The 142,694-nt window shown below is 37.6% G+C and overlaps 11 protein-coding genes across 12 annotated transcripts in view; 5 read left to right on the forward strand and 6 right to left on the reverse strand.

Moving 5' to 3' along the window:
- Positions 1-2,584, reverse strand: part of LOC114467825 (amine sulfotransferase-like) — an 8,752-nt gene extending 6,168 nt beyond the window's left edge. Inside the window, exons 1-2 of the mRNA XM_028454283.1 lie at positions 2,344-2,584; positions 605-807 (exon numbers count right to left, since the gene is read on the reverse strand). Of these exons, the coding sequence (XP_028310084.1) occupies positions 605-807; positions 2,344-2,485 (345 nt within the window). The 5' untranslated portion in view covers positions 2,486-2,584. The remainder of the gene's footprint in view (positions 1-604; positions 808-2,343) is intronic.
- Positions 2,585-5,342: 2,758 nt separating this feature from the next.
- Positions 5,343-12,855, forward strand: LOC114468968 (eukaryotic translation initiation factor 3 subunit D-like). The gene is made up of 8 exons (XM_028456155.1): positions 5,343-5,346; positions 7,778-7,856; positions 8,636-8,688; positions 10,278-10,354; positions 11,222-11,364; positions 11,450-11,642; positions 12,365-12,458; positions 12,756-12,855. The coding sequence occupies exons 1-8, from the start codon at positions 5,343-5,345 to the stop codon at positions 12,767-12,769; spliced, it is 657 nt and encodes a 218-aa protein (XP_028311956.1). The 3' UTR covers positions 12,770-12,855.
- A 272-nt stretch (positions 12,856-13,127) lies between these two features.
- Positions 13,128-21,624, reverse strand: LOC114467824 (amine sulfotransferase-like). The gene is made up of 6 exons (XM_028454282.1): positions 21,396-21,624; positions 19,662-19,864; positions 16,926-17,052; positions 15,055-15,149; positions 14,819-14,984; positions 13,128-13,455 (listed from the first exon to the last, which is right to left on the reverse strand). The coding sequence occupies exons 1-6, from the start codon at positions 21,535-21,537 to the stop codon at positions 13,346-13,348; spliced, it is 843 nt and encodes a 280-aa protein (XP_028310083.1). The 5' UTR covers positions 21,538-21,624; the 3' UTR covers positions 13,128-13,345.
- Positions 21,625-22,052: 428 nt separating this feature from the next.
- Positions 22,053-42,921, forward strand: LOC114468969 (eukaryotic translation initiation factor 3 subunit D-like). Its single transcript, XM_028456156.1, has 8 exons — positions 22,053-22,056; positions 24,477-24,555; positions 25,335-25,387; positions 26,985-27,061; positions 27,929-28,071; positions 28,157-28,349; positions 29,079-29,172; positions 42,839-42,921. The coding sequence occupies exons 1-8, from the start codon at positions 22,053-22,055 to the stop codon at positions 42,850-42,852; spliced, it is 657 nt and encodes a 218-aa protein (XP_028311957.1). The 3' UTR covers positions 42,853-42,921.
- On the reverse strand, positions 30,564-41,045 carry LOC114467823 (amine sulfotransferase-like). The gene is made up of 6 exons (XM_028454281.1): positions 40,828-41,045; positions 39,644-39,846; positions 36,306-36,432; positions 32,841-32,935; positions 32,605-32,770; positions 30,564-31,405 (listed from the first exon to the last, which is right to left on the reverse strand). Exons 1-6 carry the CDS (start codon positions 40,967-40,969, stop codon positions 31,296-31,298), a joined length of 843 nt encoding a protein of 280 aa, XP_028310082.1. The 5' UTR covers positions 40,970-41,045; the 3' UTR covers positions 30,564-31,295.
- A 17-nt stretch (positions 42,922-42,938) lies between the features above and the next one.
- Positions 42,939-51,368, reverse strand: LOC114467822 (amine sulfotransferase-like). The gene is made up of 6 exons (XM_028454280.1): positions 51,174-51,368; positions 49,568-49,770; positions 46,996-47,122; positions 45,151-45,245; positions 44,915-45,080; positions 42,939-43,539 (listed from the first exon to the last, which is right to left on the reverse strand). The coding sequence occupies exons 1-6, from the start codon at positions 51,313-51,315 to the stop codon at positions 43,430-43,432; spliced, it is 843 nt and encodes a 280-aa protein (XP_028310081.1). The 5' UTR covers positions 51,316-51,368; the 3' UTR covers positions 42,939-43,429.
- Positions 51,369-55,754: 4,386 nt separating this feature from the next.
- Positions 55,755-66,547, reverse strand: LOC114467821 (amine sulfotransferase-like). Its single transcript, XM_028454279.1, has 6 exons — positions 66,352-66,547; positions 64,092-64,294; positions 61,073-61,199; positions 59,580-59,674; positions 59,338-59,509; positions 55,755-56,108 (listed from the first exon to the last, which is right to left on the reverse strand). The coding sequence occupies exons 1-6, from the start codon at positions 66,491-66,493 to the stop codon at positions 55,999-56,001; spliced, it is 849 nt and encodes a 282-aa protein (XP_028310080.1). The 5' UTR covers positions 66,494-66,547; the 3' UTR covers positions 55,755-55,998.
- A 2,865-nt stretch (positions 66,548-69,412) lies between these two features.
- LOC114467815 (amine sulfotransferase-like) lies at positions 69,413-106,636 on the reverse strand. Its single transcript, XM_028454267.1, has 8 exons — positions 106,421-106,636; positions 104,009-104,257; positions 76,248-76,493; positions 74,685-74,890; positions 74,499-74,625; positions 72,140-72,234; positions 71,898-72,069; positions 69,413-69,855 (listed from the first exon to the last, which is right to left on the reverse strand). The coding sequence occupies exons 2-8, from the start codon at positions 104,148-104,150 to the stop codon at positions 69,746-69,748; spliced, it is 1,098 nt and encodes a 365-aa protein (XP_028310068.1). The 5' UTR covers positions 104,151-104,257; positions 106,421-106,636; the 3' UTR covers positions 69,413-69,745.
- LOC114467808 (uncharacterized) lies at positions 78,199-83,900 on the forward strand. The gene is made up of 4 exons (XM_028454256.1): positions 78,199-78,298; positions 80,039-80,596; positions 80,678-80,797; positions 82,646-83,900. The coding sequence occupies exons 1-4, from the start codon at positions 78,285-78,287 to the stop codon at positions 83,499-83,501; spliced, it is 1,548 nt and encodes a 515-aa protein (XP_028310057.1). The 5' UTR covers positions 78,199-78,284; the 3' UTR covers positions 83,502-83,900.
- LOC114467805 (apolipoprotein L2-like) lies at positions 87,834-116,925 on the forward strand. Of its 2 annotated transcripts, XM_028454251.1 has the most exons (5): positions 87,834-87,881; positions 91,086-91,670; positions 91,752-91,871; positions 92,959-93,529; positions 115,768-116,925. In XM_028454251.1, exons 1-5 carry the CDS (start codon positions 87,868-87,870, stop codon positions 116,209-116,211), a joined length of 1,734 nt encoding a protein of 577 aa, XP_028310052.1. In that variant the 5' UTR covers positions 87,834-87,867; the 3' UTR covers positions 116,212-116,925. The 2 variants fall into 2 exon arrangements, with proteins under 2 accessions (XP_028310052.1, XP_028310053.1); XM_028454252.1 differs by lacking the exons at positions 87,834-87,881; positions 91,086-91,670; positions 91,752-91,871; positions 92,959-93,529 and adding exons at positions 107,988-108,063; positions 113,214-113,717; positions 113,803-113,922 and having other exon boundaries at positions 115,230-116,925.
- Positions 116,926-121,769: 4,844 nt separating this feature from the next.
- LOC114468970 (uncharacterized) lies at positions 121,770-136,837 on the forward strand. The gene is made up of 5 exons (XM_028456157.1): positions 121,770-121,817; positions 125,015-125,599; positions 125,681-125,800; positions 126,888-127,458; positions 136,373-136,837. The coding sequence occupies exons 1-5, from the start codon at positions 121,804-121,806 to the stop codon at positions 136,835-136,837; spliced, it is 1,755 nt and encodes a 584-aa protein (XP_028311958.1). The 5' UTR covers positions 121,770-121,803.
- The last annotated feature ends 5,857 nt before the right edge of the window (positions 136,838-142,694 follow it).

Raw genomic sequence — 142,694 nt, forward strand, 5'->3', positions numbered from 1 at the left:
TTCTTAGGCTTAACTCCCAGGGTCGTATCATTATCATAGCCACAGTGTCCATTAACCTCAATGTTTACTTGTATTGCTCACACTGTAGTCCCAAGTTAAGTAATCTTTAGGAGAAAACTGCTGTATTCTGTTGTGGAAGTTGTGCTAGATCGCTTGCTACTTGTAGCTAGCTAGATTGCTACTTAGCTTTCCAGTTGAGCCAACAAATAAAAAAGCAGTAGATGATTACCTCAGAGCCAGAGTCAGATGATAAGAGTTTGTTGTTGAAGCATCGTGTTCTTTCTCAGAAGAAAAAGTTCATGTTATTTAAATAATTTCCTCTGTGAGATCAGCTCAGCTGGAGATTTTGTAGATGTAAACAGGAGTTCCATGAATCAGTGATTGATTGCTCAACCTCACAGACTGAAAGTGTGTCTCTGTGTAGTGAAATTGAATTTCTGCAGTGAATCTAATTTTGAGAAGCAGAAATACATAGAATTTTTGGAATGTACTAAGAAAAAAAAATTACAATTTCAGTAAATTCAATTTCAAGTTGTGACTTTCAAATTCAGTACCAACTATTCAAATTGATGGATGTGTTGAACCCAACGTAAAGATTCTTTACCTTGGCCTTTTTGTCCTTCAGCGCTAGAGGCATTAGGTTTGGAGGGAGATGTGAGCACAGGAGTCGTGGAGAAGGTCGTAGGGCGTAGTCTTGGCCATTGTTGTACTCCAACCACGGCATCTGCTCGAAGTTGTTGGAGTATTCTGGTAAACCTCCGCTCAGCTCACAGATAGAAATAATGATCTCTTGAGTCCAAATGGTTCCTGTGGAGGAGGAGGGTTGGGCTCAATTACATTCATGTCTTCAATTATTTATGTTCAATTACAATTATGGTGACCGACAATTTTTTCAATTACAAATAACATTACAATTATAATTTCCCCCTGGAAATCAATTACAATTACTCAAAATCACAGAGCCTTTAATAAATAACCCCATAAATTATATATTTTGTTGTGTTAGCTTTCTGTTAGCATCTCTAATGATAACTAGTCAGTTTGATCCATGTCTTAAATCAGCAATAAAATACACTAAAAGAGTCATTTTATTATTTTATTTTTATCTCGTTTGCTAGCATTTTGAATGTTTTTGGGTGTCATTTTGTGTTTTTGAAGTCATTTTTTCTACTTGTCCTTTTGTGTATTTTGGTTATCTTTTCGTGAAAGTTTTTTTCTCATTTTATGTATTTTAAAAGTCATGCTTTTTTTCTCTTGTTTGCTTTAGTTTAGTGTATTTTATGTTTCTTTTGTGTGTGTTTTTAGTCATTTTGTCTGTTTTTGGAGTGATTTCTGGTGATATTCTAATGTCGTTTTGTATTTTGTGCCAATAATAATCATAGCCATCATATCATTTTAAAATGAAGAAAAACACAAAAATGTTTTAGTTTCAATAGGAAGAAAACAATGAAAGCTCACATGAATGATTTTTCAACAAATCTATAACATTTAGAATATATAAAACTTTTCACAAGTAGTTACATAGTTTTCTAAGCAAAATGTTGTCGTCGGACAAAAGGGTTGGAGTACTTGAGCCTAAAAAGATTGAGAACCATTGCCTTAAATCTTAGGAAATAAAAGTATTCTTCATGTTTGATTGTATAAAGGATGAAGAATGGGATTTTTAACAATGATGAAAATACAGATTTGATCAGTTTAATGGGAGTTGAATCAGCATCTGTACTGTGTTACAGCAAAATTTGCGGTTGACCTCATTTGGAGACATGATTTATTGCTCTGGTTGAGTGATGGAGTCCAGGCGAAGCATTGATGATTTTATAAAAAAAGGTTTATTATAAAACTAAGTAAAAAAAAAAGTACAAAGATGGAACAAAGTGGAACAAAAATTAGTGACCGTCCGGCCGGACGTTCGAAGGCAGAGAGCCGCTCTGTCTAACAGTTTCACTTTTATACAGATAACATAAGAAGTTCCACCCTGAGGTAAGGAGAAGGGGGGAGTCAGATGCCCAACAGTGGAAACATTTGAGGATGATGAAGACGTGTATATTATGAGGAAGATTGGGCGCCACTCTTATCTATCCTTGATAGTGTGTGTGTTCATGTATATCTGCATGTGAGCTTGAGTTTTGGCCTTCAGCAGAAACTCTGTGCTGCACTGAGTACAATACGATCTGTACTGTTTAATCTAACATGATTCAGCTGTTCAAAAGTGCAAAGAGTAATGGAGTCATCATGTATTAAAACATGACAAATTGTACACATGAACATACATTTGACGATATGATGATGAATATAAAAATCTGCCATAACAACTGTCAGTCCAGAGCAAAAAGACCCACTGACCTGACTTCAGATAAGTGACCAGGAACACGTCACTGTCTCGGATCTCAAAGCTCTGCAGGGAGTCGATGTACTCGGCCGTCGTCATATCAACGAAAAAGTTGTAGTTTTTGTACCTGCAGATGTGTTCAGTGATCTGCTCCATGTTTGCTGAGAGTGAAAGTGTCTCACCTGGACTACTGTGAACTTTGAGCCTGAATCAGGTTTAAAACCAGTGCTGGCCATTCATTCTTCATATTCAATTCATTGTGGGGCGTGTCACTGATAGCACAAGTCATTTTAAAGGTGAATTGGTCCTTCAAAGTTGAAATTTTACATTTAAAAACAAAAACATTACATATCAGTTATTTTTAGGGCAATCTTGTATAAATAAGTCCAAAGACTGTTATTGGCAACAGAGAAAGTTGTTTGTTGGGTTTATTTTTGTTAAAATTCAGTGGCACTTTTTAGGGGAAAAACACATTGAAAGAAATAAAGGTTTTGGAACATTGTATATCGTTTTTTAATTTTGTATTCAAGCTGAAGTTAATATACTTCTATTATTTTTTGCACAAAATGACAGCAGCAGAGTTTTTCTGGATCAATCCATCCATCAATCCTTTTTCTCCACCTCTTATCCTTTTCAGGGTCGTGGGGTGCTGGAGCCAATCCTAGCGTACTATGGGTGAGGGCAGGATACACCCTGGATAGATCGCCAGTCTACCGCAGGGTTTCTTGATTCTGAATGTATAAATTCTTCATTTTATTTATTTTGTTTTATCAATTCAAGGTGTGAAAGTGTCATCAAATTCTGGGATTGTAGGAGTGGGGCATTACCCCCAGTTTCCCCTGGATGCGGCTCCACTGCGTTACGTCACCGCCGCGTCACCGGAGCTGATAGGTTTCCACTTCACCGGACTACCGCATCTGGGAAGGAGCTGACACGCACCGCAGCGGACCTGGTGGAAATTAGCACATAGACTAACCCCCAATTTCCACTGGATGCGGCTCCGCTGCGGAACATCACCGCCTCGTCACCGGAGCTGATAGGTTTCCATTTTAGTCTATGTGTTAATTTCCACCAGGTCCGCTGCAGTGCGTGTCAGCTCCTTCCCAGATGCGGTAGTGCGGTGCCCTCCGCCAGATATACGCAGGGCTTCTATTTCTGGCGGACACCGGAGCACGACGCATCAATTAGCACAGAGCAAATGAAGCTAAACAGGAAATTAAGCACGTACTCCGCAATAAAATATTGAGTTACTTTTCAAAATAAAACACTTCAGATTATATTACAAGTAAATACATAACCAAAACGTCATAATGTGTAAAAACAAATTCACATCCACTATATTGATTCCTCTCATACTGTAACTACACTGTAAACGGCAGCAACTTTGATTTAGTTTCACTGGTGCAGTTTTATCTCTTCTCTGTTGGCTGTTGCTAAAAAATGTGGCTATGACAAATCCAGAGTCCAACCTTCTTGTTCTCCTTTGTTAGGAACATTGACCTGTTTATTGTTGTGTTTATAACACATACATTTAACCGCGTTCTCGCGCGATTATATAAATATCGTGAGAACTGCTCTGTCTCGTGACGTCACAGTCGTTCAACCGGAGCGCACCGTGGCGCACTCAAAACGCAACCAGTGTGAATTACCGGACGACGGACAGCGGTGAAATACCGGATCGGTGCCGTGGCGCAGCGGAGACGTATCCAGTGGAAACCCCGGGTTACATCTACAAGCTTACGTCTCACAACAAGTGTATGAATATCTCATCCAAAAATGCCCTTATCGTTGTCTAAGCGGTTAACTTTTTTCAAGACTTGTTTAGGACTTGGACTCGACTTGGGACTTGACTGTATAGACTTTATTTTCTATCTATAGACCCTTTGATTGTTTGTAAACATTGTGATGTATTTTGTTGGGCGGGGCTTAGCCTGTAGGCAAAGCCACAATTGTCTTCATTTTTTTCTCAGCACAAGTGTCCGCTGGAATCCTATAAAACTTTAATTTATGTCCACTAACGTTATTCCTCCTATTCTGGCAGCCAAACACACAACAAGACAACATTCTAAAGCTGTAACATTATCTGTGTGGTGGGTTAACATTTTATTAATACAAAATGAAGATGAGTGTCCGAGTTAGGCCCTCCGTGGATAAGCCTGAGTGCAGCAGAGCCAAACGCTACACTGAGGAACAAACAGCCAAACAAACATATCTATAAACTGATGAAACCCAACAGGTGGAGTTTAAAGCTTTAGCTTTAAACAAAGAAGGGAAGCAACAAATGTTTATTACGGTGGTAAAACCCCCATGCAACAACAGAGAAGCACGAGAACAGGCAACTTCAATGATTCACAGGCAATAAACATTCAAAGAGCAGTGCTTGCTGGGTTTGATTGTGAAAATATTTGTTCAGGCAGCCTGATGAAGGCAATACTCAACTTTAAGTGAAAAAGTTGTAGTTTTTGTACCTGCAGATGTGTTCAGTGATCTGCTCCATGTTTGCTGAGAGTGAAAGTGTCTCACCTGGACTACTGTGAACTTTGAGCCTGAATCAGGTTTAAAACCAGTGCTGGCCATTCATTCTTCATATTCAATTCATTGTGGGGCGTGTCACTGATAGCACAAGTCATTTTAAAGGTGAATTGGTCCTTCAAAGTTGAAATTTTACATTTAAAAACAAAAACATTACATATCAGTTATTTTTAGGGCAATCTTGTATAAATAAGTCCAAAGACTGTGATTGGCAACAGAGAAAGTTGTGTGTTGGGTTTATTTTTGTTAAAATTCAGTGGCACTTTTTAGGGGAAAAACACATTGAAAGAAATAAAGGTTTTGGAACATTGTATATCGTTTTTTAATTTTTTTATTCAAGCTGAAGTTAATATACTTCTATTATTTTTTGCACAAAATGACAGCAGCAGAGTTTTTCTGGATCAATCCATCCATCAATCCTTTTTCTCCACCTCTTATCCTTTTCAGGGTTGTGGGGTGCTGGAGCCAATCCTAGCGTACTATGGGTGAGGGCAGGATACACCCTGGATAGATCGCCAGTCTACCGCAGGGTTTCTTGATTCTGAATGTATAAATTCTTCATTTTATTTATTTTGTTTTATCAATTCAAGGTGTGAAAGTGTCATCAAATTCTGGGATTGTAGGAGTGGGGCAATACCCCCAGTTTCCCCTGGATGCGGCTCCACTGCGTTACGTCACCGCCGCGTCACCGGAGCTGATAGGTTTCCACTTCACCGGACTACCGCATCTGGGAAGGAGCTGACACGCACCGCAGCGGACCTGGTGGAAATTAGCACATAGACTAACCCCCAATTTCCACTGGATGCGGCTCCGCTGCGGAACATCACCGCCGCGTCACCGGAGCTGATAGGTTTCCATTTTAGTCTATGTGTTAATTTCCACCAGGTCCGCTGCGGTGCGTGTCAGCTCCTTCCCAGATGCGGTAGTGCGGTGCCCTCCGCCAGATATACGCAGGGCTTCTATTTCTGGCGGACACCGGAGCACGACGCATCAATTAGCACAGAGCAAATGAAGCTAAACAGGAAATTAAGCACGTACTCCGCAATAAAATATTGAGTTACTTTTCAAAATAAAACACTTCAGATTATATTACAAGTAAATACATAACCAAAACGTCATAATGTGTAAAAACAAATTCACATCCACTATACTGATTCCTCTCATACTGTAACTACACTGTAAACGGCAGCAACTTTGATTTAGTTTCACTGGTGCAGTTTTATCTCTTCTCTGTTGGCTGTTGCTAAAAAATGTGGCTATGACAAATCCAGTGTCCAACCTTCTTGTTCTCCTTTGTTAGGAACATTGACCTGTTTATTGTTGTGTTTATAACACATACATTTAACCGCGTTCTCGCGCGATTATATAAATATCGTGAGAACTGCTCTGTCTCGTGACGTCACAGTCGTTCAACCGGAGCGCACCGTGGCGCACTCAAAACGCAACCAGTGTGAATTACCGGACGACGGACAGCGGTGAAATACCGGATCGGTGCCGTGGCGCAGCGGAGACGTATCCAGTGGAAACCCCGGGTTACATCTACAAGCTTACGTCTCACAACAAGTGTATGAATATCTCATCCAAAAATGCCCTTATCGTTGTCTAAGCGGTTAACTTTTTTCAAGACTTGTTTAGGACTTGGACTCGACTTGGGACTTGACTGTATAGACTTTATTTTCTATCTATAGACCCTTTGATTGTTTGTAAACATTGTGATGTATTTTGTTGGGCGGGGCTTAGCCTGTAGGCAAAGCCACAATTGTCTTCATTTTTTTCTCAGCACAAGTGTCCGCTGGAATCCTATAAAACTTTAATTTATGTCCACTAACGTTATTCCTCCTATTCTGGCAGCCAAACACACAACAAGACAACATTCTAAAGCTGTAACATTATCTGTGTGGTGGGTTAACATTTTATTAATACAAAATGAAGATGAGTGTCCGAGTTAGGCCCTCCGTGGATAAGCCTGAGTGCAGCAGAGCCAAACGCTACACTGAGGAACAAACAGCCAAACAAACATATCTATAAACTGATGAAACCCAACAGGTGGAGTTTAAAGCTTTAGCTTTAAACAAAGAAGGGAAGCAACAAATGTTTATTACGGTGGTAAAACCCCCATGCAACAACAGAGAAGCACGAGAACAGGCAACTTCAATGATTCACAGGCAATAAACATTCAAAGAGCAGTGCTTGCTGGGTTTGATTGTGAAAATATTTGTTCAGGCAGCCTGATGAAGGCAATACTCAACTTTAAGTGAAAATGTAGATTGTATGAAATGAATATGATATGGTGCAATTCCAATTACAAAGTCATTTTTCTGAACTGAATTACAATTGAATTACGACAGCAACTGATTTTTAGAATCACACTAATAACTATAATTACGCCATAATTGTAAACAATAATCAACTACGCAAATACAATTATAATTGATCCCAACTCTGGTTTGTTTTGTAACTTTAATGAAATTGAGATGAGATTCTTTTATTGTTTTACTTTCCAATTTGTGACGATTTAAGAGATTTGGTTTTTAGGAAAATGTCCCTGATTAATGTTGACTTTTTATGATTTGATGATTAAAAAAAACTTGAGTTGTTGTAGAAAAGAGATTTAATCTGCAAAGCCTGGGAGGTGTGGCAGAGTGAACTGTTAACTATTGAGCTGTGAATACGTCATGCAACTTTGTTTCTGTTATGATTTAGATTTTTCTTTGTTTTTTCTGTTATCTGACAATCATTGCATTTGTATTTCTTGTATTTCTGAGGGTTAGGCACTTTTTGTGCATGTAAAGAAAAAAAATCTCTAAAAAAAAAATCTGTTATGAAAATACAGGTTAAGCTTACTTTTAATGTGATGTGCTACTAGATGTATTCCACAAATAAACATAATCTATGCAAAATAAGAATTTTGCACAGATCGCTACAAGTTCCCAAACCCCAACCCGTTCGTAGAGGAGGACATGGACAAGAGCGAGGTGGCGTCTGTGGCCTACAGGTGGGGCTGCTGAGCTGAGTGTTTAACCCAGTGGGTGACCAACCTTTATTGGTTCATGGCCCCATTTTTACATCACAAAATTCTGGTGACCCAGAAAAAAAAATAAGATAACCTTAAAGTTTCAGCAGCATATATAGATAAGTAGGAAGATATATATACATGGGCCTGTACACAGTACAGAGAGAAAGAGGGAAGACATGTTGCAAGAAAAGAAAATTGCTCAATAAAAACAATAAAACAGAATATATACATGTACAAATATACAAAAAAAAGAAAAAACAGAATAAATACATATACAGTACACACTAGAGTTTCTGACTTTTGTCTGTAGATTGGCTAAAAAAATGTTTTGATTATAGACTGACATACTGAAAGATAAATCTACCAAAACTGTTTGAACATATAGCAGTAATACAACATATTCATCAGCCTCAAACTGCAGAAAGTTTTAGCGAGTCATATTTCACAATTTTTTGCTGAAATCGAGTCTGAGTCTGAAGTCGTTTTCCATGCAGTCTTGTTCTGTATTTTGTTTTTGTTTGTCAAAGCTGAAAAGTATGTAGTGGCAGAAAGCATCAAGCACATATTTGTGCATTTTAATGAGATTTCAATGTTTCCCTGTCACCACTAGAGGGTAGTCAAGGCTCTAAATGAATCAGTTGGAGCCAATACTTGGCAGGGTGCAGTCGGCCCACCAGCCGTAGATTGGACACCTCTGTTGTTGACATTGAATAGTTAATAGAATGTGAAATGTAGTTAATTGAAGGTTTGTGTCTCAGGTATCGTCACTGGAAGCTCGGGGAAGACATCGACCTGATCGTTCGCTGTGAACATTTATTTATTTATTTTTATTTATTCACTTTATTTCCGACATGGTTGCATTCACTTTTTTTTTTTTTCACATTTTTTTTTTCTTTTTGTACATGCCGAAAAAGGAGACGAGAGAAGCAGTTTGCTTATCCGGGTCCCGTCCCCTGTTTTACCATCGCAAATTTACATAGGTTTACATGTCTCTCTGGTCAAACATTCTTGAGTTGTTCTGAACAGTCCTTTTTTGTGTATTCTCATCTGTAGTCAGTGTTGTCCTCCTCCTCTCTATCGTTGTTCGTGTTGGCCTTGTTCCCTGCCAGACGTTGTTAGCATTCCTCCAGTTCAAGAACAGTTCCTCTTTCGAAGGTGTTTGGAAGGTTTTTCCCTTTTCATCCATAATGTCACCACTCGGGAATGTCTCTTTTGGACACACAAGTTTGCAGCTTGTTTTGTCTCTACATAAAGGCTAATCCAGCTGTTGTTAGTTCTATTGGCAGTGTTGTATTTTCCACTGTTAGATTTAACTTGTATAAACACATTATTATATCTTAGTTCATAAGCAAGGTAGTAATTTCATTGTACAAGAAAACGTGTTTCTAACTGCACATATGACAATAAACACTTTGAATTTAAATTTAATGTAATCCTTAATCACCCCACCACCTAGTAATTGAAATGAATAAATGACAGACCTTTTTTACTCTTGGTTTCCACATTTAATTCAGTCTCCGTAAAATAATCACAGTCTGAGTTTTGTTTCCAGTGTTTATATAGATCTGGGTCCATATCCATGATTACCATCAGTAGTGTTGTTGTTTAGGTGGATCCTTCGTATTTTCGCAAGTCTTCCATTGTTTTGATGAGGATTGGTTTTCCGTCCTCTTCTTCCAGGATATAAATCCTGCAGTTTTTTGACCACCATTTTTCCTCCTTTTTTTATTTGGCGTGCCTTCCATGCAATGCTTGCATTTTGTTTCGTCAGGTTTTCATTGATGTACACCTTCGTTCCCTTGAGTTTATTTCCTTGCTTCAGTAGTTGTCCTTTGAATTTCATATTTGTGAAGGTTATTTTTACAGCTCTGTTATCATTTTTCTTTGGCAGGAGATGGCAGGAGTTGATGTTGTCAGGGTTCAGGACAATGTCCTTCGACTCCAGGTAGTCAATGACCTGTTGTTCAATCGATTTTGTTTCTTCGTCACTCGCGTAACTCCTGGGTTTTATCTTTAGGCCTGTGATGATGACATCTTTCTCTCTTTCCTTTTGTTCCAGCTGTTCAATCCTGGCGTTCAACAATTTTATCTCTTCAGCATTTCTTTCATTCTTTTCTTTCAGTACCTTTGCTTCGCTTTGTAGGTTTTCCAGTGAGTTTTCCAGCGTCTTTTCCAACGACTTTATCTCGGCAGATAGGTTTCGTAGACCCTCGCATATCATCTCCTTGACCTCTTCCAAACCCGAATTGGGTTCTGAAGGGCCTCCCTGCGGTTTTTTCACCATTTTCCTTCAGTCTTGGGCCCAATTTTTCAAGCTGTTAAGCTGTAGCCAGCTGTAGCCAAGGTCGTGTTATCGGAGTGAATGAAAAACACGTCTGCTCTCTCCAAAGACCAGAGAACATGACGGAGTGATGACCGGCGCTAACGGAGAGGTTTCCTTCATCAATGTGAAAACTCTGAATGAGTGGGACTCCAGGGTGAGAGAAGCAGTGCAGAGAAGAGTTTAAAGACTTGACCTCACCACAGCACAGGCTGCAGGGCGGAGTCATTGGGAATCGGTCGTGTATCGTGTTGACACGTCTCGTTGCTGCAGAGTGTTTAAAAATCAAATCCAGCATTTTCTCTCTGAAAAATGTCATTTTGAATAATGACTGCGGTAAAACTGTAAAAGCTAAAAGAGTATTTTATTTAAAAACTACAGGATCTGTTTAGTAGCTCTTGGTCAGTAATTCCCAAACTTTTCTCAGTCCCGTTCAGACATTTAACCTAAAGTCACCTAAAAAACATAATAATGGAATGCCATACACAATGTAGCCCTACAGTGAAATTTGTCTCTGAATTTTACCTATCCTGTTAAGAAAGAATATATAATTTAAAAAAATTAGAAATCTGTTAAGACACAAGACCAATTATAAATCAGAATTATTACTCAATATATAAAATAATTAGTCTACTGGCATTTTCTTTTTTTTTTTTGGAAAAATAAATCTACCAAACATTTGTTGATTGAGCATATAGCATTAATATAACATAATAATCACCCTGAAACTGTGAAATACAACTTTAATGAGAAGGGTGAGGTTGATAGAATGAACAGAACTCTTTGAGTTTAGTCTGAGTCTAACATTGTTCTCCACGCAAAGTGTTCTATATTTTCTTTTAATGTGTATCAAAGCTGAAAATCCCTTCTGTACTTTGGCTAGCACAAAGCAATGTAGCTCTCAACATATTTATTTTTTCATGTACCCCCCCTTGACAATTTGCGTACCCCACTTTGTGAACCTAGGCTTTTTGTTGATGTGTACGTGAGGCTTAAACTCATGCGTGTGTGTGTTTGTTACCAGTATTGTAACGGCGTGGACTGGCGTCAGAAGCTGGACTCTCAGCGAGGAGCCGTTATGGCCACTGAGCTGAAGAACAACAGCTACAAACTGGCTCGTTGGACCTGCTGCGCCATGTTGGCTGGATCTGAGTACCTGAAGCTGGGGTGAGGAGTCGGACCCACATCTGAACCATGATGTTCTGCTGCTGCTGCTGTTATTAATCAGGCTCTTTTGTCCTTCGTCTTTCAGTTACGTGTCCCGTTACCACGTGAAGGACTCGGCTCGCCACGTCATCCTGGGAACGCAGCAGTTCAAGCCCAACGAGTTCGCCAGCCAGATCAACCTGAGCATGGAGAACGCCTGGGGAATCCTGCGCTGCGTCATCGACATCTGCAGGAAGCTGGACGAGGGCAAATACCTGATCCTGAAGGACCCCAATAAGGTGAGGGAAGAATGCCTGTAGTACGGTGTACATTTAGGACCTCCTCAGGAAAACATGTCATTTATCAGACCAAACTCATGACTCAGCAAAACCTCAGTTAGATGAAAAGGTCTCAGGCTTCAAAATAAAAGTTCGCGTGTTGAAGTCAATTGAAAAGCCGTTCTTTCCTTTTATTTTTTAAAAGTTAAGCTATATCATCGTATTGTTTGATTAATAGATCGTTAAATGAAACATTGATGTTTCTTAACTTTTAAAAATAAATAGAAAATTACTGCGTTCGACTTTGTCATGTGTATTTTCAATTACTTCAAAGTAAAACGCCATGTCGTGTTTTAAGGCCTGAGGTCATTGAGTCTGCGGACAAAATAACTGCACGTCTCACAAATCAAACATCCTAATTATCAGGGGAAACCTGACTGGCACCCAAATAAATTATAATAAATCAAAACTTTTAGATAAATCATCACAATGTATTCCATAAAGAAAATTAAAAACACTTGTTATGAGGGTGATGAAATGAAGCAATAATGTTTAAAAAAAAAAAAAAAAAAAGAAATCAATATCATATATCAGAGGATAGTAAAAAGTAACTCATTACTGCTCACTAGTGTTAAAAGTTTGATAAAACAACTGGAACTTTTAACTGAATATGAACTATTTTTACATGAGCAGCATGTGTTTGTTTCCTGCTAAAGTTCTGTGTGTGTGTTTGTCGTCGACAGCAAGTGATCCGTGTGTACAGCCTCCCTGACGGCACCTTCAGCTCTGACGAAGAGGAGGAGGAAGAGGAGGATGAAGAGGACGAGGAGGAGGAAGGTGTGACATTTAGTGTTTTTCACAGAAAAACTCCACTGCCCTTTTTAAAGCAGTGGTCCCCAACCACCGGGCTGTGGACCCATACTGGGCCTCGAAAAAAAGAATCAAGTTTTAAAAATTCTGTTTTTATGTTTACAAAGTTTTCCACTTGTTTTAATGTTTTGTATAAAAGTAGTTTAAGTTTTTTGTGATGGTCTGAAGAAGTGTGTGTGTGTGTGTGTGTGTGTGTGTTTTACGTATGTTACATAAAAACAACAACCTTCTTATTTAATTCCCTATTCGTCTCTTTTCTTTCAGATGAAGAGAATTAAAGTTTGGGTTCGACTCCAGTGACAAATCAACCTCCGTCATCGTCACAAATGACCTTCTTTAAATAAAGACAAAGAGTTTTAAAGCATTTTGTGTTGTTCTGATTGATGTAATTTTATTAATCTGTTATTCATTCAATCTTTTCATTAAAACACATTCTTTCTCAGTTTATGGTGATAAAAGTCCAACTTCGTTTTCTTTTTAAATTTATTATTATTATTATTTTTAAAGGTTAAGATATATCAATGTTTCATTTAACTAAGTATTTATTAATCAAACAATAATTTTATGTAAATTTTAAAAAATTAAAAAAAAAAAAAGGAAAGTATGAAAGCATATAACATTCACAAACAAAATCAATTTTTCCTCTGAATAAAATATGGATTTAGGATTTCTTTCTAATCTTAAAAAATCATTAAATTGACCTTCCTCTGAAGAACAATGACCACAGACGGTTGAAGATCAAATCTTCAAAACACATTTTTTTCATTAAAAACCCATTTTCAGGAACTTTCAGTTAAAATTCTTGGTGGCTGATTTTCTATGTGAGGCGACATTAATTTTTTTCTGATCGTGAATCATTCCCAGATGAAGTTTAAAGACCGATCTCCAAGTTTCTCCTGCAGGAGTCGGTCGACTCTCTCGCTCTGCTCAGCGGTGAGGAAATTCTTCCAGTCTCCGATCTGACCTGAAATACAGAGGTTAAAGTAATTAATTACAAGTACTCACCTTACTGTAATTGATTTGTTTTTTTAACGGTACTTGTATATTTCTAAATCAGTAGTTTTACTTGTACTTAAGTACGTTTTAAAACAGGTAAAGTAATTTGTTACATCTCTACACCCACCTTTTGTTTTAAAATGATCAAAGGACATTGTGACTAAGTATAAGTCATTTATTTATAAAGCGCTTTTTATAGATAAAATCACAAAGTGCTGTACAGAGCTGTGGTGAAAATACAAGTGTAACATCATAATAGAATAATAAAACATGGGTACATTTCATATACAGTAAATCATAACAGCAGCATCATAAAAAGATTAAAAAAAAACAAAACATTTAAAATCCACAAAAACTAAAAGCTTGTTTGAAAAGCAAAGTATTCAACAGTTTTTTTTTTAAAGTGTCCACACAGTTGAGCCCACTGAGAGACTGGTGCAGGTTATTCCAGAATCTGGGGGCCACAACCTGGAAATGCCAGGTGTCATTGTAATGACTAATCGATAATCATTAGTTGCAGCCCTAGTCGGCCAATCAATTAATCGGTGAATCAGATTTTTTTTTTTTAAACAGTTTATCTGTAAAGCACAAAAGATGATTAGACTAAAGTAAAAGTGTCTCGCGCACACAAACACTATGGTATGCACATACAAAAACTGCGCACACAGAGACTCGTGGGGCACATGAACTCATCGTGAGCGCACAAACACTGGGCGTGCACACAAACACTCGTGCGCGCACACGCAAAACACTCATTGTGTGCACGCACAGACACTGGGCATACACACACAAACACTCTGCAGACACACATACACACTCTGCATACACACACAAGCACTCGTGGTGCGTGCACAAAAACACTGCAGACACACACAAATACTCGTGCGCGCGCACACAAAGCTCTGCAGGTGAAACAAACAGCTCTGCCTCACGGTCAGCAACTTAAATGCACAACGCAACCAATTGATAATGATCATTACCAACGCTTTTAAGAGTTGATATTTATTGATTCTTTGTTGCAGCCTTAATGACCAGACAACAATCAAATGTATCACATAATTAATTGTACATTTTGACAAACATTTTATTTTATATAAATGCTTTCGTGGAAAATAAATTAAGTTCCAATTGCACAAGATTTAGTCTTTTCCTTTTTAAGTTTAAACCTGAGATGTTCACTGTATGCAAGGGAACTGTAGCAAGATTTATTACCAAAAACAAAAACAAAGTCACTAGTAACTTTTACTTTAAGTACTATTTATTTAAGCTGCTTTTTACTTGTACGTGACTATTTTATGTATGACTTGTACTTTTAAAAAAACCTTTTATACCTTTACGCATGAAGTTTCCCCGAATCTCTGGTATGAACTCATAGTTGGCTTTTGGGTCTTTCTTCATGTTCTTAAACGTGGCTTTTTCCACCACTTTCTGAATATCGGCTTCACTCAGATTCTTTCCTAAGAAGCTGCAGATCTTCCTCACCGCTCCCGTTAAATCCTGAAACCAAAGAGATAAAAACTAACTCAGAGAAGCTCAAAGTGACAGAAACCAGAGCCGAGACTCTTACCAAGATCATGTCCTCGTAGGTGAGATAGAGGATGTTGTACTGGTCCTTCACAGAGAGCCAAGCCCTGATGTGGTCAAACCAGGACGAGCCCCCGACTGGAAGATTAATCATTTCACATCAAATTAAGAGTTTTCTTTAGTAAGAGACGTCTGATAGATCATCTTTGATACTATTTGATATAACATATATCACACAGTAGGTCCAAATGTATAGACACACATTTTTTAGGGGCTACCGGACTCAAAACGCCACTCACTTTGTTCTTCTTGTTGTTGATGTGTACACTAGTTAGTCGCTACTCCTCTGTTATTCATGAACTGATCAGGCTGAAATTTGGAAGGTGTCTCGGAGCCCGATTTTTAGATTTGGGGCCCCAAAAGAAAAGAAAAAACCTGAATGTTGATTTCTCATTTATTTGCAAGTCAAATATTAAAACGGTTAGTGGTACTGAATCATTGGCACATACTAATATATAAATAGAGCCCATTACCTCGTACAGGGCACTACAACTCCGTTAGTTCTCGTCAGATCAGAAATCAGTTTGGTATGAATACTTTATGAATGTATATGATGAGACGCTCAGAGCCCTTTTTTTTTACATGGGGTAGGAGGCCTGGGGGCCCACCCCCCTTTTTAGGATATTTCAATAAATTAAAGTCGTTTACTCTTTTTTTGTGAGTCAAATATTGCGACAGTTGGTGGTACCAAATCATTGACACATGCCAACATATGAATGGGGCCTAATACTTTGTATGTGCCACAGGGGTGCCAGGGGCCCCCCGAGGCCCCCATTTTTCAATTGACTACTTATCCATTAATGCTCTTTGAATCGGGCTGTAATTTGACCTGGATATTCTTTGAGTCGATCTGAAAAGCCTCTCTGAGACCTTTTTGAAAGGGGGGGCGACGGAACATAGTCATGTGACATATCGTTTCAAAGGCAATTCAAAGTAGTTTACGATTATATGTCGCACAATTTCATTTGTTTTACTCAATGGAACCAAGTCATTTCACTGAATTCTCTGGAACGTGGTAGTTGCTATTTGGCGCGGAGACATTCCACAGGCCAGGTTGTAGTTCATCAGAACTTGTTTTTAACAAAATCTTGATTACATTTGCAATTGTAATCCGATCCGATGAAATTCAGTGTGGAAATTGAAGAATTAACCCGATATGACTGTCTCATTTAATAAAGATTGGGCAATTCCAAAACCGAGATATGATATATATATATATATGTGTATAAATGACCCACAAAAATACACAAATGAGAACAAATATACGAACTCAAAAGATTTCAAAAACTGATAATGCAGATTTTTCAGAAAACAGTAAAAATTTATGAATTCTATAAAATCTACAGGAAAATACAACATAATGACTCCAATAACTCCAAAATACAACAAAAATTCTCCAAAACCAACAAAGGGACAACAAAACCAACAAAGGGACAACAGAAACACAAAAAAAACATCATAAATACAGAAAGTGACTCAAAAAAACACACAAAACAACAAAAGACTAATTAAGAAGCAAAAAAAATACAAAATGATGACAAAAACATGGAAAACAACACAAATATACTAATGATAGAAAATATAATAAATATATAAAAAAACATACAAGCTCTCTGTTGTTTCCTGTGTTAATGCTCTGATTCATCATTATTCAAAATGCTGACATGAATAATGATCATGTGACCCTCAGATCAGATACAATAACATGTTTGTGGCCCTGCTGTGATAAAAGTTGCTCCTCTCTAAGAACACTAAACTAAACTAACACGTCAATCTTAAAGGACTCAGATGAAGTCATAGGGCGTGAGTCAGATGAACCTCTCAATGTGTTGGGGTCAAAGTGGATCATCTCACCGTTTCCAGAGAGATATTGTTCAAAGAAGAGGTCGAAGCTTTCTGGAGTATCGAATCTGTTGTATTCTCTGCTGAAGTGGAAGTAGGACACCATGTTGTCCTTTGGATTCCTCATCACGTAGATGATCTGTGGAGGAGGAAACATGTGAGAATCCATTTTTTTTTATTCTAAACAATTTATTTTTTTTTGCCACTTTTCATCCAAATAAGCTTCCTTTTGCCCAATAAACAACACTTGTTTCCTTTTTCCTCTACATTTTGTTTCTTTTTGTTCCACATTTTTCCCTTTTTCACTATTATTTGCCACATTTTGTTCATTTAAACTACCTTTAGCCATTACATACCAGGCGTCACATCCCCCACTGGTGAGATGCGCATCTACGCAGTGTCACAAGCATGTCATTGTATCTGATGTGAGGGTCACATGATCAACATTCATGTCAGCATTTGGAATAATGACCAATCTGAGCATTAACACAGGCACATTGACCCAGCGCCATCTTAGAAGATGACGGCCCTATACGGATGTATCTGCGTGGGTGTGTTTACTTGAATAATAGTGTTATTTTTTGACTTATTGAAAGCAGCCCATGTGCTAAACGATTGTTGAAGGTCGTTTCTGTTTTGCCTGAATATGTCGGAGGCCACGGATAATGTTTACACTACCAGAAGCTGAGAGAAGTCGGTAGAAGGAGAAACTGGGTCTGATCGGTGGGAATGACTCCGAAAACGTTCCTGTTGACAAATGGAATGAAGATGTCTCTTATTTCCCAGGAGTGACTTATCCTGACATTGTGAACTTCCTCGTCTTTACATCTCGCTCATACACAATGGACCACATGAAAAGTTTCAAGGGACTGGAAGTTTACAACCAGTTTGTTTGTGGCTGGATTTGTGAAGTAGCTTCTTTTATTCATAATGGACTCCACTATACAGAGCGCTCAGGCTAGTAAAAATGACATATATTCAAAGGAGACAAAATCACCAAATGTTTTTTCTTTGCACTAAAATATTGATTTAAAAATGGCAGCAACTCCACCACCTTTCCTGCAAGTACGACACATATTGAAATAAAGTCTTGTATTGCACTTACATTGAGAATAGTATTACTGATACCATCATTCAACCACGTTTCATTAAGAAATAAAAAGTCCAAGTGATGTGTCAAAATAATTTCATTAATTAGCAGTGATTTGTTAACAAGAGATCTAACATTAAGAAGAGATAATTTTAAAGACTTTACTGGAGACGCTGGTGGACTCTTTGGATGACATGTTATAGTAGTCACATTTTTATCTCTATTAAGATTTTTATTTTTCTATGTTCATTGACTCCATGTTCTTTCCTTGTTATTTTGTTCTCCGATGGTACATGTTGTTCTTTGTTTTTATTGTCTTTTATCAGGACTGATAGCAGTGTGACTGGTGCAGTAAAATAAGTTGGATGTTAAAAGTTTTACTCCAGCCTTGTTTAGACACATTCCATCTGCTCTATAAAGATGACGACGTTCCCAAAAAATCTGAAAGTTTTCTATGAAATTTAGTGAAAGGGCAGCACAAGCTGAAGACAAAAATGTATTCAGAGAGTAAATCCTTGAGAATTCCAGATCTCCTTTGTGGACTGGAGGTATCAGGCCACAAATGAACCGTTTTTAGCAGATGGGTGAAATCCTGTTTAACACCTCAGACTCCTCCTTGGATAAATCATTTAATCAAAAAAAAATAATTCTTCAAATGACTTTAACGATAACTTTGACATTGTTGCTAAACATCTTTAACAGAAACGTCTCCCACTATCAGTGTGTGAGGTCATTACTTCGGCCGACCAAGCCGCTTCTGTTTTCCTGAAGAACTTTCAATTTTTGCATTTCCAGAAGGTTGTATGTTAACCTCATTAGAGGAAGATCCTAGGTTATTCAGCAGTAGGGGGAATCTATAATCCAGTTCTACATGAAACTGGATTTGTGACTTGGTGATACTCCTGCCTTTAACAGATTTCCACTTTTGTGCCTGGGCAGACAAGGGAGTTGATGTTGAGGCTGCAGTCTGAGAAGGGAGTGCAGGCCAGTCCGTCTCATTACTGAATCAGGGCGATTTGCTTGGCCCGTTAGACTTTGAAGTGTATATGACTTTTTCTTAGGCTTAGCTCCCAGGGTCGTATCATTATCATAGCCACAGTGTCCATTAACCTCAATGTTTACTTGTATTGCTCACACTGTAGTCCCAAGTTAAGTAATCTTTAGGAGAAAACTGCTGTATTCTGTTGTGGAAGTTGTGCTAGTTCGCTTGCTACTTGTAGCTAGCTAGATTGCTACTTAGCTTTCCAGTTGAGCCAACAAATAAAAAAGCAGTAGATGATTACCTCAGAGCCAGAGTCAGATGATAAGAGTTTGTTGTTGAAGCATCGTGTTCTTTCTCAGAAGAAAAAGTTCATGTTATTTAAATAATTTCCTCTGTGAGATCAGCTCAGCTGGAGATTTTGTAGATGTAAACAGAAGTTCCATGAATCAGTGATTGATTGCTCAACCTCACAGACTGAAAGTGTGTCTCTGTGTAGTGAAATTGAATTTCTGCAGTGAATCTAATTTTGAGAAGCAGAAATACATAGAATTTTTGGAATGTACTAAGAAAAAAAAATTACAATTTCAGTAAATTCAATTTCAAGTTGTGACTTTCAAATTCAGTACCAACTATTCAAATTGATGGATGTGTTGAACCCAACGTAAAGATTCTTTACCTTGGCCTTTTTGTCCTTCAGCGCTAGAGGCATTAGGTTTGGAGGGAGATGTGAGCACAGGAGTCGTGGAGAAGGTCGTAGGGCGTAGTCTTGGCCATTGTTGTACTCCAACCACGGCATCTGCTCGGAGTTGTTGGAGTATTCTGGTAAACCTCCGCTCAGCTCACAGATAGAAATAATGATCTCTTGAGTCCAAATGGTTCCTGTGGAGGAGGAGGGTTGGGCTCAATTACATTCATGTCTTCAATTATTTATGTTCAATTACAATTATGGTGACCGACAATTTTTTCAATTACAAATAACATTACAATTATAATTTCCCCCTGGAAATCAATTACAATTACTCAAAATCACAGAGCCTTTAATAAATAACCCCATAAATGATATCTTTTCTTGTGTTAGCTTTCTGTTAGCATCTCTAATGATAACGAGTCAGTTTGATCCATGTCTTAAATCAGCAATAAAATACACAGTCATTTTATTATTTTATTTTTATCTCGTTTGCTAGCATTTTGAATGTTTTTGGGTGTCATTTTGTGTTTTTGAAGTCATTTTTTCTACTTGTCCTTTTGTGTATTTTGGTTATCTTTTTGTGAAAGTTTTTTTCTCATTTTATGTATTTTAAAAGTCATGCTTTTTTTTCTCTTGTTTGCTTTAGTTTAGTGTATTTTATGTTTCTTTTGTGTGTGTTTTTAGTCATTTTGTCTGTTTTTGGAGTGATTTCTGGTGATATTCTAATGTCGTTTTGTATTTTGTGCCAATAATAATCATAGCCATCATATCATTTTAAAATGAAGAAAAACACAAAAACGTTTTAGTTTCAATAGGAAGAAAACAATGAAAGCTCACATGAATGATTTTTCAACAAATCTATAACATTTAGAATATATAAAACTTTTCACAAGTAGTTACATAGTTTTCTAAGCAAAATGTTGTCGTCGGACAAAAGGGTTGGAGTACTTGAGCCTAAAAAGATTGAGAACCATTGCCTTAAATCTTAGGAAATAAAAGTATTCTTCATGTTTGATTGTATAAAGGATGAAGAATGGGATTTTTAACAATGATGAAAATACAGATTTGATCAGTTTAATGGGAGTTGAATCAGCATCTGTACTGTGTTACGGCAAAATTTGCGGTTGACCTCATTTGGAGACATGATTTATTGCTCTGGTTGAGTGATGGAGTCCAGGCGAAGCATTGATGATTTTATAAAAAAAGGTTTATTATAAAACTAAGTAAAAAAAAAAGTACAAAGATGGAACAAAGTGGAACAAAAATTAGTGACCGTCCGGCCGGACGTTCGAAGGCAGAGAGCCGCTCTGTCTAACAGTTTCACTTTTATACAGATAACATAAGAAGTTCCACCCTGAGGTAAGGAGAAGGGGGGAGTCAGATGCCCAACAGTGGAAACATTTGAGGATGATGAAGACGTGTATATTATGAGGAAGATTGGGCGCCACTCTTATCTATCCTTGATAGTGTGTGTGTTCATGTATATCTGCATGTGAGCTTGAGTTTTGGCCTTCAGCAGAAACTCTGTGCTGCACTGAGTACAATACGATCTGTACTGTTTAATCTAACATGATTCAGCTGTTCAAAAGTGCAAAGAGTAATGGAGTCATCATGTATTAAAACATGACAAATTGTACACATGAACATACATTTGACGATATGATGATGAATATAAAAATCTGCCATAACAACTGTCAGTCCAGAGCAAAAAGACCCACTGACCTGACTTCAGATAAGTGACCAGGAACACGTCACTGTCTCGGATCTCAAAGCTCTGCAGGGAGTCGATGTACTCGGCCGTCGTCATATCAACGAAAAAGTTGTAGTTTTTGTACCTGCAGATGTGTTCAGTGATCTGCTCCATGTTTGCTGAGAGTGAAAGTGTCTCACCTGGACTACTGTGAACTTTGAGCCTGAATCAGGTTTAAAACCAGTGCTGGCCATTCATTCTTCATATTCAATTCATTGTGGGGCGTGTCACTGATAGCACAAGTCATTTTAAAGGTGAATTGGTCCTTCAAAGTTGAAATTTTACATTTAAAAACAAAAACATTACATATCAGTTATTTTTAGGGCAATCTTGTATAAATAAGTCCAAAGACTGTGATTGGCAACAGAGAAAGTTGTTTGTTGGGTTTATTTTTGTTAAAATTCAGTGGCACTTTTTAGGGGAAAAACACATTGAAAGAAATAAAGGTTTTGGAACATTGTATATCGTTTTTTAATTTTGTATTCAAGCTGAAGTTAATATACTTCTATTATTTTTTGCACAAAATGACAGCAGCAGAGTTTTTCTGGATCAATCCATCCATCAATCCTTTTTCTCCACCTCTTATCCTTTTCAGGGTCGTGGGGTGCTGGAGCCAATCCTAGCGTACTATGGGTGAGGGCAGGATACACCCTGGATAGATCGCCAGTCTACCGCAGGGTTTCTTGATTCTGAATGTATAAATTCTTCATTTTATTTATTTTGTTTTATCATTTCAAGGTGTGAAAGTGTCATCAAATTCTGGGATTGTAGGAGTGGGGCAATACCCCCAGTTTCCCCTGGATGCGGCTCCACTGCGTTACGTCACCGCCGCTGATAGGTTTCCACTTCACCGGACTACCGCATCTGGGAAGGAGCTGACACGCACCGCAGCGGACCTGGTGGAAATTAGCACATAGACTAACCCCCAATTTCCACTAGATGCGGCTCCGCTGCGGAACATCACCGCCGCGTCACCGGAGCTGATAGGTTTCCATTTTAGTCTATGTGTTAATTTCCACCAGGTCCGCTGCGGTGCGTGTCAGCTCCTTCCCAGATGCGGTAGTGCGGTGCCCTCCGCCAGATATACGCAGGGCTTCTATTTCTGGCGGACACCGGAGCACGACGCATCAATTAGCACAGAGCAAATGAAGCTAAACAGGAAATTAAGCACGTACTCCGCAATAAAATATTGAGTTACTTTTCAAAATAAAACACTTCAGATTATATTACAAGTAAATACATAACCAAAACGTCATAATGTGTAAAAACAAATTCACATCCACTATATTGATTCCTCTCATACTGTAACTACACTGTAAACGGCAGCAACTTTGATTTAGTTTCACTGGTGCAGTTTTATCTCTTCTCTGTTGGCTGTTGCTAAAAAATGTGGCTATGACAAATCCAGAGTCCAACCTTCTTGTTCTCCTTTGTTAGGAACATTGACCTGTTTATTGTTGTGTTTATAACACATACATTTAACCGCGTTCTCGCGCGATTATATAAATATCGTGAGAACTGCTCTGTCTCGTGACGTCACAGTCGTTCAACCGGAGCGCACCGTGGCGCACTCAAAACGCAACCAGTGTGAATTACCGGACGACGGACAGCGGTGAAATACCGGATCGGTGCCGTGGCGCAGCGGAGACGTATCCAGTGGAAACCCCGGGTTACATCTACAAGCTTACGTCTCACAACAAGTGTATGAATATCTCATCCAAAAATGCCCTTATCGTTGTCTAAGCGGTTAACTTTTTTCAAGACTTGTTTAGGACTTGGACTCGACTTGGGACTTGACTGTATAGACTTTATTTTCTATCTATAGACCCTTTGATTGTTTGTAAACATTGTGATGTATTTTGTTGGGCGGGGCTTAGCCTGTAGGCAAAGCCACAATTGTCTTCATTTTTTTCTCAGCACAAGTGTCCGCTGGAATCCTATAAAACTTTAATTTATGTCCACTAACGTTATTCCTCCTATTCTGGCAGCCAAACACACAACAAGACAACATTCTAAAGCTGTAACATTATCTGTGTGGTGGGTTAACATTTTATTAATACAAAATGAAGATGAGTGTCCGAGTTCGACCCTCCGTGGATAAGCCTGAGTGCAGCAGAGCCAAACGCTACACTGAGGAACAAACAGCCAAACAAACATATCTATAAACTGATGAAACCCAACAGGTGGAGTTTAAAGCTTTAGCTTTAAACAAAGAAGGGAAGCAACAAATGTTTATTACGGTGGTAAAACCCCCATGCAACAACAGAGAAGCACGAGAACAGGCAACTTCAATGATTCACAGGCAATAAACATTCAAAGAGCAGTGCTTGCTGGGTTTGATTGTGAAAATATTTGTTCAGGCAGCCTGATGAAGGCAATACTCAACTTTAAGTGAAAATGTAGATTGTATGAAATGAATATGATATGGTGCAATTCCAATTACAAAGTCATTTTTCTGAAATGAATTACAATTGAATTACGACAGCAACTGATTTTTAGAATCACACTAATAACTATAATTACGCCATAATTGTAAACAATAATCAACTACGCAAATACAATTATAATTGATCCCAACTCTGGTTTGTTTTGTAACTTTAATGAAATTGAGATGAGATTCTTTTATTGTTTTACTTTCCAATTTGTGACGATTTAAGAGATTTGGTTTTTAGGAAAATGTCCCTGATTAATGTTGACTTTTTATGATTTGATGATTACAAAAAACTTGAGTTGTTGTAGAAAAGAGATTTAATCTGCAAAGCCTGGGAGGTGTGGCAGAGTGAACTGTTAACTATTGAGCTGTGAATACGTCATGCAACTTTGTTTCTGTTATGATTTAGATTTTTCTTTGTTTTTTCTGTTATCTGACAATCATTGCATTTGTATTTCTTGTATTTCTGAGGGTTAGGCACTTTTTGTGCATGTAAAGAAAAAAAATCTCTAAAAAAAAAATCTGTTATGAAAATACAGGTTAAGCTTACTTTTAATGTGATGTGCTACTAGATGTATTCCACAAATAAACATAATCTATGCAAAATAAGAATTTTGCACAGATCGCTACAAGTTCCCAAACCCCAACCCGTTCGTAGAGGAGGACATGGACAAGAGCGAGGTGGCGTCTGTGGCCTACAGGTGGGGCTGCTGAGCTGAGTGTTTAACCCAGTTGGTTACCAACCTTTATTGGTTCATGGCCCCATTTTTACATCACAAAATTCTGGTGACCCAGAAAAAAAAATAAGATAACCTTAAAGTTTCAGCAGCATATATAGATAAGTAGGAAGATATATATACATGGGCCTGTACACAGTACAGAGAGAAAGAGGGAAGACATGTTGCAAGAAAAGAAAATTGCTCAATAAAAACAATAAAACAGAATATATACATGTACAAATATACAAAAAAAAGAAAAAACAGAATAAATACATATACAGTACACACTAGAGTTTCTGACTTTTGTCTGTAGATTGGCTAAAAAAATGTTTTGATTATAGACTGACATACTGAAAGATAAATCTACCAAAACTGTTTGAACATATAGCAGTAATACAACATATTCATCAGCCTCAAACTGCAGAAAGTTTTAGCGAGTCATATTTCACAATTTTTTGCTGAAATCGAGTCTGAGTCTGAAGTCGTTTTCCATGCAGTCTTGTTCTGTATTTTGTTTTTGTTTGTCAAAGCTGAAAAGTATGTAGTGGCAGAAAGCATCAAGCACATATTTGTGCATTTTAATGAGATTTCAATGTTTCCCTGTCACCACTAGAGGGTAGTCAAGGCTCTAAATGAATCAGTTGGAGCCAATACTTGGCAGGGTGCAGTCGGCCCACCAGCCGTAGATTGGACACCTCTGTTGTTGACATTGAATAGTTAATAGAATGTGAAATGTAGTTAATTGAAGGTTTGTGTCTCAGGTATCGTCACTGGAAGCTCGGGGAAGACATCGACCTGATCGTTCGCTGTGAACATTTATTTATTTATTTTTATTTATTCAGTTTATTTCCGACATGGTTGCATTCACTTTTTTTTTTTTTCACATTTTTTTTTTCTTTTTGTACATGCCGAAAAAGGAGACGAGAGAAGCAGTTTGCTTATCCGGGTCCCGTCCCCTGTTTTACCATCGCAAATTTACATGGGTTTACATGTCTCTCTGGTCAAACATTCTTGAGTTGTTCTGAACAGTCCTTTTTTGTGTATTCTCATCTGTAGTCAGTGTTGTCCTCCTCCTCTCTATCGTTGTTCGTGTTGGCCTTGTTCCCTGCCAGACGTTGTTAGCATTCCTCCAGTTCAAGAACAGTTCCTCTTTCGAAGGTGTTTGGAAGGTTTTTCCCTTTTCATCCATAATGTCACCACTCGGGAATGTCTCTTTTGGACACACAAGTTTGCAGCTTGTTTTGTCTCTACATAAAGGCTAATCCAGCTGTTGTTAGTTATATTGGCAGTGTTGTATTTTCCACTGTTAGATTTAACTTGTATAAACACATTATTATATCTTAGTTCATAAGCAAGGTAGTAATTTCATTGTACAAGAAAACGTGTTTCTAACTGCACATATGACAATAAACACTTTGAATTTAAATTTAATGTAATCCTTAATCACCCCACCACCTAGTAATTGAAATGAATAAATGACAGACCTTTTTTACTCTTGGTTTCCACATTTAATTCAGTCTCCGTAAAATAATCACAGTCTGAGTTTTGTTTCCAGTGTTTATATAGATCTGGGTCCATATCCATGATTACCATCAGTAGTGTTGTTGTTTAGGTGGATCCTTCGTATTTTCGCAAGTCTTCCATTGTTTTGATGAGGATTGGTTTTCCGTCCTCTTCTTCCAGGATATAAATCCTGCAGTTTTTTGACCACGTCTTCACAATTTTTCCTCCTTTTTTTATTTGGCGTGCCTTCCATGCAATGCTTGCATTTTGTTTCGTCAGGTTTTCATTGATGTACACCTTCGTTCCCTTGAGTTTATTTCCTTGCTTCAGTAGTTGTCCTTTGAATTTCATATTTGTGAAGGTTATTTTTACAGCTCTGTTATCATTTTTCTTTGGCAGGAGATGGCAGGAGTTGATGTTGTCAGGGTTCAGGACAATGTCCTTCGACTCCAGGTAGTCAATGACCTGTTGTTCAATCGATTTTGTTTCTTCGTCACTCGCGTAACTCCTGGGTTTTATCTTTAGGCCTGTGATGATGACATCTTTCTCTCTTTCCTTTTGTTCCAGCTGTTCAATCCTGGCGTTCAACAATTTTATCTCTTCAGCATTTCTTTCATTCTTTTCTTTCAGTACCTTTGCTTCGCTTTGTAGGTTTTCCAGTGAGTTTTCCAGCGTCTTTTCCAATGACTTTATCTCGGCAGATAGGTTTCGTAGACCCTCGCATATCATCTCCTTGACCTCTTCCAAACCCGAATTGGGTTCTGAAGGGCCTCCCTGCGGTTTTTTCACCATTTTCCTTCAGTCTTGGGCCCAATTTTTCAAGCTGTTAAGCTGTAGCCAGCTGTAGCCAAGGTCGTGTTATCGGAGTGAATGAAAAACACGTCTGCTCTCTCCAAAGACCAGAGAACATGACGGAGTGATGACCGGCGCTAACGGAGAGGTTTCCTTCATCAATGTGAAAACTCTGAATGAGTGGGACTCCAGGGTGAGAGAAGCAGTGCAGAGAAGAGTTTAAAGACTTGACCTCACCACAGCACAGGCTGCAGGGCGGAGTCATTGGGAATCGGTCGTGTATCGTGTTGACACGTCTCGTTGCTGCAGAGTGTTTAAAAATCAAATCCAGCATTTTCTCTCTGAAAAATGTCATTTTGAATAATGACTGCGGTAAAACTGTAAAAGCTAAAAGAGTATTTTATTTAAAAACTACAGGATCTGTTTAGTAGCTCTTGGTCAGTAATTCCCAAACTTTTCTCAGTCCCGTTCAGACATTTAACCTAAAGTCACCTAAAAAACATAATAATGGAATGCCATACACAATGTAGCCCTACAGTGAAATTTGTCTCTGAATTTTACCTATCCTGTTAAGAAAGAATATATAATTTAAAAAAATTAGAAATCTGTTAAGACACAAGACCAATTATAAATCAGAATTATTACTCAATATATAAAATAATTAGTCTACTGGCATTTTCTTTTTTTTTTTTGGAAAAATAAATCTACCAAACATTTGTTGATTGAGCATATAGCATTAATATAACATAATAATCACCCTGAAACTGTGAAATACAACTTTAATGAGAAGGGTGAAATTGATAGAATGAACAGAACTCTTTGAGTTTAGTCTGAGTCTAACATTGTTCTCCACGCAAAGTGTTCTATATTTTCTTTTAATGTGTATCAAAGCTGAAAATCCCTTCTGTACTTTGGCTAGCACAAAGCAATGTAGCTCTCGTCATATTTATTTTTTCATGTACCCCCCCTTGACAATTTGCGTACCCCACTTTGTGAACCTAGGCTCTTTGTTGATGTGTACGTGAGGCTTAAACTCATGCGTGTGTGTGTTTGTTACCAGTATTGTAACGGCGTGGACTGGCGTCAGAAGCTGGACTCTCAGCGAGGAGCCGTTCTGGCCACTGAGCTGAAGAACAACAGCTACAAACTGGCTCGTTGGACCTGCTGCGCCATGTTGGCTGGATCTGAGTACCTGAAGCTGGGGTGAGGAGTCGGACCCACGTCTGAACCATGATGTTCTGCTGCTGCTGCTGTTATTAATCAGGCTCTTTTGTCCTTCGTCTTTCAGTTACGTGTCCCGTTACCATGTGAAGGACTCGGCTCGCCACGTCATCCTGGGAACGCAGCAGTTCAAGCCCAACGAGTTCGCCAGCCAGATCAACCTGAGCATGGAGAACGCCTGGGGAATCCTGCGCTGCGTCATCGACATCTGCAGGAAGCTGGACGAGGGCAAATACCTGATCCTGAAGGACCCCAATAAGGTGAGGGAAGAATGCCTGTAGTACGGTGTACATTTAGGACATCCTCAGAAAAACATGTCATTTATCAGACCAAACTCATGACTCAGCAAAACCTCAGTTAGATGAAAAGGTCTCAGGCTTCAAAATAAAAGTTCTCAGACTCAACGGAGGAACTGTGAGTACGCGTGTTGAAGTCAATTTTATTTTTTAAAAGTTAAGCTATATCATCGTATTGTTTGATTAATAGATCGTTAAATGAAACATTGATGTTTCTTAACTTTTAAAAATAAATAGAAAATTACTGCGTTCGACTTTGTCATGTGTATTTTCAATTACTTCAAAGTAAAACGCCATGTCGTGTTTTAAGGCCTGAGGTCATTGAGTCTGCGGACAAAATAACTGCACGTCTCACAAATCAAACATCCTAATTATCAGGGGAAACCTGACTGGCACCCAAATAAATTATAATAACTCAAAACTTTTAGATAAATCATCACAATGCATTCCATAAAGAAAATTAAAAACACTTGTTATGAGGGTGATGAAATGAAGCAATAATGTTTTTTTTAAAAAAAGAAAAGAAATCAATATCATATATCAGAGGATAGTAAAAAGTAACTCATTACTGCTCACTAGTGTTAAAAGTTTGATAAAACAACTGGAACTTTTAACTGAATATGAACTATTTTTACATGAGCAACATGTGTTTGTTTCCTGCTAAAGTTCTGTGTGTGTGTTTGTCGTCGACAGCAAGTGATCCGTGTGTACAGCCTCCCTGACGGCACCTTCAGCTCTGACGAAGAGGAGGAGGAAGAGGAGGATGAAGAGGACGAGGAGGAGGAAGGTGCGACATTTAGTGTTTTTCACAGAAAAACTCCACTGCCCTTTTTAAAGCAGTGGACCCCAACCACCGGGCTGTGGACCCATACTGGGCCTCGAAAAAAAGAATCAAGTTTTAAAAATTCTGTTTTTATGTTTACAAAGTTTTCCACTTGTATTAATGTTTTGTATAAAAGTAGTTTAAGTTTTTTGTGATGGTGTGTGCGTGCATGTGCATGTGTGTGTGTTTGATTTACGTATGTTACATAAAAACAACAACCTTCTTATTTAATTCCCTATTCGTCTCTTTTCTTTCAGATCAGAATCAGAATCAGAATCAGAATCAGAAATGTTTTATTTGCCATGTACAGTTTTGAGGACAGTACAAGGGATTTGACTTGGTGGTTGGTGCACAAAACAAGCAACAAAAAGAAATAAAAGAAATAAAAACAACACAACAAAGAACAACCCAGCAACAATAATAATAATAATAATGATAAATATAAAGGATGAGGGATAAATAAAGGATAGATAGAGAATAAAGGATAAATAGGATAAATATAAATATATATATACAGTGCAGCAGGTATCAAGCTGGTGGAGGTGGTGATCGGGTGGGGGTGGGGGGGTTCAGTGGGTGACTTGGGGTGTGTTCATGTGGATGGTGGCAGAGGGAAAGAAGCTGTTTTTGTGTCTGGAGGTTCTGGTCCTGATGGACCGAAACCTCCTACCAGAAGGGAGAGATTGAAACAGTTTATGACCGGGGTGGGAGGGGTCGGCCACAATCTTTCCTGCACGCCTCAAAATCCTGGAGGCGTACAGGTCCTGGAGGGAGGGCAGATTGCAGCCGATGACCTTCTCTGCAGAGTGGATGATACGCTGCAGTCTGGCCTTGTCCTTGGCCGTAGCTGCAGCGTACCAGATGGTGATGGAGGAGCAGAGGATGGACTGGATGATGGAGCTGTAGAAGTTCACCATCATCTTTGTTGGCAGACTGAACTTCTTCAGCTGCCGCAGAAAGTACATCCTCTGCTGAGCTTTTTTGATAAGGGAGCTGATGTTCAGCTCCCACTTGAGGTCCTGAGTGATGATGGTCCCCAGGAAGCAGAAGTACTCTACAGAGCTCACTGTAGAGTCTCCCAGGGTGAGGGGGGCTGGGTTCTTCCTGAAGTCTGCTATCATCTCCACTGTCTTTAAAGCATTGAGCTCCAGGTTGTTCTGGCTGCACCAGGACACCAGCCGGTCTGTCTCCCACCTGTAGTCGGACTCGTCTCCATCAGCGATGAGACCGATGATGGTCGTGTCGTCTGCAAACTTCAGGAGTTTGACCGACTGGTGAGAGGAGGTGCAGCTGTTGGTGTACAGGGAGAAGAGCAGAGGAGAAAGAACACAGCCCTGAGGAGATCCAGTGCTGATGGTCCGGGGAGCAGAGATGGTTTTTCCCAGCTTCACGTGCTGCTTCCTGTCAGACAGGAAGTCTGTGATCCACCTGCAGGTGGAGTCTGGCACGTTCAGCTGGGAAAGCTTGTCCTGAAGGAGAGCGAGAGATGAAGAGAATTAAAGTTTGGGTTCGACTCCAGTGACAAATCAACCTCCGTCATCGTCACAAATGACCTTCTTTAAATAAAGACAAAGAGTTTTAAAGCATTTTGTGTTGTTCTGATTGATGTAATTTTATTAATCTGTTATTCATTCAATCTTTTCATTAAAACACACATTCTTTCTCAGTTTATGGTGATAAAAGTCCAACTTCCTTTTCTTTTTAAATTCATCATTATTATTATTTTTAAAGGTTAAGATATATCAATGTTTCATTTAACTAAGTATTTATTAATCAAACAATAATTTTATGTAAATTTTAAAAAATTTAACAAAAAAAAGGAAAGTATGAAAGCATATAACATTCACAAACAAAATCATTTTTTCTTTTTTTTCCCTCCGAATAAAATATGGATTTAGGATTTCTTTCTAATCTTAAAAAATCATTAAACTGACCTTCCTCTGAAGAACAATGACCACAGACGGTTGAAGATCAAATCTTCAAAACACATTTTTTTCATTAAAAACCCATTTTCAGGAACTTTCAGTTAAAATTCTTGGTGGCTGATTTTCTATGTGAGGCGACATTAATTTTTTTCTGATCCTGAATCATTCCCAGATGAAGTTTAAAGACAGATCTCCAAGTTTCTCCTGCAGGAGTCGGTCGACTCTCTCGCTCTGCTCAGCGGTGAGGAAATTCTTCCAGTCTCCGATCTGACCTGAAATACAGAGGTTAAAGTAATTAATTACAAGTACTCACCTTACTGTAATTGATTTGTTTTTTTAACGGTACTTGTATATTTCTAAATCAGTAGTTTTACTTGTACTTAAGTACGTTTTAAAACAGGTAAAGTAATTTGTTACATCTCTACACCCACCTTTTGTTTTAAAATGATCAAAGGACATTGTGACTAAGTATTAGTCATTTATTTATAAAGTGCTTTTTATAGATAAAATCACAAAGTGCTGTACAGAGCTGTGGTGAAAATACAAGTGCAACATCATAATAGAATAATAAAACATGGGTACATTTCATATACAGTAAATCATAACAGCAGCATCATAAAAAGATTAAAAAAAAACAAAACATTTAAAATCCACAAAAACTAAAAGCTTGTTTGAAAAGCAAAGTATTCAACAGTTTTTTTTTTAAAGTGTCCACACAGTTGAGCCCACTGAGAGACTGGTGCAGGTTATTCCAGAGTCTGGGGGCCACAACCTGGAAATGCCAGGTGTCGATATCATTAGTTGCAGCCCTAGTCGGTCAATCAATTAATCGGTGAATCAGATTTTTTTTTTAAACAGTTTATCTGTAAAGCACAAAAGATGATTAGACTAAAGTAAAAGTGTCTCGCGCGCACAAACACTATGGTATGCACATACAAAAACTGCGCACACAGAGACTCGTGCGCGCGCGCAAAACACTCATTGTGTACACGCACAAACACTCATGGTGTGCACGCACAGACACTGGGCATACACACACAAACACTCTGCAGACACACATACACACTGCATACACACACAAGCACTCGTGGTGCGTGCACAAAAACACACTGCAGACACACACAAATACTCGTGCGCGCACACACAAAGCTCTGCAGGTGAAACAAACAGCTCTGCCTCACGGTCAGCAACTTAAATGCTCAACGCAACCAATTGACAAACATTTTATTTTATATAAATGCTTTCGTGGAAAATAAATTAAGTTCCAACTGCACAAGATTTAGTCTTTTCCTTTTTAAGTTTATACCTGAGATGTTCACTGTATGCAAGGGAACTGTAGCAAAATTTATTACCAAAAACAAAAACAAAGTCACTAGTAACTTTTACTTTAAGTACTATTTAATTAAGCTGCTTTTTACTTGTACATGACTATTTTATGTATGACTTGTACTTTTAAAAAAACCTTTTATACCTTTACGCATGAAGTTTCCCCGAACATCTGGTCTGAACTCATAGTTGGCTTTTGGGTCTTTCTTCATGTTCTTAAACGTGGCTTTTTCCACCACTTTCTGAATATCGGCTTCACTCAGATTCTTTCCTAAGAAGCTGCAGATCTTCCTCACCGCTCCCGTTAAATCCTGAAACCAAAGAGATAAAAACTAACTCAGAGAAGCTCAAAGTGACAGAAACCAGAGCCGAGACTCTTACCAAGATCATGTCCTCGTAGGTGAGATAGAGGATGTTGTACTGGTCCTTCACAGAGAGCCAAGCCCTGATGTGGTCAAACCAGGACGAGCCCCCGACTGGAAGATTAATCATTTCACATCAAATTAAGAGTTTTCTTTAGTAAGAGACGTCTGATAGATCATCTTTGATACTATTTGATATAACATATATCACACAGTAGGTCCAAATGTATAGACACACATTTTTTAGGGGCTACCGGACTCAAAACGCCACTCACTTTGTTCTTCTTGTTGTTGATGTGTACACTAGTTAAAGTCGCTACTCCTCTGTTATTCATGAACTGATCAGGCTGAAATTTGGAAGGTGTCTCGGAGCCCGATTTTTAGATTTGGGGCCCCAAAAGAAAAGAAAAAACCTGAATGTTGATTTCTCATTTATTTGCAAGTCAAATATTAAAACGGTTAGTGGTACTGAATCATTGGCACATACTAATATATAAATAGAGCCCATTACCTCGTACAGGGCACTACAACTCCGTTAGTTCTCGTCAGATCAGAAATCAGTTTGGTATGAATACTTTATGAATGAATATGATGAGACGCTCAGAGCCCTTTTTTTTTTTACATGGGGTAGGGGGCCCGGGGGCCCACCCCCCTTTTTAGGATATTTCAATAAATTAAAGTCGTTTACTCTTTTTTTTGTGAGTCAAATATTGCGACAGTTGGTGGTACCAAATCATTGACACATGCCAACATATGAATGGGGCCTAATACTTCGTATGTGCCACAGGGGTGCCAGGGGCCCCCCGAGGCCCCCATTTTTCAATTGACTACTTATCCATTAACGCTCTTTGAATCGGGCTGTAATTTGACCTGGATATTCTTTGAGCCGATCTGAAAAGCCTCTCTGAGACCTTTTTGAAAGGGGGGGCTCGGAACGTAGTCGTGTGACATATCGTTTCAAAGTAGTTTACGATTATGTCGCACAATTTCATTTGTTTTACTCATTGGAACCAAGTCATTTCACTGAATTCTCTTGAACGTGGTAGTTGCTATTTGGCGCGGAGACATTCCACAGGCCAGGTTGTAGTTCATCAGAACTTGTTTTTAACAAAATCTTGATTACATTTGCAATTGTAATCCGATCCGATGAAATTCAGTGTGGAAATTGAAGAATTAACCCGATATAACTGTCTCATTTAATAAAGATTGGGCAATTCCAAAACCGAGATATGATATATATATATACAGTGAAGAAAATAAGTATTTGAACACCCTGCTATTTTGCAAGTTCTCCCACTTAGAAATCATGGAGGGGTCTGGAATTTTCATGGAAGGTGCATGTCCACTGTATGAGAGATAACCTAAAAAGAAAAATCCAGAAATCACAATCTATGATTTTTTAACAATGTATTCGTGTGATACAGCTGAAAATAAGTATTTGAACACCTGTCTATCAGCTAGAATTCTGACCCTCAAAGACCTGTTAGTCCGCCTTTAAAAGTCCTCCTCCACTCCACTGTATTATCCTGAATCAGATGCACCTGTGTGAGGTCGTTAGCTGCATAAAGACACCTGTCCACCCCATACAATCAGTAAGACCCAAACAGTCAGCATGGCTAAGAGCAAAGAGCTGTCCAAAGACACCAGAGACAAAAATGTACAATTCCACAAGGCTGGAAAGGGCTACGGAGAAATTGCAAAGCAGCTTGGTGAAAAAAGGTCCACTGTTGGAGCAATCATTAGAAAATGGAAAAAGCTAAACATGACGGACAATCTCAATCGGAGTGGAGCCCCATGCAAGATATCACCTCGTGGGGTCTCAATGATGCTAAGAAAGGTGAGGAATCAGCCCAGGACTACACGGCAGGACATGGTCAATGACCTGAAAAGAGCTGGGACCACTGTTTCCATGGTCACTGTTGGTAATAAACTAAGACGTCATGGTTTGAAATCATGCATGGCACGGAAGGTTCCCTTGCTTAAACCAGCACATGTTAAGGCCCGTCTTAAGTTTGCTAATGACCATTTGGATGATCCAGAGGAGTCATGGGAGAAAGTTTTGTGGTCAGATGAGACCAAGATTGACCTTTTTGGTCATAATTCCACTATGCGTGTTTGGAGGAAGAAGAATGATGTGTACCATCCCAAGAACACCATCCCTACTGTGAAGCATGGGGGTGGTAGCATCATGCTTTGGGGGTGTTTTTCTGCTCATGGGACAGGACGACTGTACTGTATTAAGGAGAGGATGACTGCAGCCATGTATTGTGAGATATTGGCCAAAAACCTCCTTCCCTCAGTCAGATCATTGAAGATGAGTCATGGCTGGATCTTCCAACATGACAATGACCCAAAGCACACAGTCAGGAAAACCAAGGAGTGGCTTTGTAAGAAGGATATCAAGGTTCTGGAGTGGCCTAGCCAGTCTCCAGACCTAAATCCAATTGAAAATCTTTGGAGGGAGCTGAAAGTCCGTGTTAGTCAGCGACAGCCCAGAAAGCTGACTGATCTAGAGAAGATCTGTGTGGAGGAGTGGGCCAAAATCCCTCCTGCAGTCTGTGCAAACCTGGTGAAGAACTACAGGAAACGTTTGACCTCTGTAATTGTAAACAAAGGCTACTCTACCAAATATTAACGTTGGTGTTCAAATACTTATTTTCAGCTGTATCACACGGATAAATTGTTAAAATATCATAGATTGTGATTTCTGGATTTTTCTTTTTAGGTTATCTCTCATACAGTGGACATGCACCTTCCATGAAAATTCCAGACCCCTCCATGATTTCTAAGTGGGAGAACTTGCAAAATAGCAGGGTGTTCAAATACTTATTTTCTTCACTGTATATATGTGTATAAATGACCCACAAAAATACACAAATGAGAACAAATATACGAACTCAAAAGATTTCAAAAACCGATAATGCAGATTTTTCAGAAAACAGTAAAAATTTATGAATTCTATAAAATCTACAGGAAAATACAACATAATGACTCCAATAACTCAAAAATACAATAAAAATTCTCCAAAATCATACACAAAAGGACAACAAAACCAACAAAGGGACAACAGAAACACAAAAAACATCATAAATACAGAAAGTGACTCAAAAAAACACACAAAACAACAAAAGACTAATTAAGAAGCAAAAAAAATTCAAAATGATGACAAAAACATGGAAAACAACACAAATATACTAATGATAGAAAATATAATAAATATATTAAAAAAAACATACAAGCTCTCTGTTGTTTCCTGTGTTAATGCTCTGATTCATCATTATTCAAAATGCTGACATGAATAATGATCATGTGACCCTCAGATCAGATACAATAACATGTTTGTGGCCCTGCTGTGATAAAAGTTGCTCCTCTCTAAGAACACTAAACTAAACTAACACGTCAATCTTAAAGGACTCAGATGAAGTCATAGGGCGTGAGTCAGATGAACCTCTCAATGTGTTGGGGTCAAAGTGGATCATCTCACCGTTTCCAGAGAGATATTGTTCAAAGAAGTGGTCGAAGCTTTCTGGAGTATCGAATCTTCTGCATTCTCTGCTGAAGTGGAAGTAGGACACCATGTTGTCCTTTGGATTCCTCATCACGTAGATGATCTGTGGAGGAGGAAACATGTGAGAATCCATTTTTTTTATTCTTAACAATTTATTTTTTTTGCCACTTTTCATCCAAATAAGCTTCCTTTTGCCCAATAAACAACACTTGTTTCCTTTTTCCTCTACATTTTGTTTCTTTTTGTTCCACATTTTTCCCTTTTTCACTATTATTTGACACATTTTGTTCATTTAAACTACCTTTAGCCATTACATACCAGGTGTCACATCCCCCACTGGTGAGATGCGCATCTACGCAGTGTCACAAGCATGTGATTGTATCTGATGTGAGGGTCACATGATCAACATTCATGTCAGCATTTGGAATAATGACCAATCTGAGCATTAACACAGGCACATTGACCCAGCGCCATCTTAGAAGATGACGGCCCTATACGGATGTATCTGCGTGGGTGTGTTTACTTGAATAATAGTGTTATTTTTTGACTTATTGAAAGCAGCCCATGTGCTAAACGATTGTTGAAGGTCGTTTCTGTTTTGCCTGAATATGTCGGAGGCCACGGATTATGTTGTGTTATGACACTACCAGAAGCTGAGAGAAGTCGGTAGAAGGAGAAACTGGGTCTGATCGGTGGGAATGACCCCTACAACATTCCTGTTGACAAATGGAATGAAGATGTCTCTTATTTCCCAGGAGTGACTTATCCTGACATTGTGAACTACCTCGTCTTTACATCTCGCTCATACACAATGGACCACATGAAAAGTTTCAAGGGACTGGAAGTTTACAACCAGTTTGTTTGTGGCTGGATTTGTGAAGGAGCTGCTTTTATTCATAATGGACTCCATGTGGTTAAATCCAGGGTAAGAAGGCTGTAATATGACTATACAGAGCGCTCAGGCTTGTAAAAATGACATATATTCAAAGGAGACAAAATCACCAAATATTATTTCTTTGCACTAAAATATTGATTTAAAAATGGCAGCAACTCCACCACCTTTCCTGCAAGTACGACACATATTGAAATAAAGTCTTGTATTGCACTTACATTGAGAATAGTATTACTGATACCATCATTCAACCACGTTTCATTAAGAAATAAAAAGTCCAAGTGATGTGTCAAAATAATTTCATTAATTAGCAGTGATTTGTTAACAAGAGATCTAACATTAAGAAGAGATAATTTTAAAGACTTTACTGGAGATGCTGGTGGACTCTTTGGATGACATGTTATAGTAGTCACATTTTTATCTCTATTAAGATTTTTATTTTTCTATGTTCATTGACTCCATGTTCTTTCCTTGTTGTTTTGTTCTCCGATGGTACATGTTGTTCTTTGTTTTTATTGTCTTCATCAGGACTGATAGCAGTGTGACTGGTGCAGTAAAATAAGTTGGATGTTAAAAGTTTTACTCCAGCCTTGTTTAGACACATTCCATCTGCTCTATAAAGATGACGACGTTCCCAAAAAATCTGAAAGTTTTCTATGAAATTTAGTGAAAGGGCAGCACAAGCTGAAGACAAAAATGTATTCAGAGAGTAAATCCTTGAGAATTCCAGATCTCCTTTGTGGACTGGAGGTATCAGGCCACAAATGAACCGTTTTTAGCAGATGGGTGAAATCCTGTTTAACACCTCAGACTCCTCCTTGGATAAATCATTTAATCACAATATTCTTCAAATGACTTTAACGATAACTTTGACATTGTTGCTAAACATCTTCTGAGCATCTTTAACAGAAACGTCTCCCACTATCAGTGTGTGAGGTCATTGCTTAGGCCGACCAAGCCGCTTCTGTTTTCCTGAAGAACTTTCAATTTTCTCCGGGTTGGAGATGAGGTTCTGCCCCAGGTGGAGGAGTTCAAGTACCTCGAGGTCTTGTTCACGAGTGAGGGAAGGATGGAGCGAGAGATCGACAGGCGGATTGGTGCGGCGTCTGCAGTGATGCGGAGTCTGCACCAGTCCGTCATTGTAAAAAGGGAGCTGAGCCAAAAAGCGAAGCTCTCGATTTACAGGTCGGTCTACGTTCCAACCCTCACCTATGGTCATGAACTTTGGGTCATGACCGAAAGAACAAGATCACGGGTACAAGCAGCCGAAATGAGTTTCCTCCGTAGGGTGGCTGGGCTCTCCCTTAGAGATAGGGTGAGAAGCTCAGTCATTCGGGAGGGGCTCAAAGTAGAGTCGCTGCTCCTCCGCATCGAGAAGAGCCAGATGAGGTGGCTCGGGCACCTAATTAGGATGCCCCCTGAACGCCTCCCTAGTGAGGCGTTCAGGGCACGTCCCTCCGGAAGGAGGCCCCGGGGAAGACCCAGGACACGCTGGAGAGACTATGTCTCTCGGCTGGAAGATGGATGGATGGATGGACTTTCAATTTTTGCATTTCCAGAAGGTTGTATGTTAACCTCATTAGAGGAAGATCCTAGGTTATTCAGCAGTAGGGCGAATCTATAATCCAGTTCTACATGAAACTGGATTTGTGACTTGGTGATACTCCTGCCTTTAACAGATTTCCACTTTTGTGCCTGGGCAGACAAGGGAGTTGATGTTGAGGCTGCAGTCTGAGAAGGGAGTGCAGGCCAGTCCGTCTCATTACTGAATCAGGGCGATTTGCTTGGCCCGTTAGACTTTGAAGTGTATATGACTTTTTCTTAGGCTTAACTCCCAGGGTCGTATCATTATCATAGCCACAGTGTCCATTAACCTCAATGTTTACTTGTATTGCTCACACTGTAGTCCCAAGTAAAGTAATCTTTAGGAGAAAACTGCTGTATTCTGTTGTGGAAGTTGTGCTAGTTTGCTTGCTACTTGTAGCTAGCTAGATTGCTACTTAGCTTTCCAGTTGAGCCAACAAATAAAAAAGCAGTAGATGATTACCTCAGAGCCAGAGTCAGATGATAAGAGTTTGTTGTTGAAGCATCGTGTTCTTTCTCAGAAGAAAAAGTTCATGTTAGGTAAATAATTTCCTCTGTGAGATCAGCTCAGCTGGAGATTTTGTAGATGTAAACAGGAGTTCCATGAATCAGTGATTGATTGCTCAATCTCCCAGACTGAAAGTGTGTCTCTGTGTAGTGAAATTGAATTTCTGCAGTGAATCTAATTTTGAGAAGCAGAAATACATAGAATTTTTGGAATGTACTAAGAAAAAAAAATTACAATTTCAGGAAATTCAATTTCAAGTTGTGACTTTCAAATTCAGTACCAACTATTCAAATTGATGGATGTGTTGAACCCAACGTAAAGATTCTTTACCTTGGCCTTTTTGTCCTTCAGCGCTAGAGGCATTAGGTTTGGAGGGAGATGTGAGCACAGGAGTCGTGGAGAAGGTCGTAGGGCGGAGTCTCGACTTTTGATGTACTCCAACCACGGCATCTGCTCGGAGTTGTTGGAGTATTCTGGTAAACCTCCGCTCAGCTCACAGATAGAAATAATGATCTGTTGAGTCCAAATGGTTCCTGTGGAGGAGGAGGGTTGGGCTCAATTACATTCATGTCTTCAATTATTTATGTTCAATTACAACTCAATTACAATTATGGTGACCGACAATTTTTTCAATTACAAATAACATTACAATTATAATTTCCCCCTGGAAATCAATTACAATTACTCAAAATCACAGAGCCTTTAATAAATAACCCCATAAATGATATCTTTTCTTGTGTTAGCTTTCTGTTAGCATCTCTAATGATAACGAGTCAGTTTGATCCATGTCTTAAATCAGCAATAAAATACACTAAAAGAGTCATTTTATTATTTTATTTTTTATCTCGTTTGCTAGCATTTTGAATGTTTTTGGGTGTCATTTTGTGTTTTTCTATTGTCATTTTGTGCTTTTGAAGTCATTATTTTGGTTATCTTTTTGTGAAAGTTTTTTTCTCATTTTAAGTATTTTTAAAGTCATGCTTTTTTTTCTCTTGTTTGCTTTACTTCAGTGTATTTTATGTTTCTTTTGTGTGTGTTTTTAGTCATTTTGTCTGTTTTTGGAGTGATTTCTGGTGATATTCTAATGTCGTTTTGTATTTTGTGCCAATAATAATCATAGCCATCATATCATTTTAAAATGAAGAAAAACACAAAAACGTTTTAGTTTCAATAGGAAGAAAACAATGAAAGCTCACATGAATGATTTTTCAACAAATATATAACATTTAGAATGTATAAAACTTAGTTACATAGTTTTCTAAGCAAAATGTTGTCGTCGGACAAAAGGGTTGGAGTACTTGAGCCTAAAAAGATTGAGAACCATTGCCTTAAATCTTAGGAAATAAAAGTAATATTCATTAAATCATGATTTTGTGCTGTTTGTTTGATTGTATAAAGGATGAAGAATAAGGTTTTTAACATGTTTAACGATGATGAAAATACAGATTTCATCAGTTTAATGGGAGTTGAATCAGCATCTGTAATGTCAGTCCAGAGCAAAAAGACCCACTGACCTGACTTCAGATAAGTGACCAGGAACACGTCACTGTCTCGGATCTCAAAGCTCTGCAGGGAGTCGATGTACTCGGCCGTCGTCATATCAATGGGAAAGTTGTAGTTTTTGTACCTGCAGATGTGTTCAGTGATCTGCTCCATGTTTGCTGAGAGTGAAAGTGTGTCAGCTGGACTACTGTGAACTTTGAGCCTGAATCAGGTTTAAAACCAGTGCTGGCTATTCATTCTTCATATTCAAATCATTATGGGGCGTGTCACTGATAGAACACGTCATTTTAAAGGTGAATTGGTCCTTCAAAGTTGAAATTTTACATTTAAAAACAAAAACATTACATATCAGTTATTTTTAGGGCAATCTTGTATAAATAAGTCCAAAGACTGTTATTGGCAACAGAGAAAGTTGTGTGTTGGGTTTATTTTTGTTAAAATTCAGTGGCACTTTTTAGGGGAAAAACACATTGAAAGATATAAAGATTTTGAAACATTGTCTGTATATTGTTTTTTTAATTTTTTTATTCAAGCTGAAGTTAAGATATTTCTATTATTATTATTTTTTGCACAAAATGACAGCAGCAGAGTTTTTCTGGATCAATCCATCCATCAATCCTTTTTCTCCACCTCTTATCCTTTTCAGGGTCGTGGGGTGCTGGAGCCAATCCTAGCGTACTATGGGTGAGGGCAGGATACACCCTGATTAGATCGCCAGTCTACCGCAGGGTTTCTTGATTCTGAATGTATAAATTCTTCATTTTATTTATTTTATTTTATCAATTCAAGGTGTGAAAGTGTCATCAAATGTCTGCCTTAGCACAGTAATGTAAAGTAAGCTGTGCATATTCCAGGTGCACATTCTGCTGTTGAAAATGCATTTGTGGAAAAACTAATTCACAGCATTTTTCTCAGCTACACAATGCTAAACATATCCGGCTAATGAGCTGCTGTTAGCAGTGACTCAGCAGCAGCGACAGGCTGCATATTTACAACAACATACCGTGCAATAGTTTGGCTGATCTGTCCCTGGATAACAGTCACAGTCTGTTAAAATCCAGCCTTAGCTTAGCTTCACTGATGCATCTTTTGGAGACAAAAATAATGCGAGTATTTCCACTCTGAGAAGCACGTCTTGTTCTCGCATTGACTTGCCATGATTTGCGCACATGATGTAAACAGAAACACGCTGACAATGTTTCTCCTTCTACTGTTTTACCATGTTTGGCACGGCATCCCGCAAAAATATGTAGCGCCACTGTAAACAGGAAGTACACTGCAGCAAGCAAAGTAACGGACAAACGCACCATATTGTAACGGTAACAGCGTTATTTATTTAGAAAAATATTGTGTTACAGTACTAGTTACAAGTAACGCGTTACCGCCCAACACTGCTTACGTCTCACAACAAGTGTATATATAACACAGCCAAAAATCTCCTTACCGTTGCCTAAGCAGTTAATTTTTTTTCAAAACTTTTTTTAGGACTTGAGGAAAAAAGTTTAAGACTTGGACTTGACTTGGACCTTGACTGTATAGACTTGGTACTCGAGCACAAAGACTTGGGACTTGACTTTAACTTGCAAAACAAGGACTTGTTCTCACCTCTGATATCTATATTTTATATATGGTGTAAACCAAAAGTAAGAATGTATTGTCTCTTAAAAAATAGTAATGAGGCAGAGTCTTATGGGGTCAATTATATTTTTCAGTTGCAATTATGTTTTCAACTACCTATGTCGAATTACAATTCAATTACGATTACAGTGACCAGCATTTTTTTTTCTAATTACAAATAAATTACAATTTTTTTTATCCTAATCCTAGTTTAAGTTTTTTTTGTGTGTGTGTGTGTGTGTGTGTGTGTGTGTGTGTGTGTGTGTGTGTGTGTGTGTGTGTGTGTGTGTGTGTGTGTGTGTGTGTGTGTGTGTGTGTGTGTGTGTGTGTGTGTGTGTGTGTGTGTGTGTTACATAAAAACAACAACCTTCTTATTTAATTCCCTATTCGTCTCTTTTCTTTCAGATGAAGAGAATTAAAGTTTGGGTTCGACTCCAGTGACAAATCAACCTCCGTCATCGTCACAAATGACCTTCTTTAAATAAAGACAAAGAGTTTTAAAGCATTTTGTGTTGTTCTGATTGATGTAATTTTATTAATCTGTTATTCATTCAATCTTTTCATTAAAACACACATTCTTTCTCAGTTTATGGTGATAAAAGTCCAACTTCCTTTTCTTTTTAAATTCATTATTATTATTATTTTTAAAGGTTAAGATATATCAATGTTTCATTTAACTAAATATTTATTAATCAAACAATAATTTTATGTAAATTTTAAAAATAAAAGGAAAGTATGAAAGCATATAACATTCACAAACAAAATCATTTTTTCTTTTTTTTCCCTCTGAATAAAATATGGATTTAGGATTTCTTTCTAATCTTAAAAAATCATTAAACTGACCTTCCTCTGAAGAACAATGACCACAGACGGTTGAAGATCAAATCTTCAAAACACATTTTTTTCATTAAAAACCCATTTTCAGGAACTTTCAGTTAAAATTCTTGGTGGCTGATTTTCTATGTGAGGCGACATTAATTTTTTTCTGATCCTGAATCATTCCCAGATGAAGTTTAAAGACCGATCTCCAAGTTTCTCCTGCAGGAGTCGGTCGACTCTCTCGCTCTGCTCAGCGGTGAGGAAATTCTTCCAGTCTCCGATCTGACCTAAAATACAGAGGTTAAAGTAATTAATTACAAGTACTCACCTTACTGTAATTGATTTGTTTTTTTAACGGTACTTGTATATTTCTAAATCAGTAGTTTTACTTGTACTTAAGTACGTTTTAAAACAGGTAAAGTAATTTGTTACATCTCTACACCCACCTTTTGTTTTAAAATGATCAAAGGACATTGTGACTAAGTATTAGTCATTTATTTATAAAGTGCTTTTTATAGATAAAATCACAAAGTGCTGTACAGAGCTGTGGTGAAAATACAAGTGTAACATCATAATAGAATAATAAAACATGGGTACATTACATATAAATCATAACAGCAGCATCATAAAAAGAGTAAAAAAAAAACATTTAAAATCCACAATAACTAAAAGCTTGTTTGAAAAGCAAAGTATTCAACAGTTTTTTTTTTTAAAGTGTCCACACAGTTGAGCCCACTGAGAGACTGGTGCAGGTTATTCCAGAGTCTGGGGGCCACAGCCTGGAAATGCCAGGTGTCATTGTAATGACTAATCGATAATCATTAGTTGCAGCCCTAGTCGGTCAATCAATTAATCGGTGAATCAGATGTTTTTTTTTAAACAGTTTATCTGTAAAGCACAAAAGATGATTAGACTAAAGTAAAAGTGTCTCGCGCACACAAACACTATGGTATGCGCATACAAAAACTGCGCACACAGAGACTCGTGGGGCACATGAACTCATCGTGAGCGCACAAACACTGGGCGTGCACATAAACACTCGTGCGCGTGCGCAAAACACTCATTGTGTGCACGCACAAACACTCATGGTGTGCACGCACAGACACTGGGCATACACACAAACACTCTGCAGACACACATACACACTCTGCATACACACACAAGCACTCGTGGTGCGTGCACAAAAACACACTGCAGACACACACAAAAACTCGTGCGCGCACACACAAAGCTCTGCAGGTGAAACAAACAGCTCTGCCTCACGGTCAGCAACTTAAATGCTCAACGCAACCAATTGATAATGATCATTACCAACGCTTTTAAGAGTTGATATTTATTGATTCTTTGTTGCAGCCTTAATGACCAGACAACAATCAAATGTATCACATAATTAATTGTACATTTTGACAAACATTTTATTTTATATAAATGCTTTCGTGGAAAATAAATTAAGTTCCAATTGCACAAGATTTAGTCTTTTCCTTTTTAAGTTTATACCTGAGATGTTCACTGTATGCAAGGGAACTGTAGCAAGATTTATTACCAAAAACAAAAACAAAGTCACTAGTAACTTTTACTTTAAGTACTATTTAATTAAGCTGCTTTTTACTTGTACATGACTATTTTATGTATGACTTGTACTTTTAAAAAAAACTTTTATACCTTTACGCATGAAGTTTCCCCGAACATCTTTTATGAACTCGTAGTTGGCTTTTGGGTCTTTCTTCATGTTCTTAAACGTGGCTTTTTCCACCACTTTCTGAATATCGGCTTCACTCAGATTCTTTCCTAAGAAGCTGCAGATCTTCCTCACCGCTCCCGTTAAATCCTGAAACCAAAGAGATAAAAACTAACTCAGAGAAGCTCAAAGTGACAGAAACCAGAGCCGAGACTCTTACCAAGATCATGTCCTCGTAGGTGAGATAGAGGATGTTGTACTGGTCCTTCACAGTGAGCCAAGCCCTGATGTGGTCGAACCAGGACGAGCCCCCGACTGGAAGATTAATCATTTCACATCAAATTAAGAGTTTTCTTTAGTAAGAGACGTCTGATAGATCATCTTTGATACTATTTGATATAACATATATCACACAGTAGGTCCAAATGTATAGACACACATTTTTTAGGGGCTACCGGACTCAAAACGCCACTCACTTTGTTCTTCTTGTTGTTGATGTGTACACTAGTTAAAGTCGCTACTCCTCTGTTATTCATGAACTGATCAGGCTGAAATTTGGAAGGTGTCTCGGAGCCCGATTTTTAGATTTGGGGCCCCAAAAGAAAAAAAAAAAACTGAAAGTTGATTTCTCATTTATTTGCAAGTCAAATATTAAAACGGTTAGTGGTACTGAATCATTGGCACATACTAATATATAAATAGAGCCCATTACCTCGTACAGGGCACTACAACTCCGTTAGTTCTCGTCAGATCAGAAATCAGTTTGGTATGAATACTTTATGAATGTATATGATGAGACGCTCAGAGCCCTTTTTTTTTTACATGGGGTAGGGGGCCCGGGGGCCCACCCCCCTTTTTAGGATATTTCAATAAATTAAAGTCGTTTACTCTTTTTTTTGTGAGTCAAATATTGCGACAGTTGGTGGTACCAAATCATTGACACATGCCAACATATGAATGGGGCCCAATACTTTGTATGTGCCACAGGGGTGCCAGGGGCCCCCCGAGGCCCCCATTTTTCAAATGACTACTTATCCGTTAATGCTCTTTGAATCGGGCTGTAATTTGACCTGGATATTCTTTGAGTCGATCTGAAAAGCCTCTCTGAGACCTTTTTGAAAGGGGGGGCGACGGAACATAGTCATGTGACATATCGTTTCAAAGGCAATTCAAAGTAGTTTACGATTATATGTCGCACAATTTCATTTGTTTTACTCATTGGAACCAAGTCATTTCACTGAATACTCTGGAACGTGGTAGTTGCTATTTGGCGCGGAGACATTCCACAGGCCAGGTTGTAGTTCATCAGAACTTGTTTTTAACAAAATCTTGATTACATTTGCAATTGTAATCCGATCCGATGAAATTCAGTGTGGAAATTGAAGAATTAACCCGATATAACTGAGTCATTTAATAAAGATCGGGCAATTCCAAAACCGAGATATGATATATATATATATATATATGTGTATAAATGACCCACAAAAATACACAAATGAGAACAAATATACGAACTCAAAAAATTTCAAAAACCGATAATGCAGATTTTTCAGAAAACAGTAAAAATTTATTTTTATTTAACTGAAAAATACAACAAAAATTCTTCAAAATCATACACAAAAGGACAACAAAACCAACAAAGGGACAACAGAAACACAAAAAAAACATCATAAATACAGAAAGTGACTCAAAAAAACACACAAAACAACAAAAGACTAATTAAGAAGCAAAAAAAATACAAAATGATGACAAAAACATGGAAAACAACACAAATATACTAATGATAGAAAATATAATAAATATATAAAAAAACATACAAGCTCTCTGTTGTTTCCTGTGTTAATGCTCTGATTCATCATTATTCAAAATGCTGACATGAATAATGATCATGTGACCCTCAGATCAGATACAATAACATGTTTGTGGCCCTGCTGTGATAAAAGTTGCTCCTCTCTAAGAACACTAAACTAAACTAACACGTCAATCTTAAAGGACTCAGATGAAGTCATAGGGCGTGAGTCAGATGAACCTCTCAATGTGTTGGGGTCAAAGTGGATCATCTCACCGTTTCCAGAGAGATATTGTTCAAAGAAGAGGTCGAAGCTTTCTGGAGTATCGAATCTTCTGCATTCTCTGCTGAAGTGGAAGTAGGACACCATGTTGTCCTTTGGATTCCTCATCACGTAGATGATCTGTGGAGGAGGAAACATGTGAGAATCCATTTTTTTTTTATTCTTAATTTATTTTTTTTGCCACTTTTCATCCAAATAAGCTTCCTTTTGCCCAATAAACAACACTTGTTTCCTTTTTCCTCTACATTTTTTTTCTTTTTGTTCCACATTTTTCCCTTTTTCACTATTATTTGCCACATTTTGTTCATTTAAACTACCTTTTGCCATTACATACCAGGTGTCACATCCCCCACTGGTGAGATGCGCATCTACGCAGTGTCACAAGCATGTGATTGTATCTGATGTGAGGGTCACATGATCAACATTCATGTCAGCATTTGGAATAATGACCAATCTGAGCATTAACACAGGCACATTGACCCAGCGCCATCTTAGAAGATGACGGCCCTATACGGATGCATCTGCGTGGGTGTGTTTACTTGAATAATAGTGTTATTTTTTGACTTATTGAAAGCTGCCCATGTGCTAAACGATTGTTGAAGGTCGTCTCTGTTTTGCCTGAATATGTCGGAGGCCACGGATTATGTTGTGTTATGACACTACCAGAAGCTGAGAGAAGTCGGTAGAAGGAGAAACTGGGTGTGATCGGTGGGAATGACTCCGACAACGTTCCTGTTGACAAATGGAATGAAGATGTCTCTTATTTCCCAGGAGTGACTTATCCTGACATTGTGAACTACCTCGTCTTTACATCTCGCTCATACACAATGGACCACATGAAAAGTTTCAAGGGACTGGAAGTTTACAACCAGTTTGTTTGTGGCTGGATTTGTGAAGTAGCTTCTTTTATTCATAATGGACTCCACTATACAGAGCGCTCGGGCTAGTAAAAATGACATATATTCAAAGGAGACAAAATCACCAAATATTATTTCTTTGCACTAAAATATTGATTTAAAAATGGCAGCAACTCCACCACCTTTCCTGCAAGTACGACACATATTGAAATAAAGTCTTGTATTGCACTTACATTGAGAATAGTATTACTGATACCATCATTCAACCACGTTTCATTAAGAAATAAAAAGTCCAAGTGATGTGTCAAAATAATATCGTTAATTAGCAGTGATTTGTTAACAAGAGATCTAACATTAAGAAGAGATAATTTTAAAGACTTTACTGGAGACGCTGGTGGACTCTTTGGATGACATGTTATAGTAGTCACATTTTTATCTCTATTAAGATTTTTATTTTTCTATGTTCATTGACTCCATGTTCTTTCCTTGTTGTTTTGTTCTCCGATGGTACATGTTGTTCTTTGTTTTTATTGTCTTTTATCAGGACTGATAGCAGTGTGACTGGTGCAGTAAAATAAGTTGGATGTTAAAAGTTTTACTCCAGCCTTGTTTAGACACATTCCATCTGCTCTGAAATCCGCTGAAATCCTGTTTAACACCTCAGACTCCTCCTTGGATAAATCATTTAATCACAATATTCTTCAAATGACTTTAACGATAACTTTGACATTGTTGCTAAACATCTTTAACAGAAACGTCTCCCACTATCAGTGTGTGAGGTCATTACTTCGGCCGACCAAGCCGCTTCTGTTTTCCTGAAGAACTTTCAATTTTTGCATTTCCAGAAGGTTGTATGTTAACCTCATTAGAGGAAGATCCTAGGTCATTCAGCAGTAGGGCGAATCTATAATCCAGTTCTACATGAAACTGGATTTGTGACTTGGTGATACTCCTGCCTTTAACAGATTTCCACTTTTGTGCCTGGGCAGACAAGGGAGTTGATGTTGAGGCTGCAGTCTGAGAAGGGAGTGCAGGCCAGTCCGTCTCATTACTGAATCAGGGCGATTTGCTTGGCCCGTTAGACTTTGAAGTGTATATGACTTTTTCTTAGGCTTAGCTCCCAGGGTCGTATCATTATCATAGCCACAGTGTCCATTAACCTCAATGTTTACTTGTATTGCTCACACTGTAGTCCCAAGTTAAGTAATCTTTAGGAGAAAACTGCTGTATTCTGTTGTGGAAGTTGTGCTAGTTAGCTTGCTACTTGTAGCTAGCTAGATTGCTACTTAGCTTTCCAGTTGAGCCAGCAAATAAAAAAGCAGTAGATGATTACCTCAGAGCCAGAGTCAGATGATAAGAGTTTGTTGTTGAAGCATCGTGTTCTTTCTCAGAAGAAAAAGTTCATGTTATTTAAATAATTTCCTCTGTGAGATCAGCTCAGCTGGAGATTTTGTAGATGTAAACAGAAGTTCCATGAATCAGTGATTGATTGCTCAACCTCACAGACTGAAAGTGTGTCTCTGTGTAGTGAAATTGAATTTCTGCAGTGAATCTAATTTTGAGAAGCAGAAATACATAGAATTTTTGGAATGTACTAAGAAAAAAAAATTACAATTTCAGTAAATTGAATTTCAAGTTGTGACTTTCAAATTCAGTACCAATTATTCAAATTGATGGATGTGTTGAACCCAACGTAAAGATTCTTTACCTTGGCCTTTTTGTCCTTCAGCGCTAGAGGCATTAGGTTTGGAGGGAGATGTGAGCACAGGAGTCGTGGAGAAGGTCGTTGGGCGTAGTCTCGGCCATTGTTGTACTCCAACCACGGCATCTGCTCGTAGTTGTGTGAGTATTGTGGTAAACCTCCGCTCAGCTCACAGATAGAAATAATGATCTGTTGACTCCAAATGGTTCCTGTGGAGGAGGAGGGTTGGGCTCAATTACATTCATGTCTTCAATTATCCATGTTCAATTACAACTCAATTACAATTATGGTGACCGACAATTTTTTCAATTACAAACAACATTACAATTATAATTTCTCCCTGGAAATCAATTACAATTACTCAAAATCACAGAGCCTTTAATAAATAACCTCATAAATGATATCTTTTCTTGTGTTAGCTTTCTGTTAGCATCTCTAATGATAACGAGTCAGTTTGATCCATGTCTTAAATCAGCAATAAAATACACTAAAAGAGTCATTTTATTATTTTATTTTTTATCTCGTTTGCTAGCATTTTGAATGTTTTTGGGTGTCATTTTGTGTTTTTGAAGTCATTTTTTTTTACTTGTCCTTTTGTGTATTTTGGTTATCTTTTTGTGAAAGTTTTTTTCTCATTTTACGTATTTTAAAAGTCATGCTTTTTTTTCTCTTGTTTGCTTTAGTTTAGTGTATTTTATGTTTCTTTTGTGTGTTTTTTAGTCATTTTGTCTGTTTTTGGAGTGATTTCTGGTGATATTCTAATGTCGTTTTGTATTTTGTGCTTTAAAAGTCATTTTTTATATTTTTTATTTTTCTCTTGTTTGCTTTAGTTTTGTGTATTTTGGTTGTCTTTATTCTCATTTCATGTATTTTTAAAAGCAATGCTGGAACTGTGAATTTCTCTTGGAGATGAATAAAGTATCTATCTATCTATCTATCTATCTACTGTATATATTTATCAATTGCTAAAGTTCAATTACAATTACTCAATCACTTCCTTCCTCTTGTGTTCTGTTACTTTCTGCAGTAAATACTGTTTTTTCCACTTATTTGCAAAACAAGACTCTTTAAAATGTGTGTTGTCACTCATTCATTCCATCATGATGCTCTGTAGTTGTTTTTAATCCTTTAAACACCTTTTTTTTGCTTATTTTGTCTATAAAATGTTCAGTAAATGTCCAATGAGGAAGTGCTTTAGACTTCCAATAATAATCATAGCCATCACATCATTTTAAAATGAAGAAAAACACAAAAACGTTTTAGTTTCAATAGGAAGAAAACAATGAAAGCTCACATGAATGATTTTTCAACAAATATATAACATTTAGAATGTATAAAACTTAGTTACATAGTTTTCTAAGCAAAATGTTGTCGTCGGACAAAAGGGTTGGAGTACTTGAGCCTAAAAAGATTGAGAACCATTGCCTTAAATCTTAGGAAATAAAAGTAATCTTCATTAAATCATGATTTTGTGCTGTTTGTTTGATTGTATAAAGGATGAAGAATAACGTTTTTAACATGTTTAACGATGATGAAAATACAGATTTCATCAGTTTAATGGGAGTTGAATCAGAATCTGTAATGTCATTCCAGAGCAAAAAGACCCACTGACCTGACTTCAGATAAGTGACCAGGAACACGTCACTGTCTCGGATCTCAAAGCTCTGCAGGGAGTTGATGTACTCGGCCGTCGTCATATCAACGGGAAAGTTGAAGTTTTTGTACCTGCAGATGTGTTCAGTGATCTGCTCCATGTTTGCTGAGAGTGTCTCACCTGGACTACTGTGAACTTTGAGCCTGAATCAGGTTAAAAACCAGTGCTGGCTATTCATTCTTCATATTCAAATCATTATGGGGCGTGTCACTGATAGAACAAGTCATGTTAGAGGTGAATTGGTCCTTCAAAGTTGAAATTTTACATTTAAAAACAAAAACATTACATATCAGTTATTTTTAGGGCAATCTTGTATAAATAAGTCCAAAGACTGTTATTGGCAACAGAGAAAGTTGTGTGTTGGGTTTATTTTTGTTAAAATTCAGTGGCACTTTTTAGGGGAAAAACACATTGAAAGAAATAAAGATTTTGAAACATTGTATATAGTTTTTTAATTTTTTTATTCAAGCTGAAGTTAATATACTTCTATTATTTTTTGCACAAAATGACAGCAGCAGAGTTTTTCTGGATCAATCCATCATCAATCCTTTTTCTCCACCTCTTATCCTTTTCAGGGTCGTGGGGTGCTGGAGCCAATCCTAGCGTATTATGGGTGAGGGCAGGATACACCCTGGATAGATCGCCAGTCTACCGCAGGGTTTCTTGATTCTGAATGTATAAATTCTTCATTTTATTTATTTTATTTTATCAATTCAAGGTGTGAAAGTGTCATCAAATGTCTGGGTTTGTAGGAGTGGGGCATTACCCCCAGTTTCCCCTGGATGCGGCTCCACTGCGTTACGTCACCGCCGCTGATAGGTTTCCACTTCACCGGACTACCGCATCTGGGAAGGAGCTGACACGCACCGCAGCGGACCTGGTGGAAATTAGCACATAGACTAACCCCCAATTTCCACTAGATGCGGCTCCGCTGCGGAACATCACCGCCGCGTCACCGGAGCTGATAGGTTTCCATTTTAGTCTATGTGTTAATTTCCACCAGGTCCGCTGCGGTGCGTGTCAGCTCCTTCCCAGATGCGGTAGTGCGGTGCCCTCCGCCAGATATACGCAGGGCTTCTATTTCTGGCGGACACCGGAGCACGACGCATCAATTAGCACAGAGCAAATGAAGCTAAACAGGAAATTAAGCACGTACTCCGCAATAAAATATTGAGTTACTTTTCAAAATAAAACACTTCAGATTATATTACAAGTAAATACATCACCAAAACGTCATAATGTGTAAAAACAAATTCACATCCACTATATTGCTTCCTCTCATACTGTAACTACACTGTAAACGGCAGCAACTTTGATTTAGTTTCACTGGTGCAGTTTTATCTCTTCTCTGTTGGCTGTTGCTAAAAAATGTGGCTATGACAAAATCCAGAGTCCAACCTTCTTGTTCTCCTTTGTTAGGAACATTGACCTGTTTATCTGTTTATTGTTGTGTTTATAACACATACATTTAACCGCGTTCTCGCGCGATTATATAAATATCGTGAGAACTGCTCTGTCTCGTGACGTCACAGTCGTTCAACCGGAGCGCACCGCGGCGCACTCAAAACGCAACCAGTGTGAATTACCGGACGACGGACAGCGGTGAAATACCGGATCGGTGCCGTGACGCAGCGGAGACGTATCCAGTGGAAACCCCGGGTTACATCTACAAGCTTACGTCTCACAACAAGTGTATGAATATCTCAGCCAAAAATGCCCTTATCGTTGCCTAAGCGGTTAACTTTTTTCAAGACTTGTTTAGGACTTGGACTCGACTTGGGACTTGACTGTATAGACTTTATTTTCTATCTATAGACCCTTTGATTGTTTGTAAACATTGTGACGTATTTTGTTGGGCGGGGCTTAGCCTGTAGGCAAAGCCACAATTGTCTTCATTTTTTTCTCAGCACAAGTGTCCGCTGGAATCCTATAAAACTTTAATTTATGTCCACTAACGTTATTCCTCCTATTCTGGCAGCCAAACACACAACAAGACAACATTCTAAAGCTGTAACATTACTAGTGTGGTGGGTTAACATTTTATTAATACAAAATGAAGATGAGTGTCCGAGTTCGACCCTCCGTGGATAAGCCTGAGTGCAGCAGAGCTAAACGCTACACTGAGGAACAAACAGCCAAACAAACATATCTATAAACTGATGAAACCCAACAGGTGGAGTTTAAAGCTTTAGCTTTAAACAAAGAAGGGAAGCAACAAATGTTTATTACGGTGGTAAAACCCCCATGCAACAACAGAGAAGCACGAGAACAGGCAACTTCCATGATTCACAGGCAATAAACATTCAAAGAGCAGTGCTTGCTGGGTTTGATTGTGAAAATATTTGTTCAGGCAGCCTGATGAAGGCAATACTCAACTTTAGGTGAAAATGTAGATTGTATGAAATGAATATGATATGGTGCAATTCCAATTACAAAGTCATTTTTCTGAACTGAATTACAATTGAATTACGACAGCAACTGATTTTTAGAATCACACTTATAACTATAATTACGCCATAATTGTAAACAATAATCAACTACGCAAATACAATTATAATTGATCCCAACTCTGGTTTGTTTTGTAACTTTAATGAAATTGAGATGAGATTCTTTTATTATTTTACTTTCCAATTTGTGACGATTTAAGAGATTTGGTTTTTAGGAAAATGTCCCTGATTAATGTTGACTTTTTATGATTTGATGATTACAAAAAACTTGAGTTGTTGTAGAAAAGAGATTTAATCTGCAAAGCCTGGGAGGTGTGGCAGAGTGAACTGTTAACTATTGAGCTGTGAATACATCATGCACCTTTGTTTCTGTTATGATTTTGCATTTTCTTTGTTTTTTCTGTTATCTGACGATCATTGCCTTTGTATTTCTTGTATTTCTGAGGGTTAGGCACTTTTTGTGCATGTAAAGAAAAAAAATCTCTAAAAAAAAAATCTGTTATGAAAATACAGGTTAAGCCTACTTTTAATGTGATGTGCTACTAGATGTATTCCACAAATAAACATAATCTATGCAAAATAAGAATTTTGTACAGATCGCTACAAGTTCCCGAACCCCAACCCGTTTGTAGAGGAGGACATGGACAAGAGCGAGGTGGCGTCTGTGGCCTACAGGTGGGGCTGCTGAGCTAAGTGTTTAACCCAGTGGGTTACCAACCTTTATTGGTCCATGGCCCCATTTTTACATCACAAAACTCTGGTGACCCAGAAAAAAAAAAATTCTGTCTAGAATTAGCTTTTGATAATGCTTGTATAAAGATTAAGATAACTTCAGAGTTTCAGCGGCACATATAGATAAATAGGAAGATATATATACATGGGCTTGTACACAGTACAGAGAGAAAGAGGGAAGACATGTTGCAAGAAAGGAAAATTGCACAATAAAAACAATGAAACAGATTTTATTAACAGACAACGTAACACGCTCTGATTAAAACGGTCATTACGTTACGGCTAATATATATATGAACCCTTCCTCACCCACCGCGGGCGGTCTCTCCTTCAAGCTCGGGTCCTCTACCAGAGGCCTGGGAGCTTGAGGATCTTGCGCAGTATCTTTGCTGTTCCTAACACTGTACTTTTCTGAACCTAGATGTCTTTCCTGGGATCTGCTGTAGCCACTCTTCCAGTTTGGGGGTCACTGCCCTGAGTGCCCCAACGACCATGGGCACCACTGATGCCTTCACCCTCCATTCAACCTGGATAGTGGCTCTCACGCTCACTAGACCTCGGCCTCCTTCCTTACGGCTAGCGTACAGTTTCAGGGTGTTGGATTTGGGGTGGAACCCTCCGTGCATCGTTAGGAGCTTTCGTGTCTTAACATCTGTGGTCTGTATCTCATCCTTTGGTCAGCTTATTATTCCTGCAGGGTATCTGATTACTGGCAGGGCGTAGCTGTTTATTGCCCGGGACTTGTTCTTCCCATTGAGCTGGCTTCTTAGGACATGCCTTAATCGTTGGAGGTATTTGGCCTTAGCCGCTTTCCTTGCCACCTCTTCGAGGTTGCCATTTGCTTGTGGGATTCCGAGATACTTGTAACTGTCCTCAATGTCTGCTATTGTTCTTTCTGGGAGTGAAACCCCTTCTGTGTGGACTACCTTCCCTCTCTTAGTCACCATCCGACCACACTTCTCTGGTCCGAATGACATCCCAATGTCTGCGCTGTAGATCCGGGTGGTATGGATCAGTGAGTCTATGTCTTGCTATATATATATATATATATATATATATCCAGTACACAGTAGAATTTTTGACTGTTGTCTGTTGATTGGCTAAAAAGATTTCTGAGCTTTGAGGGCATTTGAAACAAGAGATGCAAAGAATGGATTTTTAACTTATTTATGTGTACTTTTGGTTCCTTCAAAATGAAAAGTTAAGTTGTGTTTTATGTCCTGAGGCCGTTGAGTCTAATGACTTTTATTTTGAAGCCTGAGGCCATGTCATTTGACAAGTGATGGCGTTTCATCTGAGAAACACTGATCTAGAGCAAACGCGTCATGAACACAGAATACAGACAATCTATGACACTGAATAAAATGTGGATGTTCATCTTTTCTTTTTAATACTTAAATTTACCTTCCTCTGGAAACTTTTTTTTTGAAGAACAATGACCACAGACGGTTGTAGATCAAGTCGTCAATGCATTTTCTTCATTAAAAACCCATTTTCAGGAACTTTCATTTAAATTTCTTGATGATGGTGATTAGACTTTAAAAAGCCTGATCAGAGGCTGATTTTCTATGTGAGGTGACATTAATTTTTTTTCTGCTTCTGAATCATTCCCAGATGAAGTTTAAAGACAGATCTCCAAGTTTCTCCTGCAGGAGTCGGTCGACTCTCTCGCTCTGCTCAGCGGTGAATAAATTCTTCCAGTCTCCGATCTGACCTGAAATACAGAGGTGAAAGTAATTGATTACAAGTACTTGCGTGACTGTACTTTTTAGTATATTTCTAAATCAGTAATTTTACTCATACTTAAGTGCGTTTTAAAGGAAGTAACGTATTTGTTATGTAGAGAGTTGAAATCAGTTGACAAGTTAATCAGGAACAATTTGAACTAGGAGACTAAAACTGGAAAAAACAGAAATCCCTTTTATTTATTTCTCTCCAGTTTACCTTTATTTTACAGCAGTTTTTGTTTCTATGTAGCTATTTTACATCCATCTATGTAGCTATTTAAACTGTGTGCCCCCTGGGCATAGAGTAGGGTTTGTGCACAGTGTCTCTCCTATTCTTGCCACAGCATATCACCACACGTTGAGACACCAGAAAAACATCAAGTTGCCTTTCGGTTGTCGGAGGTAACAAATTTGGTGGCTCGTCCGGGATTAGCGCCTACTGCTGGTCTGGTGCTAATCATCCATGAACCGTGGGATCCTGATTTCCTGTTTCCTGAGCCAATGACCTAAGTGACAGACTTCAGGTATCCAGAGATGGCCATTCTACATAAGCTACAGTGGGAAATCCCGCAAGAGCTTCATCAGCTGATAAGAGCTGCCAACAGAGAAGTTTTCTACAATCTTGCAGTAGCTTACTAAGATGAAATGGAATAAGATTTGCCAGGTGACGACTCGACTGAAGTGGAACTTTTTGACTTCATTGTTGACTATCTGTGAAGTAAACAATTGAAGAGTCTTGAGGACCAAGGGATGTCGCTCCTGCTCATGCTTCGTGACCTCATTAATGAACTGCAATCGACCCAGAGAGCTGGAAGGCCTAGTCAAGCATCTGATGAAGCAGCAACAGCAAACATGTCAGAGACTGGACCCACAGTAGCAGCAACTGAAATGATCCCAGCATGTACTCCAGTGGTAGCTGACTAGGTAACTGGTTTGGTAAAACTGAACAATGTTGCTGCCTTGTTGCCACGTAGAGAATTTAAAATTCAGGGTGGTCAGATCTCAGATTCTGATTCTGATTTGAGTTTTAGCAATCTTATCAAACAAATCGATGAAGGTCTTGTTGAAGGTTTTACAGAGGCTGAGATTATTCGAACAGCGCTAAAAAATAATCAAACCTGCCACCCTTAAAGACATGCTTGTTTTACGAAAGATAGCCTATCTGTAGCAGAGTTTTTTCTAAGGGCTCACCTTAGGGATAAGAGCAGCACAAAATTAATCCAGGAGCTCAGCAACGCAAAACAATATGATAAAGAAAGTCCACAACTATTCCTGTACACATTAAAGGGGTTAGAACAACGAGTAAAGTTTGCTTCTAAACAAAGCACTGGCTTTCAATACGATAGCAAACTCGTACAGGGATTTTTTTCCAAATTCAATTTATCAAGGTATGAATGAAAAATGCTCATACATGAGATGAGATCTTAAACACTATATCTCAAACCTGAGTGTTACTGATGACTTCAAACTAGATATAATAACAAGGTCGCTAAGTGAGGACACAGAGAGACAACACAGGTTAGGACAGACACAAAAACAAAAAGCAGTTAGCGTCAATACGGCGCAGCAAGATCGAGGCAGACAAGACAGTACAATTGCAGACAGAGGTTCAAGTAATCGTACTGCCATAATGGAGCTGACGGCACAAGTGTCATCCCTGACAAAAAGTCTGGAAAAGGCTCTACAACCTGTAGTTAACGCAGCAACAGAAAACACACGTACCCCTACTTCACTCCCAAACCAGCCTGCCAAGCTCGAAGTTAAGGGGAAATGCCGTCAATGTATTTCTGATGGAAATGACAGCTGCACACACTGTTTCCGCTGTTGAAAAGTGGGACACAGAGCAATTGGTTGCTTAAAGAAGAACAATCCACAGGGAAACTGGACAAGGTCACTGGGGAGGGACCACCAGTGACCAGGAAGAATGTTGAGTCCCCCATAACAGTAAAGCTACATCCTAAAGTGAAAACTCCATCCTCTGCCAAACCTTTTAAACAGAACAACGTGCCAAAAAGAAAGCATGTTGCACAGCTGATTGGTGGCAGGTGAATGATAACTTGTCAGTTAGATGGGGAAAAACTTGAGATGTTATTGGGCAGTAGGACACAGGTCAGCATAGTGCAAAATGCCTTACCAAATGTAACCATCCAACTACTCGAAAGCCTCCTGCCAAACCGCTCACTTAAAGTCACTGCTGCTAATGGGACGGATGTACCATTTGATGAGTGGATAGAAGCTCTTCTCAAGATTACCAGTAACAAACATGGCTCAGTCTCTCTCTTTGTCCCAATGTTAGTAAGTCAGGAAATCCTGAGCAGCCCACTACAAGGCTTCAATGTTATACAAGAGATAATCATGGAAAACAGTGATCAAACGGGGGATATTAGCCGGGTCGACTTGCTGTCAGAGGCCTTAAAAATCTGTAAGAGCAACATTGAAAGTCTTCTTTCTGTCATCCACACAATAGTGGTGAAAGTTGGAAAGAAAGGGCTCATTGTGCACAGCAACCAAATGTGTGACATCAAAATCCACACAAGAGGCACTGTTCCTGTCCAGAGCACCTATAACTCAATTCCACGGCCGTTATTTAAAGAGGTAAAGGACTATATCCAAAACCTTTTAGATAGGAGGTGGATCAGCAAGTCAGAGTCAGCCTATTCCTCACCAGTGGTGTGTGTGCACAGAAAAGACAGCCGCCTGCGCACGTGTGTTGATTTCCACAAGCTCAACCACAAGACCATCCCTGATCGCCACCCACTGCCATGGATTCAGGATCTGTTGGACAGTCTTGCAGGCAACTCATGGTTCTCCATCTTGGATCAAGGGAGTGCGTATCATCAAGGTTTTGTGAGCGAGGAATCAAGACCCTTAACAGCATTTAGCACACCCTGGGGGATTTACAAATGGGTTAGAATACTCTTTGGGCTTACAAATGCACCCACTGCATTCCAGAGGTGCATGGAAGGAGTATTGGAGGGTATCCTAGATGAGTGCTGTGTGCCATGTTTGAATGATGTTCTCTGTTATTGTTACTTAGTCTCTTCCTTTTTAAGTGTATACCTGAGATGTTCACTGTATGGAAGGGATCTGTAGCAAGATTTATTACCAAAAACAAATGTGGAGGGAGAAAGTAACTAGTAACTTTTACTTTAAGTACTATTTAATTAAGCTGCTTTTTACTTGCTCTTGAATATTTTATGTTTTTTTATTTTATACCTTTACGCATGAAGTTTCCCCGAACCTTGTCCTTTGGTATGAACTCATAGTTGGCTTTTGGGTCTTTCTTCATGTTCTTAAACGTGGCTTTTTCCACCACTTTCTGAATATCGGCTTCACTCAGATTCTTTCCTAAGAAGCTGCAGATCTTCCTCACCGCTCCCGTTAAATCCTGAAACCAAAGAGATAAGAACTAACTCAGAGAAGCTCAAAGTGACAGAAACCAGAGCCGAGACTCTTACCAAGATCATGTCCTCGTAGGTGAGATAGAGGATGTTGCACTGGTCCTTCACAGAGAGCCAAGCCCTGATGTGGTCAAACCAGGACGAGCCCCCGACTGGAAGATTAATCATTTCCCATCAAATTAAGAGTTTGCTTTAGTAAGAGACGTCTGATAGATCATTTCTGATACTATTTGATATGATATATATCACACAGTAGGTCCAAATGTATAGACACACATTTTTTAGGGGCTACCGGACTCAAAACACTTCTCACTTCGTTCCTGTTGTTGTTGTGTACACTAGTCGCTACTCCTCTGTTATTCATGAACTGATCGGGCTGAAATTTTGGTAGATGTCTCGGAGCCCGATTTTAGATTTGGGGCCCAGGGGGGCTCCAAAAGGAAAAAAAAACTGAAAGTTGATTTCTCATTTATTTGCAAGTCAAATATTACGATGGTTGGTGGTACTGAATCATTGGCACATACTAATTTTTAAATAGAGCCCATTACCTCGTGTCACGGGGGCCCCTGGGGGCCCCATTTTTCAAATGACTACTGCTCCGTTAGTTCGCGTCAGATCAGAATGCAGTTTCAAATATGAATACTTCATGAATGATTATGATGAGATGCTCACAGCCCTTTTTAGGCAATTTCCATCAATTTCTCATTTTTTCGTGAGTGAAATATTGCGACAGTTGGTGGCACCAAATCATTGACATATGCCAATATATGAATTGGGTCCAATACTTTGTATGTGCCACAGGGGTGCCAGGGGGCCCCATTTTTCAAATGACAACTCCTCCGTTAATGCTCTTTGAATCGGGCTGTAATTTGACCTGGATATTCTATGAGCCGATCTGAAAAGCCTCTCTGAGACCTTTTTGAAAGGGGGGCAATGGAACATAGTCGTGTGAAATATCGTTTCAAAGGCAATTCAACGTAGTTTACGATTATACGTCGCACAATTTCATTTGTTTTACTCATTGGAACCGAGTCATTTCTCTGAATTCTCTGGAATGTGGTACGTGCCATTTGGCGTGGAGACGTTTCGCGGGCCCGGTTGTAGTTCATCAGAACTTGTTTTAAACAAAATCTTGATTACATTTGCAATTGTAATCCGATCCGATGAAATTCAGTGTGGAAATTGAAGAATTAACCCGATATAACTGAGTCATTTAATAAAGATCGGGCAATTCCAAAACGAGATATGAATAATTGAGATTTTGCAATTATTGAGCAATAGGGATTTTTGATGCAGAATCAGTATTTTGATCCCAAATTTTCCTTGTCATAAGGTCTAGAATTTGGTCAAAATCCTAAAAGTATTGCTAACAAATAACACACAAAACAACAAAAGAATAACAAAACACTAAATGAGAAACCAAAAAAAATACAAAATGATGACAAAAACACAGGAAACAACAACTAAACACTAACACGTCAATCTTAAAGTCATAGGGCGTGAGTCAGATGAACCTCTCAATGTGTTGGGGTCAAAGTGGATCATCTCACCGTTTCCAGAGAGATATTGTTCAAAGAACTGCTCGAAGCTTTCTGGAGTATCGAATTTGCAGCATTCTCTGCTGAAGTGGAAGTAGGACACCATGTTGTCCTTTGGATTCCTCATCACGTAGATGATCTGTGGAGGAGGAAACGTGAGAATCAATTTTTTTTATTCTTAATTTATTTTTGCCACGTTTCATCCAAATAAGCTTCCTTTTGCCCAATAAACAACACTTGTTTCCTTTTTTCCTCAACATTTTGTCTCTTTTTGTTCCACATTTTTTCCCTTTTTCACTATTATTTGCCACATTTTGCTCATTTAAACTACTTTTTGCCATTACATACCATCTGTTTTCTCTTTTTGTCAATTTTTTGCCACTCTTGACTGATTTTGGCCCATTTTAGTCACTTTTTACGCCACGTTTTTGCATCTTTTGGATTTTTTTTTGCCACCTGTTACTAATTTTTTGTCACTTTACTTACACTTCAGTCATCACTGTTAATTTTTTGTTTATCATTTCTTGAAATGGCTGGCTGTGATTGGCCTATCATTCTGACTGGACCAATACATTTTCAACAGTGAATCCCTCTGTAAAAAGTGAGGGGGATGAATTTTTGTTTTTATGAAAGTGCAGGTGTTACACCCCCACTGGTGAGACGCGCATGCACGCAGCATCACAAGCATGTGATTGTATCTGATCTGAGGTCACATGATCAACATTCATGTCAGCATTTAGGATAATGACCAATCTGAGCACTTTTTTGTTTTGTTTTTGGAGTCATTGCACCTATAGACCCTTGTAACTGACGTCACGGCACATCGACCCAGCGCCATCTTAGAAGATGACGGCCCTATACGGATGCATCTGCGTGGGTGTGTTTACTTGAATAATAGTGTTATTTTTTGACTTATTGAAAGCAGCCCATGTGCTTAACAATTGTCGAAGGTCGTCTCCGTTTGGCCTTAATATGTTGGAGGCCACTGATAATGTTGACACTCTACCAGAAGCTGAGAGAAGTCGGTAGAAGGAGTAACTGGGTCTGATCGGTGGGAATGACCCCTACAACATTCCTGTTGACAAATGGAATGAAGATATCTCTTATTTCCCAGGAGTGACTCAAGGTACTTGCTGACAGCAGTCCTCTTTTCCTAGTTACCAAAGACAATAACCTCCATCTTGTCATGATTTAGTTGAAGGAAGTTGTCACTCATTCAGCAGTTTACTTTTTCTAAGGAGTCACACAACACCTCTATGGGACCATAGTCATCTGTGATAGATATAGTTGTGTGCCATCTGCGTAGCTCTGAAAAATTTGTCCTAAAGGAAGCATATAAAGGCTAAACAGAAGAGGTCCAAGAACAGAGCACTGAGGAACCCCACAGAACATTGGTAATCTGTCAGATTGAAAGTTTCCAATGCTTAGAAAATAATGTTCCCTCCTTCAAGTAGAACTAATCCATTGCATTTCTTTTCCTTTAAGTCCAACACATGTTTGCAATCTGTGCAACAAAATTATATGGTCTACAGTGTCAAATGCAGCACTTAGATTCAATAGAATAAGAACAGATACTTTTCCTGAATCAGTGTTCAACCTTATGTCATTGATCACTTTGATAAGAGCAGTTTCTGTGCTGTGATGAAAACGAAAACCTGACTGAAATGTATCAAATGTTTTGTTGAATGTTAAGAATTGACTCAGGTTGAAGACCATCTTCTCAATGATCTTGGCCATGAATGGAAGGTTGCTGATTGATCTATAGTTAGCCAGTATATATTTTTTAACAGAGGTTTCACAGCAGCTGCTTTCAGGGATTTTGGTACGGTGCCTGATTGGAATAACAGTTTTAAAGAAGTTTGAGGGTTTTGTGTCAAGGCAACACGTTGATGGATTCAGCTGTTGAACAGTTTCCTCTATTGTTTTTGGGTTCACTAAAATAAACTCTAACATTGTAGTTGACTTGTCCCTCAGTAATTGAAGCTGTTCAAGCTTTTTGTGATTTTGCTGGTTTGTTCTGATGTTTGACCTTATTGATTGTATTATTTCATTGAAATATACAGCAAATTCATTGATTTTCCAGCTGACAGTAATTCAGGGGCTATCTGATCTGGGGGGGTTGTGAGCTTTTCAATTACAGAAAACAATGTGCGAGAGTTGTTAACATTTTTAGCAATAATTTCAGAAAAGTATTGCTGCCTCGCTTTGAACAAGCCGTCATTGAATTTATGTAGACTTATTTTGTACAGTTCTAGATGAATTTGGAGTTTTGTTGATCTCCATTTACGATCAGCTCTTCTACAATCAGATTTCAAATTCTGCATTATATCAGTCCTCCTCCAAGATGTTTTCTGTGTGTTTGGTTTTCTTCATTTTGATTGGAGCCACTACATCTATGACATTCCAGACTTTTGTATTAAACTCATCCAAAAGATAATCAACTTTCTCAGCACTCAAGGTTGGTGTCATTGCTATGGCTTCCATAAACTGTGCACATGTGTTGTCATTCATGTACTTTTTCTTTAAACACACAGAAGTAGGGGGAACAGATGTTACATTCTCTAAGTCAAAAAAGACAGAAATTATGAGATAGAGCTAAGAACAGAACTCTTGAATCACCCTTCAGTAGGAATGACATATATTCAAAGGAGATAAAATCATTAAACGTTATTTCTTTGCACTAAAATATTGATTTAAAAATGGCAACAACTCCACCACCTTTCCTGCAAGTCCGACACTTATTGAAATAAATAAAGTTTTGTGTTGCACTTTCATTGAGAATAGTATTACTGATACCATCATTCAACCACGTTTCATTAAGAAATAAAAAGTCCAAGTGATGTGTCAAAATAATATCATTAATTAGCAGTGATTTGTTAACAAGAGATCTAACATTAGGAAGAGATAATTTTAAAGACTTTACTGGAGACACTGGTGGACTCTTTGGATGACATGTTATAGTAGTCAAGTTTTTATCTCTATTAAGCTTTTTATTTTTCTTTAATTTAACAATTTTACAATTTTTATTTACCTTGGCCTTTTTGTCCTTCAGCGCTAGAGGCATTAGGGTTGGAGGGAGATGTGAGCACAGGAGTCGTGGAGAAGGTCGTAGGGGGTAGTCTTGGCCTTCGCTGAACTCCAACCACGGCATCTGCTCGGAGTTGTTGGAGTATTCTGGTAAACCTCCGCTCAGCTCATAGATAGAAATAATGATCTGTTGAGTCCAAATGGTTCCTGTGGAGGAGGAGGGTTGGGCTCAATTACATTCATGTCTTCAATTATTTATGTTCAATTACAACTCAGTTACGATTATGGTAACCGACAATCTTTTTTCAATTACTCAAAATCACAGAGCCTTTAATAAATAACTCCATAAATTACAGTATATCCTTCCTTGTGTTAGCTTTCTGTTAGCATCTCTAATGATAACAGGTCAGTTTGATCCATGTCTTAAATCAGCAGTAAAATACATTAAAAGAGTCATTTTGTATATTTTCATCTTGTTTGCTAGCATTTTGAATGTTTTTGGGTGTCACTTTGTGTTTTTCTATTGTCATTTTATGCTTTTGAAAACATTTTGTACAATTTTATCTCATTTGTAGTTTTGTGTATTTGTTGTCCTATTGTGTATTTTAGTTGTCTTTTTGTGTAAGTCTTTTTCTCATTGTATGTAATTATAAAGTCACTATATACTGTAAATATTTTTTCTGATATAGTTTGCTTTAGTTTTGTGTAATCTATGTTTTTTGTGTGTTTTTGGAATCTTTTTTGATGAAATGGGTGTCATTTTTGTGCTTTTCTATTGTCATATTGTGCTTTTGAAGTCATTTTTCATATTTTTCTCTCTGTCATATTGTGTATTTTGGTTATCTTTTTGTATAAGTTTTTCTCTCATTTTATGTATTTTTAAAGTCACACTTTTTTCTCTCTTGTTTGCTTTAGTTTTGTGTAATTTATTTTGTGTGTTTTTTAGTCATTTTGTGTGTTTTTGGAGTCATTTTTGGTGATATCCTAATGTCATTTTGTGCTATAAATAGGGATGTAACGATTCACTCAACTCCCGATACGATTCGATTCACGATAGTGGGTTCACGATAAGATTCTCTCACAATTTATTTTACAAAATGGGACTGTAAACAAATTTTTTTGGGGGGAAAAAAACTAGAAAATACTGTATTATTTTCGTTTTATATTTCATTGTCAAAAGAATCCCTTGATAAACTATTCAAAACAATGCAATTTAACTAAAAATAAATCTTGAATGAAATAAATAAAGGAATAATACAAATGAAAATGAAGCCTATTAATTTAAATTCTGGTTCTATAATAAACAATGCAAAACTGCATAATAGTTCTTTTTCTTTTTAAAAGTGCAACTGAAAATGTATTTTGTGCCTTAACAATTGGACTTTAAAAAAAAAAACCGTGATACACTGATTTACGTCATATTTGTTTGAACCAGCAGAGGGCGCTGGTAACACAGTGGTCGGTTGGCATGCAGAAATTCTTGCAGTGAAGAAGAGAAGCTATGCTAGCAGACAGAGCTAACAGAAAAACGTTACTTTTACAGATATTCAAGTAATATTACAGATATTCTTTCGGTGCTAAAGGGGCAATGAATCATTTATTAACATATTTAAGAGTAGAAGGCGGCCAGAAAGAAAGTATTAGCAGACTCCACCCACCGCCTACACTTGTGGATAACGCCCTCTGGTGGTTAAAAAACGTACTGCGATTCAATTTTCAGAAAATCAATATCAACCGTGATACCTATGAATCGACTTTTAACTGCCTTACGATTCATCGTTACATTCCTAGCTATAAATGTCTTTTTTTTTTACATTTTTCTTTTGTTTGCTGTAGTTTTGTGTATTTTGGTGGTCTTTTTTCTCTCATGTTATGTATTTTAAAATGAAGAAAAACACAAAAACAAAATAGATTTTTTTAGATTCAGTTGGAAGAAAACAATGAGAGCTCACATGAATAAGAGATTTTTCAACAAATCTATAAAATTTAGAATGTATAAAACTTTTCACAAGTAGTTACATAGTTTTCTAAGCAAAATGTTGCCGTCGGACAAAAGGGTTGGGGTTCTTGAGTCTAAAAAGATTGAGAACCATTGCCTTAAATCTTAGGAAAATACATGAAATCATTATTTTGTGCTGTTTGTTTGATTGTATAAAGGATGAAGAATGGGGTGTTTAACGATGATGAAAATACAGATTTCATCAGTTTAATGGGAGTTGAATCAGCATCTGTACTGTCATTCCAGAGCAAACAGACACACTGACCTGACTTCAGATAAGTGACCAGGAACACGTCGCTGTCTCGGATCTCAAAGCTCTGCAGGGAGTCGATGTACTCGGCCGTCGTCATATCAACGGGAAAGTTGAAGTTTTTGTACCTGCAGATGTTTTCAGTGATCTGCTCCATGTTTGCTGAGAGTGAAAGTGTCTCAGCTGGACTACTGTGAACTTTGAACCTGAATCATTGCCCGCCTGTATCATTAAACCCAGGTAAAAAAAAACCAAGTGCTGACCCTAAGCAATTTTGCACCCTGGGCACAAGTTTGAATCTGAATATTTTTGTCCATTTCTTTTCTTTTCTTTTTTTTTAGTAAAAAAGAACCCAATCAAAATAGATACTGCAAAAATAACAAGTGATATAAAACAAAATATAGAAACAAAATGAATAAGGCCATGCACAAAATAAGATATTCGCCTATTGCAGTGGTTCTCAAACTCTTTTGGCTCAAGTATCCCTTTTCTCTTACTTCAGAATCCAAGTACCCACCAGTGACATGCCATCAGGGTAGGCAAGGTAGGCAATGCCTACCCAAGGGTGAATTGATATTTTGATTATTTGTTTTAATTATAATATAATTATAAATTATTTATTTTTCTATTTCCAATAGCCTACAGTACCTATAAGTTTGAAAGTGTCCGCATTTTGTGCGTTTCATCGCCCAAATGACTAAACAGCGCTATTTCCTGGAACAGCTGCACAGTCTCACTCCGCTGTAAGGCAGGAGGAGGCCACGCCCCCTCCAAAAAGCACATGGCAGCTCTGCCTCTGTTCCCATAACGTGTTTTTACGTGTTTGCGCATGCGCAGTCAGGTCCCCAAGATGACCACCATTTACGTCCATAGGCAGCTCTCTACGCTGTTTTCAGTGTCATTTAGTGTATTTTGTTATTTTTATTATTGAGTATATTTTTCTCTTAGTTTGTGTTTTTTTTTGTGTCAATTTTGTGTATTTTTTTTGTCTAATGATTCAGTATATTTTTCTCTTATGTTGTGTATTTTTGTTGTCATTTTTGTGTGTTGTTGGTATTATTTCAATTATTCTCTGTGTGTGTGTGTTTTTGGTGATATTCTATTGTGATTTTGTGCTTGAAAAGTCATTTTTTAATTTTTCTCATTTGATGTAGTTTTGTGTATTTTGGATGTCTTCTTTCTCTCATTTTTTGAAGTTGTGTGACCGTGTACTAGTTGGGGGTACAAAGGCTGGAGTGGTACGTTTTCTTGCTGAAGTTCATTACATTACGTTTTGTACATTTCTCTGTTATTTTTGTGTATTTTGTAGTGATCATGTGTATTTTTCTCTCATTTAGTGTGTGTTATATATTATATGTTTGTGTGTGATTATCTGTGTGCATGCACGTCAATGCTCCATATTTACCCTGAGGCCTTTGCCACACTTCCTGCCTGCTAGTTCAGTCATCATGACCTCAAGGTCTCACTGACCAGCAAGACTGACAAGATGGCACCTGCACACACACATCTTTCCATAACATCCTATCGAGTGATTATTTGTGATGTGTTTTGGGTGGATCTGTGGGTTGTACGTTGCTTTATAGACGCACAAATAAGCTCCTGGATCTGAAATTAGGTACCAGGTTCAGTGGAGCAAAGGAGGAGACCCTGGGCAGTAGGACAGCGTTCTCCTGGCTCCTGATAAGAGATAGAAAAAAATAGGTTTCTGCTTTCAACAGTCGAGCAACGCTTGAAGCGCCTATGATTAGTTTTAGCATCACGTCATAGTCATGCAGCTTAGCGAGAAATAAGGGAAAGCCTTAGGTCCAGCGCTTTCCATCTCCCGAATACAATATATACATATATATATATATATATATTTTTTTTTTATCGGTACAAGCGGCCCATTGTCGCTCCTATGCGGTTCTAGCATAGCCGGTGGTCGTGTAGCGTGACGGGAGGGTTCCAAGTCGGCGATACTCAAAGGTATGATTGGTCAGGAGGCAGGGCATTAGCACCCGCTAAGATCCCAGCCAGAACAAAACCTGCTCCCGACCAGGTTAGTCGTTCAGCCTAAGTTACCATGGTGATTTAGCTCTGTAAGACGCTAGCGAGCTTCGTAGGACAGCGCACACAGATTAAATCCCGGAAGTTAGCGCGATAAAAGATAATCTCGCTTTGTAGCATACCCCCTTAGTGAATAATGAATATGAATTAATAAACAATAAATGATTGGCATCAATAAGATTAATCAGTTATTGATTCAGCTATCAACAGAAAAACAACCCAATAAAGAAGCTTTTATAGCTTAGCGTGTTAACAGGTAATTAACAGCGTCTGCAGAAATACATGTTTAAGTTAAACACGTCAAACCAAAACAAACTGACCGTTGGTACATTGACTCCTAATAAATGACTTTTATCATCATGTAAGTGCTTTACACAATGTATCTCATTCACACACCCACGAGAGTAATTGTAAAATGTTTAGAGTTGTGTTGTAAAGCAACCAGTATAAATTAAAGGTTGGTGGGAGGATTCAGTTCAAGGATGGGCAACGTTAATCATATGTAATTTTATCTGATCCAAGAGTCACATGATCAACATTTATATCAGCATTTAGAGTAATAAACAATCTGAGCAACAACACGGTACAAAACAAAAAGTTTCTGTGTTTATTTTTTTTTACATTTTCCTGTCATTTTTATGTGTTTTTGTCGTTGTTTTGTGGCTTTTTTGAGTCAAACTGTGTATTTTTCCTGATTTTTAATGGGATTTTAGGGTGTTTTTTTTAGTTGTAGTTTTTGTGCTGTTGTTGTTTTTTGTGTATTATTCGAGTGATTTGTATTTGTTGTTGTTTTTTGGATTTTTCTTGTTGTTTTTGTGCAGGTTTTTTTTCTTTCTTAGTTTTGCATATTTTTGGAGTCATGTTGTGTATTATTGTTGTTTTGTGTTTTTGTCATTTTACACATTTTCCAAATATTGCCATTCTCTAATCCAAAAACCATCTGTAATACACTTCAGCAGATATCATAGATATTTTCAGTTGAAATAAAAACTCAATGAAACTTTTCTTTCTTTCTAAAGAACTTCTTGAATTAGTTTTTGACGCCCGTGAATCCTGATGTAAATCACTGTAAAGTTTAGTCTGAGGTGTCTCATGTCCGTCCTTCGGACAGTTCAATGCAGCTCGTCTGCTTGACTGTTCACTGTCACATAAATGCAGTAGTCTTTACTTATCAAAACAATGTCATAGAAAAAAAAAATCTAAATTCTTGGAAGAAAATACAAAATTCTCCACAAATTACAATAAAACTTGTTAGAAAAACGTCTGCAATGCTTGATATTTGTGATTTATCACAACACATGTCTCTCAGCCTAAATGAGTACAAACTGGGATGTGAACTAAAAAGAGTTTAAACATTCCTGAATCATTCCCAGATGAAGTTCACAGACAGATCTCCAAGTTTCTCCTGCAGCTCTCGGTCGACTCGCTCGCTCTGCTCAGCGTTAAAGAAGTTCTTCCAATCTCCAATCTGACCTGAGAGGAAAACCAAAAGCTTTAAATCTGTTCTCCACTAATCCATGTACCCTTCGTTCCTTGGTTATTCCATTTTAAAACCAAATCAAAACAACAAATAAACCATGTGGTTATTTTTTTTTTTTACTGACTTAAAACCAAAACAGAAAAATCAAAACCAGACAGGCAGCGTTTTTCTGTTTTAAAACTAAATCTTGTTCTGTTTGTTTGATATTAAAGGAAAACTATGGACGAGAGCTTCATGTTTTAAGCTCAGCCACAGCAGGCAAAAAAGGAGCAACGCATAAGTCACATTACTGATAAACTGGTGAATTGAAATGCTATTAATAACTAAATAAATACATTTTTAAAAAGTATGTTACTAAAAGCCTGCACAGAATATGTGATTAAAGGAACTATAGGTGGTGTAATGAATCTACTGGTGCTCCTCGTTTCTTGTGATCAACTTACGTCTGTGTTGGTTAGTGGTTAATGGAATTATAAAGTGCAAAATAAATGTTTTTACTGCCCTCACAAAAGCTGTAATTGTGTTTGGCAAAGTGTCAAATTGTAAAAGTTGTAACGACTTCTGTTCTTCACACCAGCCTCACAGTCAATAGTCGGTCACCAGTTTATTTGGATACTAGTTGGTCTGTAACACCATAAAAGAAAATATAAACATGAGCAGCTTTTTACGTGCTGAGATATCCACTGACTGCATGAAAATCAGGAGGGAAACCAGGTAAAGGTGACTTCAGTTCTGTTTCAAATTACCCTGTAAATATCCAAATATCTCACTAACAGAACAATATATATATATATATATATATATATATATATATATATATATATATTTTAAACAGAATAAATGCTGCTTATCTCGTTTATTTGATTTGGTTCTAAAACAGAATAACCAAAGAACGAAGGGATTCAGATAAGCAGCGTTTTTCTGTTTTAAAATTAAAATAATAATGGTGAAATATTGTTCTGTTTACGAGATATTTGGATATTAACGGGGAAATTAGAGCAAGACCTTAATCACATCACATTCTGTCAGAGCGAACAGAACCAGAACTAAGTCAACTGCACCTGGTTTCCCTTCCCAGGTTCTGGACCAGGTCTCCTCACATAATAGAACTCTTTAGGATTTATTTCAGCATTTTTTTTCTGGTCCTGCTCCTGTTTTCATGCAGTCTGTGGATGTTTGAGCTCGTAAAAAGCTGCTCAAGTTTAAGTTTTGTTTTATGGTGTTACGGTCCAAATAGTATCCAAATAAACCGGTGACTGACTATCGACTGTGGGGCTGGTGTGAAGAACAATAACTGTAAAAACTTCTACCAGTTGACACTTTTGCAAAAACAATTGCACAGATATTTATTTTGGGTGTTTCAATACCGCTAGATCACCAGTAAATTAATTACACCACATCTGGTTCCTTTAATAACAACATGTGCATGCTTTTTGTAACATCCATTTTATTTATGCATCAATAACATTTCCATTCACCAGTTCTTATGCATTTCTCCTTTTTTCGTCCAGGAGTAGAAGTCCGCCCCCCTGTGTGTCCCCTCTGTCTATGACATTAAAACATGAAGCTCTCGTCCATAGTTTTGATGTAAATATCCAAATATCAAAGAAACAGAACCACATTGAATTTTAAAGGATTTTTGGGCTCTAGTGGCCTTTATATGACAGTTGCTTGACAGGAAGGGGGTTGGAGAGAGCAGGGAATGACACGCAGGAAAGGGTCCCAGGCCGGGAATCGAACCTGGACCCGCTGCAGGTGAGGAACTATAGCCTCCGTACATGGGGCGGGCGCTCAACCCACTGAGCTACACACCACCCCAAACACATTGAATTTTTAACAGAAAAATGCTGCTTGTCTGGTTTTTTTATTTTTATGTTTTGGTTATAAGTCCATAAAACAAAATAACCACACTATTTATTTGTTATTTTGATTTGGTTTTAAAACATAATCACCAAAGAACGAACAGCACATAGATTCTGTTCCTGCTCAGACTCTGCAGTTGGACTGTTTTTTGTTTCCTTTTATTTCTTTATACCTTTACGCATGAAGTTTCCCTGAATCTTCTCTTCTGGTAAAAACTCATAGTTGGCTTTTGGGTCTTTCTTCATGTTCTTAAACGTGGCTTTTTCCACCACTTTCTGAATATCAGCTTCACTCAGATTCTTTCCTAAGAAGCTGCAGATCTTCCTCACCGCTCCCGTTAAATCCTGAAACCAAAGAAATAAAAACTAACTCAGAGAAGCTCAAAGTGACAGAAACCAGAGCCGAGACTCTTACCAAGATCATGTCCTCGTAGGTGAGATAGAGGATGTTGTACTGGTCCTTCACAGAGAGCCACGCCCTGATGTGGTCGAACCAGGACGAGCCCCCGACTGGAAGGACATGTTGATACTTTTACGCAAAACACATAGAAATGCAGCCAATAGGAGTCAAGAAAAGCAAGTGAGGTGTATTGACTGCTTCATATGATATTAATTTTATGCAATCTACCTTTTTCAAATAAATTTGAGTGTTGGCCTTCTTCATGCTTGAACAAATGTTTTCACAATTAAACCCAGCGACCACAGAAGCCCTGCTGTTGGAATGTTGCATTGACGTGAACCTTGAAAGTTCCCTGTTCACGGGCTAGCTCTTCCTCCAACTACAGCTGTATGTCATAAATGAGTCGAACTCCGGCTTCTGTTCTTTGATATATGGGAGTTGTACCACCGTAATAAACATTTGTTGCTTGCTTTCTTTTTGTCCCAGTTAAGGGTAATTTAGTCAACATATGGTGTTTGAAAATCCTGTGAAAGATATATGCGCCTCTCTCCTTAATTTCTTCAGAGTATGATCTGACCCCCGATGCTCTCACAGGGCCTCTGTCTCTGGTTGTCCTGTTTTTTGATTCTGCTTGTTTTAATAAACTTTGTATTATTTGCAAGTCAGTTTCAATGAAGACCTTTTTTCCACACTATATCTTTTTTACCATCTACATCATCACCTGGAGGAGTCACGACACAAGAAAATAAAGATCCAACATAAACATGCAACCGTTGGTCACAACAACTCATTTGTTACTAAATTTCTTACAAAGCGACTAATATGGCAGTGCGACTTGTAGTAGTACGGTAAATGTTTTCCCAATGATTACGGTAAAAAAACAATGGTACAAAGCAGCGTTAGGAATCAGACACTTTTATTGTAATTCATGTGTTTTCTCATTGACGGTGTTGGACTTTCATTGTTTGAGAGCATCAAAGTATGAGTATATCAGTGGTTATCAAACTTTTTAGGCTCAAGTATCTCTTTCTCTTAATTCTGAATTTAAGTACCCCCTTTGTTCGACTAATACATTTTGCTTAGAAAACTATTAAAAAACATGAATTTAAAATACTCCAGTACAAGTATGAAGTATGAAGTAGCTCAAATAAATAGTCCTCAAAGTAAAAAGTTTCTAGTTAGTTTCACCCCCCACGTTTATTTTTCGGTAATAAATCTTTCCGAGGTTCCCTTACATACACTAAACATCTAAGACCTAATCTTGCACATGTGGAATCTGTATAAAATAAAAGATTTGTCAAAATGTACAATTCTTTTTTAAATAAAATAACGCAAAAAAAAAAAAAACATTATCATGCTTTAAGTATAGTGTAGGTACATTTATGAAACTCCATTCAATGCTGTTTTGGCACAGTGCATTACGTTTAATCTGATTGGTCGGCTATGATGTGATGCATTTGATTGTTGTCTGGTCATTTCATTTTTTGTAGTTTCACAATGTCTTTGATCATTTTAAAACAAAAAAATAATAATTTACTCAGTAATGATAGGATGTAGAAATGTAATGAACTACTTTCCTTTTTTTTAAAACATACTTAGAGTAACTAAACCCCTGTTTTCTCCTGACCTGCCACAAGAAGGGAAATTGAAAAAAGGCCTTTGATTATGGGCGGGGCTTCTAGAACAGTTAAGCCACTCCCAATCTATACTATACAATCTCTAATGAACAATATGCTATGCTGACTATCTACTCAATACTCAATATACCTCTATTTACTGTTTTCTCAATCCAACCTACTCACCACAGATTGTAAAGCCCACTGGTGCTAGTTTTTATAAAAGGGGCGGGGCTAACGGTGCTTGTTTGTGACGCAAGATGGTCCCAAAACATCACATAATCTCGTTATCAGCCAATAGCAAAAGTCAATTGTAATAGCCTGTTTTAAACCCATAGAGGGCAGTCACTCTGACATTTAACAAAAATACTACGTATGACAAATTGAAATAGTTTGACTAAAATGTTGAGACTTGGACCAGAATCAATCAACAGAACTACTTCATAAACAAATACATTAGTATTCAGCAGAAAAAAGTGGTTTTGGGTTTTAGTTACTCTTGAAGTACAAGTAAAATTACTGAGAAAGAAATATACACAAAAAAGAACGAGTAACAATAAAAGCTACTCAATTACAGTAAATCATTACTGTCACCTCTGCATATAACCAATCGGAGTGCATGCATTTCCTCTGACATCCTACCACTTAATATCGATATCAGCTGCAGAGGTTACTAATGGTGTGCAATAAGTCCTTTTTTATGCAAAGATTACTCGTTGGTGTCCAGTGTAACTAAGCAAAGTGTTGACGTGTCTCACCATCTCCTTTCAGGTACTGATCAAGAAATTGCTCAAAGTTCTTTGGAGTCTCCAAGTCTGTCATTTCACTGCTGAAGTTATAGTACGAGACGATGTTGTCCTTGGGATTCCTCATCACGTAGATGACCTGAGACACACAAACTGAACTCTGAGCTTTGGATCTTCGTTACCGTGATGACGCCTCACCTTGGCCTTCCCGTCCTTCAGTCCTGGCGGCAGGAGCATCGGGGTGAGGTGTGAGGCGAAGAGTCGTGGCGACGGTCGCAGGCTGTAGTCGGCGCGGCCCTCAGTGTACTCCAGCCATGGCATCTGCTCCAGGTTGTTCTGGTACTGGTTCAGACCGCCGTCGAGTTCGCACACAGAGATGACGACCTGCTGAGTCCAGATCGTTCCTGTTTGGGAAGAAGATTCAAAGACATCCATTTTTTACTGCTCCTGCTTTTGTCCGATTACCAGTAAAAGTACCTCACACATTGGTTTGTAAGTTAGTTGTTTTTGTACTTTGTTACTGAACTTGTTCAGGCTGGGCAGTGGATGTTATCTACAGTTGAACTGTTTTTAAATAATAAATAATTTATGTTGAAATTCCAATCAAAACACTTCCCATTGGGTCACTGATTGTTCTTTCTCCTTGGAAATCTTTTGGGTTGCCTTATGTGTTGACACCTGCAAAAACTGGGAGCATCATTTTATTTCTAGTCTTACTTTAGTCCTCATTCACCTGACAAATAAAAATGTTGTTTTCAGATATTGTATATACGTACAATTCATTTCAAAAACCAATTTGTTAAGAGTTTAGATTTTTGCATGTTCTGCTTTGATAGTTGCAGACACCTTATATTTTGTCTGTCAAATGTATTCAAAAGCAACTAAAACTTAAGAGAGAATGTTCTATAACTGTTCAACCTTGTCTCAGTCTAGACCTTGTCTTGTCTTGTCTCATCTTGTCTTGGCCTCTACTTGTCTCAGTCTCATTTTTTCTTGGTATCGTCTTGTCTCGACTTGTCTCTGTCTCGTCCTGTCTCATTTTGACTTGGTCCCAGTCTTGTCTTGTCTTGGTCTCATCTTGTCTCAGCATTGTGTTGTCTCGACGTGTCTCTGTCACATCTTGTCTCGTCTTGTCTCTGTCTTGACTTGTTTCGTCTTGTCTATGTCACATCGACGGTCGCATTTTGTCTCTGTATTGTCTTGTCTCGACTTGTCTCTGTCTCATCTTGACTCGATCTCAACTCCCAAAAGCCTTGGTCCTGTCTTGGTCTTAGTGCATTTTGGCCTCGAGCTAGTCTTGGTCTTGGATACTGTGGTCTTGAACACAGCACTAACTGGAGGTTTAGAAATAAGTCTTTGAAGAGCAGCCAGGAGGAGAAAAAGCTGCTGGTCACAGAGACATACAGTGGTCCCCTTTATGTTCACGTCAGACTTTATACCTGACAGAAGAAGCTCCAACACACACCCTTGTGTTGCTACAAAAACCTCAATGAAGAGATAAATCCCAGACATCAGGTGGGACTGAATGTAAAAACTAAACCGGAATCAACAACTTGACGTCACATCTGGCCTGGGATAAAACCATGCCAAAAAAGTACTTCAACTGTGTTTTTTTGTTTTTTTCTTATAAGAAACTTGTACACATCATGTTTATTGATAATACATTAAACACATGTTATGTTTTATGCATGACTAGTACAGGGACCCTTTAAGGTTTTGTGCACCAACCTAAACAGGAAGCTCCGTTTTAGATAGACTGACCTGACTTTGGGTATGTGACAATGAACACGTCGCTGTCTCTGATATCAAAGCTCTGCAGTGAGTCGATATATTCTGCTGAAGTCCAACCCACAGCAAAGTTGTAGTTTTTGTACCTGCACAGATAGTCATTGATCTGCTCCATGCTGCAGGCCGACTCCAAGCACGGGAAAATTCCCAGTCTATCTGTCAGGTGGAGCTTTGGTGGACTTTGACACGTGGGGGTGGGGGACTGGATCTTATCTTCACCTGCAGTGAGATTAAAACAAATCACAGGTTTAGTTTCTGTTTGTAGCACAAATAACAAAGTAATAAAGTTGCACAACTTTATTCCTTCACCCTTCCTAATAGCCATAAAAGAGCAAACATTTCAGTTTATCAGTGATATTAAAAGCTCTGAATCTTTCCTGTGTCCACAGAAGACATTTTGGCTTTAAATGTAAATACATTTCCTGTTTATTTAAAGGTTTTTGTGTCCTCTTGGGACTGATTTGAAAAAGTTTTTAAATAAAAGGAAAGTTGTTTTATTCATTAGAAAATGATTGGTAATAATATGGCCAAATAAACAATAATATCATCAATTTATTAATGTTTTCCTGTCATGTTGTACATTAATGTGAAAACAATGTGTATCTACAGTTCAGGAGAAAAGGAGTTAATGAATCCAAGTCGGAATCAATGCTCACGTTTCATATTATTTTATAGTGTTTCTGTTTGCCATAATAATTTCGTTATTCATTGACAATGACTTTAAAGGATTCTTATTATTGTTATTTAGAAAAAAAAGAAGGATTTGTTTTGTTTGTATCTGAAGTAGGGATGCTCAACTAATCCAATTTTTAATCGTGAATATGATTTTGGTTGCCACGATTAAATTAGCCTGATCGTCTGCATTATTTACATTTCATATTTGGGCTCTGCACTCTGTAATAGTGAATCATTTTATAATTTATTTTACTATAATTCAATTTTAAAGCTTAATTTTCCACTGTAAACTGTACACATGTTGTTTGTTTAGTGCAAAGACTTTAGAGTTTATTCAGTTTCAGCACTTCAACTGATTTTCTGTTTTTTTGCTTGTTTTAAAGACATGGAAGCAAAGACCTATAGTATAAACTACAACATCATTTTTTAGATACTGATAATCAGAGAGAAAACCAAACTAAAGGATCGATCTTTTTACTTTTTACACTGGCATCATTGAACACAGACCCCAAGTTAGTATCAGGGCCGGTCCATTACATAGGCAATATAGGCAAATGCTCGGCGTGCTGTACAGTACATCCAGTGGGCGTAAAATTGAAAAAAAAAAATAAAAAAGAAAAGGAATTAAACAACCAAAGTGCTGATAAAATTAGAATACTAAACTTGATCATATTATTAATAATTAGTTTTAATCAAATAAAAAAAAGTATTGTTTGGATTGTGAGGTTTCTTTTTTTTTTTTGTCTATTTCTAAGCCGTTTATATTCATCTCTTTTTTTGTGCAATGCCTTTTGAACATGTTACCAAGATGTATCTTTAAATTTGCTATTATTTACTTTATTGTGCTCTTTTATATATGTGTGTGAAACCCTTTTAAATAAGAAAAATGTCAAGCAATTTTGCTCATGTTTTCTTCTTATGTAAAGCATCTTTGTGGGTATGGTGAAGACCACTATGCAAGTGTTATTCAAATTATTCTGACAATAATAATGAAACAATAATGAAAATATTTATTACTTGACATTAAAAAAAAAAGCCAAATAAAAAGGCGCCAAAAGAAAATCTTGCCTAGTGCACCAAAGAGGCTAGGGCCGGTACTGGTTAGTATTGATGTATTTTGGAACAATACACACGCCTCAATAGTTGACCTTTTAACTGTTTTTAATAACCATATACTGCAGGTTAAAGTTCATATTTAAATAAGTGGGTGTGCTGCTGAGAAAGAAAAAATAAAACCAAAGTAAGTGACTATAAATGTCCCTGTAGGACGATCACTTCACTCACTCTGAAGATTCAGGACTTTAAAAAAAGCTTTTCAGCATCCACAGTCTGAAGATGGCTGACCCAAGGTAAAGTTTAACTAATCTGAACAAAACATTTAGTTTTGCCTCAGGATCATTACTTTTATTTGATCAATTTTTTAAGAATGCATGGAACTGCAATACATTAATAATTATCTTTTTTTTAAACCAAAGTAAAAAGTAAGTTTTGCGAAAGTGGGAAAATTAAGGTAAACAAAAGAGAAAAAGGTGTGTATAAATTATAATGACTAAAATGACATTTTGACTAGGCGAAATAACATGATTGATATCTGTAATGATATGTGATGTGATGAATGAATGTGATGTTTGAGAGGTTTGTTTTTTAAACCTCTGGCTGTTCAGTTCTTACCTTTGAACCATTTCAAGCTATTCATTGGATTTGCACGACTTCAATTGCAATAAATAACTGGAAAAATTAGGGTGTTCTAAAACTTTTGACCAATAGACTATTTAGACATTACATTTTACTTACAATACATTATTTGTATTTCAGTAGTTTGAATAGACAGAACATCCCTAAGAAGCAGAAAAGTTGTTTTCTTTGCCTGTGAAGCGACAAAAACTGTCCACGACCCAATTGTATTAGTTAAAAATTCACAGGGCGTCATTTCATCAGCTCAAGATATCTGCAACTCGTCTTTATCAAAGATATCTGTATTGTTCATTTTACAATGTACATCTAATTTTGCATTTCCATTGTAGATTCCGATTTTCCTGTTTCACATTTTACCAATTTACGCGTCATTTCACCCATTTTCAATTCTTGGTCTTTCCCAAAACTGTACCAAACATGCTAAATAGGGTTAATGGAGTCAGGTGACATATAAACACCAGGGGAGTTACACTCATCAAGCAAGATTACTTTGCGAGAATTTTGACATGTTACACTCCTGTGGTTCTTCTCAAACTATGGCGTGCACCCCCTAAGGGTGGCATTATGTCATGACGTTTTTCAAAGATTAGCGCGTTTCAGAACGTGAATTCAGGGGTTTCTGTCTATTTTCCATGCTCACGGAAAATCAGAGTACCTGTAAAGGATGTGCAGTGACGTCATCATTTCTGTTTATTGCGCCATATTATACAAGAAAGCGGAGGTTAGAATTGCGTGGAGGAAGATAACCTTTGAGCCTTTTGCAATGACATAGTGATGTCTGGACCGAAAGGACGAAGCAAGGTGCTTTTTTCCTGATGGCTGTAATCCATATATAGCAAAACGGAAAGTTTTGTTTAATCCTTCTGACAATTTTTACAGCCAAAAGCTGAACATGATATTACAATTTTGCTGACGCAAGTAAACAAACTTTTTGTTTCTCGGATAGCACACGGGCCAAAAACACTAAAGCTTGTGGAGGTCTCACTGTGGCAGATAAAAAGTGTTGCGAGTGAAATGACCTTTACAATATCTATAATGACGTACTTTGTAGTCATAAATGGGAGATGTGACTGAATAACGTTGTTGATATCTACAGTCTACACATTTTATAGTGTTTTAATCTTTTCGCTGTTTGATTGATTGATTGATTGATTGACTGCTTGCCAATGAGATTTCATTCTAATATCTTATCAGTGCAATGACAAGAAAGCTTCTATTCTATCTGAAAGGTCAATTTTGACGAGGCAAAATCAAACTGCAAATATTTCTAACCAATATCCATGATAGCCATTAAATGTTCAAACTTGCCATAGGTGCTGTAGGTCATTTCGTCTACTCAAGACTAAATTACAGATATCTTAAACAAAGTTAAAAAGTCTTTATATGTCTCACAGGAAGAAACTTCAGAACGCTCTGTACAGCTACACCATGAATACCATCAAAAACATCCTCAAAGTGAAAAGCTTCTGTGAGGATTCCTCTGAATGGATATTCTGTAGAGAGACAGAGTTAAACTTGATGATGGACATCAAGAACAGGAATGAACAACTCACCAAAGCGCCTGATCTGAGGAAGAAAGATTTTCTGAAACACATGAAGAACATGTTCACCCCAGTGGAAAAGCTGGAAAAGGAACTCACTGAGGTGCTGAAGGACACACTGGAAGGTCTGGAGAAGCTCGACTGCTTCCTGGATGCTGTGGAGAAGCTGGCAGTCACCTCGCTGCACGTGTTCATGGAGAATGAGATGCTACGCCTGTCTGATGACGTCACTCTCGACGACCTTCAAGCTGTTCTTCGAGCTACAGCTTCCATCAGCCCTCTGCTGCTGGTGTTTAAGTACGACAATAAAAACTTATTCCTGCCTAAACTGAAACATGTGGAAGTCTTAATCTGTAGGCTGGACAAGTACATCCAAACCATCAAAACCATATGTGAGAAGCTTGAGACAAGGTAAAGAAACTCTTCAAACCACTTAGAAATGTTGAGTAATCTGAAACTTATCCTGAAAAAGGTTGACTTTGTATCCCACAGCTGCTCATGTGACTTCAGCCTGAAGAAAACCAACAACATTCAGGTCAACGTTCACAAGCGTTTGTCAGAGGATTACATTCAGAAGATGCTCGATCACATAAATCTGTTGGATGAGATCAGGTGGGTTTAAACAAAAAATCTGGTGTGAGATTGTAATAGGAGGAACAAAGAAATGACAGGTTCTGTCAGCCTGAGGAGATGTTTGAGGGAGTTGTGGGGGTTTGCAGAGACCCTGTTTGAATCATTTAGTCCTGCTCTTGGGTGGAATAATTTGCTGATGGAACGAGCTGCCCATCAGTCACAGCTCATCATGCAGAGGGTGAGAGAGATTGTCCAAAATCCCACAGTTTTCAAGAACGTCTGGCTGCAGACCGACCCTGTCATGTACCAACCCGCACATGTACCCATGTGACTCATTGACAGTCTCATGCACCCACATGACTTTCTTCTCATCTTAACAGAATGGGGCAGCATAGCGTACAGCCTAGGGTACAGCCTGCTGGAAATTATTTAAAGAAGAAGACCTCTTTACGTAGACGCCTCATAGATTGACACTGCCCATTGGAGCAGACGTATTAGCGCGGCCGCCATTTTAGGGGGGTCTCTAATGTGCCCGGCCTACATTTATTTCTACTGAGGAAGGCGTATCCCCGAATGTTTACCTGATTTTCATGCTGAAAGACTATGTATTATCTTCTAACAAAGACACGTATGGTAGGCTAGGCATATTTAAATGTATAAATGAATTAATTTGATATTATATTAAACAAGTTTGGTTGTTCATTTGAATGTATTTCTCTTTCTCACACACGCGCTCGAGTGTACACACACACACACATACACATACACACACACACACACACACACACACACACACACACACACACACACACACACACACACACACACACACGGTCCTAGTAGAAAGAAGGATATAAATATTTTCAGTAATGTTTATATCATACCACTCACAATTGTTTGGTGCTTAGCACCATAGACATGAATACATAAACTCCTCATTGAGCGGGTTGGTTTGTTGCTGCGACACGCCAGCATGGCCGCCATATTGGTAAAGTCAAGGCTGCCCTGTAAACTAATGCAAGTGAATGGACTGAAGTTCATAAAGTGCCTTTCAACAAAGTTATTACTTTTTATTAACTCATTCACACACACATTAATATAATTGGGAAAAAAATAGGCATCAAAACAGCAGTTGCGGAGCTATGGGGGGGCTGGCAGGGCGACCTGCCCCCGGCCTGGTAGACCCGTTATGTGTGACGTATACATACTAAATTAGGTGCATGCCCATGCAGGCTTGGTGCAAAACAACCGGAGGACTGCTGAGGCGATGGTGCACAGGAGCGAACGGAGCGTTATCTCAGTCTGAATCCAGTAAAAAGTGATCATAAAAAGCTATAAATGGACTGATATGCAGACGTGGGACACGTACTTAAATAAACGACCACGTCCTCAGATGATAAGCCTTAACAGCAGTTCATTCATTGCCATTTTTCAGTTTTTCAACTGTCACATATGTAAACAACATGGTTTCTGTTCAGAGTATGCACGCGCATGTCAGTCACGTGACCCTTTCATTCTCCATTTTCTTCATGAAAATTGTGTCAAATGCAGAGAATTGTGTGTAGTGTTTTGAGAAAAGTGTGTTTTAGAACTGCAAATTGAGTGTAAAGCAGGAATTGTGTTAGTAGTTTAGCAGAATTGGTTGAGGGCATTGGTGCGTTAGTTACACATGGTGGTCATTGTGTCTCAAGTACCAGTAATTGTGTGTAAACAATTGAGAAAAACTAGATAGAAAAAACCTTACAATCGTAACAGGGAACATGGTTCCTTGGACTACAGGTTCCTCTTGTAGTCCTCCACCACCTCCTTTGTCTTCCACCATTCACTTCTAACAATGGTACTGAACCTAAAGTTTATTCATTCATGTTTTCTTTTGTCCCCTCTCAGGGAGGACCAACACTTCCGGATGGTCTTCTTGTTCCAGGTTGAAACCGGCCAGCACTTTGTCAATGAGTTTACCGAGCGACAGCCCAGAATGCTGGAGTTTCTGCAGCTGTTGGAGGAGACCGCCGTTCAGCTGAGCAGGATGCACACTGGGGCAAAAATCTCTAAAGTGACAGGAAAGTCACTGGGTTTGGTTGGAGGTGTGCTGTCCGTTGTTGGCTTGGCATTGTCGCCGGTCACTGCTGGAGCCTCTCTAGCGCTGACGGCGGCTGGGGCTGGGTTGGGCATCACCAGTGGTGTCAACAGTGTTGTCACAGCCGTCACAGAGTTTGGAGTCAATACTGCACAGGAGAAGAAAGCTGGGGAACTCTTCCAGAACTTCATGGAAGATTTTCAGAGCCTCCAGGATTGCGTAGATGCTCAGGAGGGTAAATTAGGACAAAGCATATCTAGGATGGCCTCAGATGTCCCTGACTTTGGTCAAGTAGCAGCTCAACACTTGGTTCTCAAATCAGCTGAATACGGTCTCAGTGCAGTCAGTACGCTCTTTGGTGGTTTGGATGTCATCTTTCTCTGCAAAGACGGCATCAGTCTTGCTAAAGGCAGCCAGAGTGAAGTCGCGAAGTTCATCAGTGAGAGAGTGGCAATGTGGAGGTCTGTGATGGGGTCATGGCAGAAGATCCACGAGTCTCTGACTGAAGGTTTGCAGACGGCAGAGAAGAAAGAAGCAATCCTGAACATGAAGATAAAGGATCTGGCGCCATCAATACATTTCAGTACAACAGACATAATTGTTTTGTTGTTGTTGTTGTTGTTTTTTCTGTTTTATTTTGGGTTTTTTTTTCTAATTTATATCTGACCTACAGTTCTACAATTTGCACCATTATCTATGTTAATAATTATTTGTGTTTCTTCTGTCTAGTCTTGTATGATGTTGCTGCAAAAGTGAATTTCCCCTCTGGGATCAATAAAGGCATAGGCGGAGTTTGCAATTCTTGCCAGGGTGGCAAAAAAAAAAAAAAAAGAAAGAAATTAAATGTATGGAATGTCTCGAGATTTGGACCAACCACAATGTGTGTAACATAAAAAATAATGCAAAAACGATTAGTAATATAATTTATTATGTCGACAAAAAGAAAATTGTGTCAATGCATCGTTTAATGTTGTAAATTCATGATAAAATCAGGCTTTATGCCTTATTTTTGCTGCAGTACCATAAATGAACTGCTGAAATCCAAAATGCAGCTTGAAATGTTCAGCACCCACTGTCACTTAAAGAATGAGAGAGTAAAGTTGCTCAAATTAAGCAGTGTTGTTATTTATCTTGTGGTGTCCACACCACAAGATACAACAGTTGTATTTTGATCTTCTTAATCATTGACAGGTTTACATTTTTCTGTTTGTGCTGCTCACATATTTTAGCTTCAGTATCAACACGTTTATCACTGAAAAACAAATAAATAATTAAAAATTAGAACTATAAAAGAGCTTCTTAGTATATATCTAGATGTTCCACTTCTACAATGACTGCTGTGTGCAATTTACTCATTTTACAAAGAAGGTCAAAGCAGTTGTTAACAACTAACAGGTACATACATGCAGAGAATTAAGCAATAACAGCAGAATTCAGGATGTGGTGAAAGCGCAGCCTGCAGAAACACAACATTAACCACAACCTTGAGCGCCTACACATCGGCACACCCCTGCACATCCACGAAGTGTGTTTGAAACCCATGACTGTGGCATTTGTCACGAAACAGACGTTTACTGTAATGTAATTTATTTTAAAACTTCATTTAGTAAATTAATTTATCTGCTGACTTTTTTTCATTTCTGTTTAAAAAAAACATTATTTAGATCCTCTAATGAGATACAAAAGGAAACGTGTTGCACATTGTTCATGAAATGTATTGTAAGGTTTAAACATTCAATACAAACACACTTGACTAAAGTTGCTGATACGTTACTATTTTATGAAACAATATAGAGAATCAATAAACAATGCATCAACTAATTACAGGTACAAAAGAGTAGCACACATAGATTGTATTATATCTTTGTCAGGCACATCTCAGTCGCACATAATACAAATATTCTGTTGTCATGGCAGGTTAAACCAACTGTTTTTAAAGTGAACATTCAAGTTTCAGAGAAAGGTCTGTTTTCACTCACAATTACTATGTGTAGCATTGCACTAGTCTATAAAAGCAAGAATGTTCTGTGTGAGTGTGTGTGGAGCAAATATCTCCCCAACGTGGTGCCTGTTCGACCTGAAACTTTGTCACGGCTTCCAAATACATTGAGTTTGTGCTTCCGTTATTTTGAAGTAATTTGGTCATTTTCAAATGTTTATTTTTATTTTATTTTGGCCGGACGGCACAGTCATGTTTACCCAGAAGTGAAACCTATTCAGCTTTTCACCTCAGTGTGTGAGGGGGCGCAAGCGCACCATCTATACCTATTTCACTGCACAGCTCCTCACAGTGGCGAGCAAGAGTCACGTGTGCGGCCAGAGCCAATCGCTGCACACATAGCCAAGCAGACACGGACTGTAAACGAGTGAGATAGTTTAAACCGGAAAGGGGGAGGGGCGTCTGAGCAACCGCTCACACTGATAAACTAGCAAAGCTCTCAAGTCTCACTGACTGGGCCTGATGTGAGTCACTGATGTGCGTGCATGTGCGCGTGACCCACGGAGTATCAACACACAAAAATATACATAATGACATAAAACAAAAAACTAAACAATATTTATACACAAAATGACAACAGAAATGCACAACACTACACTAAGAAACATACAAAAATGCACAAAATGACACCAGAATGACACTACAATGGCAACAAAAAACTATAATTATACAAAAATGCACAAAAAGAAAACAGAAAGATACAAAAATACACATAATGACTCCAAAAAACATACATTACAGAAAAATACACCAAAACGAAAAAAATATATAAAAATTAGTAAAAACTACAGCAAACACATTTATCAACCACATCTCTCATAGAATTAAACCAAGGAAATCACACACGCTATTTTACTTTGCACCTGCAAATAAACCCCTTTATAACACAACAGAGTACAGTGTATGTACATCTCTTTGTACATCCAACCTTCAAACACATACTCATTTGGCCATAATTGACAACTCTACTTAAGCCCCCACTATATGAATACATACTGCCGACGGGCACTGTCCTAATGTTGTAAATTCATGATAAAATCAGGCCGGCGGCCGCTTTATGCTTAATTTTTGCTGCAGTAAAGTTGCTCAAATTAAGCAGTGTTGTTATTTATGATGTTCTACATACCATACAATACTCAATACATGTGCTTTAATATGGTAGACACACTTTAACATGGTGGAATAGACTTGCTGGCAGTAGTAAATCACTAAGTTAGACACAGGTAGGATAGTATAAAGGGATATATAAGGATTAAAAGCATTTAAAAGTCCAACAATGTAGATTATGGCATTAAAAGTCTAACAACGTTACTTCGTGTTCGCTGAATGCACGCACACTCCCGTCCCCTGGCCGTTGCCGTCCCCCCTCCCCGAGCTTGGAACAACACTGCTCATCCACCGCTTTATATCCAGAGTGCATGGTTTGCTCGTTCTCTGTTCCAGCCCCTTGTTTTCTCAGTGCGTCACAACAAACAACAGACTTGTGAGTCTACGGAGCACCCGCGGTGTCCGCCATGTTTTAAACAAAGCTCTGAGCTGCAACAGGAAGCAGGAGGGTCAAATTTCATCGTGCTGCTACAGTCCTTTAAAACTTTTTTACTTGGTTTTATTTCATAAACCTTTGAATTTTAAATCGCCATTTTTTTTTACATCCTAGTCACTGTGTTTTTTGGCATTTAAAATATTTGTATATTTTATTCAGAATTGGGAAAACTGTAATGAAAACGTTTTGGGGGGGGCTATGCCTCCCCTGCACCACACACCATCAGCCACATGACCATAAGCAATACTGTAAAACCTTTGCTGCTCTATCATATTGTAAATAGTATTTCTACTGTACTTCCTGCAGTAAACAGTAAAGGAACAAAAAAAAATGATTCCCTTTTTACTGCAATGCTTTTGAATGTGAACATTACATGTGGACATTGATTGACTGTATGCACCTTGTCAAGTGAAACCAAGTGTTATTCTTTGACAGGATAATTTAATGAGTCAGATTTACAGTGTTTAGGTAAAGTTAGTGTGTGCAGAGAAAGATGTGTTCTATTTTGAAATGAAGAGTTAGTTTATATTTAATAAAATGTGTTTTTGAGAAGAAAATTATCCATTTGGCCAATTGTGTTTTGTAGGTGCGAGTCTGTGTTAAGAGTTTAGGAAAAGTATCTGAAGTATGGGTAAGCGCTTGTTAGCTATTGAAAAAAACTGTAACCACAATAGTCACATTTAGACAGAGTAGAGCTTCCTCAGAGGGTCTGAGCTAAGCTCATCTCAGCTAAGTTTCCTTGCACAGCGAGTTTTGAGGTGTGACAGTTTAACACCTCTGAGCGGAACGAGAAAGGGAGGAAGTAAACTTACTCTGACTTTAATGTCCTGTACTTTAAAGACAAGCAGCCCTGTCCTGTCCTGATAGATGTTCACCCTTGTGTTAACCTTAACCATAACTGACAGATATTTGATTTTAGTGTATTTTACAGCTGATTTAGGGCCTGTTATCATAAGAGATGCTAACAGAAAGCTAACACAAGAGCAAGGTTAACTTTTATTAGGTAATTTATTTCAGGCTCAGTTATTGTATTTGAATTTTAGTAATTGAGAATGTAGTTGACTTTCTGAGGATGAAAAAAAATTGTAATTTTATTGTGACTGGAAAAACTGCTGGTCATTGTAGTTGTAATTGAACATGGGTAATTGAAAATATAATTGACCCCCAACCCTGATACATACACAGCTAGGTGAACATAAACACACACTTAAAAACTTGCAGTTGTTTTTTGGGTTTGTGTGTTTTTTGGCATTGCATTGTTTTACCATTTTTTGCATTTGTTTTGTGTGTTTGTGTGTTTTGCAGCAATCTGTCCCTGTCGGCCACCGTATGATACTGCAGGTTAAACTTGTCATGTTTACATAGGGTGGTGCTGCTGAGAAAGGAAAATGAAACCGAAGCTAAAATGACTATAAATGTCTCTGTAGGAGGATCATTTCACTCACATTCTGAAGATTCAAGACTTTATAAAAGTTTTTCAGCATCTGAAGATGGCTGACCCAAGGTAATGATTAACTATTCTGAACAAAATATTTACTTTTGCCACAGAAACATTTATTTTATTTAATCTTCTTTTTTAGGAATGATGAATGGAACTGCATTAAATACATTTTCTCTTTTTAAAAAATCCAAAATAAAAAGTCTAGTGAACGTGAGAAAATCAAGTTTAACAAAAGAAAGAAAAAGGTGTGCGTAAATTACAATAACTAACAATTTAAAATCTCCCAATATGATTTTGGTCCGATATACGCAAAAAAAGAATAATAATAATAATACGTGAATCAGATCATATCAGCCTGCATTTAAAATCTCGGATTTATGAATTGTTTATTTTTCATTGTTTCATTGAATTGTTTATTTCCTCCCATTTATTTTCAATTTATTTTATTCAATTTCAAAATATTCTTGTTTAAGGTTAAAATGTATGTAACTTAAGGCTGTTTTCTGTAATGCAGAATAGTAGAAAATGTTGTCAACAAATACTGAACAAAGAATTTACTATTGCTTCAGGATAATTTATTCTATTTCATCTATTTCTAAATACATGGAACTGCATTACATACATTTTTCTCTATTTTAAAAATAAAAAATTAAAAGTAAGTTTGGTGAAAGTGAGAAAATTAAGTTTAACAAAAGAAAAGAAAGGCCTATGTAAATTAAAATAACTAACAATTTAAATTGGTCTGATATACGCAAAAAACTAAATAAAAGCGATTTGGATCATGTCGGCCTGCATCTAAAAACTCAGATTTATGTATTGTTTTTATTGAATTTATTAAGGTTATTTTTCAGGGTCATCTTATTTTTTTTTAATTTATTTTTTTGAATTAAAATGTATGTAACTTACGGCTGGGTGATATGACCTAAAATTCCATATCATGGTACAAATTGAAAGTGTAAAAATTATAATTGGAAGTGTTTCTGAATGGGTTATATATCGTAGTCCCTTAGCAAAGTTAAATTTATTAAAAACAAGCAAATATGAAAACAAAAACATCATGTAATTTTGATTAAATGTATTGTGCAGATATCAAAACTCAAAATTAGTGCGAACGAACCCAAATAATGTTGCTGATATTTTAAATTAAAAACCGTACAATGGGCTGTTTTCTGTAATGCAAAATAGTGAAAATGTTGTCAACAAATATTGAACAAAGGATTTACTTTTTCTTCAATATAATTTATTTTATTTAATCTACTTTTAAGAAGTATGTAAATGCATTACAATTTTTTTTTTTCAAATCTAAAGTAAAAGGAAAATTTGGTGAAACAAAAGAAAAAAAAAGTGTGTGTAAATTACAATAACACAACTTATTTGCCAGTGAAAACAGAAAAGATGCCAGATATTGGAGCCGAGATCAGCAACAACAAAAAAAGAAAGAAAGAAAGCGAATCAAAAAGGATCATATCGCTCTGCATCTAAAAACTCAGATTTATACATTGTTATTAATGGATTTGTTGAGGTTGTTTTTCAGAATCTTCTAATTATTTTTTAGAAATATATTATTCAATTGTAGGATATTGTTATAGAAAGTTAAAATGTATATTATTGTAACCCATTGGTTGATAATAAACGGGTCAGTTTTTCTCATGCCTACTGTTGCTGACTGTTGTTCTCTGAGTAAAATCACTTAATCAAGCCTTTTCTTACATTCCACATTACAAAATAAGTCATAAAATTATATATAATCTGTGCTGATATTGTATTGATATCTGTATCAGCCAATACTTAAGGCAACAATACTGGTTTTGTATGATATCTCAAAAATAATTTTAATTAGACAGATTGAAAGTTCACAATATCTGTCATGTCAAAATGTTCGGTTCAAGTTTTTTAACTCCCTTCATTAAAGAAATCTATATTGTTTTAGATAAACAAAATTACAATTTTGACTAAGCAAAATAACATGATTGATATCTTGAATTTTTATACTTTCTCTGCAAAATGACATTTGAGCAGTGTTTGGAATAACAGCGTTTAAAATAACGTTAGGTAGCGCCGTTTTTTTTTTTCAGTAACGGGGTAATTTAACTAATGACTTTTTACACCGTTACAACGCCATTAACGTTACTGAACGTTAAATGCGGTGCGTTACATGCAATGATTGAATAAACTGTGATCCGAAAGCACCCCTGGCTTCATACGCAACTGTAGTGAGGAAGTGGTTAAAATCAAGGTGAGCGATTATGATTGGCTGAGGCGGCGTCATGTTTCATGGTACCCAATCAGAGCCAGTGTTTATACACATGTGCCAGCACACACACACAACCACTACAGATCTGATGAAGCAGCAGAGATGGCGAGCGTGGAGCAGTCTGATGAGAAGTTGTCATTTTTAAGGTAGCGATACAAACACTACTTTAAATTAATTGTGGTCAAAGGCAAGAACGTACATGTGAAGTGTTCATTATATCCAGGAGTGAAAACTTTGTCCACATCCGTTGTAAGCAACTCAAATTTAATGAAGCGCCTCACGACATACGCATCTAAAAAATCTGAATTCTTCGACATATAGAAACTTTTTTTTTGTTAACAATTACTTTGATAAGATTTGATGAAGCAGCAGAGATGGCGAGCGTGGAGCAGTCCGATGAGAAGTTGTAGATATATGTGATGGTAATTCTGGATAGACATATTTAGACAGTATTTGGAAGTCAGAAGTGTAAATAGACAGCATGTCTCTTTGTCAAGTTGACCTACAGTTTATGTGAGTCCACAAGCAGTAGTCAATATTTCAAGTTTTAGCTTTTGTTTGTCAAGCGTGGCACCGTGGCACCGGCTGTTCGGCCATCCGGATGTGACACATGTATCAAATCAAGTCAAGATATTTCTGTTATAATGGAACCTGATAGAACAGTTCCAATTTCTTTTTACCTTTGAGGAAGTGAATTCAGGGTTTTCCATCCGTTTTCCGTGATCACAGAGAATCAGAGTACTTAAAGCCACAATCACATTTTGACAAGGTAAAATTACCTTTAGGACATGTATAATGACGTACCTTGTAGTCATGTAAGGGAAATGTGTCGCTGAATAAGTTGGCAGATATATGCAAGGTCAATTTTGACGAGGCAGAATTAAATTGCAAATACTTCTAACCAATATGAAGCATAGATATTAAATGTTAAAACAGCTTGCCAAAGGCAGGTAATTTAATCTTCTCAGATATCTAAAACAACGTAAAAATGTAAGTCTTTAAATGTGTTACAGGAAGAAACTTCCGAACGCTCTGTGCCGCTACACCACGGATACCCTCAGCTACATCCTCACAGTGAAAAGCTTCTGTGAAAATTCCTCTAAATGGATGCTCTGGAGAGAGACGGAGTTAGACTTGATGATGGACATCAAGGACAGGATGGACCAAATCACCAAAGTGACCGATGCAAAGAACAAAGGACAAGCTTTTCTGAAACACATGAAGAACATGTTCACCCCAGCGGCTTCTGTAGTGAACCAGTACGCAGAGCTGGAAAAGGAACTCAGTGAGGTGTTGAGGGACACACTGGATGGTCTGAATAAGCTTGACTGCTTCCTGGATGCTGTGGAGAAGCTGGCAGTCACCTCGCTGCACGTGTTCATGGAGAATGAGATGCTATGCCTGCCTGTAGATGTCACTCTCAGCGACATTCAAGTTGTTCTCCTAGCTACAGCTTCCATCAGTCCTCTGCTGCTGGAGTTTAAGAAAGAAAATGAAGAGTTCTTCCTGCCTAAACTTAAAAATTTGGAAGTCATAGCATATAGGCTGGACAAGTACATCCAAACCATCGAAACCATATGTGAGAAGCTTGAGAAAAGGTAAAGAAACTCTTCAAACCACTTAGAAATGTTGAGTAATCTGAAACATCTCCTGAAAAATGTTGACTTTGTATCCCACAGCTGCTCATGTGACTTCGGCCTGAAGAAAACCAACATCATTAAGGTCAACGTTCACAAGGGTTTGTCAAAGGATTACATTCAGAAGATGCTCGATCACATAAATCTGCTGGATGAGATCAGGTGGGTTTAAACAAAAAACATGGTGTGAAATTGTTAAGAGGAACGTAAGTAGCAAAGAAATAATACAGGTTTTGTCAACTTAAGGAGATGTTTGAGGGAGTTGTGGAGGTTTGCAGAGACCCAATTTGAATCATTTAGTCCTGCTCCTGGGTGGAATAATTTGCTGATGAAACAAGCTGCTTATCAGTCACAACTCATCATGCAGAGGGTGAGAGAGATTGTCCAACATTGCACGTATTTTGTCCTTTACCCTTTTTGTCAGCCTCTTCTCCAGGTTGTCCAGGTCAAGATTCAGACTGAAGGTCTCACTAGTCTTTAGCTCAGACAGCCCACAAAAGTTTACATGCCACCATAGACTGGTAGAAGTACTTGAGGGGCTTTCTGCAGACAGCAAACAACCTCAGTCTCCTCAAGAAAAACATCCTACTCTGGCTCTTCTTGCAAAGAACATCCAGGTTGAGGGTCCAGTCCAGTTTATTGTTAAAGTGGAGCCCAAGGTACTTGAAAAAATCCACAATGTCCACCTCCTCACCCTGGATGGTGAAAGATATTTCTTGATTACTTCTTAGAGGCCACAAGACAGGCCTCACATCAGATGTTGATTGTACCATGATTGCTTCACATGTTTTGTTACCTGTCTTTATGAGGGTCCTTGTTGCTTCACACAATAGGCCAGCCACATAGTAGGGCTGAACTGTCATTAAGTCAGCCACCCCATTCTGTGTTCAGGGGTGGTCATCCAACCCAAGAGGTTAAATGTAGAACTCCCAAAGATTGGGAGTCTTCTTCTGCTAAAACCTGTGAGCTGGCTGCAGAACTGCTGCTACAATTGTACTTGTGATTATAACTTAGAATAAGTTACACTGAGAAATAGTATTACTCTTGTCATGTGTCTTCAAAGCTGCTCAATTAAACTATCCAGAATGAAACTAGATAGAAAAAACCTTACAATAGTAACAGGGAACGTGGTTCCTTGGACTACAGGTTCCTTTTGTAGTCCACCACCACCTCCTTTGTCTTCCACCATACACTTCTAACAATGGTACAATGGTAAAGTTCATTCATTCATTCTTTTGTCCCCTCTCAGGATGGACCAACACTTCCGGATGGTCTTCTTGTTCCAGCAAGAACCGGGCCAGCACTTTGTCAAAGAGTTTACCGAGCGACGGCCCAGAATGCTGGAGTTTCTGCAGCAGTTGGAGGAGACCGCCGTTCAGCTGAGCAGGATGCACACTGGTGCAAAAATCTCTAGTGTGGCAGGAAGCTCAGTGGGTTTGGTTGGAGGTGTGATGTCCATTGTTGGCTTGGCATTGATGCCGTTCACTGCTGGAGCCTCTATAGTGCTGACATTGACTGGGCTTGGGTTGGGCATCACCAGTGGTGTCAACAGTGCCGTCACAACCGCCACAGAAATTGGAGTCAATTCTGCACAGACGAAGAAAGCTGGGGAACTCTTCCAGGACTTTATGGAAGATGTTCAGAGCCTCCAGGATTGTGTAGATCAGGTGAGCAGTCAGATGGCAGAGAGGCTGAAAGCTACTAAGGTAGAAGTTGCCGTAGGGGTGGGAAGGGCGGTTTTCACTGGCGGTGGGGTCGCAAAGAGCATTGATTCAGTTGTTGATTTAGCTGCTGGTGTCAGACTGTTGAAGACCCAAGAGGTTGTGACAAGTGTCCCTGACATTGGTCAAGTAGCAGCTAAATCCTCCTTGGCTCTGACCAAATCAGCTCGGGTCGGTCTCATTGCAGTCAATGCTCTCTTTGTTGGTTTTGATATCTTCATTATCTGCAAAGACAGCATCAGTCTTGCTAAAGGCAGACAGAGTGAAGCCGCACAGTTCATCAGTGAGAGAGTAGCACTGTGGAGGTCTGTGATGGGGTCATGGCAGAAGATCCATGACTCTCTGGCTGAAGGTCTTCCAGCGGCAGAGAAGAAAGAAGCAGCACTGAGTACACCGTTTTACATGAACATGAAGATAAAGGATCCAACAAATGAAGAGCCGTCTGAGAACGTTGAAGGAAATCTGGCGAATTCACAACACCAGAAGAAAGCCATTGACGAGGTGAACTGAGGTGTAGCTGACCTTCACTCTATGACGTCCTATTGTAGAACAACTTTTATTTTTACTCTTATCAGAAGGGGAGGGCAATAATTGATGTTTCGGTTTATTTTGGGTTTAGTAAAGAAATAAAGAATTTTTGTTAATATCAGCATTTACAGTAACACTTTCCCAGGTTTACCAAAGTGAAATCAACACGGTATAAATGACGGCAGCCAAACGTGGGTCTGTTACCAGAGCAACTAGCTACCCTAACGGAAGTCGGTCGACAGTTAAAATGGTCGCCACATAAACCACAACACCAGCTGGGGTTTCAAACTACATTCAAACACAGCAAGAAGTCGTCTAAACCCTGTGACAGTGACTTTTCATCTAGAGCTGTAACTTTGTTATTCTTTCTGTGCTGCGACTCTGTTAGCAGAGGCTAAACTAGTTAGCTGATTAGTCAACAAACTTCAAGCTCCTCACTTTTTTTCCGACCATTATTTACCAGGCAGAAAGAATAATAAACAAGTCTTATTTACATCCTTAAATCTTTCCTGGGAAAATTCAGATTTTTTAATCTTAAATTTTTTTAATAAAACAGTGCTGTGTGAATACAGAATAGATAATGCTAATTTCAGGTCAAATTTTGGATCTACAGGCGTCATTTTATCAGTCTTTCATGTAACGATTCATCCATTAAATTGATGAATCGATTTATATTTTTACGATCCAACTACATCAGTCTGTGCTCGGCAAGTTTTCCTTCCGGATTTAAAAAGAAATTAATCGTTTGTATCGAGACAAGGAAATAACGCTTTGGAATTAAGCATGGCAGACTTTATATGGATGGGTTTTAAAAGTGCATTTAAGAATAAAGATGTTACTGTCAGTGACGTCATTGCCACGCGCCAGCAGACAACAGAATACAGCATGACAGAGAAGCTGGTAAACAAGTAATTGATCAATAATCAACTTTTGGGTTCCAGTGTGTGGAAACACTTTGGCTTTTACATAGATAGAAATATTCTAAAGGAGTCGACCATACAGGCAGTTCTGGCCGCGGTCCTGCTGTAGCACTAGCGCATGTTAGTGTTAGCTTGTTTGCGTTAGCTCATGTTAGCATCATTTTAAAACAAAAAGTATCAGGTTTAACCACTGCTCATTTCACCTGAACAGATGTTGGTTCCACTTCATTTTTTATGTTATTTTTGTATTATTTTTATGTTGGAAAAAACAAGCAGAAGACTTTGTATTGACAAAGAAGAGCAGAAATTTTAACATCCTGCTAATTTAAACTAAAGTGTTGGTTGGACTTTATTCAAATACAATGTGAATATATTTGCCACTAAATATTTTTTACTTGCTTTTTTCTGTCATAATGAATGTATAGATGATTCCCTTACAAGAAACAATAGGAATCTCGAAAAGCTCACCTGCACTGTTTAGTATCCAGGAATGTTATTCAGTCAGACTGGTTGAATTATTATTTTAGCTAAAATAGTTACTGAATCAATTTCAAGTTATGAATCATTTTGGATTGAATGATTATAAATTAACCATTATCGTATTTGAATCGGATTATGTAAATAGATCTGATGGGTCTCTTGCGTGCACTGCACCCCTGTTTGTTTTTGACGTCCTCTTGTTACCTGTGCACTGATCTGATGTTGACATTAACAGTTGTTTGTAAATAAAATCAGTGTTTACCACGAAAACAAATGTAAATATGTCATTTCTTTGAGAAAAAAATGAGGTTTTTCACTGTTGGGTCGGACTCAGACGATAAAATGCGGCCTGATCTGCACTCCAACTGTGACACGGTTATTTATTTACTTGCCGTTCATGTGACTGTTTACTGCAAGACCTGTGCACATGCCTCTGCGTACATCTGTGGAACCAAACAGTAGTTTAGTCCACTGTGCTTGTCTTCTTCCAGTCTCCAAGCCGTTTTCTTCTCATTCTTCTTTATTTCTGGTATTAGGACTTTGGTTTTGAGTGCTTCATCACCCATTAGCATTAAAAGACTTAAAATGAATGTTTATTTTTTTTCACAAATCCTGCCCTATGCTCCTTTAACACAAAAATAAAAAAAGAAAGCGTGGATTTTATCATGCGTTCAGCCACAACACACTTCTTTCCTCGAGAATGCAGATCCTGAATTTGTCACAGAATGAATTATTTCTCCAGTTCTTGACCTGCTGCTCTGGTTAAACACCTTCACAGTGATAGTAGAACAATGAAGTTGTTCTTTATTTTCTCTACAAGTTTCTCAGTCATTCTAGTCGCTCCTTTCTGACCTCTGCAGTCTGTTGGAATAGATTATTATTCATGGTTTCTTTTTGTGTGTAATACTATAATTATATGCCTTCTTTATACACTAATCTAAATCTAAAAACAACACAACCATGTATGTAAGCGAAGAGACAAAACAAATATATGATCACGAGACAGTAACATTAACACTAAAAAAGATAGTTTAACCAGAATGCACAAATCTAAATCATCCAAATCATTATATTTTAAATATTAAACTTAATACACATAAAACAACTCATATAGACATACTGAATAAATCAAATAAACAGACACAATAGACCCCTAAATGATTAATAATAATAATAAATCAATCAACAAATCTTTGACATAATTTGTATTACTTTAAATCACCAGTAAATGGCATCTTTAACTAACTACAATAACTGATCGTTTGATCTTCTAGAATTAAAATAATACTGTAAGATTTAAACTTTTTAAAACTGTGCTTTGACCATATGTGTGTATGTGTTTATCTTTGATGAGCTCATGTTTGACCCTGACCATCACAAATGTTTTACTATCATAACAAAAGAAGACACATGTGCAGCCATGTGCCAGGCAAGAGCAGAGAAACACTCGATAACAACATGGAAATATATTAAATATTAAAACAAAGAGTATGTAAGTAAACCTGTGCCCCCTTTCAAAAATATCATATCATTATCATGAGCCATGTATCATATATCGTCCCATCTCTTACATCAGGGTGATCAACCTTTACCACAGTGGGGCCACAAAAATGTGATTTTTCTGATCTAAGGGTTACATTATTAACATTCATGTCAGCATTTAGAATAATGACCATTCTGAGCATTAATATAGGGAAGAACAATAAGTTTGTGTTGTCATTTCATGTGTTTTTGGATTCATTTATTGTTTAGTTTAGTTTTTTGTGGACATTTTATGTATTTTTCTCTCATTTTGCATTTTCTGTTGTTGTTTTGTGTGTTTTTGAAGTCATTTTGCATATTTTCCTCTCATTTTGTTTTTTGTTGTTATGTAATTTTAGAGAAAGTTTTTGTGTCTTCGTTTTTGTAGTTTTTGTAATTATTCTCTAATTGTGCATTGTTTTTCTGTTGTTTTGTGTATGTATGTTGTCTACTGTATATTTCTGTCATTTTATATGTTTTCTAAAGTCATGTTGTGCATTTACTTTAGGGACCGCTAAAAATTACAGCGAGGGTTGCATGTGGTCCCCGGGCCGCCAGTTGCCTATGTCTGCCTTACATACTGGTGGTGTGGATTCTTCCAGCTGTACTGATGATATGTGAACAGCAGGTGGCGACAAACTCCACAAAGGCAGCTTCTGGCCAACACTGTCCACCAATCACATGGGAGATCTTCACCTAAATTTACTTAGTTTTTTGATACATTTTTTATTTAATTTGAGGAAATCTTGAGGAATAATTTGAGTTAAATTGTAGGATTTTTTAAAAAAGAAAATGTCGTCAAACAATGTTTAATTATTTCAACAATTTGCATTTGTTATAAACATAAGAAAACTGTGAGCGCTGGCAAATATTGTAAAGTTTCTTTGAATTTGTGTATTTTAATCAACTGCAATAGTTGGTCATTTACAATTTGATTCTTCATGTTTTTTTTTTACTGTCTCCTGCAGACCGTACTGTATGCCCTAAAGCAGTGGTTCTCAAACTTTATGTCTCAAGTACCCCATTTCTCTTATTTCTGAATCCAAGTCCCCCCTTTGTCCAACTGCATTTCTTTTTCTTTTTTTTTTTTATTGCTTTTTAATTGAACTAGATTTATATTTCACAAAGTGAAAGTATAGAAATGTGCTATGGCCACTGGGGGAAAAAACAGAGCCACAAAAAGAATAAAAAGAAAAAACAGAGCCAGTAATGGAAGGGAAAAAAAATCACTAATCCTAATTTTTTTTTTGATTTTGTTTAATGTTTTTGTCAGTTGTATTTTTTTTAATTTTTTTTTACCAGTGGCCCAAATCCTCTTCCGTAAATCTGAGATTGTGTGTTGTTTTAATTGAAAAATAATAATAATTAAAAAGAAAAAAAAATTCAAGAATCTATTTAAATTTTTCAGAAATATCAGGCAATCCCAGTTAAACTCCAGGCGAGAACAACTTCAATACCTTTACTTTTACCATAGTTATTTTTTATTCAATATCTATACTTTTACTTGAGTATTGAAGAATGGTACTCTTTACAACTCTGGTTATATACAGAGGTGTAAAGAGTACTGATATATTCTACTCAAGTACAAGTACTGTTACTTGATTGAAATTGTACTCAAGTACAAGTAAAAAGTACCTCAATGAAATAGTACTCAAAGTAATAGTTACTAGTTACTTTCACCTCCCATGTTTATTTTTTGATGATAAATCTTGCCACGGTTCCCTTGCATACAGTAAACATCTCATGTATAAACTGTAAACACATCTTATTTTAATAATGAGACTTTCTGCAGGTGTGTGTGAAGTCCTGCGACTGTTATGTATGACGAAAGCCAATCAGAGTATTTGTTGACGATGCCGTCAACACGGACACCGGTGTGTTCAACCATTCAGCCATGGAGTATTAAATATGACCACCTGAAGCTGTATGATACGGCCTTTAATACTCAGACCGGACTAGGAAGGATTAGTTGTGAAGGAGAATCAGTGAGGAGGTGGTAGTAGTAGGTAAAAGTTCTCTCTGTAGCACTGAGCTAGCATAGCATAGGAAAAATACAGAGATATGAATATTGGTCCATATCACCCAGGCCTAATGTAACCAAAGCAGTAACGTTTTATCTCGTAAAGGATATGATTGTCCAAACTGTGTGAAATGAGGCGTTCAAACACTGCTTAAAGTAGGATTTTATTAATATGAGTGTGTTACCTCAATAACAAATAGAAATCACGAGGCTGATCTGCTGTCTTGTTATGTAGCCAGTGTTGCTAACGCTAATGCTACCCCACTTTAGTTAAACAAAGTAAAAAGACTGTGTGTCTAAAAGAACATATCAGCCCTTTTGTGTGATGTTAATTGTACTTGGAACCAGTTTGATAAATTGCTTACATACAATTTAATTTTTTTTTTTGAAAATTACTTTGTTTTAAATGATCTTTTATCCCTTTTTTTCCATTTAGGGCGATGATTTTAAGTAGGTGAATTGGTTTGTTTTATTGGTAAATAACTTTAAAATAGTCTAAATGATGTTTTCCCCATATCTCCCACTCCTACGTGTGTGTGTCTGTGCTAGACATTAACTTAAATTAATTAAAATGTTTATTCAGCTCCTACCAGTGGTATGAACACTGCTAGTAGCTGAATAACACTTGTAGGTTATATCAGCATAAATACATAGTAAATGAAACAAATGCCTAGTCTAATCTAATGTTCATTTGAACTGTTCTTCTTTGATTATTTTTGTATGTAATAGTGTATTTCTATGGACATTGAGTCTGCTGCTAAGACATTCATTCAATCAAAAATCACTTGATGTTTTCATGTTTTTTACATGATGATCTTTTTAATGACGTCCTTTCTGTTACAGACAATGAGAGCTGAGGTAAAGGTAGCACTGCCTTGGGCCACAGTGTTATAAGTGGGAGCCCCCTGCCTCTGTCATCATCAACATCTGTGACAAACACCTACAACATGAGACATGTCCCCAGATAAATGATGGAGAGTTGGTTGAAATGAATAATTGACAATTAAATATATTTTGTCAAAATTCTTCTTAGTTTTCATTTCTAATTTCTGGTTATTAAAACTAGCATTAGGAGGCTACATGCAGGGAGAGCTGCTGGCATGGAGGTGATGACATCAGTCTTTAGGTAGAAATCAACGTTAAAAAAGGCCATATTTTTTTTCGCCGGAACTAAAGTCTCACTCTTTTCATTTTCAGAAACTTGGCAGCCCTGTAAAGGCTGGTGGGAACCCTTTACAGAAGAATAGATGAGACTTAAGGCTGCGTGTTATCAAACAGAGACTGACAGCTGACACATATGACACACACACACACGAAAAACATATGAAAATTGTGGATCTATTTTTTAATACTTTTTATATAAATCTCTCCCCATATTTTTACACTTGTGGTGCACACACAACTAACCAGTATTAATTACTTTATTAATCCCTGAAGGGAAACACTGTTATTTTTACACACACAGGCCCGAATCACACACATGCACAAACAGGACCTGTGAACATACATCAATGGAGAGATGTCAGTGTGGGACTGCTTCCACAATGAAGGGAGCGTATCAGAGCAGTGTTGGGGTTTGATGCCTTGCTCAAGGGCACCTCGACAGAACAACTTCTGCATTTTGGTCCGCATTGGGACTTGAACCGGCCACCCTCCGGTTTCCAACCCATGTCTCTACGGACTGAGCTACTGCTGCCCCGACCTCTAGTAAAAAAAAGCAAAAGAAAAAAAAAATCCCCTCTGTATCCCACAGTATATTTATATATTTATGTTGGACCACAAACTCTTAGTGTACATGAATAATGAATATGGATTAACAAACAATTAAACAGTACAATAAATGATTGGCATCAATAAGATTCATCAGTTGTTGATCAAACTATCAATAGAAAAACAACCCAATAAAGAAGCTTTTATAGCTTAGCGTGTTAACAGGTAACTAACAGCATCTGCAGAAACACACGTTTAAGTTAAACACGTCAAACTGAAACAAACTGACCGTTGGTGCATTGACTTCTAGTAAATGACTTTTATCACCATGTAAGTGCTTTACACAATGTATCAAAGTTAATCATATGTCATTTTATCTGATCCAAGAGTCACAAGATCATTTATATCAGCATTTAAAGAAATAAACAATCTGAGCAACAACACATTTTTTGTGTTTTTGTAGTTTTTTTTGTAGCTTTTGGATATTTCTGTGTATTTTTCCTGATTTTTTCTTTTTGGGCTGTTGTTGTTTTTTGAGTAATATTGGAGTCATGTTTATTTGTTGTTGTTTTTTTGATTTTTCTTGTTGTTTTTGTGCAGGTTTTTTTTTTTTAAGTTGTGCGTATTTTTGGAGTCATGTTGTGTATTATTGTTATTTAGTGTTTTTATCATTTTATACATTTTTCAAATGTTACCATTGTCTAATCCAAAAAACATCTGTAATACACTTCCACAGATTTAACTGATATTTTCTGTTAAAATAAAAACTCAATGAAACTTTTCTTAGTTTTTGACGCCCGTGAATCCTGATGTAAATTACTGTAAAGTTTAGTCTGAGGTGTCTCATGTCCGTCCAATGTTTAAAATTCATTGCAGCTCGTCTGCTTTGTCTGTTCATTGTCACATAACTATTTTCCTGTAAATATCCAAATAACAAAGAAACAGAACAAGATTTAAATCTTAACAGAAAAATGCTGCTTGTCTGGTTTTGTAGTTTTAGGTTTTGGTTATAAGTCCATAAAACAAAATAACCACACTATTTATTTGTTATTTTGATTTGGTTTTAAAACATAATAACGAAAGAAAGAACAGTACATAGTTTCTGTTCCTGCTCAGACTCTGCAGTCGGACTGTTTTTTGTTTGTTGGCTTTTGGGTCCTTCTTCGTGTTCTTAAACGTGGCTTTTTCCACCACTTTCTGAATATCATTTAATTTTTTGTAGTTTCACAATGTCTGTTCATCATTTTAAAACAAAAGAATTATAATTTACTCAGTAATGGTTGGGTGTAGAAATGTAACAAACTCCTTTACTAAAAAGTAACTAAACCCCTGCTTTCTCCTGACCTGCCACTAGGAGGGAAATTATATCAGCCAATAGCAAAAATCAATTTTAATAGCCGATAAAAGCACCAATAAAAGCTACTCAATTACAGTAACGTGAGTACTTGCAATCCATTACTGTCACCTCTGCATATAACCAATCGGAGTGCATGCATTTCCTCTGACATCCTACCACTTAATATCGATATCAGCTGCAGAGGTTACTAATGGTGTGCAACAAGTCCTTTTTTATGCAAAGATTACTCGTTGGTGTCCAGTGTAACTAAGCAGAGTGTTGACGTGTCTCACCATCTCCTTTCAGGTACTGATCAAGAAATTGCTCAAAGTTCTTTGGAGTCTCCAAGTCTGTCATTTTACTGCTGAAGTTATAGTACGAGACGATGTTGTCCTTGGGATTCCTCATCACGTAGATGACCTGAGACACACAAACTGAACTCTGAGCTTTGGATCTTCGTTACCGTGATGACGCCTCACCTTGGCCTTCCCGTCCTTCAGTCGGGGTGAGGTGCGAGGCGAAGAGTCGTGGCGACGGTCGCAGGCTGTAGTCGGCGCGGCCCTCAGTGTACTCCAGCCATGGCATCTGCTCCAGGTTGTTCTGGTACTGGTTCAGACCGCCGTCGAGTTCGCACACAGAGATGACGACCTGCTGAGTCCAGATCGTTCCTGTTTGGGAAGAAGATTCAAAGACATCCAATTTTTTACTGCTCCTGCTTTTGTCCGATTACCAGTAAAAGTACCTCACACATTGGTTTGTAAGTTAGTTGTTTTTGTACTTTGTTACTGAACTTGTTCAGGCTGGGCAGTGGATGTTATCTACAGTTGAACTGTTTTTAAATAATAAATAATTAATGTTGAAATTCCAATTAAAACACTTCCCATTGGGTCACTGATTGTTCTTTGTCCTTGGAAATCTTTTGGGTTGCCTTTTGTGTTGACACCTGCAAAAACTGGGAGCATCATTTTATTTCTAGTCGTACTTTAGTCCTCATTCACCTGACAAATAAAAATGATGTTTTCAGATATTGTATATACGTACAGGAGTTTATTTTTTCAAAGAATTCAGTTAAACCAATTTGTTAAGAGTTGAGATTTTTGCATGTTCTGCTTTGATAGTTGCAGACACCTTTTTTTCTGTCAAATGTATTCAAAAGAAACTAAAACTTAAATGAGAATGTTCTATAACTGTTCAACCTTTTCTCAGTCTAGACCTTGTCTTGTCTTGTCTCATCTATGACTCGGTCTTGTCTTGTTTTGTCTTGTCTCGTCTCAACTTGTCTTGGCTGCTACTTGTCTCTGTCTCATCTTGTCTCATCTTGTCTCGGTCTTGTCTTGGTCTAGTCTTGGTCTTGTCGTGTCTTGGTCTCATCTTGTCTCGTCTTGTCTCAGTATCGTGATGTCTCAACGTGTCTGTCTCATCTTGTCTTGTCTTGACTCTGCCTTGACCCGGTCTCGGTCTTGTCTTGTTTTGTCTACGTCTCATCTTGTCTTGGCCTCGACTTGTCTTGACTTGTCTCTGTCTCATCTTGACTCGATCTCAACTCCCAAAAGCTTTGGTCCTGTCTTGGTCTTAGTGCATTTTGGCCTCGAGCTAGTCTTGGTCTTGGATACTGTGGTCTTGAACACAGCACTAACTGGAGGTTTAGAAATAAGTCTTTGAAGAGCAGCCAGGAGGAGAAAAAGCTGCTGGTCACAGAGACATACAGTGGTCCCCTTTATGTTCACCTCAGACTTTATACCTGACAGAAGAAGCTCCAACACACACCCTTGTGTTGCTACAAAAACCTCAATGAAGAGATAAATCCCAGACATCAGGTGGGACTGAATGTAAAAACTAAACCGGAATCAACAACTTGACGTCACATCTGGCCTGGGATAAAACCATGCCAAAAAAGTACTTCAACTGTGTTTTTTTGTTTTTTTCTTGTAAGAAACGTGTACACATCATGTTTATTGATAATACATTAAACACATGTTATGTTTTATGCATGACTAGTACAGGGACCCTTTAAGGTTTTGTGCACCAACCTAAACAGGAAGCTCCATTTTAGATAGACTGACCTGACTTTGGGTATGTGACAATGAACACGTCGCTGTCTCTGATATCAAAGCTCTGCAGTGAGTCGATATATTCTGCTGAAGTCCAACCCACAGCAAAGTTGTAGTTTTTGTACCTGCACAGATAGTCATTGATCTGCTCCATGCTGCAGGCCTACTCCAAGCACGGGAAAAGTCCCAGTCTATCTGTCAGGTTTGTCAGGTTTGGTGGACTTTGACACGTGGGGGTGGGGGACTGGATCTTATCTTCACCTGCAGTGAGATTAAAACACATCACAGTTTTAGTTTCTGTTTGTAGCACAAATAACAAAGTAATAAGTTGCACAACTTCATTCCTTCACCCTTCCTTATAGCCATGAAAGAGCAAACATTTCAGTTTATCCGTGATATTAAAAGCTCTGAATCTTTCCTGTGTCCACAGAAGACGTTTTGGCTTTAAATGTAAATATATTTCCTGTTTATTTAAAGGTTTTTGTGTCCTCTCGGGCCTGATTTGAAAAAGTTTTTAAATAAAAGGAAAGTAGTTTTATTCATTGGAAAATGATTGATAATGATACAGCCAAAAAACAATAATATCATTAATTTAATAATGTTTTCCTGTCATGTTGTACAATAATGTGAAAACAATGTGTAGCTACAGTTCAGGAGAAAAGGAGTTAATGTATCAGGATCTGTACATTATACCTCCAAATGTCTTCGACAAGTTCGTGCAGAATTTGGCATTTCAGAAAATTGAGGACGGTATGAAGAAAGAGTTATTTAATTCATAAACAGTTCTACTATACTGAAGAGGAGGTGATTACTTACAATCAGCAATTCCAAGGATGGATAACATACCTGGCTATTTGAAAAGTACCAAATATCGATTACCTTTCATATTTGTTCAAATTTTACTATCAAACACAATGTTTCGGTATATAAACAGTTAAGTGGAAAACTATTGCCTGAGCCTATGGTTTCCACATCACAAAAAGTCTCCCCCATCCCCCAAAGAAAAATCTCAGCATATCAATTAATCCAAAAAAAGTTTAACGCAAATGCAAGCATGTCTTCATGTCCTCATTTCCTCCAGGTTTTTTTTCCTGATGGCTGTAATCCATATAGAGCGAATCGGAAAGTTTTGTTTAATCCTTCTGACAATTTTTACAGTCAAAAGCTGAACATGATATTACAATTTTGCAGACGCGAGTAAACAAACCTTTTGTTTCTCGGATAGCACATGGGCCCAAAACACTTTGTAGTCATAAATGGGAAATGTGACTGAATAACGTTGTTGATATCTACAGTCTACACATTTTATAGTGTTTTAATCTTTGCGCTGTTTGATTGTTTGATTGATTGATTGACTGCTTGCCAATGAAATTTCATTCTAATATCTTAGTGCAATGACAAGAAAGCTTCTATTCTATCTGAAAGGTCAATTTTGACTCGGCAAAATCAAACCGCAAATATTTCTAACCAATATCCATGATAGCCATTAAATGTTAAAACTTGCCATAGGTGCTGTAGGTCATTTTATTTAGTCAAGACTAAATTACAGATATCTTAAACAAAGTAAAAAAGTCTTTATATGTCTCACAGGAAGAAACTTCAGAACGCTCTGTACAGCTACACCATGAATACCGGTCTTGTCTTAATTTGTCTTGTCTCGTCTCAACTTGTCTTGGCCTCTACTTGTCTCTGTCTCATCTTGTCTCATCTTGTCTCATCTTGTCTCATCTTGTCTTGGTCTAGTCTCGGTCTTGTCTTGTCTTGGTCTTGTCTTGGTCTCATTTTGTCTCGTCTTGTCTCTGCCTTGACCCGGTCTCGGTCTTGTCTTGTTTTGTCTACGTCTCATCTTGTCTTGGCCTCGACTTGTCTTGACTTGTCTCTGTCTCATCTTGACTCGATCTCAACTCCCAAAAGCCTTGGTCCTGTCTTGGTCTTAGTGCATTTTGGCCTCGAGCTAGTCTTGGTCTTGGATACTGTGGTCTTGAACACAGCACTAACTGGAGGTTTAGAAATAAGGCTTTGAAGAGCAGCCAGGAGGAGAAAAAGCTGCTGGTCACAGAGACATACAGTGGTCCCCTTTATGTTCACGTCAGACTTTATACCTGACAGAAGAAGCTCCAACACACACCCTTGTGTTGCTACAAAAACCTCAATGAAGAGATAAATCCCAGACATCAGGTGGGACTGAATGTAAAAACTAAACCGGAATCAACAACTTGACGTCACATCTGGCCTGGGATAAAACCATGCCAAAAAAGTACTTCAACTGTGTTTTTTTGTTTTTTTCTTGTAAGAAACTTGTACACATCATGTTTATTGATAATACATTAAACACATGTTATGTTTTATGCATGACTAGTACAGGGACCCTTTAAGGTTTTGTGCACCAACCTAAACAGGAAGCTCCATTTTAGATAGACTTACCTGACTTTGGGTATGTGACAATGAACACGTCGCTGTCTCTGATATCAAAGCTCTGCAGTGAGTCGATATATTCTGCTGAAGTCCAACCCACAGCAAAGTTGTAGTTTTTGTACCTGCACAGATAGTCATTGATCTGCTCCATGCTGCAGGCCGACTCCAAGCACGGGAAAATTCCCAGTCTATCTGTCAGGTTTGTCAGGTTTGGTGGACTTTGACACTGGATCTTATCTTCACCTGCAGTGAGATTAAAACACAGCACAGTTTTAGTTTCTGTTTGTAGCACAAATAACAAAGTAATAGAGTTGCACAACTTTATTCCTTCACCCTTCCTAATAGCCATGAAAGAGCAAACATTTCAGTTCATCCGTGATATTAAAAGCTCTGAATCTTTCCTGTGTCCACAGAAGACGTTTTGGCTTTAAATGTAAATATATTTCCTGTTTATTTAAAGGTTTTTGTGTCCTCTTGGGACTGATTTGAAAACGTTTTTAAATAAAAGGAAAGTAGTTTTATTCATTAGAAAATGATTGATAATAATACAGCCAAAAAACAATAATATCATTAATTTATTAATGTTTTCCTGTCATGTTGTACAATAATGTGAAAACAATGTGTATCTACAGTTCAGGAGAAAAGGAGTTAATGAATCCAAGTAGGAATCACTGTTTTACGTCAATGCTCATGTTTGATATTATTTTATAGTGTTTCTGTTTGCCATAATAAACTGTGTAGCCTACGTCATTCATTCATAGCAGTATGGAGCTATTTATGAGGAAACCAGAAGACTTTTGGGTTTGTTTAATCCACTGAGGTTATAATCAGTTTCAGCACTTCAACTGATTTTTTGTTCTTTGCCTGAAAGACATGAAAGCAGAGACTGGAAACACATCCATCAAATAAATCACAAATGTCAAATAAAAATAAGAGTTTAACTCTTTTTTTTTGTAGCAAAGTTACAGTGTTCACTAAAGTCTTTTAGCTGCAGCTACTTCAGTTCAATTATTATTTGGTTTGTTAGGTTTTTTTTTTTATTTTTATTTAGGCTAAGCCTTTTATATTCATCTAGTTTTTTGTGCAATGCCCTTTGAACCACTTACTAAGATGTATCTTAAAATTTGCTTTTATTTTCTTGTTTGTGCTCTTTTATATTTGTGTTAAACCCTTTTATCAAAATAACAAAAATGTCAAGTAATTTTGCTCATGTTTTTTTCTTATGTAAAGCATCTTTGTGGGTATGGTGAAGACCACTATGCAAGTGTTCAAATTATTTTGACAATTATAATGAAACAATAATGAAAATATCAATTACTTCTTATTGAAAAAAAAATGCCTTATAAGGAGGCGCCAAAAGAAAATCTTGCCTAGTGCACCAAAGAGGCTCGAGCCGGTACTGGTTAGTATTGATATATTTTGGAACAATACACACACCTCAATAGTTAACCCTCTAACTGTTTTTAATAACCATATACTGCAGGTTAAAATTCCTATTTAAATAAGTGGGTGTGCTGCTGAGAAAGAAAAAATGAAACCAAAGTAAGTGACTATAAATGTCCCTGTAGGACGATCACTTCACTCACTCTGAAGATTCAGGACTTTAAAAAAAAGCTTTTCAGCATCCACAGTCTGAAGATGGCTGACCCAAGGTAAAGTTTAACTAATCTGAACAAAACATTTAGTTTTGCCTCAGGATCATTACTTTTATTTGATCTATTTTTTAAGAATGCATGGAACTGCAATACATTAATAATTCTCTTTTTTTTTTTAAACCAAAGTAAAAAGTAAGTTTTGTGAAAGTGGGAAAATTAAGTTAAACAAAAGAGAAAAAGGTGTGTATAAATTATAATAACTAAAATTACAGTTTGATATGAACTTTTATTCTGACTCGGCAAAATTACATTTGAGATATCTGTAATGACATATCTTATATAGACCTGAATGGGGAAAGGAAGAGTGACGTTTGAGATATCACTAACAGTTACTTTAAAAAGCTAAAAATTAAATTGTAAATAAGTTTGATGGTAATTCTGGATAGACATACTGTACACTACCGGTCAAAAGTTTTAGAACACCACACTTTTTTCAGTTTTTACTGAAAATTAATCAGTTTATTTTGTCATTGTACTCTGAATTGAAAGCATAGAACAAAGCAGTTTGAGTTGAGAAAAGAAATAATGGAATCAATGCATAAACCAAAATGTATTCTAAACTTTTGACTCATCAAAGTACAGCGTTTCAACACTGCTTTTATGCAGAAAGAGGGTTTGGTAGTAACCAAAAAAAGTTGGAACACCTGTAGGATTTAGTAGCACCAGCTTTCAAGGCTGATTCAACCTTCATTGCTGCAGAACAGCTTTAAATTTTTAACCCACTTCGTGTTCCCTGAAAAAGGCCTATTTGTATAATTCTGAAATGTACATTATATTTTCAGTATTCAGTAACCAAACATTTTTTTTTAACCTCTGGCTTTGTACTATTTCAAGCTATTCATTGCACGACTTCAAATGCAATAAATAACTGGAAAATTTAGGGTGTTCTAAAACTTTTGACCAATAGTCTATATAGACATTACATTTTACTTACAATACATTATATAGTATTAGTTAAAGATTCACAGGGTGTCATTTCATCAGCTCAAGATATCTTCAACTCGCCTTTATCAAAGATATCTGTATTGTTCGTTTTACAATGTACATCTAATTTTTTTCATTTCCATTGTAGATTCCAATTTTCTTGTTTCACATTTTACCAATTTACGCGTCATTTCACCCATTTCCAATTCTTGGTCTTTCCCAAAACTGTACCAAACATGCTAAATAGGGTTAGCGGAGTCAGGTGACTTATAAACACCAGGAGAGTTACACTCATCAAGCAAGATTACTTTGCGAGAACTTTGACATGTTACACTCCTGTGGTGCTTCTCAAACTGCGGATTGCGCCCCCTAAAGGTGGCATTATGTCATGGCATTTTTCAAAGAGACGCGCGTTTCAGAACGTGAATTCAGGGTTTTCTGTCTATTTTCTGTGCTCACAAACAATCAGAGTACCTGTAAAGGATGTGCAGTGACGTCATCATTTCTGTTTATTGCGCCATATTATACAAGAACGCTGAAGCGGAGGTTAGAATTGCATGGAGGAAGATAGACTTTGAGCCTTTTCCGACGGCATAGTGATGTCTGGACTGAAGGACGAAGCAAGGTGCCGCTACATTAATGTTTAGTGTTGGGGTGTCAGGATCCGTACATTATACCTCCAAATGTCTTCGACAAGTTTGTGTTACTGTATTTAATTCATAAACAGTTCTACTATACTGAAGAGGAGCTGATTACTTACAATCAGCAATTCCAAGGATGGATAACATACCTGGCTATTTGAAAAGTACCAAATATCATATTAGTTAAAATTTTCCAAGCAAGCACAATGTTTCTGTATATAAACAGTTAAGTGGAAAACTATTGCCTGAGCCCAGGGTTTCCACATCACAAAAAGTCTCCCCCATTCCCCAAAGAAAAATCTCAGCATATCAATTCATGCAAAAAAAAAAGTTTTCCACAAATGCAAGCATGTCCTCATGTCCTCTTTCCTCCCAGTTTTCTTTCCTGATGGCTGTAATCCATGTATAGGCAAGGCAAGGCAAATTTATTTATATAGCGCATTTCATACTCAAGGCAACTCAATGTGCTTTACATGATAAAACATTCAATTGTTTAAAATCAATAAGAACATTTAAATCAATAAGAACATCAGTAAAATCAATAAGAACATCAGTAAAATCAATTAAAATCATCAGTAAAATCATCATTACATCAACAACATGACAAAAAATCTCTCTCTCAATCATATGCAGTAGAGAAAAAAAGTGCCTTTAACTTTGATTTAAAAATGTTCACATTGGATGCTGACTTCAGCTCCGCTGGCAGTTTGTTCCACTTCTTTGCAGCATAACAACTAAAAGCAGCATCACCATGTTTACTGTGAACTCTGGGCTCCACTATCTGACCTGTGTCCATAGATCTGAGAGACCTGCTGGGTTCATACCTGACTAACATGTCACTGATGTATTCTGGACCAAACCCATTCACAGATTTATAACCAGCAGCAGAACTTTAAAGTCTATTCTGAGGCTGACTGGGAGCCAGTGTAAAGACTTTAAAACTGGAGTAATGTGCTCTGACCTCTTTGTTCTGGTTAAGACCCGAGCTGCAGCGTTCTGAACCAGCTGTAGCTGTTTGATGCTCTTTTGGGGGATTCCTGTCAGAAGACCATTACAATAGTCCAGTCTGCTGGAGATAAAAGCATGGACCAGTTTCTCCTGATCTTTCTGAGCCATTAAACCTTTCACTCTGGAGATGTTCTTTAGGTGGTAGAAGGCTGTTTTTGTGATAGATTTGATCTGACTGCTGAATGTAAGATCTGAGTCAATCAGAACACCAAGGTTTTTGACTTGGTCTTTAGCTTTTAAAGATCGAGACTCAAGATAATTGCTGACAGCAGTCCTCTTTTCCTTGTTACCAAAGACAATCACCTCCGTCTTGTCATGGTTTAGTTGAAGGAAGTTTTCACTCATCCAGCAGTTTACTTTTTCTAAACAGTCACACAACACCTCAATGGGACCATGGTCATCTGGGTTCAGTGATAGATATAGTTGTGTGTCATCTGCATAGCTCTGATAATCAACCTTACAGTTCTGTAAAATTTGTCCTAAAGGAAGCATATAAAGGCTAAACAGAAGAGGTCCAAGAACAGATCCCTGAGGAACCCCACAGGACATTGGTAATCTGTCAGATTCAAAGTTTCCAATGCTTACAAAATAGCTTCGCTCCTCCAAGTATGACTTAAACCATTGCATTACTTTTCCATTTAGTCCAACCCATGTTTGCAATCTGTGCAACAAAATTGTATGATCTACAGTGTCAAATGCAGCACTTAGATCCAACAGAATGAGAACAGATACTTTTGTTGAATCAGTGTTCAACCTTATGTCATTGATCACTTTGATCAGAGCAGTTTCAGTGCTGTGATGAGAACGAAAACCTGACTGAAATTTATCAAATATTTTGTTGAATGTTAAGAATTGACTCAGTTGGTTGAAGACCACCTTCTCAATGATCTTGGCCATGAATGGAAGGTTGCTGATTGGTCTATAGTTAGCCAGTATAGAGGCATCCAGTGTTCTCTTTTTTAACAGCGGTTTCACAGCAGCTACTTTCAGGGATTTTGGTACGGTGCCTGATTGGAATGAGCAGTTAATTATCTGACACAAATCAGTGACAATTGACTTTACAACAGTTTTAAAGAAGTTTGAGGGTATTGTGTCAAGGCAACACGTTGATGGATTCAGCTGCTGAACAGTCTCCTCTATTGTTTTTGGGTTCACTGTAATAAACTCTAACATTGTAGTTGACTCATCCCTCAGTGGTTGAAGCTGTTCAAGCTTTTTGTGATTTTGCTGGTTTGTTCTGATGTTTGACCTTATTGATTGTATTTTTTCATTGAAATATACAGCAAATTCATTGATTTTCCAGCTGACAGTAATTCAGGGGCTATCTGATCTGGGGGGGTTGTGAGCTTTTCAATTACAGAAAACAACGTGCGAGAGTTGTTGACATTTTTGGCAATAATTTCAGAAAAGTATTGCTGCCTTGCTTTGAACAAGCCATCATTGAATTTTCGCAGACTTATTTTGTACAGTTCTAGATGAATTTGGAGTTTTGTTGATCTCCATTTACGCTCAGCTCTTCTACAGTCAGATTTCAAATTCTGCATTATCTCAGTCCTCCTCCAAGGTGTTTTCTGTGTGTTTGGTTTTCTCTTAGTTTTGATTGGAGCCACCACATCTATGACATTACAGACGTTTCTATTATACTCATCCAGAAGATCATCAACTGTCTCAGCACTCAATGTTGGTGTCATTGCTATGGCTTCCATAAACTGTGCACTTGTGTTCTCATTTATGTACCTTTTCTTTAAACACACATAACTAGGGGGAACAGATGTTACAGTCTCTAGGTCAAAAAAGACTGTAACAACCGGAACGTTTTGTTTAATCCTTCTGACAATTTTTACAGTCAAAAGCTGAACACGATATTACAATTTTGCTGACGCAAGTAAACAAACCTTGTGTTTCTCTGATAGCACACGGGCCAAAAACACTAAAGCCTGTGGAGGTCTCACCGTCCGATATGGCTGAAAAAGAGTGTTGCGTTTGAAATGACTTTTGCAATATCTGTAATCATATACTTTGTAGTCATAAATGAGAAATTTGACAGAATAACGTTGTTGATATCTACAATGACCACATTTTATAGTGTTTTAATCTTTTCGCTGTTTGATTGTTTGATTGATTGATTGACTGCTTGCCAATGAGATTTCATTCTAATATCTTATCAGTGCAATGACAAGAAAGCTTCTATTCTATTTTGACTCGGCAAAATCAAACCGCAAATACTTCTAACCAATATCCATGATAGCCATTAAGTGTTAAAACAACTTGCCATAGGTACTGTAGGTCATTTTATTTACTCAAGATTAAATTACAGATATCTAAAACAAAGTAAAAATTTACGGGAATAGGGGAAATGTGACGTGGATTCCCCCTTGCAGAATAATGTTGCAAATATATGCAAGGTTCATTTGATAAAACAGAATTAAACAGCAAATACTTCTAACCAATATCAAGCATAGCTATTAAATGTTAAAACTTGCCATAGGTGCTGTAGGTCATTTCATCTACTCAAGACTAAATTACAGATATCTTAAACAAAGTAAAAAATGTAAGTCTTTATATGTCTCACAGGAAGAAACTTCAGAACGATCTGTACAGCTACACCATAAATACCCTCAGCTACATCCTCACAGTGAAAATATTCTGTGAGAATTCCTCTGAATGGATACTCTGGAGAGAGAAGAAGTTAAACTTGATGAAGGACATCAACAACAGGATGAAGAACATGTTCACCCCAGTGGAAGAGCTGGAAAAGGAACTCACTGAGGTGCTGAAGGACACACTGGAAGGTCTGGATAAGCTCGACTGCTTCCTGGATGCTGTGGAGAAGCTGGCGGTCACCTCGCTGCACGTGTTCATGGAGAATGAGATGCTACGCCTGTCTGATGACGTCACTCTCAACGACCTTCAAGCTGTTCTTCGAGCTACAGCTTCCATCAGCCCTCTGCTGCTGGAGTTTAAGTACGACAATGAAAACTTATTCCTGCCTAAACTGAAACATATGGAATTCTTAATCTGTAGGCTGGACAAGTACATCCAAACCATCAAAACCATATGTGAGAAGCTTGAGACAAGGTAAAGAAACTCTTAGAAATTAGAACTTAGAAATGTTGAGTAATCTGAAACATCTCCTGAAAAACATTGACTTTGTATCCCACAGCTGCTCATGTGACTTCAGCCTGAAGAAAACCAACAACATTAAGGTCAACGTTCACAAGGGTTTGTCAAAGGATTACATTCAGAAGATGCTCGATCACATAAATCTGCTGGATGAGATCAGGTGGGTTTAAACAAAAACCTTAGTGTGAAATTTTTAGAATGAATATGAGCAGCAAAGAAACGACACAGGTTCTGTCAGCCCAAAGAGATGTTTGAGAAAGTTGTGGAGGTTTGCAGAGACCCCGTCTGAATCATTTAGTCCTGCTCTTGGGTGGAATGATTCGCTTACTGAAAGGGCTGCCCATCAGTCACAGCTCATCATGCAGAGGGTGAGAGAGATTATCAAAAATCCCAGAGATTTTGTCCTTCACCCTCTTCTCAGCCACTTCTCCAGGCTGTCAAGGTCAAATCCCACCACAGAGCCAGCTATCCTTACAAGCTTCAGCCTGTAGGTCTCACTATTCTTTAGCTCAGGCAGCCCAGAAAGGTGTACGGGCCACCATGGACTGGTAGAAGGACTCGGGTTGAGGGACCAGTCCAGTTTATTGTTAAAGTGGACTTGTAAAAATCCACAATGTCCACCTATTCACCCTGAATGTTGAAAGATATTTCTTGATTTTTTCTTAGAGGCCACAAGACAGGCCTCACATCAGATGTTGATTGTATCATGATTGCTTGAAGAGTAACATTCTTTGATCTTTGGCTTCTTCACACCACTAGCAGCACCAAGATTTTGATTTTGGGTGGCCCCCAAGAAAACTGGATGGACCAGTTAAAGTTTGACTTTACCGTGTAGGAGCTCCATTCCAGGTAGTGAGTTGCGTGGGTTAGGGTTAGGGTTAGTTCTGAGTGTCATTGAACGCAAAATGAGAACAGTGACTTCCTGGTGACAATGCAGCCTGTGGGCGGGCTTAAGAGTCCAAGTGGGATGTAAGCCGCTGATTGGCTGAAAGCCTTTCACTCAAAGCTTTTTTGGGCTTGCTATTGGATGAACAGCACCTGGGTGGGCCTTGATTAAAATAGGTGGGCCCAGGCCTTTCCCGGGCCACCTGTGGCACCCCGGGAGCTTCACACAATAGGCAAGCCACATGGTAGGGCTGAACTGTCATTAAGTCAGCCACCCCATTCTGTGTTCAGGGGTGGTCATCCAACCCAAGAGGATAAATGTAGAACTCCCAAAGATTGAGTCTTCTTCTGCTACTGTGATTATAACTTAGAATATATTACACTGTGAAATAGTATTACTGTCATCCGTCTTCAAAGCTGCTCAATTAAAAGATCCGAGAAGACGATAGAGAGAAAAAAACCTTAGGAAAGGCAGTTCCTCTTGTAGTCCACCACCACCTCCTTGGTCTTCCACAATCCACTTCTAACAATGGTACTGAACCTAAAGTTCATTCATTCATGCTTTTTTTTGTTTCCTCTCAGGATGGACCAACACTTCCGGTTGGTCTTCTTGTTCCAGCAAAAAAAAGGCCAGCACTTTGTCAAAATGTTTACTGAGCAACAGCCCAGAATGCTGGAGTTTCTGCAGCAGTTGGAGGACACCGCTGTTCAGCTGAACAGGATGCACACTGGTGCAAAAATCTCTAGTGTGGCAGGAAGCTCAGTGGGTTTGGTTGGAGGTGTGACATCCATTGTTGGCTTGGCATTGATGCCGGTCACTTTTGGAGTCTCTCTAGCGCTGACGATGACTGGGGCTGGGTTGGGCATCGCCAGTGGTGTCAACAGTGTTGTCACAACCGCCACAGAAATTGGAGTCAATACTGCACAGTTGAAGAAAGCTGGGGAACTCTTCCAGAACTTCATGGAAGATGTACAGAAACTCCAGGATTGCATAGATCAGGTGATCAGTCTGATGGCAGAGAGGATGACAGCTGCTCAGGTAGAAGCTGCCGTAGGGGTGGGAAGGGCGGTTTGCACTGGCGGTGCTGCCACTGCTATCAGACTATTGAAGCCCAAAGAGGTTGTGACAAGTGTTGGTAAAGCTGTGGCTCAGGAGGGTAAATTAGGGCAAAGCATATCAAGGATGGCCTCAGATGTCCCTGACATTGGTCAAGTAGCAACTAAATCCTCCTTAGCTCTCACCAAATCAGCTCGGGTCGGTCTCATTGCAGTCAATGCTCTCTTTGTTGGTTTGGATATCTTCATTATCTGCAAAGACAGCATCAGTCTTGCTAAAGGAAGCGAGAGTGAAGCCGCACAGTTCATCAGTGAGAGAGTAGCACTGTGGAGGTCTATGATGGGGTCATGGCAGAAGATCCACGAGTCTCTGGCTAAAGGTCTTCCAGCGGCAGAGAAGAAAGAAGCAGTCCTGAGTGCACCGTTTTACATGAGCATGAAGATAAAGGATCCAACAAATGAAGAGCCGACTGAGAACGTTGAAGGAAATCTGGCAAATTCACAATAACAGAAGAAAGCCATTTACATGATTTTGCTTTTTTTTTGTTATTTGACGATCACTGCAATTGTAAATCTCTGAGGGTTGGGCACTTTTTGTGCATGACATATATATATACAGTATCTGCTATGAAATTACAGGTTCATCCTACTTTTAATGTGATGTCCTGCTAGATGTATTCCACAAACAAACATAATATGTGCAAAATAAGAATTCTTATTCCAGTTAAGTAATAGAAAAAGTGACATATCTGTTTTAAACAAACAACAGCACATATTGTTTTTTAAATATTGGTGGGAAAACTGATTGATATGTCGACGGATATTACATTTTATGGCAAATAACGGCATCACTTATCCTTATTAGAAATGACTGGCATTGATCAACAGTATTGACAAAATCACAGGTAAAACATTGCAAAGACAGCCTGGCATTGGAAAAATATTGAATATTTTTTTTGTTGTGATTTTGTGCTATTTTTCATTTTTATTGAGCGAGAATCAAACCAATTGATTTATTTGGCTGTACACTTATTAAAAAAAATGTGTGCATTTATGATATATCTATAGCTTTAATTTCCTGAATGTGTTTTTTGTTAAATAAATGAATACTTTAATGAGTCATTGTTGGTTTTTGGATTTAAAACGTTCACATTGTTTGCTGACTCAGCTCTGCTGGCTGTTTGTAAACAATAAATAAATAAATAAATGTGGGACAATGGGACATTTCTGTTAAAGTGTCTTTGTGAGTTTTGGCTGAAGAAATTTGAGGCGTCGATTGTAAAGTTGCACATGCTAAAATAAACATAAACTTTTGGAAACATTTAGCGAAACAAAAACAAGTTCAAAAAAAAAAAAAACATGTGAATTGTTTAATGTTACTTTTGACCAGATTTACAGCAATATTTGTGAAATTTGTGATATTTTGTTTCTCGTAAGAATATAATCTCAATGTTAAATACTAAATATAAATCTAAATGTTAAATATTAAATATAAATTTAAATGTCAAATTTAAATGTTAAATATTAAATGTTAAATCTAAATGTCAAAGGTGAAACTAAATATTTACCTAATATGCAAATTCACCGGGAGTACCAAAATGAAAGCTCATTCCGGTGAACTATTTTTCCTTTGACCAGATTTACAGCAATATTTATGAAATGTGTGATATTTCTTTTCTCGTATAAATATGTCAATGTTAAATCTAACTGTTGAATCTAAATATTAAATCTAAATCTAAATATTAAATCTAAATCTAAATGTAAAAGTTAAATGTAAATGTTAACAGTGAAACGAAGTATTTAGCTAATATGCAAATTCACCGGGAGTACCAAAATAAAAGCTCATGTACAATATAGATTTAACATTTACATTTAACATATACATTATATTTTTACGGAGAAAAGAAAAACCTCAAATTTCACAAATATGTCTTCACATACATTTTTAAAACGTTCTTTGTTGCTAAATGTTGCATAAAATTGCTGTTGATTTTCGCATGCGCAACTTTACAATCGGTGCCCCATAAGGAAAAGATATAAATGCACATAAACATATATATACATACCAGGATTTGGGTAAATTGCAATTTTAATTCACAATTAATTACAATTATTGTGTAAATATAATTGTAATTTAAAAAAAAAAACTGTAATTGTAAATAAATTGTAATGTCATGAAAATTCTATAAAAAATTGTCAATTATAATTTAATGCAAAACTTGGGAACCATGTTGCAGTTCGATGTACAGTTCTACACATATGTAGTTAACAATTATAGTATATATACTGTATTATGTATTATTATAATAAAGCGTCACATTTAGTCGAAATCTCTTGTTTAATAAATGTTACATGGCTTTTGTTGTGTGGTGTATTATGTTCCTCTTGTATTGTGCTTATTAAAGGTTTATACTCTTTTTGAACAAAGAATTGACTCTAGCCAGATGCATATGAGTGTCTAACGATGTTTATTCAGCCTGTGTATGCGACACCTATAAGGAAGATCTTTAGTGTGGAGATGATTCTGTAAATAAGATACCAGATGTATGACGTGTATTCTTCAAGTTTATTACACTGTATCCACCAGTACCAGACAGGCTTGTATTTCTGTCCAAGTTTCAATTTGATTGACAGTTTTTCTCCAAACTTTTTACCAAAGCAGAAGATCCCTTATTTGGTGATGAGCTAATGTTAAAGATTAAAACCATCTGTTGGATGACAAACCTCTGAAGCATTTAATGCGTTTGTCTTCCCTGACCAGCCTCAGAGTTTGCATTGATCTGGCCGCAGCTCTCAGCAGGTCATTTTTAACCTGTTCAGGACTTTGATTGTATAATAAATATCATATTACTTGCAACTCAGTCGTCCCAAAGACTTATTTTACACCACCTTTTTGTTATCACCCTCCACACCACAAGATACAACAGTTGCATTTTGATCTTCTTAATCATTGACAGGTTTACATTTTTCTGTTTGTGCTGCTCACATATTTTAGCTTCAGTATCAACACGTTTATCACTGAAAAACAAATAAATAATTAAAAATTAGAACTATAAAACAGGTTCTTAGTATATATCTAGATGTTCCACTTCTACAATGACTGCTGTGTGCAATTTACTCATTTTACAAAGAAGGTCAAAGCAGTTGTTAACAACTAACAGGTACATACATGCAGAGAATTAAGCAATAACAGCAGAATTCAGGATGTGGTGAAAGCGCAGCCTGCAGAAACACAACATTAACCACAACCTTGAGCGCCTACACATCGGCACACCCCTGCACATCCACGAAGTGTGTTTGAAACCCATGACTGTGGCATTTGTCACGAAACAGATGTTTACTGTAATGTAATTTATTTTAAAACTTCATTTAGTAAATTAATTTATCTGCTGACTTTTTACTCATTTCTGTTTAAAAAAAAAAAACATTATTTAGATCCTCTAATGAGATACAAAAGGAAAGATGTGTTGCACATTGTTCATGAAATGTATTGTAAGGTTTAAACATTCAATACAAACACACTTGACTAAAGTTGCTGATACGTTACTATTTTATGAAACAATATAGAGAATCAATAAACAATGCACCAACTAATTACAGGTACAAAAAAGAAGCACAAATAGATTTTATTATATCTTTGTCAGGCACATCTCAGTCACAGATAAAAAAAAATATTCCGTTACATTGTCATGGCAGGTTAAACCAACTGTTATATAGTGAACATTCAAGTTTCAGAGAAAGGTCTGTCTTCACTCACAATTACTATGTGTAGCATTGCACTAGTCTATAAAAGCAAGAATGTTCTGTGTGTGCGTGTGTGTGGAGCAAATATCTCCCCGACATGGTGCCTGTTCAACCTGAAACTTTGTCAACGGCTTCCAAATACCCGAGTTTGTGCCTCCGTTATTTTGAAGTAATTTGGTAATTTCCAAATGTTTATTTTAATTTTATTTCGGCCGGACGGCACAGTCATGTTTGCCCAGAAGTGAAACCTATTCAGCTTTTCACCTCAGTGTGTGAGGGGGCGCTAGCGCACCATCTATATCTATTTCACTGCACAGCTCCTCACAGTGGAGAGCAAGAGTCACGTGTGCGGCTCGAGCCAATTGCTGCACACACAGCCAAGCAGACACGGACTGTAAACAGGAGGGGCGTCTGAGCAGCCGCTCACTGATAAACTAGCAAAGCTCTCAAGTCTCACTGATAGGGCCTGATGTGAGTCACTGATGTGCGTGCATGTGCACGACTAAAGCACGTGTGTGTGTGTGAGCCATGGAGTAGCCAATCACACACACAATCACATGCACACACACCAAACAAAAATATTAAAATAACTCAAAATACACAAAACTAAATATGTATACAAAAAATACACAAAATGAAAACAGAAATGCACAAAACTACACCAAAAAGATACAATAATACACAAAATCACACAACGGCAACAAAAAACAATAATTATACAAAAATGCACAAAAAGACAATTGAAAGATACAAAAATACACATAATTACGTAAAACAAAAAACTAAACTATTTATACAAAAAACCCACAAATACACCCTTTTCTAACAGTATAGAGTACAGACTATGTACACCTCTTTGTACATCCAACCTTCAAACACATACTCATTTGGCCATAATTGACACTCTACTTAAGCTCCCACTATATGAATACATACTTCCGATGGGTACTGTTATAATTTTGTAAATTCATGATAAAATCAGGCCGCTTTATGTTTATTATTTGTTGCAGTACCATACATGAACTGCTGCAATCCAAAATGCAGCTTGAAATATTCAGCACCCAGTGAAACAACCACACACCATCAGCCACATGACCATAAGCAATACTGTAAAACCTTTGCTGCTCTATCATATTGTAAATAGTATTTCTACTGTACCTCCTGCAGTAAACAGTAAAGGAACAAAAAAAAAATTATTCACTTTTTACTGCAATGCTTTTGAATGTGAACATTACATGTGGACATTGATTGACTGTATGCACCTTGTCAAGTGAAACCAAGTGTTATTCTTTGACAGGATAATTTAATGAGTCAGATTTACAGTGTTTAGGTAAAGTTAGTGTGTGCAGAGAAAGATGTGTTCTATTTTGAAATGAAGAGTTAGTTTATATTTAATAAAATGTGTTTTTGAGAAGAAAATTATCCATTTGGCCAATTGTGTTTTGTAGATGCGAGTCTGTGTTAAGAGTTTAGGAAAAGTATCTGAAGTATGGGTAAGCGCTTGTTAGCTATTGAAAAAAACTGTAACCACAATAGTCACATTTAGACAGATCAGTCTGAGTAGAGCTTCCTCAGAGGGCCTATCTCATCTCAGCTAAGTTTCCTTGCACAGCGAGTTTTGAGGTGTGACAGTTTAACACCTCTGAGCGGAACGAGAAAGGGAGGAAGTAAACTTACTCTGACTTTAATGTCCTGTACTTTAAAGACAAGCAGCCCTGTCCTGTCCTGATAGATGTTCACCCTTGTGTTAACCTTAACCATAACTGACAGATATTTGATTTTAGGTATTTTACAGCTGATTTAGGGCCTGTTATCATAAGAGATGCTAACAGAAAGCTAACACAAGAGCAAGGTTAACTTTTATTAGGTAATTTATTTCAGGCTCAGTTATTGTATTTGAATTTTAGTAAATGAGAACGTAGTTGACTTTCTGAGGATGCAAAATAATTGTAATTTTATTGTGACTGGAAAAAATGCTGGTCATTGTAATTGTAATTGAAAATGGGTAATTGAAAATATAATTGACCCCCAACCCTGATACATACACAGCTAGGTGAACATAAACACACACTTAAAAAATTTGCAGTTGTTTTTTGGGTTTGTGTGTTTTTTGGCATTTGCATTGTTTTACCATTTTTTGCATTTGTTTTGTGTGTTTGTGTGTTTTGCAGCAATCTGTCCCTGTCGGCCACCGTAGGATACTGCAGGTTAAACTTGTCATGTTTACATAGGGTGGTGCTGCTGAGAAAGGAAAATGAAACTGAAGCAAAAGTGACTATAAATGTCTCTGTAGGAGGATCATTTCACTCACATTCTGAAGATTCAAGACTTTATAAAAGTTTTTCAGCATCTGAAGATGGCTGACCCAAGGTAATGTTTAACTATTCTGAACAAAATATTTACTTTTGCCTCAGAAACATTTATTTTATTTAATCTCCTTTATTAGGATTGATGAATGGAACTGCATTACATACATTTTCTCTTTTTAAAAAAATCCAAAATAAAAAGTAAGTTTAGTGAAAGTGAGAAAATCAAGTTTAACAAAAGAAAGAAAAAGGTGTGCGTAAATTACAATAACTAACAATTTAAAATCTCCCAATATGATTTTGGTCCGATATACGCAAAAAAAGAATAATAATAATAATACGTGAATCAGATCATATCAGCCTGCATTTAAAATCTCGGATTTATGAATTGTTTATTTTTAAGGGTCCTCCCATTTATTTTCAATTTATTTTATTCAATTTCAAAATATTCTTGTTTAAGGTTAAAATGTATGTAACTTAGGGCTGTTTTTCTGTAATGCAGAATAGTAGAAAATGTTGTCAACAAATACTGAACAAAGAATTTACTATTGCTTCAGGATAATTTATTCTGTTTCATCTATTTTTAAATGCATGGAACTGCATTACATACATTTTCCTCTTTTTTAAAAATAAAAAAAATAAAAGTAAGTTTGGTGAAAGTGAGAAAATTAAGTTTAACAAAAGAAAAGAAAGGCCTATGTAAATTAAAATAACTAACAATTTAAATTGGTCTGATATACGCAAAAAACTAAATAAAAGCAATTTGGATCATGTCGGCCTGCATCTAAAAACTCAGATTTATGTATTGTTTTTATTGAATTTATTAAGGTTATTTTTCAGGGTCATCTTATTTATTTCTAATTTATTTTTTGGAATTAAAATGTATGTAACTTACGGCTGGGTGATATGACCTAAAATTCCATATCATGGTATAAATTGAAAGTGTAAAAATTATAATTGGAAGTGTTTCTGAATGGGTTATATATCGTAGTCCCTTAGCAAAGTTAAATTTATTAAAAACAAGCAAATATAAAAACATCATGTAATTTTGATTAAATGTATTGTGCAGATCTCAAAACTCAAAATTAGTGCGAACGAACCCAAATAACGTTGCTGATATTTTAAATTAAAAACCGTACTATGAGCTGTTTTCTGTAATGCAAAATAGTGAAAATGTTGTCAACAAATATTGAACAAAGGATTTACTTTTGCTTCAATATAATTTATTTTATTTAATCTACTTTTAAGAACGTATGTAACTGCATTACAATTTTTTTTTTTTTTTCAAATCTAAAGTAAAAGGAAAGTTTGGTGAAACAAAAGAAAAAAAAAGTGTGTGTAAATTACAATAACACAACTTATTTGCCAGTGAAAACAGAAAAGATGCCAGATATTGGAACCGAGATCAGCAACAACAAAAAAAGAAAGAAAGCGAATCAAAAAGGATCATATCGTTCTGCATCTAAAAACTCAGATCTATACATTGTTTTTATTGGATTTGTTGAGGTTGTTTTCAGAATCTTCTAATTATTTCATAGAAATATATTATTCAATTGTAAAACATGATATGTATAATGTTATAGAAAGTTAAAATGTATATTATTGTAACCCATTGGTTGATAATAAACGGGTCAGTTTTTCTCATGCCTACTGTTGCTGACTGTTGTTCTCTGAGTAAAATCACTTAATCAAGCCTTTTCTTACATTCCACATTACAAAATAAGTCATAAAATTATATATAATCTGTACTGATATTGTATTGATATCTGTATCAGCCAATACGTAAAGCAACAATACTGGTTTTGTATGATATCTTAAAAATAATTTTAATTAGACAGATTGAAAGTTCACAATATCTATGTCATGTCAAAATGTTCAGTTCAAGTTTTTTTAACTCCCTTCATTAAAGAAATCTATATTGTTTTCGATAAACAAAATTACAATTTTGACTAAACAAAATAACATGATTGATATCTTGAATTTTTATACTTTCTCTGCAAAATGACATTTGAGCAGTGTTTGGAATAACGGCGTTTTAAAATAACGTTAGGTAGCACCGTTTTTTTTTTTCAGTAACGGGGTAATTTAACTAATGACTTTTTACACCGTTACAACGCCATTAACGTTACTGAACGTTAAATGCGGTGCGTTACATGCAATGATTGAATAAACTGTGATCCGAAAGCACCCCTGGCTTCATACGCAGCTGTAGTGAGGAAGTGGTGTAAATCAAGGTGAGCGATTATGATTGGCTGAGGCGGCGCCATGTTTCATGGTATCCAATCAGAGCCAGTGTTTTTACACATGTGCCAGCACACACACACAACCACTGCAGATCTGATGAAGCAGCAGAGATGGCGAGCGTGGAGCAGTCTGATGAGAAGTTGGTATTTTTAAGGTAGCGATACAAACACTACTTTAAATTAATTGTGGTCAAAGGCAAGAATGTACATGTGAAGTGTTCATTATATCCAGGAGTGAAAACTTTGTCCACATCCATTGTAAGCAACTCAAATTTAATGAAGCACCTCACAACGACACACGCATCTAAAAAATCTGAATTATTTGACATATAGAAACTTTTTTTTTTGTTAACAATTACTTTGATAATATTTGATGAAGCAGCAGAGATGGCGAGCGTGGAGCAGTCCGATGAGAAGTTGTAGATATATGTGATGGTAATTCTGGATAGACATATTTAGACAGTATTTGTAAGTCAGAAGTGTAAATAGACAGCATGTCTCTTTAAAAGAAGCTTAAATGCTTTTTTCCTTTGCCTGTAACGCGATGAAAACATGTCCATGATTTTGGGTAATAGTTAGTTCACTATGAGATCATTTCGTCAAATGAAAACTCAAGGTCAGGAAATCAAGTCAAGATATTTCTCTTATAATGGAACCTGATAGAACAGTTCCAATTTCTTTTTACCTTTGAGAAAGTGAATTCAGGGTTTTCCATCCGTTTTCCGTGATCACAGAGAGTCAGAGTACCTAAAGCCGTAATCACATTTTAACAAGGTAAAATTACCTTTAGGATATGTATAATGACGTACCTTGTAGTCATGTACGAGAAATGTGTCGCGGAATAAGTTGGCAGATATATGCAAGGTCAATTTTGACGAGGCAGAATTAAATTGCAAATACTTCTAACCAATATGAAGCATAGATATTAAATGTTAAAACAGCTTGCCAAAGGCAGGTAATTTAATCTTCTCAGATATCTAAAACAACGTAAAAATGTAAGTCTTTAAATGTGTTACAGGAAGAAACTTCAGAACGCTCTGTGCCGCTACACCACGGATACCCTCAGCTACATCCTCACAGTGAAAAGCTTCTGTGAAAATTCCTCTAAATGGATGCTCTGGAGAGAGACGGAGTTAGACTTGATGATGGACATCAAGGACAGGATGGACCAAATCACCAAAGTGACCGATGCAAAGAACAAAGGACAAGCTTTTCTGAAACACATGAAGAACATGTTCACCCCAGCGGCTTCTGTAGTGAACCAGTACGCAGAGCTGGAAAAGGAACTCAGTGAGGTGTTGAGGGACACACTGGATGGTCTGAATAAGCTTGACTGCTTCCTGGATGCTGTGGAGAAGCTGGCAGTCACCTCGCTGCACGTGTTCATGGAGAATGAGATGCTATGCCTGCCTGTAGATGTCACTCTCAGCGACATTCAAGTTGTTCTCCTAGCTACAGCTTCCATCAGTCCTCTGCTGCTGGAGTTTAAGAAAGAAAATGAAGAGTTCTTCCTGCCTAAACTTAAAAATTTGGAAGTCATAGCATATAGGCTGGACAAGTACATCCAAACCATCGAAACCATATGTGAGAAGCTTGAGAAAAGGTAAAGAAACTCTTCAAACCACTTAGAAATGTTGAGTAATCTGAAACATCTCCTGAAAAATGTTGACTTTGTATCCCACAGCTGCTCATGTGACTTCGGCCTGAAGAAAACCAACATCATTAAGGTCAACGTTCACAAGGGTTTGTCAAAGGATTACATTCAGAAGATGCTCGATCACATAAATCTGCTGGATGAGATCAGGTGGGTTTAAACAAAAAACATGGTGTGAAATTGTTAAGAGGAACGTAAGTAGCAAAGAAATAATACAGGTTTTGTCAACTTAAGGAGATGTTTGAGGGAGTTGTGGAGGTTTGCAGAGACCCAATTTGAATCATTTAGTCCTGCTCCTGGGTGGAATAATTTGCTGATGAAACAAGCTGCTTATCAGTCACAACTCATCATGCAGAGGGTGAGAGAGATTGTCCAACATTGCACGTATTTTGTCCTTTACCCTTTTTGTCAGCCTCTTCTCCAGGTTGTCCAGGTCAAGATTCAGACTGAAGGTCTCACTAGTCTTTAGCTCAGACAGCCCACAAAAGTTTACATGCCACCATAGACTGGTAGAAGTACTTGAGGGGCTTTCTGCAGACAGCAAACAACCTCAGTCTCCTCAAGAAAAACATCCTACTCTGGCTCTTCTTGCAAAGAACATCCAGGTTGAGGGTCCAGTCCAGTTTATTGTTAAAGTGGAGCCCAAGGTACTTGAAAAAATCCACAATGTCCACCTCCTCACCCTGGATGGTGAAAGATATTTCTTGATTACTTCTTAGAGGCCACAAGACAGGCCTCACATCAGATGTTGATTGTACCATGATTGCTTCACATGTTTTGTTACCTGTCTTTATGAGGGTCCTTGTTGCTTCACACAATAGGCCAGCCACATGGTAGGGCTGAACTGTCATTAAGTCAGCCACCCCATTCTGTGTTCAGGGGTGGTCATCCAACCCAAGAGGTTAAATGTAGAACTCCCAAAGATTGGGAGTCTTCTTCTGCTAAAACCTGTGAGCTGGCTGCAGAACTGCTGCTACAATTGTACTTGTGATTATAACTTAGAATAAGTTACACTGAGAAATAGTATTACTCTTGTCATGTGTCTTCAAAGCTGCTCAATTAAACTATCCAGAATGAAACTAGATAGAAAAAACCTTACAATAGTAACAGGGAACGTGGTTCCTTGGACTACAGGTTCCTTTTGTAGTCCACCACCACCTCCTTTGTCTTCCACCATACACTTCTAACAATGGTACAATGGTAAAGTTCATTCATTCATTCTTTTGTCCCCTCTCAGGATGGACCAACACTTCCGGATGGTCTTCTTGTTCCAGCAAGAACCGGGCCAGCACTTTGTCAAAGAGTTTACCGAGCGACGGCCCAGAATGCTGGAGTTTCTGCAGCAGTTGGAGGAGACCGCCGTTCAGCTGAGCAGGATGCACACTGGTGCAAAAATCTCTAGTGTGGCAGGAAGCTCAGTGGGTTTGGTTGGAGGTGTGCTGTCCATTGTTGGCTTGGCATTGATGCCGTTCACTGCTGGAGCCTCTATAGTGCTGACATTGACTGGGCTTGGGTTGGGCATCACCAGTGGTGTCAACAGTGCCGTCACAACCGCCACAGAAATTGGAGTCAATTCTGCACAGACGAAGAAAGCTGGGGAACTCTTCCAGGACTTTATGGAAGATGTTCAGAGCCTCCAGGATTGTGTAGATCAGGTGAGCAGTCAGATGGCAGAGAGGCTGAAAGCTACTAAGGTAGAAGTTGCCGTAGGGGTGGGAAGGGCGGTTTTCACTGGCGGTGGGGTCGCAAAGAGCATTGATTCAGTTGTTGATTTAGCTGCTGGTGTCAGACTGTTGAAGACCCAAGAGGTTGTGACAAGTGTCCCTGACATTGGTCAAGTAGCAGCTAAATCTTCCTTAGCTCTCACCAAATCAGCTCGGGTCGGTCTCATTGCAGTCAATGCTCTCTTTGTTGGTTTTGATATCTTCATTATCTGCAAAGACAGCATCAGTCTTGCTAAAGGCAGACAGAGTGAAGCCGCACAGTTCATCAGTGAGAGAGTAGCACTGTGGAGGTCTGTGATGGGGTCATGGCAGAAGATCCATGACTCTCTGGCTGAAGGTCTTCCAGCGGCAGAGAAGAAAGAAGCAGCACTGAGTACACCGTTTTACATGAACATGAAGATAAAGGATCCAACAAATGAAGAGCCGTCTGAGAACGTTGAAGGAAATCTGGCGAATTCACAACACCAGAAGAAAGCCATTGACGAGGTGAACTGAGGTGTAGCTGACCTTCACTCTATGACGTCCTATTGTAGAACAACTTTTATTTTTACTCTTATCAGAAGGGGAGGGCAATAATTGATGTTTCGGTTTATTTTGGGTTTAGTAAAGAAATAAAGAATTTTTGTTAATATCAGCATTTACAGTAACACTTTCCCAGCTTTACCAAAGTGAAATCAACACGGTATAAATGACGGCAGCCAAACGTGGGTCTGTTACCAGAGCAACTAGCTACCCTAACGGAAGTCGGTCGACAGTTAAAATGGTCGCCACATAAACCACAACACCAGCTGGGGTTTCAAACTACATTCAAACACAGCAAGAAGTCGTCTAAACCCTGTGACAGTGACTTTTCATCTAGAGCTGTAACTTTGTTATTCTTTCTGTGCTGCGACTCTGTTAGCAGAGGCTAAACTAGTTAGCTGATTAGTCAACAAACTTCAAGCTCCTCACTTTTTTTCCGACCATTATTTACCAGGCAGAAAGAATAATAAACAAGTCTTATTTACATCCTTAAAACTTTCCTGGGAAAATTCAGATTTTTTAATCTTAAATTTTTTTAATAAAACAGTGCTGTGTGAATACAGAATAGATAATGCTAATTTCAGGTCAAATTTTGGATCTACAGGCGTCATTTTATCAGTCTTTCATGTAACGATTCATCCATTAAATTGATGAATCGATTTATATTTTTACGATCCAACTACATCAATCTGTGCTCGGCAAGTTTTCCTTCCGGATTTAAAAAGAAATTAATCGTTTGTATCGAGACAAGGAAGTAACGCTTTGGAATTAAGCATGGCAGACTTTATATGGATGGGTTTTAAAAGTGCATTTAAGAATAAAGATGTTACTGTCAGTGATGTCATTGCCACGCGCCAGCAGACAACAGAATACAGCATGACAGAGACGCTGGTAAACAAGTAATTGATCAATAATCAACTTTTGGGTTCCAGTGTGTGGAAACACTTTGGCTTTTGCATAGATAGAAATATTCTAAAGGAGTCGACCATACAGGCAGTTCTGGCCGCGTTCCTGCTGCAGCACTAGCGCATGTTAGTGTTAGCTTGTTTGTGTTAGCTCATGTTAGCATCATTTTAAAACAAAAAGTATCAGGTTTAACCACTGCTCATTTCACCTGAACAGATGTTGGTTCCACTTCATTTTTTATGTTATTTTTGTATTATTTTTATGTTGGAAAAAACAAGCAGAAGACTTTGTATTGACAAAGAAGAGCAGAAATTTTAACATCCTGCTAATTTAAACTAAAGTGTTGGTTGGACTTTATTCAAATACAATGTGAATATATTTGCCACTAAATATTTTTTACTTGCTTTTTTCTGTCATAATTAATGTATAGATGATTCCCTTACAAGAAACAATAGGAATCTACGAAAGCTCACCTGCACTGTTTAGTATCCAGGAATGTTATTCAGTCAGACTGGTTGAATTATTAGTTTAGCTAAAATAGTTACTGAATCAATTTCAAGTTATGAATCATTTTGGATTGAATGATTATAAATTAACCAATATCGTATTTGAATCGGATTATGTAAATAGATCTGATGGGTCTCTTGCGTGCACTGCGCCCCTGTTTGTTTTTGACGTCCTCTTGTTACCTGTGCACTGATCTGATGTCGACATTAACAGTTGTTTGTAAATAAAATCAGTGTTTACCACTAAAACAAATGTAAATATGTCATTTCTTTGAGAAAAAAATGAGGTTTTTTACTGTTGGGTCGGACTCAGACGATAAAATGCGGCCTGATCTGCACTCCAACTGTGACACGGTAATTTATTTACTCGCCGTTCATGTGACTGTTTACTGCAAGACCTGTGCACATGCCTCTGCGTACATCTGTGGAAACAAACAGTAGTTTAGTCCACTGTGCTTGTCTTCTTTCAGTCTCCAAGCTGTTTTCTTCTCATTCTGCTTTATTTCTGGAATTAGGACTTTGGTTTTGAGTGCTTCATCACCCATTAGCATTAAAAGACTTAAAATGAATGTTTATTTTTTTTCACAAATCCTGCCCTACGCTCCTTTAACACAAAAATAAAAAAAGAAAGCGTGGATTTTATCATGCGTTCAGCCACAACACACTTCTTTCGTCGAGAATGCAGATCCTGAATTTGTCACAGAATGACTTATTTCTCCAGTTCTTGACCTGCTGCTCTGGTTAAACACCTTCACAGTGTTAGTAGAACAATGAAGTTGTTCTTTATTTTCTCTACAAGTTTCTCAGTCATTCTAGTCGCTCCTTTCTGACCTCTGCATTCTGTTGGAATAGATTATTATTCATGGTTTCTTTTTGTGTGTAATACTATAATTATATGCCTTCTTTATACACTAATCTAAATCTAAAAACAACACAACCATGTACGTATGCGAAGAGACAAAACAAATATATGATCACGAGACAGTAAGATTAACACTAAAAAAGATAGTTTAACCAGAATGCACAAATCTAAATCATCCAAATCATTATATTTTAAATATTAAACTTAATACACATAAAACAACTCATATAGACATACTTAATAAATCAAATAAACAGACACAATAGACCCCTAAATGATTAATAATAATAATAAATCAATCAACAAATCTTTGACATAATTTGTATGACTTTAAATCACCAGTAAATGGCATCTTTAACTAACTACAATAACTGATCGTTTGATCTTCTAGAATTTAAATAATAATGTAAAATTTAAACTTTTTAAAACTGTGCTTTGACCATATGTGTGTATGTGTTTATCTTTGATGAGCTCATGTTTGACCCTGAACATCACAAATGTTTTACTATCATAACAAAAGAAGACACATGTGCAGCCATGTGCCAGGCAAGAGCAGAGAAACACTTGATAACAACATGGAAAAATATTAAATATTAAAACAAAGAGTATGTAAGTAAACCTGTGCCCCCTTTAAAAAAAAATCATATCATTATTGTGAGCCATGTATAATATATCGTCCCATATCATACATCACGGTGATCAACTTTTACCACCGTGGGGCCACAAAAATGTGATTTTTCTGATCTAAGGGCCCCATTATTAACTTTCATGTCAGCATTTAGAATAATGACCATTCTGAGCATTAATATGGGGAAAAACAATAAGTTTGTGTTGTCATTTAATGTGTTTTTGGATTAATTTATTGTTTAGTTTAGTTTTTTGTGGACGTTTTATGTATTTTTCTCTCATTTTGCACTTTCTGTTGTTGTTTTGTGTGTTTTTACTTTCGCTTTGTGTGTGTTTTTGAAGTCATTTGGCATATTTTCCTCTCAATTTTTTTTTTTGTTGTTTAGTAATTTTGGAGACAGTTTTTGTGCATTTATTTTAGGGACCGCTAAAAATTAGAGCGAGGGTCGCATGTGGTCCCCGGGCCACCAGTTGCCTATGTCTGCCTTACATACTGGTGTTGTGGTTTCTTACAGCTGTACTGAGGATATGTGAACAGCAGGTGGCGACAAACTCTACAAAGGCAGCTTCTGGCCAACACTGTCCATCAATCACATGGGAGATCTTCACCTGAATTTACTTAGTTTTGTGATACATTTTTTATTGGGGAATAATTTTAGTTAAATTGCAGAATTAATGGAAAAGAAAATGATGCAAAACAATTGAGAGTTATTTTAACAATTTACATTGAAACATGATTTCCATCATGTGATATATGAGAAAACTGTGAGCGCAGGTAAATATTGTAGAGTATTTTTGAATTGTGTATTTTAATGGACTGTAATATCTACAACCAAATTAGTTGGTCATTTACAACTTGATTCTTCCTTTTTTTTCTATCATTTTTATTTTCTACTGCAGGCCGTACTGTATGTCCTAAAGCAGTGGTTCTCAAACTTTTTAGGCTTATACCCCATTTCTCTTATTTCTAAATCCAAGTCCCCCCTTTGACCGACTACATTTTTCTTTCTTTCTTTCTTTCTTTCTTTCTTTCTTTCTTTCTTTCTTTCTTTTTTTATTGCTTTTTAGTTGAACTGAATTTATATTTCACAAAGTGAAAGTATAGAAATGTGGTATGGCCACTGGAAAAAAAAAAAAAAAACAGAGCCACTGAAAGAATAAAAAGAAAAGACAGAGCCTGGAAGAAAAGAAAACCACAATTGTAATCCTAATTGTTTTTTTGTCTGTATTTTTATTTTTTAATTTTCAGATAAAAAGAATATTAATTAAAAAAAATCTAAAATCTAATGAAATTTTATCAAAATATCAGGCAATCCCAGTTAAACTCCAGACGACCCCACATGGGGTCACGACCCCAAGGTTGGAAGAACTCTGATTTAGTGGCGTCTGAATAGATTTATTTCTACAGTTTTTATAACTTCCGGTCACTTCATTTGTTAATTTCTCTCTCTCTCTCTCTCTCCCTCTTTCTCTCTCTCTCTCTCAAGTCCCCATGTAGTGTGATCGCGTACCACTAGTGGTACATGTACCCCCATTTGAAAAACACTGCCTTTAAACGGCCGGAATTGGTCTTGACTTTGACATGTGATTTAGTGAGACTTTCTGCAGGTGTGTGTGTGTGTGTGTGTGTGTATAGTTTCACTGTCCACGTCATCCATCATCATTGTTATCACAACTTCATCTTCTTCTTTTTTTTCTTTTTTAAACTTCCCGCATCAACGACGTATTGCTGTCCTCCACAGGTCCTGTGTTTCCACCATAGCACACTTGGCTTTTAATTTGGGCAATATTTTCATCGCCCAAGCGGCATCAGATTCGACGACGCTGATTGGATAGTTCCTGTTGCTATGTTGAATCTCTTGTCGGTGATTAGCTGCTCTGCCGCACTGGCTGGGGGATTTTCCTATCACCCAAGCGACTCGGCAGACATGAGCAGGGAAACAGTCTTCCCCAAAAATTATAATTTATTTTTTGTATTTAACACACATGGTGCTCAAAATAATTGATTATTAGATGTAAAGCAATATTTGTGAAATTGGTGATATTTTGTTTCTCGTGAAAACATAATCTAAATTTTAAGTATTAAATATAAATCTAAATGTTAAATCTAAATGTTAAATCTAAATGTTAAATCTAAATGTTAAATCTAAATGTCAATGGTAAATGTTAAATCTAAATCTCATAGGTAAAACTAAATATTTAGCTAATGTGCAAATTCACTGAGAGTACCAAAATGAAAGCTCATTTCCAGTGAATTTGCATATTAGCTAGAGATAAACAGCAACTTTTTGAACATTTAGAAATAAAATAAGTTTATTACATTTTTTTTTTTTTTTTTTTTGGACCAGATTTACAGCAATATTTGTGAAATGTGTGATATTTCTTTTCTTGTAAAAATAGAATGTCAATGTTAAATCTAACTGTTCAAACTAAATCTAAATCCATCCATCCATCCATCTTCTCCCGCTTAGCCGTTTCCGGGTCGCGGGGGCAGCATCCTCAGTAGGGAGGCCAAGACTTCCCTCTCCCCGGCCACTTCCTCCAGCTCTTCCGGGGGGACCCCGAGACGTTCCCAGGCCAGCCGAGAGACATAGTCTCTCCAGCGTGTCCTGGGTCTTCCCCGGGGCCTCCTTCCGGAGGGACGTGCCCTGAACGCCTCACTAGGGACTGCACTCCGCTTGGCCCGTCGGTACCTGTCTGCTGCCTCCGGAGTCCCACAGGCCAAATAGGCCCGGTAGGACTCCTTCTTCAGCTTGACGACATCCCTGACCCCCGGTGTCCACCAACGGGTTCGGGTATTGCCGCCACGACAGGCACCGACTACCTTGCGGCCACAGCACCGATCAGCCGCCTCAGCAACAGAGGCACGGAACATGGCCCACTCGGACTCAATGTCCCCCGCCTCCTCCGAGACATGGTTGAAGTTTTCCCGGAGGTGGGAGTTGAAGCTCCTTCTGACGGGAGACTCTGCCAGGCGTTCCCAGCAGACCCTCACTATACGTTTGGGTCTGCCAGGTCTAACCGGCATCCTCCCCCGCCATCGGAGCCAACTCACCACCAGGTGGTGATCAGTTGACAGCTCCGCCCCTCTCTTTACCCGAGTGTCCAAGACATGCGGCCGCAAGTCCGATGACACGACTACGGAGTCGATCATCGAACTGCGGCCTAGGGTGGATGGCTGTTCATCATAGGAATGGGATCCACACAAGGTTCCTGCTGCTTAACAGAAGGTTTTCCTTGCCGCCATGATGAATTCATGTTGGGTGTGGGATACATATGTATGTGTATATACGTATATATGCATATGTGTGTATCCATAAAATGAAGAGTCCGTCCTTAAGACTGCTCTACTGTAAAGTGCCTTGAGATACCATTGGTTATGATTTGGCGCTATACAAATAAAGATTGATTGATTGATTGATAGGGTGTCCTGGTGCCAAGTGCACATATGGACACCCTTATGCTTGAACATGGTGTTTGTTATGGACAATCTGTGACGAGCACAGAAGTCCAACAACAAAACACATCTAAATGTTGAATTTAAATATTAAATCTAAATGTAAATGTTAAATGTTAAATCTAAATCTCACAGGTGAAACTAATATGCAAATTCACCGGGAGAACCAAAATAAAAGCTCATTCTGGTGAATTAATATATTTAGTTTCACCCGTGACATGTAGATTTAGATTTAATATTTAACATATAGATTTAACTTTTACATTTAACTTTTACATTTAACTTTTACTTTTACATTTAAATTTACATTTACATTTACATTTAACATTTACATTATATTTTTATGAGAAAAAAATACCACAAATTTCACAAATATTGCTGTAAATCTGGTCAAAATTAATGTAATAAAAAATTTCACATAAGTTTTTTAAACGTGGTTTGTTGCTAAATGTTGCAAAAAGTTGCTGTTGATTTTCACATGCACAATTTTACAATCGGCGCGCCATAAGGAAAAGAAGAGATATATATGCACATAAACATATTTACAGACAACTATATACATACCAGGGTTGGGGCCAATTATAATTGCAATTGCGTAATTGTTCATTAATTAAAATCTAAATGTTGAATATTAAATCTAAATATAAATGTTAAATCAAAATGTAAATGTTTTGGAGTACCAAAATAAACGTTTATTCCAGTGAATTTGTATATTAGCTAAATATTTAGTTTCACCCATCTGTATCGACCAATACTTAAGGCAACAATATTGGTTTCGTATGATATCACAAAAATCATTTTTATGAGGCAAATTGAAAGTTCTGTTACAGCAATTAATATATTAATCATCAAAGGAACAACTTTTCTGTACAATAAATAATGCAGTCATTGTGTATAAACACATAAAAAATTGTACACATGAACACTCATTTGATGATATGATATTTAATATAATAATAACTGTAACAGTTCACAATATATATAATGTCATGTCAAAACTTCAGTTTAAGTTCTTCAACTCCATTCATTAAAAATTATTCAAAAGACTGATTCCAAGACGCGCTGTGGGACCTGCGCGTCTTGGAATAAATATGGTGGAATATAGACGGTGTGGCTGATGTATGTGTTTCTCAGTTATGCAGATTAAAAAGAGAATCAAAACAACCCATGCACGCCTGTAATTCCCTTTTGTGTTCAAGTTTGCAATAATTATTACAACGGTACCAATTAAAAAAGGAAAAAAAACAGAAAACCCCCCCCAACGTTGCTGAAAATGGAGCGCAGGGGGTATTCTACGCTCAACAGCGCTTGTGAGAATCCTGCATTGTACAACATTACATGTATATCAGAAGTGTGAATAGACAGCACATCCCTTTAAAAGAAGTGTCAATGCTTTTTTTCTTTGCCTGTGATGGGATGAAAACATGTCCATTACCCAATTATTGGTAATAGTTAAAGATTTCTATGACGTCATTTTGTCAAGTGAAAACTCCAGGACAAGAAATCAACTCAAGATATTTCTGTTATAATGGAACCTGGTAGAACAGTTCCGATTTCTTTTTACCTTTTGAGAACGTGAAGTCTTCTTGTTCCAGCAAGAACCGGGCCAGCACTTTGTCAAAGAGTTTATCGAGCGACAGCCCAGAATGCTGGAGTTTCTGCAGCAGTTGGAGGAGACCACCGTTCAGCTGAGCAGGATGCACACTGGCACAAAAATCTCTAGTGTGGCAGGAAGCTCAGTGGGTTTGGTTGGAGGTGTGATGTCCATCGTTGGCTTGGCATTGATGCCGGTCACTCTTGGAGCCTCTCGAGCACTGACATTGACTGGGCTTGGGTTGGGCATCACCAGTGGTGTCAACAACCGTCACAGAGATCGGAGTCAATACTACACAGAACAAGAGAGCTAGGGAACTCTTCCAGGACTTTATGGAATATGTTCAGAGCCTCCAGGATTGTGTAGATCAGGTGAGCAGTCAGATGGCAGAGAGGCTGAAAGCTGCTCAGGTAGAAGTTGCCGTAGGGGTGGGAAGGGCGGTTTTCACTGGCGGTGGAGTCGCAAAGAGCATTGATTCAGTTGTTGATTCAGCTGCTGGTGTCAGACTGTTGAAGACCCAAGAGGTTGTGACAAGTGTTGGTAAAGCTGTGGCTCAGGAGGGTAAATTAGGGCAAAGCACATCAAGGATGGCCTCAGATGTCCCTGACATTGGTCAAGTAGCAGCTAAATCTTCCTTAGCTCTCACCAAATCAGCTCGGGTCGGTCTCATTGCAGTCAATGCTCTCTTTGTTGGTTTGGATATTTTCATTATCTGTAAAGACAGCATCAGTCTTGCTAAAGGTAGCCAGAGTGAAGCCGCACAGTTCATCAGTGAGAGAGTAGCACTGTGGAGGTCTGTGATGGGGTCATGGCAGAAGATCCATGACTCTCTGGCTGAAGGTCTTCCGGCGGCAGAGAATAAAGAAGCAGCACTGAGTACACCGTTTTACATGAACATGAAGATAAAGGATCCAACAAATGAAGAGCCGTCTGAGAACGTTGAAGGAAATCTGGCGAATTCACAATACCAGAAGAAACAGTCACAGTAACACTTTACCACCATAAATGACGGCAGCCTAACACGTGGGTCTGTTACCAGAGCAACTAGCTTCGCTAACGGAAGTCAATGGACAGTTAAAATGGTCGCCACATAAACCACAACATCAGCTGAGGTTTCAAACTACGTTCAAACACAGCAAGAAGTCGTCTAAACCCTGTGACAGTGACTTTTTATCCAGAGATGTAAAATTGTTATTCTTTCTGTGCTGGATTTCTGTTAGCAGAGGCTAAACTAGTTAGCTACTCAGTCTGACTGTCTGTGATGAATAACAAACTTCAAGCTCCTCACTTTTATCTGACCACAATAATGTGGATTATCCTTATCTTTGATACATGGATTATGTAAATAGATCTGATGGGTCACTTGCATGCACAGTGCTCCTGTTTGTTTTTGATGTTCTCTTGTCACTCGTGCACTGATCTGATGTTGACATTAACAGTTGTTTGTTAATAAAATTGGTGCTTAAAACTAAAACAAATGTAAATATGTCATTTTTTTTTAAGAAAAAACTTTTTCATTGTTGGGTCAGACTCAGATGATAAAATGCGTCCCGATCCGCACTCCAACTGTGACACGATTATTTATTTACTCACCGTTCATGTGACTGTTTACTACAAGACCTGTGCACATGCCTCTGCGTACATCTGTGGAACCAAACAGTAGTTTAGTCCACTGTGCTTATCTTCTTTCAGTCTCCAAACCGTCTTCTTCTCATTCTTTTTTATATCCGATATTAGGATGCCTCTCCAAGCCGTAGAGAACACATTTGACGTCACCATCAGCGTCATTTAAAGTCACGTCCGCAGACCTCCCGGGAAAATCAGACCCAGAACAGCAGTACAAAATGTATCTTACAAACTGTTCAAGGCAATAGGTAGAAATGTGTTCGGCTCATTCTCTTTGGTTTAGAGCAATTTATCACCCATTAGCATTAAAAGACTTAAAATGAATGTTTGTTTTTTTCATAATTCATGCCCTATGCTGCTTTAATACAATAAAGAAAGCATGGATTTTGTCATGAGTTCAGCCACAACACACTTCTTTCCTCTGGAATGTAGATCCTGAATCTGTAACAGAATTAATTCTTTGTTCAGCTCTCGACCTGTTGCTCTGGTTAAACTGGATTCCAACACGCCTTCACATTGTGAGTGGAACAATGAAGCTGCTCTTTACTTTCTCAGTCATTCTAGTCTCTCCTTTCTGACCTTTGCAGTCACAACAAAATGTTGCTTTTAGTTTCGTTATACAGAGTACAAATACTTTGTCACTGTACTTAAGTAGGTATTTTTGGTATCTGTACTTTACTTGAGTATTTATTTTTTGGTGACTTTTTGCTTTTACTCTTTCCTTACTTTTGAAAAACAAATATTTGTACTTTTTAGTTTCTACTCCTTACATTTTTAAAAATAAGCTTGTTACTTTTAAGACCTTCGAAGGTGACGTCATGATTTAAAAAGACGCAAACCAACAACCGCGAAGCTGGAGGAGAATCTTGAAACATTTTATTTGCAAATGTTATCTCTGAGTGCTAAATTGATAAAGGGTAACATATTGAATCTATATCCATGAACCAGCTTTCTACAAGTTTTAAAAAATGTTAAATCAAAGCAGCTCTGGGTTTTATTGAGCATTTTCACTTTGTTTTCTTGACACATTTTATTTACACAATTTTTTTATGTGTGCTAACTATCCATGTGACCCGCGACCTGGGCCCGGATGAAGCGGAAGAAAATGGATGGATGGATCTATACATTTACTTGAGTACTGAAGAATGGTACTCTTTACAACTCTGGTTAAATACAGAGGTCTAAAGAGCAGTGATTTATGCTACTCAAGTAAAAGTACTGTTACTTGATTGTAATTGTACTCAAGTACAAGTACAAGTAAGTCCTACATAAAATACTCAAGTACAAGTAAAAAGTTACTAGTTACTTTCACCCCCATGTTTATTTTTTGGTCATAAATCTACTCATGGTCCCTTGCATACAGTAAACATCTCATGTATAAACTTAAAACTCATTTTTTTTTCTTTCACGGGAGAAAGAGTGAAACTTTTTGCAGGTGTGTGTGTGTGTGTGTGTGTGTTTGTTATCGACAGCAAGTGATCTGTGTGTACAGCCGCCCTGACACTACTAGAAAATTGAGCGATTTATGACAACTTTAATTGTATAAATACATAATTTCTCTATTGATGTAATGCACTGTAGGAGCGATTGCCACTGGTCCAAGATGGCCGCCCTGTTGACGCACCGCTTTAGTGGGCGGCAACAGTCGATGCGACGTCTACGTATTATAATGTCTATGCTTATGAGGATGTGTACTTAAGCTAAACACTGTCTGCTGGCTCAGCTCAGCTCAGCCGCGGAGCTTCAAGCTGAGAAGAGTTTGGTGGAATAGGAAAAGCTAGCATGGTCACGGACGGCTTAACTAAACCAGGTTTAAACCGTAAGCCTGGCTCTACTGAGAACACTTTGATCAAATACCCTGTGTGTTTGCAGCTGTTTGTCCCTGTCGGCCACCGTAGGATACTGCAGGTTAAACTTGTCATGTTTACATAGGGTGGTGCTGCTGAGAAAGGAAAATGAAACCAAAGCAAAAGTGACTATAAATGTCTCTGTAGGAGGATCACTTCACTCACATTCTGAAGATTCAAGACTTTAAAAAAGCTTTTCAGCGTCTGAAGATGGCTGACCCAAGGTAATGTTTAACTATTCTGAACAACATATTTACTTTTGCCTCAGAAACATTTATTTTATTTAATCTCGTTTTTAAAAAATGCATGAAATGGTTAAAATGTTTGTAACTTAGAGCTGTTTTCTGTAATGTAAAATAGTGGGAAATGTTTTATAATTTATATATTGAACAAGGATTTACTATTGCTTCAGGATCATTTATTTTATTTGATCGGTTTTTAAAGAATGCATGGAACTGCATTACATACATTTTCCTTTTTTTAAAAGAAAAATCAAAAATAAAAAGTAAGTTTGGTGGAAGTGAGAAAATTAAATTTTACAAAAGAAAAAAAGGTGTGTCTAAAGTAAAATAACTAACAAAATTTCCCACGGTGAAAGTTACCGTTTATGTTTTAAGTACCATGGTATCCGCTGCGGTCGATAACCACGGTGTGGAAAACTCGTTAAATAGTTTAACAGTCTCCTTACGCATGCGCAGCATGCAACGTGCACTTCTTATGTTGTGAAGAAGACATGGCAGAGGGAGAACGTGATACTTGCGGCCCTCAAGGCTATTTTCCACTTTCAAAGAGGATTGAATGAAAATCCTCACATTTTCATTAAAAATTAAACGTAGTAGTGGTATAAACTTATTCAAGTTTACTTAATGTGAAATTTCACCTGCACTTTTTTTTTGTTTTTCTTAAACTGTGGTCATTATTGCATTGTTGCAGTTCTGAGATTTTTTTTTAATTTATTTTTATTTTTACTATAATGTTTATTTTGAACCGTTTTTATTAAAAAAATATTTTTTTTACTAGGACTATTGTTAATGTTGCACAGTTTTGATAAGTTTTTTTTATTTACTGTATTTAATATTTATCTTGCACAGTTTTTTATACTTAGCTAATGTTAACTTTGCAGTGTTTTGTTCAGGTTGTTACTGTTAAGACTTTAATATATAACAAATCTATTTAAATATAAATTTTGGTGAAATTATTTCAATTTATCAGTGTTTTATCAGCATTTTGATGACATTTTAAAAATACAGCGGTATACCGATAACCGCGATAATTTTGGTCACTATAACCGTGGTGTGAATTTTCATACAGTTACATCCCGAGAATAATGCAGTCATTGCATATAAACACCAGTGTTTGGAATAACGGCGTTTAAAATAACGGCGTTAGGTAACGCCGTTTGTTTTTCAGTAATCTAACTAATTACTTTTTATGCTGTTACAACGCTGTTATCGTTACTGAACGTTAAATGCGGTGCGTTACATGTATTGATTGAATAAACTGATGATCCGAAAGCATTCCCGGCTTCTGACTCTAGTGAGGAGGCGGGTTAAAAACACGGTGAGCGATTATGATTGGCTAAAGCGGCGTCATGTTTCATGGTAGCCAATCACAGCTAGTGTTTTTACTCATGTGACAACACACACACACACTACAGATTTGATGAAGCAGCAGAGATGGTGAGCGTTGAGCATCCGATGAAAAGTTGTCATTTTTAAGGTGACGATACAAACACTACTTTAAATTAATTGTGGTCAAAAACAAGAACGTGCATGTGAAGTGTTCATTATATCCAGGAGTGAAGACTTTGTCCACATCCGTTGTAAGCAACTCAAATTTAATGAAGCACCTCACAACAACACACGCATCTAAAAAATCTGAATTATTTGACATATAGCAACTTTTTTTTTAATAGTAACGCAAATAGTTACTTTCCTTGGTAATGAGTTACTTTTATTATAGAGTAATTTAGTTACTAACGCAGTTACTTTTTGGAACAAGTAGTGAGTAACTATAACTAATTACTATTTTAAAGTAATGTTCCCAACACTGATAAACACAAGAAAAATTGTACACATGAACACTCATTTGATGATATGATGATTAATATTACCATAACAGTTCACAATATTTATAATGTCATGTCAAAACTTCAGTTTAAGTTCTTCAACTCCATTCATTAAAGATATCTATCTATATTGTTTGTTTGTGAGTGAGCGCCACTGGTGCAGAACATTTTGAAATGTATAACTCTCTGAGTTTAGTGAAGTAAAGCTAAAGTTGCCTTTTTGTTGTTGTTTTTAATTTTTTGTTCCAGCCTTACTTTAAAGCCAAACGTTATTTGTTGAATTGGTGAAGGTGATGATGAATGGAGTTAAAGAGTTACTCATACTTGGTATAAGTCCTCCTTCTCTAATAAATACTCACAGACACTGACGCGCAGTGGGACCTGAGCATCTTGGAATATAGATGGTGGAATATAGACGGTGTGGCTGATGTATGTGTTTCTCAGTTATGCAGATTAAAAAAAGAATCAAAACAACCCATGTCCACCTGTAAGTCCCTTCTGTGTTCAAGTGTGCAATAATTATTACCAAGGTACCGATTAAAAAACACTCAACAGCGCTGGCGAGAATCCTGCATTGTGCAACGTTACATGTATATCAGAAGTGTGAATAGACAGCACATCCCTTTAAAAGAAGTGTCAGTGCTTTTTTTCTTTGCCTGTGGAGATGAAAACATGTCCATTACCCAATTTAAAGATTTCTATGATGTCATTTTGTCAAACTCCAGGACAAGAAATCAAGTCAAGATATTTCTGTTATAATGGAACCTGGTAGAACAGTTCCGATTTCGTTTTACCTTTTGAGAACGTGAATTCAGGGTTTTCCATCTGTTTTCCGTGATCACAGAGAATCAGAGTACCTATAGCCGTAATTACATTTTGACAAGGCAAAATTACCTTTGTGATATCTGTCATGACGTACCTTGTAGTCATGTACGGGAAATGTGAGGTGGATTCCCACAAATATATGCAAGGTTCGTTTTGACGGGGCAGAATTAAACTGCAAATACTTCTAACCAATATCAAGCATAGATATTAAATGTTGAAACAGCTTGCCACAGGTAGGTCATTTCGTCTGCTCAGTTATTTAAAACAAAGTAAAAATGTCTTTTTTTGTCTTACAGGAAGAAACTTCAGAACGCTCTGTGCAGCTACACCACGGATACCCTCAGCTACATCCTCACAGTGAAAAGCTTCTGTGAAAATTCCTCTAAATGGATGCTCTGGAGAGAGACGGAGTTAAACTTGATGATGGGCATCAAGGACAGGACGGACCAAATCACCAAAGTGACCGATGCGAAGAACAAA

Source organism: Gouania willdenowi, chromosome 8 (assembly GCF_900634775.1).
Source record: "Gouania willdenowi chromosome 8, fGouWil2.1, whole genome shotgun sequence".
Taxonomy (NCBI): Eukaryota; Metazoa; Chordata; class Actinopteri; order Blenniiformes; family Gobiesocidae; genus Gouania; species Gouania willdenowi.

What these genes read in the sequence shown, in the direction of transcription:
- LOC114468968 (XM_028456155.1), top strand. An exon ending in TGAATGAGTGGGACTCCAGG is followed by an intron (nt 10,355 to 11,221) that starts GTGAGAGAAGCA and finishes GTTTGTTACCAG; the next exon opens with TATTGTAACGGCGTGGACTG. An exon ending in TCTGAGTACCTGAAGCTGGG is followed by an intron (nt 11,365 to 11,449) that starts GTGAGGAGTCGG and finishes TTCGTCTTTCAG; the next exon opens with TTACGTGTCCCGTTACCACG.
- LOC114467824 (XM_028454282.1), bottom strand. Translation starts at nt 21,537, where the DNA reads ATGGAGCAGATCACTGAACACATCTGCAGGTACAAAAACTACAACTTT. An exon ending in TGAAGGACAAAAAGGCCAAG is followed by an intron (nt 17,053 to 19,661) that starts GTAAAGAATCTT and finishes CCTCCTCCACAG; the next exon opens with ATCATCTACGTGATGAGGAA. An exon ending in GGGAAACTTCATGCGTAAAG is followed by an intron (nt 13,456 to 14,818) that starts GTATAAAAGGTT and finishes TCTGTATTTCAG; the next exon opens with GTCAGATCGGAGACTGGAAG.
- LOC114468969 (XM_028456156.1), top strand. An exon ending in TGAATGAGTGGGACTCCAGG is followed by an intron (nt 27,062 to 27,928) that starts GTGAGAGAAGCA and finishes GTTTGTTACCAG; the next exon opens with TATTGTAACGGCGTGGACTG. An exon ending in TCCTGAAGGACCCCAATAAG is followed by an intron (nt 28,350 to 29,078) that starts GTGAGGGAAGAA and finishes TGTCGTCGACAG; the next exon opens with CAAGTGATCCGTGTGTACAG.
- LOC114467823 (XM_028454281.1), bottom strand. Translation starts at nt 40,969, where the DNA reads ATGGAGCAGATCACTGAACACATCTGCAGGTACAAAAACTACAACTTT. An exon ending in GGTCACTTATCTGAAGTCAG is followed by an intron (nt 39,847 to 40,827) that starts GTCAGTGGGTCT and finishes CCTCCTCCACAG; the next exon opens with GAACCATTTGGACTCAACAG. An exon ending in ACAATATCTCTCTGGAAACG is followed by an intron (nt 32,936 to 36,305) that starts GTGAGATGATCC and finishes TTAATCTTCCAG; the next exon opens with TCGGGGGCTCGTCCTGGTTT.
- LOC114467822 (XM_028454280.1), bottom strand. Translation starts at nt 51,315, where the DNA reads ATGGAGCAGATCACTGAACACATCTGCAGGTACAAAAACTTCAACTTT. An exon ending in GGTCACTTATCTGAAGTCAG is followed by an intron (nt 49,771 to 51,173) that starts GTCAGTGGGTCT and finishes CCTCCTCCACAG; the next exon opens with GAACCATTTGGAGTCAACAG. An exon ending in TGAAGGACAAAAAGGCCAAG is followed by an intron (nt 47,123 to 49,567) that starts GTAAAGAATCTT and finishes CCTCCTCCACAG; the next exon opens with ATCATCTACGTGATGAGGAA.
- LOC114467821 (XM_028454279.1), bottom strand. Translation starts at nt 66,493, where the DNA reads ATGGAGCAGATCACTGAAAACATCTGCAGGTACAAAAACTTCAACTTT. An exon ending in GGTCACTTATCTGAAGTCAG is followed by an intron (nt 64,295 to 66,351) that starts GTCAGTGTGTCT and finishes CCTCCTCCACAG; the next exon opens with GAACCATTTGGACTCAACAG. An exon ending in ACAATATCTCTCTGGAAACG is followed by an intron (nt 59,675 to 61,072) that starts GTGAGATGATCC and finishes TTAATCTTCCAG; the next exon opens with TCGGGGGCTCGTCCTGGTTT.
- LOC114467808 (XM_028454256.1), top strand. An exon ending in TGTGAGAAGCTTGAGACAAG is followed by an intron (nt 80,597 to 80,677) that starts GTAAAGAAACTC and finishes TGTATCCCACAG; the next exon opens with CTGCTCATGTGACTTCAGCC. An exon ending in AATCTGTTGGATGAGATCAG is followed by an intron (nt 80,798 to 82,645) that starts GTGGGTTTAAAC and finishes GTCCCCTCTCAG; the next exon opens with GGAGGACCAACACTTCCGGA.
- LOC114467805 (XM_028454251.1), top strand. An exon ending in TGTGAGAAGCTTGAGAAAAG is followed by an intron (nt 91,671 to 91,751) that starts GTAAAGAAACTC and finishes TGTATCCCACAG; the next exon opens with CTGCTCATGTGACTTCGGCC. An exon ending in AATCTGCTGGATGAGATCAG is followed by an intron (nt 91,872 to 92,958) that starts GTGGGTTTAAAC and finishes GTCCCCTCTCAG; the next exon opens with GATGGACCAACACTTCCGGA.
- LOC114467815 (XM_028454267.1), bottom strand. Translation starts at nt 104,150, where the DNA reads ATGGAGCAGATCAATGACTATCTGTGCAGGTACAAAAACTACAACTTT. An exon ending in TGAAGGACGGGAAGGCCAAG is followed by an intron (nt 74,626 to 74,684) that starts GTGAGGCGTCAT and finishes TGTGTGTCTCAG; the next exon opens with GTCATCTACGTGATGAGGAA. An exon ending in CCTACGAGGACATGATCTTG is followed by an intron (nt 72,070 to 72,139) that starts GTAAGAGTCTCG and finishes CTTTGGTTTCAG; the next exon opens with GATTTAACGGGAGCGGTGAG.
- LOC114468970 (XM_028456157.1), top strand. An exon ending in TGTGAGAAGCTTGAGAAAAG is followed by an intron (nt 125,600 to 125,680) that starts GTAAAGAAACTC and finishes TGTATCCCACAG; the next exon opens with CTGCTCATGTGACTTCGGCC. An exon ending in GACTGTTGAAGACCCAAGAG is followed by an intron (nt 127,459 to 136,372) that starts GTTGTGACAAGT and finishes AAGACCCAAGAG; the next exon opens with GTTGTGACAAGTGTTGGTAA.